The sequence below is a fragment of the Rattus rattus genome, chromosome 10, assembly GCF_011064425.1.
Source record: "Rattus rattus isolate New Zealand chromosome 10, Rrattus_CSIRO_v1, whole genome shotgun sequence".
Classification (NCBI taxonomy): Eukaryota; Metazoa; Chordata; class Mammalia; order Rodentia; family Muridae; genus Rattus; species Rattus rattus.
In genome coordinates this window covers 35,596,002-35,740,180 of record NC_046163.1, presented here as the reverse complement: position 1 = coordinate 35,740,180, position 144,179 = coordinate 35,596,002, and the positions used below count along the sequence as shown (strand labels likewise).

At 44.0% G+C, this 144,179-nt stretch overlaps 3 protein-coding genes and 1 pseudogene across 4 annotated transcripts in view; 3 read left to right on the top strand and 1 right to left on the bottom strand.

Annotated features, from left to right (window-relative positions):
• Nucleotides 1-34,225, top strand: part of Axdnd1 (axonemal dynein light chain domain containing 1) — a 72,571-nt gene extending 38,346 nt beyond the window's left edge. Inside the window, exons 14-25 of the mRNA XM_032915601.1 lie at nucleotides 645-720; nucleotides 2,303-2,537; nucleotides 9,340-9,547; nucleotides 11,103-11,196; nucleotides 13,378-13,592; nucleotides 14,412-14,508; nucleotides 18,740-18,850; nucleotides 25,161-25,493; nucleotides 28,236-28,337; nucleotides 31,237-31,319; nucleotides 32,470-32,711; nucleotides 34,158-34,225. Coding sequence (XP_032771492.1) covers nucleotides 645-720; nucleotides 2,303-2,537; nucleotides 9,340-9,547; nucleotides 11,103-11,196; nucleotides 13,378-13,592; nucleotides 14,412-14,508; nucleotides 18,740-18,850; nucleotides 25,161-25,493; nucleotides 28,236-28,337; nucleotides 31,237-31,319; nucleotides 32,470-32,711; nucleotides 34,158-34,225 — 1,864 coding nt within the window. The remainder of the gene's footprint in view (nucleotides 1-644; nucleotides 721-2,302; nucleotides 2,538-9,339; nucleotides 9,548-11,102; nucleotides 11,197-13,377; nucleotides 13,593-14,411; nucleotides 14,509-18,739; nucleotides 18,851-25,160; nucleotides 25,494-28,235; nucleotides 28,338-31,236; nucleotides 31,320-32,469; nucleotides 32,712-34,157) is intronic.
• Nucleotides 34,226-45,472: 11,247 nt separating this feature from the next.
• On the bottom strand, nucleotides 45,473-57,943 carry Nphs2 (NPHS2 stomatin family member, podocin). Of its 2 annotated transcripts, XM_032915285.1 has the most exons (8): nucleotides 57,616-57,943; nucleotides 55,580-55,683; nucleotides 54,322-54,394; nucleotides 52,290-52,372; nucleotides 50,517-50,720; nucleotides 48,329-48,384; nucleotides 47,049-47,127; nucleotides 45,473-46,175 (listed from the first exon to the last, which is right to left on the bottom strand). In XM_032915285.1, exons 1-8 carry the CDS (start codon nucleotides 57,887-57,889, stop codon nucleotides 45,897-45,899), a joined length of 1,152 nt encoding a protein of 383 aa, XP_032771176.1. In that variant the 5' UTR covers nucleotides 57,890-57,943; the 3' UTR covers nucleotides 45,473-45,896. The 2 variants fall into 2 exon arrangements, with proteins under 2 accessions (XP_032771176.1, XP_032771177.1); XM_032915286.1 differs by lacking the exon at nucleotides 50,517-50,720 and having other exon boundaries at nucleotides 45,897-46,175; nucleotides 57,616-57,889.
• Nucleotides 57,944-65,123: 7,180 nt separating this feature from the next.
• On the top strand, nucleotides 65,124-113,600 carry Tdrd5 (tudor domain containing 5). The gene is made up of 18 exons (XM_032915031.1): nucleotides 65,124-65,171; nucleotides 65,498-65,733; nucleotides 66,263-66,655; nucleotides 68,656-68,849; nucleotides 71,067-71,150; nucleotides 72,282-72,338; nucleotides 76,130-76,283; nucleotides 78,883-79,091; nucleotides 79,979-80,199; nucleotides 84,431-84,643; nucleotides 85,352-85,418; nucleotides 92,641-92,841; nucleotides 93,330-93,467; nucleotides 96,084-96,242; nucleotides 104,455-104,637; nucleotides 105,108-105,251; nucleotides 108,340-108,550; nucleotides 113,070-113,600. The coding sequence occupies exons 2-18, from the start codon at nucleotides 65,502-65,504 to the stop codon at nucleotides 113,348-113,350; spliced, it is 3,141 nt and encodes a 1,046-aa protein (XP_032770922.1). The 5' UTR covers nucleotides 65,124-65,171; nucleotides 65,498-65,501; the 3' UTR covers nucleotides 113,351-113,600.
• A 15,733-nt stretch (nucleotides 113,601-129,333) lies between these two features.
• Nucleotides 129,334-130,197, top strand: LOC116911643 (annotated as a pseudogene).
• Nucleotides 130,198-144,179: the final 13,982 nt, after the last annotated feature.

Below are 144,179 nucleotides of genomic sequence, written 5' to 3'. Positions count from 1 at the left end.
AGCCAGGCAGTGGTGGTCCGTGCCTTTACTTGCAGACGCAGTGGCACACGGATCTCTGAGTTTGAGGCCAGCCTGGTCTACAGAGGAAGTTTCAGGGCAGCCAGGTTTACACAAAGAAACCCTGTCTTGAAAAACAAATAAACAAAATATTACACGAATAATGAATAAAAATATAAAAGAATAAAAATAAAAACAAACAAACAAACAAACAAAAAAACAAAAAAACGAACAAACCAACCCAAAACCCCCAGCTCTCGCTTTGTACAGGTCAGAGAGCTGAGGGGAGTCCTGTCAGAAGCCGAGGTTCCTCGGGTACTGCGGCCTTTGTTACCCACTAGGCTTCCCGTCCCTTCCTGTGTCTGGCAATTGGACTCAGTAGGAATTCTTAGGAACACCTCAGTCTTGGTTTCTCAAAATGAGAGCTCACTCTTGAAAGAGATACTCTGAGGGCTTCAAGTCCTGTAACTTGGCTAGTTAGAATCAGAAATTTGTTATTTCTAATTGTGAACTTGAAGAGGCTGGGCCTCGAGGCCATGCTGAAAGCCGGCCGAGGTAAAAAGTTCGTGCTGCTGTTGAGGTGGGAACTTGGGTTTTCTCTGCCTGGACCTTGTTCTGAGACCTTCCTTGCTCTTTTCTTCTTCCAGTGGGAAAGATATTTTAATCCCTAACAAGAAAAGCCCGTTCAGTGTGGTCCTTAACGACTTCAAGGAGTTTCAAAAGGTAAGACTTTCTCAAAACAGTCTGGGCATCCACTGCTAGCAGAGAGTGCCAGTGACAGCTCTTGCCTACAGCCGAGCCACACGCCTGCCTTTAACATGCTGTCAAGGTCGATGAATGACAGAAAATAAAGAAACAGCCTGTAAAATATGGTTGAACATTTTTCAGTTCCGTTCCAGATCTGTGGGCTAAATGAACTTAGGCCGTGTGGTGAGTGTGCCTCTGATTCTTAATCAATTCCTATCATATGTGTCCTTTCTGCTTCCCTTGAATATAGCTTTTGTGTAAAGGACAAATTGGACTTTTAAAATTAACTAATTTTTATAGAGCACGGGAAAATACACAAAACATACAGCTTTGCATTTTAACCACTAAAGTATAGGTTGGCGGTGTGGCACAGATCGCACCGCTATGTGTGCCAGCTTTCAAACTGAAGTGCTGCTCACTCAACAGTAGCTCCTAGTGTGTGCTCTCCCTCAGCCCCTTGCAAGCGTACTCTCTGTGACTCAGTGGTTCCAGTCCTTGCCCATTTATGGACAGCTTATTTCCCTCAGTACATGCCTTCAAGGCTCGTTCATGCTTCAGGATCGACTCCCTTTTTAAGGCCAAGCTGTATTTTATTGTGTGTGTCCATGAATATCACAGTTGGTTTTTTTTTTTTTAAAGTTTCAAGCTTTGAAAATAAATTGTATCAAGTCACTTGATGGTCAGGGATATGTTACAGTACCACTGAGCCTGACACTTGCAAGGCCCTGGTTCAAGCCTCAGTAAAGAGCACACACACACACACACACACACACACACACACACACACACACACACACACTACTATTATACCGAAGTAGTGGGACAAAGGAAAATGTATAATGACATTGACAGTGAATTCACTTATGAAGGAATACCTAATTCATGACCTAATGAAATCTCATGCAGAGCTCAGGAAATGATCTGTATGTGTGTGTGCTTTGCCATTAGATCTTGAGTAACCCTTTCTGATCTTGAACTCACGACGTGACCAAGAACACTTCCTGGAGTTCTTCCCAACACTCTTGCCTCCTGGTGCTGGGATTACAGATGCAGACCACTTCCTCTTGTTTGGAATGACTTGATCGGAAGCATCTTAGGACTGAGGACGTCCATCTTTCCATACACAGGGAATTCTAGGGATTTGTTTGGGAGTCTCGACATGTATAGATAAAATTGAAAAGTGCTTTGTTAGGAATAATAATAATTCTTATTTAGCTTATTAAATACTTTGTCAGGCTGAAAATACGACCCATACATCATCTTATTCCTTCCGACAGATCACAATGGAAGGCTTTGTGATTTCCGTCTCACACATTGCAAAATGAAAGTTTAGGAAGGGAGTTAAGTGCGTTCCCCATTGATGGTGATTGCCATAATGAACATTTGAGTGTCTCCAATCCCAAATTCTTACAAGTCACAGACAATGATGACAACCCCTGAGCCTCCAGAAGCCAGAGTGTCATGGAGGATGGTCGCTCGAGGCAGACTTCAGATAACAACAACAACAATAATAATACTAGTAATACTAATAATACATTCTCTCTGCTTCACTTTCTAGACGCTGGACGTGGAGAAAGAAAAGTTTACAGGGGATTTTCTGTTGTCTAGATATGACTCTCTCAAAATGATTAAACGATTACAGGAAAACTGGATGGACATTGGGTTTGGGATACTTAGTCGCCATAAAAATATGGATGGGTTGTTGCCCCCAGAGCACGAGTACATGGAGGAAATGGTAAAAAACATAAACAAATTCTACAGAGAATATGAAATAAGAATAAACGGTGATCATGGTAAGCAAAACAAGGAAAATGAAATTTCTTGGTAATGTAAAGACTCTTTACAGTAACCACCATGTTGGGTACCCTTAAAACCTGAAGAGTTTGCTAGAAATTAAAGTCTAAGATTTAAGTATGAACTGTCACAGTTTTATCAAGCAAAATAAAGCAATCAGTATCATTTTCCTGAGATATAGTTTAAGATATAACATGATCCACATGTTTAAAGTGTGAATTCAAAATACACAGGCTTGTGCACCTATCCCCAGTTGAGTTTCCAAAATATATTGCACTTCGCCAGGAGTCCTGCGTCCTGTATCTCTCATTCCCGACCCTTTCCCCCTCATCCCCACCCTATTTCTAGATCCACTTCCTGTCCTATACAGTTCCATTTCGACTTTTCATAGGAATGAGAAATGTGCCTTTCACCCTTTCGCGCTTCTTTACATATTATGGCATTTTTTAAGGGTCATCTATATTTACAGCATGTATCAATCTTTTATTCTGCCCTCCCCTTATTTTGAGGCAGGGTATCTCCATGTGGTTCTGGTTGTCCTGAGGTCACTATATAGACCAGACTGACCTTGAACCCCTGTCGTTGTTGTCTCCTCCTCCTCCTCTTTTTTTTTTTTTTTTTTAAAAAGATATGACTTAGCCTCAAACTTGTAGTCTTCATGGCTCAGCCCCTCAAGTGCTGGGCTTATAGTCATTTGCCACCATGGCTGGCCTTCCCTCATTTTTATAACCAGATAGATTGTATGAATATACCTGATTTTCGTATATATTTTCAATTGTAGATAGATATTTGGGTTTGTCTCTCTTTTCTGTTTTCACTTCTCTGGAGGGAACTCTTGGCTATTTGACTCTGTGTTTAGCTTCCTGAAGACTGCCACACTGATTCTGAGGTGGACACAGTTTTATATTCTCAGGAGCAATTATGAGGGTCTGATGTTTCTGCCTCCTTGGTACCACTGTGGCTACCTCACCATGCCAGTGGGTATGAAATACCGTTTCATCATGGTCTTGATGGTATATTCCTGATAATGAAGGATACCAAAAATTCTATGAGTCTTCTTAGCCATTTGTCTACCTTCTTTGGGAAAGTACCCACTAAGATCGCTTGCTTACCTGTATGTGTGTGCACACGTGTGAATGTGTTGTCCTTTTACTGTTAAGGTGCAGGAGTTCTTTTATTCTAAGCACAAATCACTTTTGAGGCATGTGAATTGCCAACATTTTCTCCCATTCTGTCACTTTTTCACGTTTTGGTTGGTTTTGCTTGAATGCACGCCTGTGTGTTGGGCCTACGGAGGTCAGAAGATAACATTAGATCCCCTGGAACAGGCGTTACCGGTGGCTGTCAGTTGCCATATGGGAGTTGAACCTGTGTCCTCTGGAACTACTGAGCTCTCTCATCAACCTAACCCCCCTATTTCTTTGTTGAGTCATTTTGTAACACAGGCAACTGGAGTAACCAGTTATTGCTTTGTAATGGTCTTCTAGTCTGGTTTTGAATAGTGTGGTGCTCTGTTACTGAATCTCTATGTTTATCACATAGCTTCTTCATGGGTTGACCTTTTATTAGTATAAGATCTTGGTGTCCAGCTTTTAGACAGAAATCTAAAATTGTGTGCACCTGAAGTGTGCACATACATGTGTACACAATATGGGGAACAGATGTTTAGCTGCCCACCGAGGTGAGGCAGATGATTACCAAATCCATCTGGAGTTTCAGTTAATGTCTTTCAATCAGGCCCCATTCCCACATGCGGCTATGCTTCATGTACCTGGCTCTTTCAGATTTTCTAGGGAGATTTAATTGACTACTCATTAACCCTAGTCAGAAACCGGTAATTACTTTAAAAGTCTTCCACGGTCAGCTTAATGACTATATGCTATATAAGCCAGCTTTCCCTCTCTGGCCTAGATGCAAACCCCATGCAGTAATCTCATACAGGCAGAACTCTGAAAACTACTAATAGAACCAAGAGTCTTCTGAAAATGTTCGGAGCAGGAACCAGCGCTGTCGTCCCTGATGCAGCCCTGTACGGTTTTCCTCAGGGATCTCTTCCTCCATGTGAGACACCAACGTGATTAGTACTCAACTTTTAAAATATGGCCCCTGTTTACCTCTGCAGAGTTTTTGTGATCTCTTTGACAGTTAACTGTTCAGATACTTTAATTACTGTTCATGTTATACATTTTCCTTCCTTTAAACTAGTGCTTGTTAGATGACATGCTCTCAAGAATGTTTAACTTTTAGCCCTTAAATAAGCCAATAGCAGGAGACGAAAGATATGCCCATGGTCCTCAGATTAGGTATTTTATGGAAGGTGGTGATACGTCTTTTTCCACTAAGGAAACATAGAGGCTGGGGAGTTAGCTCAGTGTGGGGAGCTCTTGCCGATTGCATGAGCATCTGAGTTCACATCTCCAGCACCCATGTTGAAAAGATAGGTATGGTGATGTGTGCTTTTAATCCCAATGCTGGGATCCTCCAGGATCCCAGGGCTTGCTGGCCAGTCTGCCTAACCAACGGTGAGCTCCAGACTCAGTAAAAGACCCCGTCTAAAAATACATTAAGTGGGGAGCAATTAAGGAATGCACCCAGGGTCAATCTCTGGCCTTTACGTAATACATAAACATAGGCAGACACCACACTATTCATGCACACACACACACCATACATGCACACACCATTCATGAACGCACATGCATATCTGCAGATGGAGAATGGGTAAAGCCTAGTGCCAGATGGCTTACTGCAGACTTATAGTGGGGCTTTCTGGACCCACCAATGGTTAAATGACACAGATTATTAATAACAAAATCTTGTCAGCACTCACCTTTCTTCCAGCACAGCAATCAACAGTTGAATATACAAAGACAACCTTCACAGTGTACAGAAAGGTTACCCTAACTCAGACTTCTACCAAATATTTACTATTAATTTTCTATGAAATTATTTCAGGATATTAAAGAGGACAAACTCATTCTGTGAGGCCACTCTTATGGATATGCAAAGCAAGAAACAAACAATTTAAAAAGTGATAGGTCCATATTCTTTTTTTTTTTTTTTTTTTTTTTTTGTCTTTTTGGAGCTGGGTACCGAACCCAGGGCCTTGCGCTTGCTAGGCAAGCGCTCTACCACTGAGCTACATCCCCAACCCAGGTCCATATTCTTAATAAACATAGTTGTTAAAATCCTCACAGGAATGCTGTCAATACAAACAGCACATTAAAAATAGTTTTATTTTTGTATTAGTTTTAATATCCTGACTGCAGTTTCCTCTCCTTTCCTCCCGGCTTCTCCCACCCATCCACTCCTCCTCTGTTTCTCTTCAGAAAAGGGCAGGCCTCCCATGGGCATCAGCCAGCCATGTCATATCAAGCTGTGGTAAGACTGGGCCCCTCCTCTGCATTCAGGCTAGATGAGGCCCATTGTGAGTGAGTACTTGGTAGGAGGAAAGGGCCCCAAAACCAGGCAACAGAGTCAGAGACAGCCCCTGCTCTCACTGTTAGGAATCCCACAAGAAGACCAAGCAATGTAACTGTAACGTGTAGAGGGCCTAGATCAGTCCCATACAGGCTTCCTGGCAGAAGGCTCATTTCTTTAGCCCCCGTGAGCCCAAGTTTGTTGATTCCGTGGTTTTTGTTTTGTTTTCTTTATGGTTTTCTGTGTGGTGTTTTTTACCCTTCTGGTTCCTACAATCCTTCCTATCCTCTTTAGCAGGACTCTCCAAGCTCTATCTAGTTTTTGGCTGTGGGTCTCTGCATCTGTCCTCATCAGTTGCTGGGTGAAGCCTCTCTGATAACAATTGCGCTAGGCATCTGTGGTGGTTTGACTATGCTTGGCCCAGGGAGTGGATGGCACTATTAGGAGGTGTAGCCTTGTTGGAGGAAGTGTGTCACTGTGGAGGTGGCCAATGAGACCCTATTCCTAACCATGCAAGTGCCAGTCTTCTCCTAGCAGCCTTCAGATGACGATGTAGAACTCTCAGCTCCTCCTGCACCACACCTTCCATGGATGCTGCCATGCTCCTGCCTTCATGACAATGGACTGAAACTCTGAACCTCTAAGCCAGCTCCAATTAGATGGTGTCCTTATAAGAGTTGCCTTGGTCTGGTATCTGTTCACAGCAGTAAAACCCTAAGACAGGGTCTCAAGTTGGGTCAGTCGTTGCTTGGCCATGCCCCTAATTTCTGTGATACCTTTACCCCAACATACTTTGTAGGCAGGATAAATTGTAGGTTGAAGGTTTTGTGGTTTGGTTAGTGCCACTGGAAGTCTTGCCTGGTTACAGGATGGCTAGCTTCCTCTCTTATTCCCCCACTGATAGTCTCAGCTAGCATTACCTTCATGGGTCCCTGGGAGCTTCTATTGCACTAGGTCTCTAGCTCTTTCCAGAGATGCCCCCTATTCCAGTTGTCTCTCCCTCTGTCCTTCTGACACCTGATCTCCCCTGTTCCCACTCCTCTCCTATCCACCTGGGATTTCTATTCTATTTCCCCTTCCCAATTAGAGTCCTGCATCCTTCCCTTGTTCTCTCCTTGTTACGGAGCTTCTCTGGGTCTGTGGACTGCAGCATGGCTATCCTTTACTTACAGCTAGTATCCACTTCTGAGTGAGCACATACTGTGTTTGTCTTTCTGGGTCTGGGTTCCCTCACTCGGGATGATCTCTTCTAGTTCCATCCACTTGCCAGCAAATTTCAAGACGTCATTCTTTTTTTTCCCCATCTTTATTAACTTGAGTATTGCTCAATTGTGTAAATGAACCACATTTTCTTTATCCATTCTTCAGTTGAAACGAGCTGGAGAGATGGCTCAGTGGTTAAGAGCATTGACCGCTCTTCCAGAGGTCCTGAGTTCAAATCCCACAACCACATGGTGGCTCACAACCACTTGTAATGGGATCTGGTGCCCTCTTCTGGTGTGTCTGAAGACAGCTACTCATATACATTCTTCAGTTGAGGGACATCTAGATCGTTTGCAGTTTCTGGATATTACAAACAAAGCTGCTATGAACATAGTTGAACAAGTGTCCTTGTGGTGGGACATCTTTTGGATACATGCCCAGATATATATGATAGGGCTGAGGTAGATTAACCAAAATTCCTGAGAACTTTCCATAGTTATTTCTAAAGTGGCTGCTGTACCAGTTTGCACTCCCACCAGCAATGGCGGAGTCTTCCCCTTACTCCACATCATCGCCAGCATGAGCTGTCACTTGTGCTTTTGATCTTAGCCATTCTGACAGATGTAAGACGGAATCTCAGAGTCATTTTGGTTTGCATTTTCATGATGGCTAAGGATGCTGAACATTTTCTTTAAGTGTCTCTCAGCTGTTAGAGATTCCTCTGTCAAGAATTCTCTGCTTAGATCTGCACTCTATTTTTAATTAGATTATTAGATAATTTCGCATATCAGTTCTATGCCAGATGTGGAGTTGGTGAACATCTTTTCCCATTCCGAAGGTTGATGTTTTGTCCTTTTGACAGGGTCCTTTGCTTTACAGAAGCTTTCTGGTTTCTGGGGTCCCATTTGTTAGCTGTTGATCTTAGTGCCTGCATGACTGGTGTTCTGTTTAGGAAGCTGTCATGTGCCAGTGCATCCAAGGCTATCCCCCACTTTCAGACTCACTGACACAGCCTGCAGTCCCTTGGTTAGGGGAGATAGAAACTATGGACTTTTCAAAGACCCAATCGCTGACAGAAATGGCTTCAGACCCATGTCTACTCTCACCTGTCATTAACTATCCCAGGGAGAGGTTGCTTATCATTGTTGTTCTTTTGAGACCGAAAACTCTAGTCAATCATTTCTAGCTGGGATTCTCCATGGAGAAAACGAGAAAGTTAGAATATGAACTCATCCAAGAAACATCTTGGTCACCATTCACCAGTGAATCAGTAAGAAGCCAGGAATGTTCCAACTGACTGGAGAATTACCCATCGTAATTTGCTATTTATTTAGAAGTTGAAGGACTCTAGTAGAGGCTGGAACATGGCAAACATAGCTCTGGCGGGTCTTGCCCTTCTCCCCCATTCCCTCTGCTTGGTAAACCTTTAGATCACATCCCTAAAGCTAGCCCCCAAGGTCTATTCCCTTTTTGGCCACTTCCTCCTCCTGAGGCTGACTACCAAGGCCCAACTATAAGTATTGAAGTCCAGCAATCAAAAGCCTCCTTTGGCTTACCTATTTAACACACCTGCTTAAATTAAACATCCCATTCTAACACTGGGTTTCCCTTTCTTTAAAAAAATTGTTTTAAGAATTATTTATTTTACATATATGAGTAGTACACTGTAGCTGTCTTCAGACTCACTAGCAGAGGGTGTCCGGTCCCATTACAGATAGCTGTGAACCAGTATGTGTACTTGAACTCAGGACCTCTGGGGAGAGTGGTCAGTGCTCTTAACCACTCAGCCATCTCTCCAGCTCTGAGTTTCTCTTTTAACCTTTATAAACCGCCATTTTCTTATGTACCACATCTACTGTCTCTCTGTCTAGAAACAATACTTTGTCGTCCCCCCTGCACCCTCCCTACTCCCTCCCTGTCCTTGTTCTTTTTTCCCCTTGCCCTCACCCTCTGTCGCCTGTTTTTGTCTTTTATTCCCTGCCCTTTGACCCTCTGGGACAAATACATCTTCTTTGTGCCGAGAACTTTACCTTTGGGTGTTTTGTGCATCTCTCAAAGTTCTCTGGTAGATAATAGACAAGACAAGGCCTGTCCTTGCCTAGATTTTATACTCTAGCATTGAAACAATGGTACCACAAAGAGTTTGCTAATATTTTTTTTTTCTCCTCACTTTCCTAGGTGTATCTAAAATTCTTCCAAACTTGCTTATTTCTGTAGACACATGTATTTTCAAGTTAGAAAACTTCCTAGATTGTTCTAAAGTGCCCATTAATGAGTGGTTTGAAATTAATGAAAAGATTAACGAAATGAAGCTTCAGCTGGAAGCTCTGGTAAACTTTATTGGCTCGGTCCCACAGGACATAGACACGGACATGGACTCTGGCGAGTAAGTTCACAGTCCTTTCTCCTTGGGGTAGATGTTTCTGAAGCCCTAATATTTGGCAGTTTCGGTGTATTTATGGATGTGGGCAACTGTAGTCAACTTTTAAACATCTTTTTTCATCCTTCTCAAAAAGAAGCTTTGCATGTTACAGTGAAAGCTTGCTGTGGACTCGTGAGTTCCCAGTGGCTGGACTGTTTATTCAGAAGAGACTTATCCTGTTTACAATGTGGAAGCTGAAAGTCTTCAACAGCTTGGTGCTGACATCATAACAAATCACATCATGGCAGGGATGCTTGTGCAAGGTGGGGGGTCTCACCTGGCAAGCCAGAGGGATCCAGTGTGCTCTTTTCAGCTTCTTATAGGAACTCCCCACAACCTCCTGGAGGACCCCAGTAACTCAGTCACTTTCTAGTAGGCCCTATCCCCTAAAGGTTTCGTGTCCGCATTTGCATTAGCTCAGAGCATTTGATGAGTAGTCTTGAACTAATATCTGTTGACACACTTGTCATTTAAACTTCCCGTTTGAGTTTCCTGGTGCTTTCCAATTGTTAACTGTAGTTTCATTTGGTTGTGTTATTTTTGCCTTTAAATGAACTGAGGCTTGCTTTGTGATGCAGCATCTCTATTCTGCTTGGAGACCGAGGAACCTTCTGTGTTCATTGTCATTTTTCCATAAAATTGGGTTGTTTACAGTCATTGTTTCTATGACTTTTTCTTTGTTTTTCTTTCTACATCGTTTCTGAAAACCTTCAATAGTTTCATTTTTCAAAATTAACTCTCATCACTCTCAATGAGGAGTGGACCATGCTGACTGCATGCTGAAAACCAATCATTGAAAGGTTTTAAAATTAATTAGCATCACACAGTGTCTTAGTCAGGGTTTCTATTCCTGTACAAACACCATGACCAAGAAGCAAGTCGGAGAGGAAAGGGTTTATTCAGCTTACACTTCCACATTACTGTTCATCATCAAAGGAAGTCAAACCAGGAACTCAGGCAGGTCAGGAAGCAGGAGCTGATGCAGATCCATCCCATGGAGGGATGTTTCTTACTGGCTTGCTTCCCCTGGCTTGCACAGCTTGCTTTCTTATAGAACCCAAGACTACCAGCCCAGGGATGGCACCACCCACAATGGATCCTCCCACCTTGAACACTAGTTGAGAAAATGCCTTACAGCTAGGTCTCATGGAGGCATTTCCTCAAGGGAGGCTCCTTTCTCTGTGATAAATTCAGCTTGTGTCAAGTTGACACACAAAACCAACTAGTCCTCTTAGTCTAGGAGTGAAGAGGCAGGGGCATGCCCATTTATAGTGAAGAGAAATAATGCAGTTAGAACATACACTGTCCCAAGCAGATCGTGCCGTTGACGTCTGTCTAGGAGTTATAGGAAGACTGCATCAGCCTAACCAACCTTCAAGTAGCACATGGCTGTGGGTCACTTTTGCCTAAGCTCTTAAAAGCTTCTCAGTGTCCATGCTTCCATGTCCCTTTCACCTCAATGATGGCTTCTTGTATACTCAAGCCTCCTTAGTTTATTTTGCCTGCTTTCTTCCTGCAGGATACTCCAAGTACACATATTTGAAATGATTCAACAATGGATTTTGAAGTTAGACAACGAAATTGCCAATGGTCAAATTGAACTTCTTCGCCACGTATGTGTTCGTATGGCTTTGCAGGGTTCTATTTTGCTTCGGTTGGGGATTTTCTTCAAGGAAGGACAAGGCCCAAATGGAGCAAGGCAGCTGGAAGAGCAAAATGAAAGCTTAGATAGCAGTAATTCAAATGATTTTCAATGGAAAATGAAGAAAATCTAGCAGAGTGGGTTTCCCATGATCAGAAACAATGTTTGTCTTATGACATGAGGAAGAAAATTCTAGCACTGTTATCATCTCTAGATGTTGCTACCACAAGCCTCTCCAGAGTGCCCAGTTTACCATTATTGAGATCCATGGGCCCACACACTTAGTTTCTGTTGTGTTATAGAGCTCGTTCTTTGTCATAGAAACATTTAGAAAAGTTCTTATGCTCTTCTTTATTAACACGGTGTTATTATAGTGTGGTTAGTCCATAAGGGAGTGTGAGAGACAGGAGATGCTTCTGCGACCTACTTGCACGTGTGTTCGAAAAGCAGAAGAGTCTTTCTGTCCAACAATCAGGCCTTTCACTTCCTGACCCATATTCCACCAATAGTTTCTGCTGTTTTCTCTGAGCCCTTTGTTCTGTTTGCCCCATGCTATTTGTCTGTCTGAAACATTGGTTGGTAAACTTTTACTTTTGCCCATGCATGGGGTGTGCGTGCCTGTGTGTATACTTGTTGGCAAGTATATGAGTGAGGATGTGTGTGGAGGCCACGGTTGCTGTTTATGTCTTCCTTACTCTGTTCTTTTGCTGAAGAGGGTCCTTTCACAGAACCAGGGCTCAAAGCTTTAGTCACCAGCTCAGCTAGTCTAGTTAGCTAGCCAGTTTGCCCTGGGATCCATTTCTACCTTCTAAGCAGTGGGGTATAGGCAGGACACATGCCTGCCCAGGTTTTACCTGGAGTTTCTAACCTCATCTTCAGGCTTCTGCAGTAAGAGCTTTATTCTGGAATTCTTTTAGCAAAAAAAAAAAATTTAGTAAATTATTTCTACCTTATTTCTAATTTGTATATCAGGTTATGACTGTTTTATATGTTATAAATTACATGCAAAAGTCAACAGAGTTTTTTTTTTTTTAAAAAGCCCAGTATTTTAAAATAACTTTGAAATGGTTCAAAATATGCCCTGCTTTTTAGATATTTATGCCTGCAGGCTGGTGTCACTGATAAAGCTCTTGTAGGTCTCTTCAAAGCTCAGCTTACTTTGATGGTGTGAAACTATAGCTAACAGAGAGACACAGAACTGAAGGGAATCTCATCACAGGATTTATTTGTTACATGATGGCACACATTTTTTTTTTCTTTTTTTCGGAGCTGGGGACTTGCTAGGCAAGTGCTCTACCGCTGAGCTAAATCCCCAACCCCGATGGCACACATTTTTGAGTCTGCAAATTATGCAATGGTTTTTTAATTGACTAGTAAGACCTTCCACTAGCCACAATGTCCATTAGTTAGTTGTTCTTGAAAACAGTAGCCAGAGTAATAAATCTGCATTTTAAGAGCTTCTCAATGGGCTGCTGAGTTCACACTGCACATACCAGATGTCCAATCACTACCTCCTTCAATTAAAGATGGGGGGGGGCTGTCCTTTTGAGTTACTTGTAGAGCACTAGAATGCCTTGGGGCACAATTGGCAACTTGAGCTCTATTGACTTAACGACCCTTGGTCAAGATAAACAAAATCAGTTTAACACACAATAGTTGAGAGAAGAAAAACAGGACTACAGTAGCTAAGAAATTATCTGATTTCTTTAATAATTATGGGTTGCTGAAAGTTGGACATGGGTATGATCACTCCTGCTTTTTTAGTCTTTTCATGTATATGTGAGTGTTGTGTGTGTTTCACATGTATTTGTATGCAGGTGCATGTGAGCATGCATGTGAAGACCTGAGCCTGATGTCACATAGCTTCCTAGATGGCTCTTCTACCTTCTTCATCAAGGCAAGGCCTCCCAACCAAACTCAGGGCTGACCTATATGTTAGTCTTGCTAACCAACCTGCTTTGGGGATCCCCTGCCTCTGCCTTCCAGGACAGGAATCCCAGGCATGCAGGGGCCCACCCAACATTTGTTTGAAGTCTCCGGCTTACTAGTGCTGTAAAGGCTGAGTCCTCTTTCTTTGCCCCCTTCCTGTTTTTATTGTTTAATGTGATAAAAATGTTCTAAATGGTTGCTTGGATTGTAATCGTTTTAACAGATGGATGAATTGCATATAGCTATGATCCAGTGGATGGTAAATTTGCTGACCGTAATGCTTCCTGATTTTACTGAGAAAATCACTCTCCCAAAGATGAAGGGGGACAAGTTAGAGTTTGCCGAGAAAGAGGAACGTGAAATAGGAATCGCAGAATTAGAGATAAACGCAGTTTCACTGGCCAAGCGGTTGGCACGATACTCCAGCCACTTGCACAGGTAACACCTTCTTCCTGCATTGCTGTCCATTTGAAGACTAATACATGTAAGGTAGGGCAGATATTGAAGTAACAACAATAGGGGTGATTTTAAGGCCTTGAAAGAAATACTACACTGAAGCATGGGGGTTGTTAAGTTCAAGGCCAGGCTGGCTATGTAACAAAATTCCTGTCTCAGAAAAAGACTGAAATCCTAGTTTACAAATGTTCAGAGGTGAAAGGAACGTGGTAGGAAGGCCATAGGGGGAGATATTTAGCAAGCAGAACTTACTGTCCTGGTGAAGCAGTGTTATGATTATTATGGTAAATTAACATGGTTAATGGTGTGTGGATTTTATGCACTTAAAGGATCAGTAATGAGTAGAACATGCTAGGCATATTAGTCAGCTTCTCATTGCTATAATAAAATACCTAAGATAATTAATTTATATAGAGAAGAGTTTTGTTTCAGCTTCCAGTTTGAAATGTCCCAGTCTGTGGGCCTAAAGCCAGGAGGCCCATCGTCACTTCAAGCATCTGTGGGAGAACAACTTCCTCATTTCATAGCAAGGAAGCAAAAGGGAAGAGAATGGGATAACATAGCCTTCCATGGGCACACCTCCATGCACAGAGACCTAAAGGCCTCGACTAGCCCCACCTCCTGCAACTTTCACTATCTCCTAATAATGCCATCTTGGCAGGAGAGGACCAAGTCTGTAGCATGTGACCCTTTGGGAATTACAGTCTTCCAAGTCACAGTACAGAGCTTATGTAAGCTCACTGCCACTGTCTCATCTGTCTGCCTGTCTGCCTGTCTGCCTGTCTGTCTGTCTGTCTCCAGCTGCTGCATAGGCATGGTAAGAGCAATGGCCCTGAGTAGAGCTGCTCACTTACAGAAGAATCCTGCTAAGGACCGCCAGGAACTGGATAGGATGAATGTAAGCCTTAGCTTTGTTTTGTTTTGTGGTTAGTGGATTTTCCAGGTCTAATGAAATCAAAACACAATGTACATTAAAATTATTTGAATTAAATAATTTTATAGTTCTAAAATATTCATGCAGTCATTAAATCATTCATTATAATAAATTATAATTTTATTATAATAAAAGTCATGTGTAGGCATAACTTTTTTGCAACCTAATTTTTTTATTGGATTTTTTAAAAATTTACATTTTAAATGTTATTCCCTTTACCAGTTTCCTGTCTGTAAACCCACTATCCCATCCCCCCTCCTCCTCCTTCTATGAGGGTGTTCCCCCTCCCCAATCACCCACCCCTTCCTGCCTCCCGGCCCTGACATTTCCCTACATTGGGGTATCAAGCCTTGGGCAGGACCAAGGACTTCTCCTCCCATTAGTGCCCAACAAGGTCATCTTCGGCTACATATGCAGCTGGAGCCATGGGTCTGTCCATGTGTACTCTTTGGATGGTGATTTAGTCCCTGGGAGCTCTAGTTGGTTGGCATTGTTGTTCTTATGGGGTTGCAAACCCCTTCAGCTCCTTCAGTCTTTTCTTTAACTCCGCCAATGGGGACCCCATTCTCAGTTCAATAGTTGGCTGCTAACATTCGCCTCTGTATTTGTCATTCTCTAGCTGAGCCTCTCAGGAGACAGCTATATCAGGCTCCTGTCAGCATGCACTTCTTGGCCTCAGCAATATTATCTAGGTTTGGTGGCTGCAACCTACTTTTAATAAGGGTCCAACCCCCCCTCTAACCCACCACTCAGCAGAAGTAGTTGAAGAGAAAAGTCACTAGGATGTGTGGGAAGTGGACCTGTTCTTTGGGGCTGAGCTCAATCTTTGGCAGCAGTTCAGTCCCGTAGCAAACATCAAATACGACTCAGCAGCTGCAGTCCTAGTCCTCTGGGCAGGCAGACACCACACAGGAACAGAACTCCCACATTCTCCAACTACATCCCACCTTCTATTAGCCTATTCCTCACAAACTTAATAAATTAACCTATCTATGAAGTTGGTACCCTCATGATAAACTTCCAAAAGCACCACCAGGCAAAGACAAAGAGCAACACAAATATATATGTATTTTATATATATTTATTTATATATGTATTATATATAATACATGTGTGCACATATATATACACATGTATACAAGTATATATAAATATATGCATACATATGAATATATATACATATATATAAAAGTAAATACACACAATACACACACACATATTTTTTTTCTCTTGATGGACACCTAAGTTGTCTTCAGCTTTGACTATTATAGGCAAAGCTCCAATGTACTTTAATGCCCTAATCTTTGAGCAGACATTTACTTTCTTCTCTTGGAATGGGATATGTATATTTCCAGGGTGACTGAACCATGTTTATACTCCTGTTGTTAGGGTCTGTGATTCCGGGAAGAAAGACCGCAGACTCCATTAGTATGCAAAAGCAAAGAGTGTTTATTCAGCTGAATTTTCTGTATGCAGGGGTCTGCCCATTCAGGAATGGAGCCCCTGGTGGACTCACAGGCCCAGCTTTTGTTGTCAGTCAGGAGAATTCAGGGAGGGGCATGTGTCCTTTTACCTTGATTGGTCAGCTCTATCTTTAGAGGTCTGACTGACAGTGGTTAGGCTCTGGAGACTTCCCAGGGGGTGGCTTACTCATTCTAGCTACCTATTCTTACTTCAGGCCAGATGACAGGGTGTCCTCGAATCGGTTGCTGTGGCTGTAATTGGCTGACCACAGGTTCCTGGATCCAGATTCTCATTCCTGGGAAACAGAATCTTAGGCCTAACTCAGTCTCCCAAGCTGTCAGTGTGCAGCCTGTCATGGAGTCGGCCGGGCTCTGGCTAACGCAGTCCTCTATCAGCAGTAAATAACAATCCTTTGTTTCACATCCTCGCCGGTCATTGATGCAGCCCGAATTTTAAGTGGTAGACATTCCCATAGGTGGGTAGCAATAGGTTATCATGGTTCTCATTTGCGTTTCCTTAGTGACCGATGATGCTGAATTTCTTTTCTTGTACTTACTCTTTATAGGCATGTTGTCTTTGGTGAAAGTCTGTCTAAATTGTTGGCCCATTGGTATTGGCTCGTTTCCTTATTAAGTACTAGAAACTCTTTATATGGTCTGGGTAATAAATCCTATATCCTATGTACTATTTACAAATGTTTCCTCCAGCTTGTGATGTTTCATGTTTACTAGGACTTTGAGGGCTGGGAGGATGGCCCAGCAGGTAAAGCACTGGCTCGCCCATGCCTGAGAACTGGTATTCAGATCTCCAGAACCCATGTAATGCCAGGTGTGCATGGCAGTCTGCCAACAATCCCAGAGCCGAGAAGGCAGAAACAAGGTCCCCAGATGAAGCTGGTTGGTTAAACTAGTGGGATCAGAAGACTCTTCCTCAGTGTGTGAAAGTGGGAGAGTTAACAAGGACAGCACCAGATGTCAGCCTCTGAACTCTGCACAGTCACAGCTGTACATAACCCACACAAATACATATCACAACATGTGTCCACAAACATGAGAGCACATGTTCAGACATGCATGTCACACATACATATACATACAAAAATGCCCCCCCCCCCGTGATACCTTGAGAGACAGGAGGTTCTTAACGTTGATGGTGATCTAGCTTTTGTTTTATGAGTCTTGTTTTTCGTGTTACTTTAAAGGAAAAGTTTTGCCTAACAGCATCATAAAGATTTTTCTCTCACGTTGTCTTCTAGATATTAAATAGTTTTTGGCTTTATTCTCAAGTTTATTAACCATTTTGCATTAAAAACATTTTTTAAAGCTGTGTTGCCAGTTATGGTTCTTTTTTGGCATCTGTGTATCTGATTATTGTGATGCCCTCTGTTAAAAAGACTGTCATTTATCAAGAGGCCTTGCTGTCTTTGCTGAAACATCTATTGAACATGTATGTGTTATACTGTAGCTCTATTGGTCAACATGATCACCATTACTAATCTTCATTATTTTTATCATAAATTTTTAACCTCATAGTTCAAATCCCCAAAATTTGTTTTTAAAGGTTATACCAGATCCTTTGTTTTACCATATGTAATTTAAGCTTACCAATCTCTTCAAAAGGTGTTGAATTTTTTTATTTGAATTACAGTTTAACTATTGGTCAGTGGGTGGAGAGTTGACCCTCTAACTACCTTGTGTCTTTGGATCTGTTAATACAGTGTGTGTCTTCATTTGTTTGTTTCATTGAAACTGTGGCTTTCAGCAAACAGTTCTTACTCTCATCAAACTTATCCCTATTTTATGTTGGTGTTACTATACATATTCAGTATTTCATACTGAGAATCCAATGAATACTTGGTTAGTACAGATATATACACAGTGCTTAGGAAGAGTTTCATATAGAACTAAAACCATAAATGAGCTTGCTACTTGTATTTGTTTCCTGAGGAGACATAACACAAACATGTCTATTTACTCCAGGTAAGGAGCACATGACACACCAAAATAATAGTCATAGCAATGTCCAACTTGGTGTATCAATGAGTTTTACTGGGGTTACTTATAGGAATACGAATGAGAGGTTACTTAAAGGAACAGAAATCACTTAAGGACAGCTGCAGTACCAAAGCCCAGTCCAGTATGGATGGCAGCTCCCAAAGCTGGGAACCCAGGTCACACTGTGTGACCTATAGACTGGTCACAGGTAGAGTGTCCTTCCCAGTTGGTTCAGTTGGTCTGAGCCTTTCCCAGGCAGATCAATTGGTCTCTGCTGCTAGGCTTACCTGAATGGCTTTACTACTTAGATACTCTAGGGGAGAAGAAAAGAAGTGAATGTGATCAGTTTCAGGGACTTCCTGAAGCTATTTTAAGCTAGTTCCTGTTTCAACCTTAGAGAAACCTCTCACACAACACTATTGTTATTAGCGAACAACCATGTTGACATGGTCAGTTACATAAAATTTATTGGAATAGATCATTTAAGGGTTAGTAAGCCCAAGAATTCTGTATCTGGTTTTATGGTCCACAATTACCCTACCACAACCCAAATCAGAAACCCTGTCAGTGAGGCACAGTGTGATCAGGCCTACATTTGTAGTAAGACACTTCTGTGTGGTCTTTGAACTGAACACAGAGGAGTTACAGAGGAATTGTGCTGAGCAGTGCAGTGGGAGTCATGAGTTGGCATCAGTTGATTTCCCCTCATGTAGTAATCGTGCTGTGTCTCTTCCCAGAGAGAATGTTACGATTGGATCAGCACATGCTCATACCTCATTTCTGACATCAAAGGCAGGAGAGTACGACTACTGTCATATGAGGAAGCAGAGAAGCTGCTCGGGGAAGAGGTATTTACTACATGCTGCTGTCATTTGGTCTGTAAGGAAATGAACGGAACAGTCGCTTTTCCTGCATCTCAGGGTGCCTCGGTTGCACATCTTTCTGAAACTGCTCTTCTCCATCCTCACCATAGACTGCTGGAAGAGAATTCCTTTCTGATCTAGAGTGTCAGCAGCTCTTCCTCCTCCTCCCCAGGAAGAGACTCCTCCACTCATAAATTTAATAAATTTAAGACTCCCCCACCACCCCGTGTGTGTGTGTGTGTGTGTGTGTGTGTGTGTGTGTGTGTGTGTGTGTGTGTGTGTGTGTTGTAGGTTGGAAGAGGGCTTTGGATACCCTCAAGCTGGAGTTATAGTTGTGAGCTGCCAGCTATGGATGCTGGGAACTGACCCTGGGTCCTCTGCCAGAGCAGCCGCCTAGCTGTTGAACCATCTTTCCAGCCCATTCAGCAGGTGACACGCAGCACAGGATTATGAATCTACCTCTCTCTGTTTCTATCTCTCCCTCTCCCTCTGTCTCTGTCTGTCTGTCTCTGTCTGTCTGTCTGAAACATGGTCTCGCTCTGTAGCTCTGGCTAGCTTGGAACTCACAGAAACCCACCAGCCTTTGTTTCCTGAATGCTGGGACCAAAGGCGTGTGCATCTCTAACTCTTCCCAGTGGTTCCATCTAACTTAACTTTGAAAATACTTTATAAACACGGACATTTCTCCCACTCTAAAAAATGTCCTTGTTTGTTGTTTTTGTTTTGTTTTGTTTTACCTCATTCTTCTCACTGATCTTACCCAGGTCCTATGAATGCTGAGTAACCTCTGAGTCCTAGCCCCTGGCACAGGGGGGTCTGTTAAAATTCTAAGGCCACTGTGAGTCACTAGTAACTTTGTTGCCTGCTCTAGAATGTTCGGTCCCCCCATTTAACCTGCTCCCCTTTAGCATATGGCTCTGTTAACTCTTCCTTCCTTTGGTTAACGCTCCTTATAAGACAAAGTTTCTGGATTTCATCCTCTTTGGTCTATTTACCCCTGTTTTCATCATCTACCTCTGCCTGTGCCTGGCATGTGGAGACTCTGTCCTTAGGGTGCACTTGCTACCTTTTGTACATCTCTACATGGTATCGTATCCATCCAGTTTCTCGTATGTCTGGGATGGGGTCTCTTGCAGCCAGGCTGGCTCAAACTGTTCAGGATAGGCTCCTCTTGGCCTTGAACTTGTGACAATCTTCAACGGCTTCTTAAGTGCTGGGATTACAGGTGTGAACCATCACTCCTGGCTAATCCTGTGTTTTTAACTACCACCTGCTTACTAGTGATTCCAGAGCAGTGCTCACTCATTTAATGACTGTCACATAGTCCTTCAGTCTCTGACTGACTGGCATTTACCTCTGGTAAAGTCTTAAGAAGCTCCTGTTATGACAGCCACACCCTACAGTATGATCTGATGGCATTAATGCCCCTGGGTCTGAGAGGAAGGAGATGTCTCCAGACAAACATTTTAAGACTTTATACATTGCCTTTAAAAAAGTATGCATCCTTAACATAACCTTTTCTAGGTTGACCAGATTGTAGCCAGAATTATTTCTGGATTAACCACTGAAAGCTTTCACTGACATCGTAAATCTTAAACCGTAGTATAATACTAGAAACTTGCTAAAGTAGCATGAGCGTGGTTGCTAACCTAGGGGAACCATGTGTACAGAATCAGCTGGGTATGGTGACAAACATCTGTAATCCCAGCCCTGGGGAGGAAGAGGCAGGATGATGGGAGTTCAAGGTCATCTTTGGTTACACAGCAAGTTCTAGGCCAGCCTGTACTACAAAATACCTTATATCAAACAAACGACCAATACACAAAGTGTTTTAGAAAGTACACCTAACTCTAGAGACATGAGCACAGAAGGAGAAGGCACCTTCTAGGTGATTAACTCAACCTGACAGGAATTAGATTCGTGACTCTTAAGGGAGCACGCAGCACACTTGATCACTGTGCCCAGGTTTGAATATCTGCTGACAGAGACGCTTTCAAAAACGATGCATGTGGCTTGGATAAGTAGTTGGGCGTTGAATGTTAGTCTCTCTACTGAGATGAATGGGCTGTGTCTCCCTCTATCTTTTCCTTCCAACTGCTGATAGTTCCTTTTTTTTTTTTTTTAAACATCTTAATTCAGGGCTTGAGTTAATATCTTTTGACATAAAATTTCCAACATTTGGCAATATTCAATCAAAGCCTATTTCTGGATTTTCTATTTTTCTTTGATCTGTTTATTCATGAACCATTACAACATATTTTCTTTTTAAGATTTTTTTTTTCCGGAGCTGGGGACCGAACCCAGGGCCTTGGGCTTGCTAGGCAAGCGCTCTACCATTGAACCAAATCCCCAATCCCTCTTTTTAAGATTTATTTCTATTTTTTTTTTTTTTTTTTTTTTTCGAGCTGGGGATTGAACCCAGGGCCTTATGCTTCCTAGGCAAGCGCTCTACCACTGAGCTAAATCCCCAACCCGATTTATTTCTATTTTTAAAATTATGTATGTGTGTGTGTGTATGTGTGTGTGTGTGTATGTGTGTGTGTGCATGGTACATGTGTACGAGTGCAGGTGCCTGTGGAGGCCAGAAGACAGTGTTGGATCCCCTGGAGTTGCAGGCAGTTGTGAGCTGCCTGACATGGGTACTGCAAACCAACCCTACGTTCTCTGAAAGAGCCCTTATCTGCTGAGCCATCTCTCCAGCCCCACGCCACGATGTTTCATTATTGATGTTTTAGCGTTCAACAGAACCAGACTTCCTCATGAATCTTTAATCTTTCCAACATTTCTTAGCTTTTCTTACTTATTCTTTATGTAGCGCTACAATCTAACTCTAGAAAAATGACTTTTTAAAAACTAGTTTTAAAATTTTTTAAGGGGTTGGGGATTTAGCTCAGTGGTAGAGCGCTTGCCTAGCAAGCGCAAGGCCCTGGGTTCGATCCCCAGCTCCGAAAAAAAGAAAAAGAAAAAAAATTTTTTTAAAAATTAGTTCAGAACAGACAACTTTCTAATGCTGAAATGTCCCATCCAAGAACATGGGGGTATACTGTGTACTTTTATACTTGAAAATGTTAAATAATTCGCTCATCTTGCATATTTCTTGTTAAATTTATGTCTGAATATTTTATTTTAATTTTTTCTTATAACCTTTGAATTTTAGTTTTATATGCTCTGTGAATTTACTCAGTCTTTATTTTTACTGTCTTTTCCTAATTTGGGGAGTGTTATCTAGATATCTTTTTTTTTTTTTAAAGATTTATTTATTTTATTTATATGAGTACACTGTCACTGTCTTCAGACACACCAGATGAGGGCATCAGATCCCATTACAGATGGTTGTGAGCCACCATGTGGTTTCTGAGAATTGAACTCAGGACCTCTGGAAGAGCAGTCAGTGCTCTTAACCACTGAGCCATCTCTCCAGCCCTATCTAGATATCTTAATGGTTTGATGTTTTACTATCAATTTTGATGCTTCTTTTGTTTGCTTTTCCAATACAGTCTTCCTCTGTGTAGTTCTGGAACTTGCTTTATAGACCACACTAGCCTTCAACTCACAGGAATCCCCCTGCCTGTGCCTCCCGAGTACTGGGACTGAAGGCGTGCACTACCACTGCCCAGCTCAATTTTGATACTTTCTAATGGTTTTTTAATTGTTAAATTGTGTTAATTCTTCTTATTCAATGTATTAATGTATTTAATGATAAATAACAGAGATAGCAAGCAGATTTTTTTCTCTTGTTTTGTTTCTTTTTAAAAGATGTGGTGTGTGTATGGGTGTGTGTGTGTGTGTGTGTGTGTGTGTGTGTGTGTGTGTGTGTGTACACTCATGCAGGTGACTTTTGGAGTCCAAAAACGGGCAAAGGAATCTTTGGAGCTGCAGTTACAGGCTGGGTGCTGAGAACTAAATTTGGGTCCTTAGAACAACAAGGACCTAAGCCCAGAGCTTTCTCTCTGGCTCCTTTGTTCTTGTTTCTGACTTTAGCAGGAAGCTTTTTAGTAATTTGTCTTTAAGATGTTGGAGGCTGGGTCTGGTGGCATGCTTTTAATCCTCACACTCAGGAGGCAGGCTGATCTCTTAAATTCTGCACAGTGAGTTAATTCTAGACCAGTCAGAACTGTATAGTGAGACCCTGTCTTGAAACAAAACAACAACAGCAACAACCCAACCAAGAAAGAAAGAAGAAAGAAAGAAAGAAAGAAAGGAAGGAAGAAAGGAAACTAGGGAAAACAACATTAGTAAAAATTAGAATCAATAGATTGACCTACCAATTAATGTCTTTAGAAATTTCAGCTCTTGCATATGGAGACTTTTTTCTTCTGCCTTATCCTTTAAATTTTTTGTTTGTTCTCCCCTCCTCCTCTTTTTCCTCTTTCGCTTCTTCTTTCTTACTGAGAATTTATCTACTGGTGGCTTTTTGCTTATCTGAAATATTTTTGCTTCAAAGGTTTGCAATTAGCTCTACAATTCCCTTAATACATTGATAACATTATTCTATTGATTTCTGTATATTACTGTTCCAAAATAAATGATGGAGAATTCAGCTGTCAGTTCCTTTGAATAGAATCCATCCTCTTTCTCTGGTGACTTTTAAGATCCCCTTTTGCTTTTAGCATTCTGCACCCTCACTCTGATGTATGTGGACTTTTTTTGGTCAGTATTTGAATAGGCACCTTTCAGGCATTGGATACCGTTAACTCCTTTTCTCTCTGGGCTCTTCTGGTAACCCTCAGACTTCTGGGGCTACTTTTGGGATCCTTTTTCTTCTCTACTGTTTTATGTAACAAATTTCTGTCTTAAGTCATTGCACCACAAGTTTATGTGAAAATGCGACTTATTTTCTTGGCTTTAACTAAATGAATATAACTGTTAAATATTTAGCCCAAATTGAACTCTAGCTTTCAGATGCTTATTCACACTTAGCCATCTCCATAGTGCCTTGAACGTGCACAGCTAACTGAAACTTTTAGTCACATTTTTAAAAAATAAATGTTGCAGTTTTTGTCTTAACTAAGCTAGCTCCCAAATAATTGAGACAGGACTAGGAGAGTTATATAACAAGCTTTGAGGGCACAACAACTGAGCAGTACTAATCTTTATTAATCCTCCAAACTAATCTGACTACCTTCTAGCCAAAATCCTCTCAATCCTTGCATTTTATGGCTTTCTCTGCTCCAGGTGTTTTTCCATGGTGTTTCTAGGACTCTTTCCGGAAGCTGATTCCTCAGTTTTTCTCTCTCTCCTCCTCTCTCTGGCTGGGAGGAAGCAGAGACCTTTTCTCTCCCCTGCTCAGTCATTGGCTGATCAACTTCTTTATTGACCAATCAGGAAATAAATGGGGAGCAATGTTTACACAGCACTGAGGGACAGGAGTTGCAATCAGAACAAGGTTGCAATCAGATATGTTAACACAGAAATCAGCATTTGAATAATACAAGAATAATCTTTATACAGTGCACATAACATTATGCCTACAAGAAGTCATATCACTCCCAAACCTGCTTCTTCAACCTTGCCCATTGTCATAAGACACCAATTATGTGTCACTCAAGATGCACCCTTTCCCTAACCATTTTGTGTCAGTAAGAAGCACTTTTTCAGTATCTCTGGACCACCCTCCTCTTGACGTTACAACACTGTATTCACTCTCTCCTTGGATTTCTTCCTGCCTTTTATTCTGATCTGTTTCCTATTGTGAGAAGGATCGTTTTAAAATTTAAATCAGATTAATTAAAAAATTGTTCTGCTGCCTTTTGGATGTCTTGTCACCTTTTGGAAACAATCCAGTCTCCTGAAATGACAGTTCAGTCCTGCATTAGGGCTGCACCTCTGCCATTATTGCCCCGACGTTGACTGGCCTTGTGCCACCCTGGTCTACAACATGTTGTAGCTCAGATGTTCCTGCCTTGGGCTCTGTCATAAGATCGTGCCATCTGCAAATGCTGACCTTTATGAGGACAGGAACTGCCCTCGACACCAGTTGTGTTCTGTTTTTATAAAGCTTTATTGTTATTTTAATTATCCATACTGGGTAGACTTGTGCCCATGAGTGCTGGTGCCTGAAGAGCCTGTCATATCTCCCTGGAGCTGTAGCTCCAGGTGATTCTGAGCTGCTGGATAAGGTGCTTGGAGCGGTTTGTGCTGTTAACCATTGAGCCATCTCTTACCCCCTGCCCTGTCTGTGTCCTTTTTCATAGCAGAATACTCAGTTGTAGGATTAGTGCTCATTTGCTAATATTTACATACATGAATTACATTGTGCAAATACATTTTCTAATACTGTTGGTACATTGCACAGGAAGCCACAAAAATTTATTTTGACCCAGAAAAACCTCCTCTTGGTGATGATACTGATGATGAAATTGACTTTAAGAAGTCTAAGATTCAAGAAAAGAAAGCACCACCACCACCACCTGAAGCAGCAGCAGAAGCAACAGAAGCAGCAGAAGCAGGAGAAGCAGGAGAAGCAGGAGAAGCAGGAGAAGCAGGAGAAGCAGAAGCAGGAGAAGCAGGAGAAGCAGGAGAAGCAGAAGCAGGAGAAGCAGGAGAAGCAGAAGCAGGAGAAGCAACAGAAGCAGCAGAAGCAACAGAAGCAGCAGAAGCAACAAAAGCAGAGGTTACAACAGAACAGGTAAGATTATTTGCTGGGCATAGTGATGGGTGCTTATAATCTCAGTCACCTGGGAGGCTGACACAGGACTCTTTTGTGTCTTGAAGTTCAAGACTTGGCAACTCAGTGAGAACAAAACAAAGTAATGCAATCAAAAAATCAAGAAGGCAAATAAAAATGACATGTGATTATTTAGCATAAGTTTCTTCCTTCCCTCTATCTTTCCAAAGACTAAGTGATAACAAAAATAGAAGATGGAAGTAGATTGCTTCAACCTCCTTTCCCCATCCAACTGTAGCCACACCACCTGCAGGTATACTCATCCTCCCAGGTGTAGCCACGCCTGCAGGTGTACTCATCCTCCCAGGTGTAGCCACACCTGCAGATGTACTCATCCTCCCAGGTGTAGCCACATCTGCAGATGTACTCATCCTCCCAGGTGTAGCCACACCTGCAGGTGTACTCATCCTCCCAGGTGTAGCCACACCTGCAGATGTACTCATCCTCCCAGGTGTAGCCACACCTGCAGGTGTACTCATCCTCCCAGGTGTAGCCACACCTGCAGGTGTACTCATCCTTCCAACTGTAGCCACACCTGCAGGTGTACTCATCCTTCCAGGTGTAGCCACACCTGCAGGTGTACTCATCCTTCCAGGTGTAGCCACACCCGCAGGTGTATGAGTACACCTTGTGACATTTTTTTTCTAAACCCAAATATACCCCATTAGCTTCACTCATTCACCTCTTACTAACAGCCACACAGTCCACCCCACAGCCTGCTGCTGCTTTTCTCTCCCTTTCTTACTAGATTTTCCAAAAGGAAGTTTAACCTTCCCTTTGGTTGCCCCTGCTTTAGCTTCTCTGCTGTGCCATTCTCTCCTTCTCCCAATCTCTAACTTTTCTCATCTCTCTCTAGAGTTCATGAGGAATTTGTAGCAGTAAAATTCCATCCTGGACATTTAGAGTGGTCTTAAAAATACAATGACAGCTAACAGTAACAGTGTAGATTCCGAGTTCTATGCTGTGCACGTTGCCTAGTATAACAACTTAGGGTACATATTGGCTTAATTTATAGAGAGGAGGTTTAAGCTCTGAAAGTTGATAGACTTACCTAAAACCATACAGTTTCAATTGGCAGAATCAGCATTCAAACCCAGACGACTGTGGCAGAGGAGCCCTTCCCGATTCCTAGACTGACTGTTACTGTCTCTGGCTTTGAGCCTGTGCTTGCCCAGTGTTCTCTGCACATCTTGATTTATGTCTCTGCGCATTAAGTGTTGCCATGAAGACTGGCAAGCTGGCTGTCAGCCTGAGTTCTAGCCTCAGAGGCCTCATGAGGTGGAAGGAAGGAAGCGACTCCATGAAGAAGTCGCCTTCCTCCTCCTTTCACGCATGCATGCCTCACACACTAATAATAATAAGTTTTTAAAATGTTAGTTTGACCCCAGATTCTATTGTATTCAAAACAGAGGCAAGGGGACAGAACAGAATTATGTATAACACCCAGCCCTCTGTTTTCAAGCATTTTCTGTTTTATTTTTTGATAAAGTGCTTGGTTTATGGAAGACCAAATACTTTCCCACTTATTTACAGAACACATTAAAGTTATCACCACCTTTGAACTTACTTCAGGCCCTTTCCTCTCTACTTCATGAGTACCTATTCAATTTTCAAATTTTTTTTTTCTGTGAGCAGGGCCCCCTTGTGTCTACACAGTCCTTAGAACACACCTTTATGCTGACAGCCATTGTATGCTGTGACTGTGCCTCCTATTGCCTGCCTTTCTGGCTGTGCTGAGTTTCTGTATTAGTCAGGGTTCTCTAGGGGAAGGGAATATATATATATATATATGTACATATATATATATATGTGTGTGTGTCAACCTGTATGTATATACACATATATATTATGTATATATATATATACATACATACACACACACGCGCACACACGCACACACACACATATATTATCTCTCTATATGGTATGATATATGGTTAGGGGTTAGTATTAGGGAGTCATATATGACTCTTATTTTTCCATCTTGACTTTATAAAAAAAATTCTCATTTTTTTTTCTTGTTTCTCCACAGAAAGCTCATTATAGGACCATGGTAGACTGAAGCAGCCCTTGCTTGGCTTCTAGCTCTCTGCAGAACACCATCACTTTAGGGGTCTGCAGTGAGCTTCAAGATCTACGAATCTAGCAGTTGTTCAGTCATATCTCAGCTGGCCTTCAGTATAGGCTTGAATCCTGAAGGAAAAGACTTGCTAGCAAGAGTGAGAGCAAGCAGGCAAAAAGAGAAGCTTCCTTCTTCTAGGTCCTTTATATAAGTTACCTATAGAAAGGAAGTGCTGGCCTATAAAAAGGACTTAGATAGGTGTGACCCAGATTAGAGGTGGATCTTCCCACCTCAAAAGATCTGGATTAAAACTGGGTTTTCCCACTTCAAATGATTTAATTAAGAAGGTGTGCCCAGCTGCTTTTGAGTATTAGTTCCTGATGTCCAGATGCAGTCAAGCTGATAGCCAACAGTAACTATCCCAGTTAGCGGTCTGGGATGCACCTCTTCATTTTACTCCAAATTGTCTCCTCCTGTCCCCAGCCCCCACCCCCATCTTTGTCTGTGTTTGGAGCTAACCTTCAAACACTCTTGAATAGAGACAAATGGGAAGCTAAAGTTTCAGACAGGGCTCTGGGTGACTTGCTGTGCTGTGTGTCACACTGGCTGGCTAACAGGTCCTTGGCTTTCCTGTGCTCTAGGAACCTTCGACATCTACAAACGTGAAAACCATTCGATACATTAAGAAAGATGAAAATATTCATAGCAAACCTCTGATTGAAGAAGGCATATTTTTAACCTGGGTATGTAACTTAAATCCAACTAGGAAATCTAAAACTACTTCATATTCTTTGATAACAATAAGGGTCTAATGTAGCTTTTAAGAGTTCTTCCCCGGTGATTCCTAGTTAATATATTTTGCAGATTTTTTTTTTCCTTCCAGCACTGTCTTTGGAAGCCTCTTGTTTTCCCATTTTGACTTAAAAAAAAAAAAAAGCAACTCAAAACCAAAACCAAGCCAAACCAAACCAAACCAAAACAAATTCTTCTCATTCTCTGTCTTCTGTGTCTCCACAGAAGGCTCATTATAGGACCATGGTAGGCTGAAGCAGCCCTTGATTGGCTTCTAGCTCTCTGCAGAACACCATCACTTTAGGGGTCTGCAGTGAGCTTCATTCTACCAATCTCCTGAAATCTGGTGCTACACTTCCTGTGTGCGTTCATAATGTGTATTTTTCTGGGTTGGGGGAGGAAACCAATATACATCACCAAATTGCTCCATCAGAAAAATTAGGAAACTTTCAATTGTTTGACGATGTGATTCCTTAGACTGGGTGGTTGCCTGTGGAAGTGAGGAGGCCTGTCAGCAGAGCAGTGGATGGCACGGAGAGCACTTAGGTGGTCAGGCCTGTGGTGGAGGTGTTTGCAATGAGTTCATCCAAGGTCATTGTTAGGCGATAAAATCCACCGAAGATAGAAAACCTTGCATAAGTCATGTGGGGCCAGCGGCACATTTCCCTGAAGCGGAGCCCTGTGAGGAGTGTCTGAAAGAGTGCTCTATGTCTGTCAGCACAACTCTGAGGCAGATTCAAGGATGACGGTGCAAACGGAGCACAGGATCTTAAGGCCAGTCCTTTGAAAATGAACTGCAGGGATGCCGGGCCCAGCCAACACAGTTCTTTCTTGAACTTGTTTCCCTGAAGTAAAAACCTGGCTATTCCATCTAGAGGAGGCATTGGGGTCAGGTTTTGGAGGCAGGCAGGAAGCAGAAGGGAGCTAGAAGCCTACTGCTTATGGGGGCAAAACTGAGGACCATTGGTCTGGGGCTCACTGCTCTGGGATGCTACCTGTGTTAGTCAGCTTCTATCCCGTGACCCAGTACCTGAGAAAGCCAGGCAAAAGGAAGAGCGATGCCGTTTGCTCCGGGGGTTTCAGCCTACCTCCATCCAACCCTTGGCTCCAATGTGCCTGTGCTTCAGTGTGCACACAGTGTGGCAGGAGGCATGGGATAGAGCAGGAAATGGGAGAGAGGAGGGTAGGAAGGGCATAGGAAGAGGGAGAGAAGGAAAGGAGGGAAAGTGGGAAAGGAAAGAAGAGGAGGCGAGAGGAGGAGGGAAGGGGAAGGGATAGAAAAGGGACCAAAATATAGCCTCCAAGGTAGGTCACAAATGACCCAGCTCCCAAAATCTCCATTATGTCCCACACTGCCACAAGCGGGGAACCAGGTGCTTAGCATATGGCCTTGGGGGACATTTCAGATCCAATAAGCAGTGCTAACTCACCTCTCTTCCTTGGGAAAGGCTTAATTTTATTAACTCTTAAAATGCTTGGCATAGCAGCATTTCGGGTCCCTGTCTGGGACACAATTATTTCAACATCTCATTGCAGAGCAAACTGAGACTCTGAGATTTCAGACCAACTGGTGGAGATACAGAATGTTTAAATTCAGCAGGTACCACCAGAGGGCTATGCTGAGAGGGCTCAGCCCACAGGGTTGCCTGGAGCTCAACTATTCTAGCCAGCTAGCAACACATTAGAAACAGGCTACATCAGGGTCATCTTAAATTCTTGGGTCCTGACTGTCCACAAGGAATCATAGACATATCAGAGAATTTACCTGATCATATGTGAAAGCCCTTGAGAGGCAAACAGGAGGCAGACTTGGGTTCTGTAGTATTGTTTAAACCCAAGATTAGATATTCTTCCCTTACCTATCGCTGGAGCTGAAGGACTGGTCTGAATTTTCACACCATCATACTATACCCCAGGCAGAGATAAGAAGAGCTGTGACTGATCTGTCCATTTTATAACAATAGGGAAGACTCCTTAAAAGGTGGCTTCAGAAAAAAATGTGTCAAAAGCAGTTAGGGCACAAAATCTGGCAGGGAGTTTGGTGGTACGAATGGTAGCTACAGACAGTGGGCCTGGATACAGACCTTTGCAGAGGCACTTCTAAGCCAGAGAGCTTAGACTAGTCCAAAGCTGCTAGGAAGGCTGGGAAGAGTGAGCCCCACATGCCAAAGGTAGAAGGTCCCAGAGAGAGACGGGCTTAAAGCTATAGCGGACGGGTGTAGGTAAGGAAAGGCCGAATGCACCTCTGTGAGTTGTGCCTCCCCGTTCACCTCTGTCAGACACTCAGGCAGAAGAGGCTCATTTCCAGTAGGAGGTCATGAATACAAGCACGGTGTGCCAGGCACCAGTTGTGAACTCTGCTGCATACAAATCAGTGTACTGACACTGACCTACCCCAGTATTCTCTCTGCGTGCCAAGCTCACACCTTTGGGCAATTATGGCATTCCCTAAGGGATGTAAAAGTCTTGCTGGATTTTGCAGTGTTTTGCAGGAAGGAAGAGGAATTATGAACAGTGAATTATTAGTAACAAATGGTGAACTGTTTCCTTTAATTCATTAGAGAGACATGTTCACCCTTCTTACTTTCCAAGAATTCCCACATTTCTTATTTTGCTACTGTTCTCCTACCTTTCCATCCCCCACACTAGCGTCTTTCCAATCTACCTGTCTCTATTGATTTGGAATCTGCTGTGCTATCAGCTCACAGGCAATGCCCATAGAGTTGTTGGTGATTGGGTTGTGAGCAGTCATCTACCAGATAAATATGAGCAATGGGAAAGAATATTTTAGACAATTCCTGAAGACACAGACCGATAACTGTCCATCACTTCACACATTTTCTTTGTCAGAGAGAATCAGCTAAGCAAGGTGTATTGGAGCCAAAGTATCTTGAAATAATGCATGTACTTGAACATATGCAGGACAAGCTAATGTAAGTATAGATACCACGATGGTAAGATGATAAAGCCTGTTGGCCAGAAGTGTGGCCAAGCAGCCCACACCTGTTAGCTTACCTCTGTCCTGCTTGCTTTGCTCTCACTAGTGGGATAGCTACCTGAAAATCATTGGCTTGAGGCAGTGAACTGTACTGCTGTGGCAAGAAAATCTTTCCTTAGCCCACAGTGGAGGTGGTAGCTAGTGTGGATATCTGTAATGTGTACCTACATCAGGAAGGAAGTTGCCTCCCATCCAAGTCAGTGGGAGACAACTTAAGGAAAAGAATGGAACTGGGAGAGAGTAGTGTGCTTGAGAAAGAATGTTCTCTAACCAGAGTTGGGAATACAATACAGCCAAGATGGCGGACAAATATGAGAAGACTCTCTCATACAGATGTGATGTGTACCCTACACTTAATGTTTGTTACATTTACTGTGTGTGCATGTATGTGTGTGTCTGTGTATGCCTATGTATGTGTGTGTTTGTGTATGTATATGGCTATGTGTATGTACTGGTATCTGTGTGTCTATGTGTGTATCTGTGTGCATGTATGTTTGTGTGTATATATGTGTGTGTGTATATATGTGTGTGTGTTGGGGGGGGTGCGTTACATGTGGAGATCAAAGGACAGCTTCCAGAAGTCAGTTTGCTCTTCTGCCATGTAGGATTGATTTAGATTGGCAGGCTTGGCAGCAAGTCCTTAGGCCACTGACCCTTCTTACCAGTCCTACCATGTACTCTCATAAGTAGAAAGCACGTCTCATACTGGCTTTCTTGATTATAAATTCTAGTTTTAGAGGTGCTAGAAAAGAAAGGACACTGCTGAGTTTAGTTTGTTGAGTTCTATTAATTATGTGAAACTAAAAGCAACTACTGATGAGGGTTCTCTGGCTACTGAATTATCTGAGATCTTCAGTAGACTGAAGTCCAGTCTCACTAGAAGTGAGAACTCTGGTGACTCTGACACGCTGTGGAGTAGCTCCTAGGCCTCAGGTCTCCACTTGTGCCCAATGCCCCATGCCCCACCCCCCACACTCAGACAGGCACATCTTCTCTCACGCTGCTCTCACAGGAGTTTCTGTGGGAAGGAAGGACCCCTTCTCACCACCCTCTGTTGTTATTTCCCTGGACTTCATCCCCACCAGACAGATGGATGCCAGGACCAGAGAGGCAGAGGAGAAGTTTGATGAGGTGAACGAGGAGCTTCATCACACCATCATGAAAAACAGAGATCTGGAGAAGGAGCTAGAAGAGCTGACAAAGAAAACCATAAAGGAGTCGCACGTAAAGATAGACATCCCCAAGGAGGAGAGCCCGGATATCAGGGTAGAGAATGAAGGAGATGAGCACAAACAAACAAAAAAGCCCCCAAAATCCACAAAGAAAGGTGAGACTCGTTTTTTACATTTTTATGAAGAAAACTTGACTGCACCACAAATATTTTAAGAGCATGAGTATTTTACATCTATTCATATATGTATAGGAGCTCCACATGCACAAATACATGTATGTGCACCCTACCATGTGTGCATGTGCGTGTGTGCCTACACACGCGCGCGCGCACACACACACACACACACACACACACACGAGCGCACGCACGCACAAAAAGTATAAAAGATAAAAAGAGATTGCTAGAGAATGACACCTGACATCAGCATCTGTCCTTTATATGTTCACAGGTGACCATCCCCATAATGCATGCACCACACACATACATGAATTGCACATACACATATACAACACACACACACACACACACACACACACTAAGTAGCAATAGAGTTCTATAAATATACTTGTGGGAAAACATTTAAATTTGATAGTACATATATAGACATTCCTTTGAAGCTTGTATTTACTTCTACCTAATAATTTCATTCTGAAGAAATTATGTGGGGTTGGGGATTTAGCTTAGTGGTAGAGCGCTTGCCTAGCAAGCGCAAGGCCCTGGGTTCAGTCCCCAGCTCCGGGAAAAAAAAAAAAAAAAAAAAAAAAGAAATTATGTGGGCATTGTGGTGTGTGCTGTAGTCCCAGATACTCAGTAGGCTAAGGCTACAGCATTGCTTTGATCTCATGGATTTGACAACAGTCTGTGCAAAAGCAAGACACCATCTTAAAAAAAAAACACAAAAATTAGGGCTGGCATGATAGCTTAGTGTCTAACAATACTTAGGCATAAGACTGATGACCTAATTTCAATCCCTAGAACCCATGTTAAGGTGGAGAGAAAGCACAGTTTCTACAATGCTGCCTTCTCACTTCCACGTGTATACCACAGCACATACAACTCTCTAATGCACGCATATGCACGCGCGCGTGCGCGCACACACACACACACACACACACAAGCAATACAGCAGGCAAACAAAAGTGAGTATGTGGAGATGACACCCAGCTCCCACAAACAGCTGAATCCTTCAGACTACCTCTGTCACTTTCCCCTCATGTTTAGTCACCTTTTAATGTCCATGCTATGAGAGCAGGCTTGATGGCTAGAGGTCTCCTGTCCTCATCCCGAGATGCATCTCATAGTGTGGGTGTTCAGAAAGCTAGAGAGGGTAGGAGCCAGCAGAGAGGCTCAGGAATGAGCAGATGAGGACACTGAAGACTGACTCTGCTTGAATAATCTCTTCTTTGTTACCAGCTTTGTAATCCCTTATCCTAGGACCATGAAATCAAGTAATTAACTGGCCTCTGAATAGCCAATTTAGTCATTAGTTGGATTGGACTTACTCAGGCCAAATGGCATTTAATACTCTTTGAAGTTAAAAACTTTTAGCACATATAGGATACCAGTCACAACATATTCTAATCGTTTTTGTCTCTTTAGAAGGACAGTCGGTGGACAGTTCTGAAACTTCTGGAAGTCGGACTAAATCTAAGACCAAACCCAAATAGCGTCTCTGGAGACTGGGGTTCACGGTGGCTGTGTCCGTGAACATGCCTAAGGATTGCTGAGCTGTAGCATTGGCAACTCGGCTCACACGCACGGGCCCCCTTAGCAACAGCCATTAGAAGCATGGCAGAGGCCATAGGAAGTCGGTATATGAGTTTACTTGTCAGATTAAAAACAGCTTATGAGAAAGTATGCCGGACTCTTCAGTTGCTTTCCCCAGAGCTCTGTTAAAAGCGTTCATTTCTATGAAGAAAAAAATGCCATAGACTCAGCTCCGGAAGGAAGGGAATAAGCAGCTCTAGGTCCTGACTCAGCAGAGAGGATCCCGTTCCTTTGCGTACATATCAGCACAGAACTGAGTTTTCTGATTGTAGGCACTCTTACGATCTCGCTGACCTCCATGATAATCCTTTAAGTAGGTAGGGGGAAATGCTATTGATCTCATTTCTTAGACAATGAGACTGAGGCCTGGAAGGGGCATCCGTCCTCCAGAACACACAGACCTGACAGTGTCAGAATCCCCAGCTGGCGGAATTTCCTGTGTACTGTGTTCCCAGCCCTGGCTCCCACAGCTTCCTCAGCACAACAATGTTTCTGGAAACTCACCAGAAGCAGTGTCTGTCTTTGACGACCTCATTCACCGGTCCTTTTCGTGCTCCTGACTGTGTACAGGCATGGAAGATGGTCTTATAAGAATAGGCTGGGAACGACAAATAGATTCTGTGGCTGTCGCTCTATAGGGCTCCTTCCTACTCACTGCTTCTGCTCTTCTTGGGTTTGTGTATCTTCCCGCTCCAGTGGTCACTGGAAAGATTGCTACATTTGTTTTGGTTCCCCATGGCTGGTGTTCCTTTGTTTTTCTTTCCTAGATTTTAGACCTTTGCCTGATCTTTCAGGTCAGAAAAGCACTAACTCCAGAGTTCCCAGCTTTATTTATGTTGAATCCCTGGACAGTCTTTTTTTTTTTTTTTTTTAAAGATTTATTCATTTATTATATATAAGTACACTGTAGCTGTCTTCATATACACCAGAAGAGGGCATCAGATCTCTTTACAGATGGTTGTGAGCCACCATGTGGTTGCTGGGAATTGAACTCATGACCTCTGGAAGAGCAGTCGGGTGCTCTTAACCGCTGAGCCATCTCTCCAGCCCCCCTGGACAGTCTTGAGGGATGGGTTCGACGTTGCTTACAAGTCACCTATGCTGGGGTTGGGAATTTAGCTCAGTGGTAAGGCCCTGGGTTTGGTCCCTAGCTCCGAAAAAAAAAAAGAAAACAAACAAACAAACAAACAAACAAACAAAACCAAGTCACCTATGCCAACTGCAGAGTCAATTACATGTTGTTCTTATAGGAAAGAGAACACGAACTTCTTCAGGCAGCTGGGTATGCTCATGGACCAACTGACAGCCCCAGCTAAAGCCCTTGCTTACAGCTTCTGCCTGCCTGCTCACGGCCCTGCTCTCCTACTCCCAAAAGACATTCCCCATCGACACTGGCAAACCTAGGGGCTTTTAATTTTTATACAATTACGGAATACTTTTTATTGATTTTCTACTCTGTAGGAATGAGTGGACATCTCATACAAATTAGCATAGCCCATTGTTGAGCACGAGAGCCTTGTCCCACAGAATGTGTCAAATCATATCAACTCCATCAGGTAGAAGATACTGTCTCTAACTTATTACTGCTACCCTGATTATAATGACATGTTTAATATCCAGTACTTTATTAGTTGGTTGTAAGTCACAGAAACCCACTTTTAGAGGATAATTTATTGGAAGGATTGGGGGGAATTCAGAGAATTGAAATCTTTAAAAGCCAAGCTGGGGGAAGATAGGGGCACTCAAGCTGCAGAAGCCCTGCGGTTCAGACTGCGCCCAGATCTGAAGGGACCCGGTCAAATAGCTCCCTGCACCCAAATCCCGTGGGAGGGAGAGCTAGACCTTCAGAGGGGCAGACGCACCTGGGAAACCAGATGAGACTACTCTCTACCCACATTTCTGACTCTAGAGAAAAACGCCTAGCGCCATCTGGGCCCCCTGTGGATAGGGACCCAGAAGTAAGGGCAGGCCTTTCTGGTTGCTGCCCTTACGGAGAGATGAAACCTAGCTCTGAGGAGCGACTTCAGGCCTGAGACCAGAGGTAAGACCAACTTTTCAGCTCCAAGTGACCTGCCTGGTGGACTCAGGACACACACCCTCAGGAACAGCTGAAGACCAGTAGACAGGAACGACTACACGCCTGAAAGCAGAACACTCTGTTCCTATAACTGGCTGAAAGAAAACAGGAAAACAGGTCTACAGCACTCCTGACACACAGGCCTATAGGACGGTCCAGCCACTGTCAGAAATAGCAGAACAAGGTAACACCAGAGACAACCTGATGGTGAGAGGCAAGCGCAGGAACTCAAGCAACAGAAACCAAAGACTACAAGGCATCATCAGAGCCCAATTCTCCCACCAAAGCAAACACTGAATATCCAAACACACCAGAAAAGCAAGATCTAGATTTAAAATCACATTTGATCATGATGATGGAGGACTTCAAGAAAGACGTGAAGAACTCCCTTAGAGAAATGCAGGGAAACACAAGTAAACAAGTAGAAACCCTTAGAGAGGAAACACAAAAATCTCTGAAAGAATTATAGGAAAACACAATCAAACAGATAAAGGAATTGAAAATGGAAATAGAAACAATAAAGAAAGCACAAAGGGAAACAACCCTGAATATAGAAAACCAAAGGAAGAGACAAGGAGCCATAGATACAAGCATCACCAACAGAATACAAGAGATAGAAGAGAGAATCCCAGGAGCTGAAGATTCCATAGAAATCATTGACACAACTGTCAAAGAAAAACTGTTTACTGGCCCAAAATATACAGGAAATCCAGGACTCAATGAGAAGATCAAACCTAAGGATAATAGGTATAGAAGAGAGTGAAAACTCCCAACTCAAAGGACCAGTAAATATCTTCAACAAAATCATAGAAGAAAACTTCCCTAACCTAAAGAAAGAGATGCCCATAAACATACAAGAAGCCTACAGAACTCCAAACAGATTGGACCAGAAAAGAAACTCCTCCCATCACATAATAGTCAAAACAACAAATGCACAAAACAAAGAAAGACTATTAAAAGCAGTAAGGGAAAAAAGCCAAGTAACATATAAAGGCAGACCTATCAGAATTACACCAGAATTCTCTCTAGAGACTATGAAAGCAAGAAGATCCTGGACAGATGTCATACAGACCCTAAGAGAACACAAATGCCAACCCAGGTTACTGTATACAGCAAAACTCTCAATTAACATAGATGGAGAAACCAAGATATTCCATGACAAAACCAAATTTACACAATATCTTTCTACAAATCCAGGGCTACAAAGGATAATAAATGGTAAAACCCAACATAAAGAGTCAAGCTACACCCTAGAAAACAAAAGAAACTAATCATTTTGCAACAAAACAAAGAGAAGACAAGCACACAAACATAATCTCACATCCAAATACGAACATAACAGGAAATAACAATCACTATTCCTTAATATCTCTCAACATCAATGGACTCAATTCCCCAATAAAAAGACACAGATTAACAAACTGGATATGTAATGAGGACCCAGCATTTTGCTGCCTACAGAAAACACACCTCAGAGACAAAGACAGACACTACCTCAGAGTAAAAGGTTGGAAAACAACTTTCCAAGCAAATGGTCTGAAGAAGAAAGCTGGAGTAGCCATTCTAATATCAAATAAAATCAATTTTCAACCAAAAGTCATCAAAAAAGATAAGGAAGGATACTTCATATTCATCAAAGGAAAAATCCACCAAGATGAACTCTCAATATCTAAATATCTATGCTCCAAATACAAGGGCACCTATATACATAAAAGAAACCTTACTAAAGCTCAAAGCACACATTGCACCTCACACAATAATAGGAGATTTCAACACCCCACCCTCATTAATGGACAGATCATGGAAACAGAAATTAAACAGAGACATAGACAGACTAAGAGAAGTCATGAACCAAATGGACTTAACAGATATTTACAGAACATTCTATCCTAAAACAAGAGGATATACCTTCTTCTCACCACCTCATGGTACTTTCTCCAAAATTGACCATATAATTGGTCATAAAACAGGCCTCAACAGATACAGAAAGATAGAAATAATCCCATGTGTCTATCACATGGGCTAAAGCTGGTCTTCAATAACAATAAGGAAAGAACGCCCACATATACATGGAAGTTGAACAATGCTCTACTCAATGATAACCTGGTCAAGGAAGAAAGAAATTAAAGACTTCTTAGAATTTACTGGAAATGAAGGTACAACATACCCAAACTTATGGGACACAATGAAAGCTGTGCTAAGAGGAAAACTCATAGCTCTGAGTGCCTGCAGAAAGAAACAGGAGAGAGCATATATCAGCAACTTGACAGCACACCTAAAAGCTCTAGAACAAAAAGAAGCAAATACACCCAGGAGGAGAAGAAGGCAGGAAATAATTAAACTCAGAGCTGAAATCAACCAAGTAGAAACAAAAAGGACTATACAAAGAATCAACAGAACCAAAAGCTGGATCTTTGAGAAAATCAATAAGATAGATAAACCCTTAGCCAGACTAACCAAAGACACAGAGAGTGTGTCCAAATTAACAAAATCAGAAATGAAAAGGGAGACATAACAACAGAATCAGAGGAAATTCAAAAAATCATCAGATCCTACTACAAAAGCCTATATTCAACAAAACTCGAAAATCTGTAGGAAATGGACAATTTCCTAGACAGATACCAGGTACCAAAGTTAAATCAGGAACAGATAAACAATTTAAACAACCCCATAACTCCTAAAGAAATAGAAACAGTCATTAAAAGTCTCCCAACCAAAAAGAGCCCAGGTCCAGATGGGTTCAGTGCAGAATTCTATCAGACCTTCATAGAAGACCTCATACCAATACTATCCAAATTATTCCACAAAATTGAAACAGATGGAGCGCTACCGAATTCCTTCTATGAAGCCACAATTACTCTTATACCTAAACCACACAAAGACCCAATAAAGAAAGAGAACTTCAGACCAATTTCCCTCATGAATATTGACCCAAAAATACTCAATAAAATTCTTGCAAACTGAATCCAAGAACACATCAAAACAGTCATCCATCATGATGAAGTAGGCTTCATCCCAGGTATCCAGGTATGGTTTAATATATGGAAAACCATCAAAATAGTCCACTATATAAACAAACTGAAAGATAAAAACCACATGATCATTTCATTAGATGCTGAGAAAGCATTTGACAAAATTCAACACCCCTTCATGATAAAAGTCCTGGAAAGAACAGGAATTCAACGCCCATACCTAAACATAGTAAAAGCCATATATAGCAAAACCAGTAGCTAACATTAAACTAAATGGAGAGAAACTTGAAGCAATCCCACTAAAATCAGGACTAGACAAGGCTGCCTACTCTTTCCCTACTTATTCAATATAGTTCTTGAAGTTCTAGCCAGAGCAGACAACAAAAAGAGATCAAAGGGATAAGATTAGAAAGGAAGAAGTCAAAATATCACTATTTGCAAATGATATGATAGTACATTTAAGTGATCCCAAAAGTTCCACCAGAGAACTACTAAACCTGATAAACACCTCAGCAAAGTGGCTGGGTCTAAAATTAACTCAAATAAATCAGTAGCCTTCTTCTACACAAAGGAGAAACAAGCTGAGAAAGAAATTAGGGAAATGACACCCTTCATAATAGTCCCAAATAATATAAAATACCTCGGTGTGACTTTAACCAAGCAAGTAAGAGATCTGTATGATAAGAACTTCAAGCCTCTGAAGAAAGAAATTGAAGATCTCAGAAGATGGAAAGATCTCCCATGCTCATAGGTTGGCAGGATTAATATAGTAAAAATGGTCATTTTACCAAAAATGATCTACAGATTCAATGCAATCCCCATCAAAATTCCAATCCAATTCTTCATGGAGTTAGACAGAACAATTTGCAAATTCATCTGGAATAACAAAAACTCAGGATAGTTAAAACTATCCTCAACAATAAAAGGACTTCTGGGGGAATCACTATCCCTGAACTCGAGCAGTATTACAGAGCAATAGTGGTAAAAACTGCATGGTATTGGTACAGAGAAAGACAGATAGACCAATGGAACAGAAATGAAGACCCAGAAATGGACCCACACACCTATGGGCACTTGATTTTTGACAAAGGAGCCAAAACCATCCAATGGAAAAAAGATAGCATTTTCAGCAAATGGTGCTGGTTCAACTGGAAGTCAGCATGTAGAAGAATGCAGATCGATCCATGCTTATCACCCTGTGCAAAGCTTAAGTCCAAGTGGATCAAGGACCTCCACATCAAACCAGATACACTCAAACTAATAGAAGAAAAACTAGGGAAGCATCTGGAACACATGGGCACTGGAGAAAATTTCCTGAACAAAACACCAACGGCTTATGCTCTAAGATCAAGAATCGACAAATGGGATCTCATAAAACTGCAAAGCTTTTGTAAGGCAAAGGACACTGTGGTTAGGACAAAACGGCAACCAACAGATTAGGAAAAGATCTTTACAACTGATAGAGGGCTTATATCCAAAATATACAAAGAACTCATGAAGTTAGACTGCAGGGAGAAAAATAACCTTATTAAAAAAATGGGGTACGGGGTTGGGGATTTATCTCAGTGGTAGAGCACTTGCCTAGCAAGCCAAGGCCCTAGGTTCGATTCTCAGCTCCAAAAAAAATGGGGTTCAGTGCTAAACAATGAATTCACAGCTGAGGAATTTTTAACGGCTGAGAAGCACCTAAAGAAATGTTCAACATCTTTAGACATAAGGAAATGCAAATCAAAACAACCCTGAGATTCCCTCTCACACCCATCAGAATGGCTAAGATCAAAAACTCCGGCGACAGCAAATGCTGGTGAGGATGTGGAGAAAGAGGAACACTCCTCCATTTTTGGTGGGATTGTAGACTGATACAACCATTCTGGAAATCAGTCTGGAGGTTCCTCAGAAAATTGGACATTGCACTACCTGAGGACCCATCTATACCTCTCTTGGGCATATACCCAAAAGATGCTCAAACATATAACAAAGACACATGCTCCACTATGTTCATAGCAGCCTTATTTATAATAGCCAGAAGCTGGAAAGAACCCAGATGCCCTTCAACAGAGGAAAGGATACAGAAAATGTGGTACATCTACACAATGGAATGATAATCAGCTATCAAAAACAATGATTTTTATGAAATTCATAGGCAAATGGATGGAACTGGAAAATATCATCCTGAGTGGGGTAACCCAATCACAGAAAAACACACATGGTATGCACTCATTGATAAGTGGCTATTAGCCCAAATGCTCGAATTACCCTAGATGCACAGAGCACATGAAACTGAAGAAGGATGACCAAAATGTGAATGCTTCACTCCTTCTTTAAAAGGGGAACAAGAATACCCTTGGGAGGGATAGGGAGGCAAAGTTTAGAACAGAGGCTGAAGGAACGCCCATTCAGAGCCTGCCCCACATGTGACCCATACATATACAGTCACCAAACTAGATAAGATGGATGAAGCAAAGAAGTGCAGGCTGACAGGAACCCGATGTAGATCTCTCCTGAGAGACACACCCAGAATACGGCAAATACATAGGCGAATGCCAGCAGCAAACCACTGAACTGAGAACGAGACCCCCATTGAAAGAATCAGAGAAAGAACTGAAAGAGGTGAAGGGGCTTGAGACCCCATATGAACAACAATGCCAACCAACCAGAGCTTCCAGGGACTAAGCCACTACCCAAAGACTATACATGGACTGACCCTGGACTCTGACCTCATAGGCAATGAATATTCTAGTAAGATCACCAGTGGAAGGGGAAGCCCTTGGTCCTGCCAAGGCTGGATCCCCAGTGAACGGGATTCTTGTGGGGGGGGGCGGTAATAGTGGGAGGATTGGGAAGGGAACACCCATATAGAATGGGAGGGGGAGGTGTTAGGGGGATGTTGGCTTGGAAACCAGGAAAGGGAATAACATTTGAAATGTAAATAAGAAACACCCAATTTAATAAAGATAAAAAAAAAAAAAGAAAAAAAGAAAAGAAAAGAAAAAGAAGAAAAAAAAAGCCAAGCTGAGACTAGTGACCAAGCACCTTTGGAAGATCTCTAGTGTAATGATTGCTTTACCGTATCTTTGCAGTGTTACTATGAAACAAAATCCCAGCATTTCTTTCACCTTTATCTTATTCTGCCAAGGTCCCAGGTTCCCAATAGACAGAAAGTCGGTCTCATGGTCACAGGTCACACCATGGACACACTAAGGCTGTTCTGGTTTCCTGTCTGTTGTGATAAAATACTGACCAAAAGCAACTTATGTAGGGGTATAAGCTGCCCCCACAGCAGATAGGGCAGTCAGGTCAACCTTCCACAGACATACACACCGGCCAGCCTGATCTGGGCAATCCGTCAGGTCAGACGCCCTTCTCGGCTAACTCTAGGATGTGTAACGTTGACAGCTGAATTTAACAAGATAGATGTTCGTGGGAAGTTTTTCAGTCTTTCAGACCTTGCTGTATACTTTCCTGAGTCTCTTAAGCAATGTTGAGAGAACTCTTTGTTTTCCGTCTCTGCCATCAGGCTACTGAGGCCACTTGTGTAAAGGCAGACCATCAGATGGGCAGACACAGCCATGCGACCTCATCTCTAGGAGAGAAGAAACTGATTGCCTATCTTGTGGCTATGATAAATAATTGAGAAAAACAATGTATCAGGAAGATTGTGTGTGTGTGTGTGCGTGTGCGTGTGCGTGTGCGTGTGTGTTTTGCCTCATGGTTTCAATCCAAGGCTGGCTGATCTATCTGGGCTTGAGGTGAAGCAGACTATCATGGTGGTGGGAGCATATGCTAGAAATTGTTCATCTTGTGATGAATAGGGAACAGAGAGTAACTGGACGAAACCAGAGACAAAATAAACCCTTCAAAAGCATGACCTCATCTATCTACTTCCCTAATTCACCACTTCCCAGTAGAAATGGAAGTGGGTCTGTGTTGCCTGTCACTGAAGTCAAATGCAGAAACAAGATGAATCGTAAAACTGTACTTTATTCAGTGAGCAAGCAACCCGAGATGACAGTAGATTATCGTCTCAGACTGTCGTCATCACTACCTCCAGCAGATGATACAGGGACAGGTGGAGATGGCAGGGGACAAAAGTCAGTCAGTCAATCACGCCAGACTCAGTCTTGCCCCTTAGGTCAAGAGGTCAGCCATGTTTTGAGACCTGTGATGATGTCTGTCTTCTCTTCCTATCATTCCTTGTGTTTTCCCCTCTTGGTGTAGATGTTTGAGCCCATATACTTATTGAATCTCGAAGTTGTTAGTTTCTGTTGGTATCAACAGTGTTCTCATCCAGGAGAACCAAGGCTGTGGAAGGTGGTTAACCCAGAGCAGACCATCAGCAGTGTATGTATGCTAAGCTATCATCATCAGTGTATGTATGCTAAGCTACCATCAGCAGTGTATGTATGCTAAGCTATCATCATCAGCAGTGTATGTATGCTAAGCTATCATCAGCAGTGTATGTATGCTAAGCTATCATCATCAGCAGTGTATGTATGCTAAGCTACCATCATCAGCAGTGTATGTATGCTAAGCTACCATCATCAGCAGTGTATGTATGCTAAGCTACCATCAGCAGTGTATGTATGTTAAGCTACCATCAGCAGTGTATGTATGCTAAGCTATCATCAGCAGTGTATGCATGCTAAGCTATCATCAGCAGTGTATGTATGCTAAGCTATCATCAGCAGTGTATGTATGCTAAGCTATCATCATCAGCAGTGTATGTATGCTAAGCTATCATCAGCAGTGTATGTATGCTAAGCCACCATCAGCAGTGTATGTATGCTAAGCTATCATCATCAGCAGTGTATGTATGCTAAGCTATCATCATCAGCAGTGTATGTATGCTGATGCTAAGCTATCAACGCTATGCATGTTTAGAGTCCTCTTGACAATGCTGAATACAAATGTGTCTTTGTAACAGAGTATGAAAGTGCCCATACCTGTCCTTTCTGTGCCCATCATTCCTGACTATCAGTAGTAACCCTTCTATCCATAAGATCTGTATCACATACAGGATATGATCCTGACACATATCCCTGGTTGATTATCAACATAACTTCTTCCCAGTAAAAATTCTCCGGCACAGAGTTGTATACATTGTACATGGCAGCGAGCAATTAGGATCTGGCATGAAAAATTCTGCAAAATCACAGCTATGAAGTAGCAATGAAGATAACTTTATGGTCACCACAACATGAGGGTCACAGCATTAGGAAGCTTGAGAACCACTGGTCTAGGCTTTAATTACTTACTTTTTGGAACACTAACACGAATGACTCAATTTTTGTTGTTGGTTTTGAGAGAGGGTACTGCTGTGTAGACGCGAAGGTTAGTTTTGTTAGCCAACTTGATAGAACCTAGAATAACCCCAGAAGGATTAACGAGGGGTTATCTGCATTAGGCTGGCCTACGGGGATGCTGTAAAGAGATGATGTGTAAGGTAGTCAGTGTGAGACGATCCAGCCCATGGCAGGTGGCAGCACTCCCTAAGCAGGGAAGCCCTGAACAGATGAGAGGATAAACTGAGCTGAACTCAAACAGCTAAGAATCGGGCACTCACTGCTTTCCCCACTTGACTGTGACCTGACCGGTCACCTCAGGTTCTTGCCTGCATCTCCACCCATGAAGTGACTAAGAGGTGCTTTAAGTTCCTGCCTTACCTCTCTACGTGATGGACTGTAACCTGGACCGTGCACCTAAAACAAACTCTTTCCCTTTAAGTTTCTTGTTGCTGGAATATTTTAATCATAAGAACAGAAAAGACACTGGTGCTGAGGAAGTGGGGTCATCGGCTTTCATGCCTTTGGACTGCTTTTTGAGTGAGTTTGGGAATTTAGGCTGGAAACGTTGTTAAAAGCCAGCAGTAGAGCTTAGCGGGCTGTTTCAGTGGGAGTTTGGAAGAACTCGGAAAGGGGAGAAGCCTGTATAAGCCCTGTCTTTCCTCTCGATGTGATAAGCACAGTGACAGGCACTCGCAGAAAAAGCTGGGGGACCGTGAAGGCCTTGCTAGGAAATGCAGTGGAGGGCACGTGAACTAAGTCTTCAGAAATCAAAACTGGACCACATGTCAACCCAAAATTCTTTTTTTTTTTTTTAAGATTTTATTTATTCATCTTATATATGATGAGTACACTGTCACTGTCTTACACACCAGAAGAGGGCATCAGATCTCATTACAGATGGTTGTGAGCCACCATGTGGTTGCTGGGATTTGAACTCAGGACCACTGGAAGAGCAGTCAGTGCTCTTAACCACTGAGCCAACTCTCCAGCCCATCAACCCAAAATTCTAAATCTCTTTTTTTCCTGTAATGAATGATGAGACGATCCACTTGTGTGGCTGGATGTCTTCTCTGCCATTGTCATTTCACTGTGTTCTCATGTGTGTGTCCATCTTGTGACATGATACACTCAAAAGGCAAACAACAAGGGCAGGGTGGGCCTGGGCATGGGGACCGAATGCCTCGCTCAGGGATACGGCTTTATATGGTGCATTCCCATTACTCTTGTCCACTCGCCCCTATAGCATAGGAGAGTCCTTCCTTTTGGGATTTAGTGGTTCAACAGGTTTGGGAGAACTTGGGTAGTTGATGCTTCCTTGTGCTCTGTTGCTGGGAGAGGAGAGAAGGTTCAGCATGTCAAAGGGTAAAGGCAAAACCACGGTGGACGGCTTGTCTGTAGACAAGGACTGAAGAGCCTGCAGGTATCGGAGCTGGACAGCAGCTGGGGTGCCCGACAGAATCTCAGCCGCCATCCTCAGGGACTCAGAGGCAGCTTTTTCCCCTTCGGCAGCAATCACCTACAGAAAGCACACGAAGAAACCCAACATGGCCATGCTGTTCACTTCACGGGGGTCTCAGGTGCTCGACTTCCACAGCGACTGCCCGCAAACAAGTACCACACACGGACTCAGCACCAGGCATTGTTAAACTTGGGCCAGTAGACTCAGCCTCTCCCTGCTGGACTGTGAGCAGATTAAACTAGCGATCAAAAGGTAAGGCAGCTTCAGTCATGGGTCCTGAAGGACACAGATGGAGTTTAGGGGCTCTGTCAATGTGTGGTGGGCTTGAAAACTGAGGAGGATCCTGCTTGCCGAGTGAAGGACAAGTTTGTCAGAGTTCCAAGGGACAGACTTGGAATTATAACTTGGTCAAAAGAATGGGCAAAGCGCTTCAGAGCGGAAGGCTCTTGGCACCCTCTCACAGATGCCACTCAACACTGGGCACAGATAGCTGGTTCAGAGATCTAGATGTAAGTGGCCTAATTTAAACATTACCTCCTCCCTTGCTCTTAAAGGCTTTCATTACTGATTCTTATATATGGTCACAGTCTTTTTCTTCATCAATTCGGTTATCTGAGAGGAATCTGCCTCTCCATCCCTTTATTAGGGATGACAGGAGCCTTGGTCATCCCAGGATCCCAGGCACTGGAGAGGAAGGATAGTAAAGGGAGACTTTAAGGAGAGCGGGTAAAAGCAGAAGAGGAGGGGACATGTTAGCAGAAAGTTTGGGGCGAGGTTGAGGTACTGCACTGTCGGACCTGTGAACACACTATCAATAGCGGTGGGGACATAGCCAGATTCCACCCAGTTCCTGGACTAGTGTGGACCACTGGGTTCTCAGATGCCCTTCAAAGGCCTAGGTGGGAGGATGGGTGCTCAGGAAAGCCTCACCCGCACTTTGGCCTGTCTTTGTGCCTCAGCTTCCACAGCCAGAGAGTGCTGAAGCCCAGCTGGCAGCCGTACATCCTTACTGAAAAAGAAGACAGAGAATATAGGTGTCACCCCGACCTTAGCAGCCAGGGCGTTCTCACAGACTTGCCCTGTCTACGGTGGTTTCACAAATAGCAATTAAAAAAAAATTATAGTCTATGTGCATGCGTATTTTGTCTGCACGCACATCTGTGTACCACATACATGCCTCTCACCCATAGAGGCCAGAAGAGGGCAACTGGAGTTATAGATGGTTGTGAGCTAACTGATGGGTGTAAGAATTGAACCCAGGATCCTCTGGAAGAGTAGGAGAAATCACTGAGCCATCTCTCCAGCTTTGAAAGCAAATTCTGAATGGACAGATACAGCTGTTCTTAGGGTTCTGACACGGGAGATAGGGAAGAGCACATCTGGGGTCACTATGGAGGCTGCCTGGGGCTATGACATTCTAATTAAACAGGCCATATTTTATGTCCAAAATCTATGGTCATCTTTCTCACTTAAGATCTCACATAAATCCAAGCTATTAAAGTTGGATAATGAAAAACAACTTTGAAGAGCCACATAATTAAAAACAAAGATGGGAAGAATTCATCTAAGTTTATGAAAGAATATTGACTTCAAGAGAAGGACTGAACAAACGAGAACAATTCTAGGATTCTGCATAAAAAACATAGAAGTAAAATTTCATCACAGCACTTTCCTAACAACCCTAAAGGTGTTTTCACACCGAGGAAAGTGAAAACCAAGCTCTGTATGGTCAGGCAATGCAGTAATGTCTGACTCTACAATAGAATGAAATGCTGGTGCACACCGCACCCCGGGTGAACCTTGGAAACCTATGCTAAGTGGAAAGAAGCAGACCAAAGTCTTTATGCTATGACTCCATTTCTGTGACACGACCAGAATAACAGGCACACCCACTGGAGGGACTCACGGGGCTGAGGTGAGGGGATTGGAGGGTTCTTGCTCATGGGTTTTGGGGCAGTGATGTAAATATGAAGTTAGATACTCAGGGTAAAGCCACTAAGCTAATGCAAAAGCATGGTTCAAACGCTAAGTTTTACAGTAAAAAGGCCCCTTACTGCATTATTAGAAACCAAGAGGATAGTTTGCTTAGAGGTCCTAGCAGTTGTATCTTGACTATGAGATGACCGGTCATCTTTCTCTAATATCAATGTGGCTGCAGTATTTGAAATGATTTTTAAAATATCGTTCTTGCTGGTTATTTTCCTACCCACATTTCAGTTCTCTCCACTTTGATGCCCCAAACACAGGTCACTGAGTCCAAGGCAACCTGTGGAGGAGAGAGCAGACATCAGTGAGCCCTGCCTCCCCGGGGCGTGGGGGAAGGATAAGAGCCCTCTCGTGCACCACAGGCCATTGCTCTGTCCTCAGAACACGCCCTTCCACAGGACACTGCTTTTTAAAGTCACAGGGCCTGGGACAGAGACGCTTAACAGGACAGTGCAGTGCTGTTTAATAACCACCGTGGATCTAAAGATGACGTAGGCACCTGAGTAACGGCTCCCAAACAAAGATGCTTATGTCCCCAGCACCTGTGGCTGTCTGGGAAGACTTTAGGATGTGATTAAATCAAAGGTTTTGAAGGACATAATCGCAGGGGTGTTCATCCGAGAGAGGGTTTGACTCTGGAAGACAAGGTGATGAGACAGGGAGCACAGGGCTGGTTCTCTGTGAAGGCTGGGGCTGGAAGGCAGAGGAGGAATGAAAGTGATCAGAGGCTCAGAAGGTTGTGGATTCTATCTCAGCCTCCACAAGGAATCTGCCAAGCTCATGCCTAGATTTGAGCCGAGGGAAGATGATTCTGCACTCTGATCATCAGGACTACAAAAGAGTACAGTAAGCTTGTGCTGTTTGAGGCACCAGGGTTGGGGGGATTTGTTATGTGAGTGATAAGGGATTAGTACAGACGGTATTTTTTTTTCTGTTCCTTTTAAAACACATTCCTTAAATAACCTGCACCCCTAGGCTCAGGCCCTGCCATGTGGCCATCATTTTTGGGATACTTTCATTCCCTTAACGCTGATGGCATCAGGTTCCTCATGCTTCTTAGCCTTCTCTGCCCTGCACAATTAAAGTTGGAAACAGAACTAGAGAAACTATGTGGGTTCTGGAAATGGATGAAGGGTAGGGCAGGGCAGGCCAGTCCATGTTGGCCTGGACTCCTTTCAAACTAAGCTTCTGGTAATTTCTTACTGGCTAAATCCTAATTTCAGTGCATTGCAAATCTTAAGAAGGACCAACCAGTTTGAGGGAGCAGGTGTGAGTAAGAAAATATTATTGAGAAACACATCGTAGATGAGGTGACATCGTAACAAACAACTAAGATTTGTCCTGTGGTGAGAAGAACTCCAGGCTGAGGAAATAGCTCAAGAGGAATTTGTGGTGGGGGAGAAAGAAAGCACTGTTGCATGCTGGGTGAATGCTGAGTAGGTGGGAGTTTGAGAATCAATAAAGAAAGGATAGTAGGGTGCAGGTTACAACAGTCGGGCCATTTCTTGATTCATTGATCTTCTGCACTATGCCAAGTCCTTGGAATACACAATCTGGGGAGACAGATTTAAGTGCTTAAATCACAACTCATTTTAACAAAATTGAGCTTGGACATCAATGGCCTGGCCTTCATCCCTCAGAGGTGAGGGATGAACAAGGAGGAAGCTGAAGGGGACAGTGGGGAGCATCCTAAGTGGCTCATGTCAGCGTGGGGCTCCTGCCTGCCACTCATCTTTGTGTCTTTCCAGCTTCTAGGTACTTTCCAGCTCCTTCACCCGTCCTCAGCCTTTGGTCCTGTAGCTCCTCCATTTCACATCCTTCTTAGCTGCTTTCCAACCCAGGTTTGGTGTCCCCACGACTGCAGTGCTGGGCTGGGTCCCTGGTAGTAACTGCTCCCTGACTGGCCAGCTGCCTGGGGCCCTGCTTTGCTCTCCCGGTATTTCTTGCTGCCTTGGTAATCGGGGCATCTACCCAGGCTGTAGATGAGACTGCAGAGCTGACTGCCTTTAATTGCAAATCAATTAAATATGAACGGCTGGGCAGCCAATGATGAAAGGGTAGGTGATGTCCGGTCTCTGAAAGTCTTACCTGAACTCACCACTCGTTACCTTTGGGTATCCTATGCCTGTCTCTCCAGCTAGAATCGGCATCTGGGAACCATCCTAGTACATTGGCTTCAACCGTCCTGCTCATCCCCACCCATGACTGCTTCAAACACTCGGTACTAAGCTGGTGTTTCAGTGTGCCGAAGGTCACAGGGGAGTGACCTTACGGAAGGGATGGAAGCGAAATCTGTACCCAGGCCAATGATGTCACTGACTGATTCCCAAGGAATGGCATCTCCAATGGCTGAATGCCTTGCACATGGCACATTTAACAAATGACCATGATGCATGAAACACATCTCGGTACCTTTACATCTTGGGCAATGCTCTTCCTTTCCAGGAGAATTTCAGTGAGGGATCGATGTGCCAAGAGGCGCTTCATGGTGGTTTGCACCAGGAATTGGATGGCTTTGGACACATGAGCTAGACTGCTTAGAAGAAGAGAGGCATTTTCCATGCGGTAGTAGCAGACAGCGTCTATCTCCATTATGAACATATCTTTGGTTACCACCTAAGCGGGGGGGAAAAAAAACGTGTGAATGCAGGCTGGATTCCTATGTGGGAGAGGGGAACTAAATGCATTTAATACTAAGTATTTTATAGGAGTAAGATTATAGTATGAAAATAAAGGAGTAATGGAAGGTTGATTCTTATCCAAAGTAGATATTCTTTTTTAATGTATGGGGATCTTACCAAGCATGGTAAAGAGTCAGGCATGGTGGTGGTTGCCTCTGGGAGAAGAGAAAGAGGAAGGAAAAGTAAGCATCCTCTAAGGGAAGCCATTTATATTCACCAAAAGGAAGACTAGGAAAGAACTTTAAGCAAGGTGAGAGACAATTTGGGAAAGGCTTTATCTCTGATAAAGAAATATGGATGGTGCTCAACACCACTGATCATTAGGGATGTGCCAATCACCTGCTCGGGAGGCTGCCATTAGGAAAATGTAACAGGGGCTGGAGAGATGGCCCAGCCTTTAAAGCGTAGGCTCACAACCAAAACACAGGAAAGTATAGCCCAGGTGGGGAAAGGGAGTTCTGAAGGGAGTGTGGGGAGGCTGACCCGTCACTGCTGCTGACTGGGATGCTGCAGCACTGAGGGAGCAGCTACCCAGCAGGGCGACTCCCCCAAACTTAAAAAGAGCACACGGTCAGGTGTTTGTCGGCCACGTGCACACCTTCAAGTTCTCCATACACATTCTTCAGAGAGAGGTCTAATCCAGCCTGTAGCACCCTGTGTTCTCCAGAACCACAGAACCAATACGGAGAGGGAGAGGGGAAGGGGAGGGAGAAGGAGAGGGAGAGAGAGAGAGAGAGAGGGGGGGAGGGAGAGGAGAGAGGGAGAGGGAGAGGGAGGAGGGAAAGGGAGAGGGAGAGGGAGAGGGAGAGGGAGGAGGGAGAGGGAGAGGAGAGGGAGGGGAGGGAGAGAGCACACGGTGTGTGTGTGTGTGTGTGTCTTGTGTGGCCGCTGTGTAGCTAGATGACTTTTAAAGGATTAGTTCATGTGATTATGGAAGCTGGTAAGGCCAAAATTCGCAGTCTGGAGCCCCAGGAAAGCATTTACATTGTCTCCTGGAAGAAAACTTCCTCCTCTTCAAGCCAAAGTCAGTTCTTTAAAACTTTCAACTGACTGAATGAGGCACACCCACATTGTCAAGGGTAAGCTGGTTTATTAAAATTTGCTGATTTAAATATTAACCCAATCCCCCCAAATACCTGCACAACGTCATCCTGATTCGTTTAACTAAGTATAGGCCAAATGACTGAGGCCTAGCTTAGCCGAGTTGATTAATTACAAGATTAACTACTATCAATTCCTTTGCTCATTTTTGAAGGTTAGATTGTGGCTTTTGCTGTTGGTGTTGATCTGAATGAACTCCCTCTACATCCTATATATTAAACTCTTATAAATTATTTGAAAACATGCTTTCCTACTGCATAGGCTGCCTTTCGCTCTGTTGATTGTCTACTTTGATGATTATGCTTTTAATCATCTTTTGAGCACGGTCACCTCGCCTTGGAATTGACTTGGATGGGAGAGCACGGGAAGGTCAAGACGAATGAAATGCGCTGTGTCAGCTTACCTCATGGAAAGGTATTTCCAAGGTCTGGAGACGGAGGTCAACCTTGTGGTAGGTGTCCAGGCAGGGTAGAAAAAAGAACAGGCCTACGAAAGGGCGTGAGGGAGGGAACATGTGAACAGCCAGTGTGAAGACTGCTGGAGATGACCTTTTCAGAGCCAGGCTGCATGACTGGCTTAGCCTATGTGACCCAGAGACTGCTGGGTAGCTTCCTTGTAACTAAAGTATTGTCCTGTAACTCACTATTCATTTGGGGATGGTTCTGAAGGTAAAGGGGGTGGGGGGGATACATTGTTAAAACTAAGTGCAGCATCTCAGGTATAAAGGGAGATTGTTCTAGAAAACTGGGCCACTTGCTCACTTTAGGATCTTATTGACCCTTCCAGATCTCTTACACACCTGTCTCTCCAGTAGATTCAGTCTCTGTAAATTCATAAGCATGGATGTTAACCTTAATGTGTTTTAGAGCCTTTTAGGTTCTGTATAAAACTGTATTCTGTGAACGTACTGGTGCTTCACTTTAGAGCTGACGACCTCTGAGTTATTTCTGAGAACGCCCCAGGATCGCCAGAGTAGCAACATCATGGCAGCTGCTTTGTGTTGGCCAATTAGTCCTCATTTACCCCAGATGGTGTACATACTCCACGTGCAGCCTCTGTAGATTGCTTCATTGAAAGTTTCCTAAAGCCCACTGGATGATTTAAGACTGTGGTGTTTGTATCCCCAACCATCACCCCCATAGGCTCATGTATTTAAAGTCTTAGTCGCTGGGGAGTGGCTCTATTTGAGAGGATTAGAAGAATTAAGAGGTGTGGCCTTGTTGGAGGAACTGTGTCACTGGGGGTGGACTTTGTGGTTTCAAAAGCCCATGGCAGGGCTGGGTGTTTTTTTTCTCTCACTCCCTGTTTCTCCACCCCCCTCCCCCCGCCTATAGATCAGAATGTAGCTCTCACCTACTGCCCCACTGTCTGCCTGCACGCTGCCATGTTTCCCACCATGATGATAATGGACTAAGCCTCTAAAACTATGAGCAAGCCCCATCTAAATATCTTCATTTATGAGAGTCACCTTGGTCATGGTGTCTCTTCACAGCAGCAGAACAGTGAGTAAGACAGGGACCCTTCAAGAGACACAGCCTTGTGGAGACTAGTGCCAGCTCACAGTACCAAGGATGTATGGGGGAACAGCCAGCTAGAACCTTTTCTCAGCCCCCAAAGCGAAGGTTCCTGAAAACCAGGGCCATAGCAAGATGTAATGCACTCTGGAACTCCAGAGTCTGGTTTGATGTCGTGTGGACTTGTATATTGGGTTCTGAATCTTGAAGCTCTGATACATGTGTTTCCTACACAGGTCTCCATTTTTTAACTTGTTCTTGCAGGCATGGCTGAGGACTTAGACTCCCTCAGTATATGTATCATGGGATTTCACTCTTTCTTATGCCTTCTTGGCTGTCTCCAAAGGTGAACTACTAGACTTAGACTAACCATACTTCTATCTACATGCCCTGGAGTTTGGCTGGACCTGCTGTGGGTTTTCAGATCCTAGAGATCAGGAATGCCTTATTCCTCTAGTCCCCGGTAGTTAGTGCACTGTCTGAGACACTAGGATTCGGTCTGTGCCCCGTCTCCCAACTAAATACGTATTTGTTACTAGATACTGAATTTTGCTTTGAGCTTAATCCGATCAGCTAGCTCGGATTTTCCCTGAGAAGTCACAGGATTCTGACTATCCACACACTGTACTCAGATCAACACTGGGCTCAGGCCAATCCTTAGCAATGGGCCTGAAGCTGACTTGCTGTGCCAACTAGACTGGCCCTGGTGTAGGGCTCTCTCCACACATCATCTCTCTTGGCCACCTGTGACCTATTAATAATGCTTTCTGATGATTTCATGACAACCCGCCCTATAATTAATAGATTAAAGTACAAATATATTGAATCAAATAACTTCATGTAATATATATGCATGGACTAAAGAAATCATCAACTCATGGGATGGGATAAGATTTTTAAAAAACAGAGGATAATTCTTACCAGGTCCTTTGGCTCTTCCAGGAAGCAGATGTCCCAGTCGGAATATAATTACTCTTTCGTATTCTTGAACAACCTAAAAGGAAATGCAATGCTTTTAAATGACTTCAGAGGGGGAAAAAGGTTTCAAAAGACCTGTGCATGAGAGTGATTCTAGGTTACAGGAGTCTTTTGTTAGCCAGGCATTAGCTAGGCATGATGGTGCATGCCTTTGATCCCAGTACTTGGGAAACAGAGGCAGAGGCAGGCAGATCATTGTTAGTTCAAGGCAAGCCTGGTCTCTATAGTGAGTTCCAGGAGAGCCAGAGCTATAGAGAGACCCTATCACAAAACAAAACAAAACAAAACAAAACAAAACAAAACAAAACAAAACAAAACAAAACATCCTTTGAGAACTGAGGGCTGGGCAAGGTGTTTTTCATACCAACCATCTCACCACTTGCGGGAGGCAGAGGCAGGAGGATCACCCATGTGGTGTATTCTACATTGCAGATTCCAGAATAACCAGTGTTACACAGACTTTGTCTCAAAAAGGAGGTAGGAGGAGGAGAGACTGCCCAATGCACAGTGTAGTAAGAACCCAGATTTGAACACCATGTAAAGCTGGACGTGGTAGTGCATGTCTACAACCCGAGTGCCCCTACAGTGAGCCAGAGGCAGAGACCGATGGAGCCTAGGAAGCCTGTGGGCCAGCCAGCCTGATGTATAACCAGAGACCCACCTCAGACAGGAGGAAGGTAAGGATGCCTGAGGTTCTCCTCTGTCCTCCTTAAGTCAAGTAGTCCTCCCTCTCATACACACACACACACACACACACACACACACCAGATTTCTAATAACATTTGACAATCTAAAATCTATACACAGTAAACATAGACACCAGTGAGACAGGACCTTGGCTGTGTTCATGAAAATGTGAAATGAAACGACTGTATGCCAACAAATTAGCTTAGAGACACAACTACACACATACGCACACGTATGATTTGCTAACATATTGTCCTAGCCATGACAGAAGGCCTATACCAACATTATGCCTGGGAAGTGTAAAAGTGAAATGCAGACAGTTCCTGGAGCACAGGGAGGGCAGGGAATGGGGTTGGGAGAATGAAAAAGGCTTCATGGTTACACTGAGCCAGGTCTTGGAGGAAGGAGAGCTCTCTTGGAAGGTGGGGAAGTATCAAACACAGACTGAGACTGGCCTTGTTTGGGCTATGAGAGACAACAGAAAACCATCTTGTGGGGTTGTGTGGGAACTCACCTTTATGCAGAACCAGATGGAAAAGGGAAACGTTACGATGATGAAGATCAGGGAGGCGAGGACAAGAAGCCATTCGCAGGCTCCTAATCCAGAGGGCTTGATCCCTAGGGAAGCAATGACGTTGAAACATCACCATGTGCAGTGAGCAGCATTTGTCAGTCCAGAGCTTAGTATTACAGTCAGAGCTGTTTGGAGACACGGCTGGGAAAGCTGGAATGAGCCGGGCATCCACATGACCAGAGTTCCCAGGTCTAGGGTATCATCCGTGTGAAGGATTGTGTGGCCAATGGGAGGCGGAATAACCTGGACAGGTAAGGGGGACTGGGGGACCGGAAGGCCAGGGGGGCCAGTTGGTTCCAGTTCTACTTCCACTCATTTCAAAAGTCCGTGGATGACTTTGAAGCAGGGCTCAGGATCTTTTAAAAACCCAATTTCCCCACCTATATAATGGGATGTTGACTGATTCCAGCCTCATAACAGCTAACTAGCGAGCTGTATCCGATACATGAGTTCAAGGGTGAGAGGGCAAATACACATAAAGATGCTAGCTCGTGCTCGGCATGTCTGAGGTTTCGCTGTGTGAAGTGTCTACAAGTTCCTGGCACTGCCTGCCATGCCTGACTTCTTTAGCGTCCCTTTAATGGACTAAGGTGTTCTGCAGTCTTTGGAAGTCATCCACTTAGCACAGTGTTAGGCTGTCTGTAAAACAGTGATATGAAACCAGGGTGCTTCACATCCACGATGCTTTGACCCAATATCAGACTCTTCAGAGAACATCTAGGCTTCAGGGCTGGGTTGGGACCGTTAAGGTGACCCACCGCTTGGACTGCGAACCGGCTTTTCTATCTTTTCTAGAGCATCGTGTAAGCTGCCCCCCACCCCGTTAATCCTGTTCCTCTCGTAGGTTCTGCCTAACTCGAGCAAGCTATTTACTCAAAGCATTTTCTCTCACCTGTGATGTGTAACTGAGGAACTCGGAAACAAAGCACCCAGTGTGTGCCTGCCACATAGAGAGGGCGCCACAAACGGGGCTCCCTCTCTTGCCTACTTCCCGGCTGTGATCAGGCATTTCTACAGCATCGAACCCGACGACCTCTCCTAAGGACCAGAGGGTTACCAGGCAAAAAGTACAAGCGGCAGGGTGCATTTACACTACGGTCTAACCGCAGATGTCCTCGAACAGTAGCTTTCTGTGATCCAACATACATTGCATTCCTGTAACTAGGAAATGCTAACTCTCCATGTAGCCAGCAGACAGCAACATAATATGCTGCTCCTTACTTTCCTCAAACATATGCCAGCCTTTAATGTGGGCATAATGACTTTTTTTTTTTACATTTGTTATGAAGAGGACTGGAGGTGGGTAACTTTCCCCCTAAGTGTGGTATCCACGGAGGTAAAAGGGACACCTTTGTTCCCACCCTCTACTGTGATACGAGAGTGTTCTTTTTTAGCTCGCAAGGACTTAGCTGAGATTGTGCAAAGTGCGTTGGAAGGCTTATTTTATTCCCACTCTAGCCTATGAAACATTGTGGTCTGGTCAATAGTGACGGCTCTTTCTGTAGTCGCACTGCTGGCAAGTGGCTAGGCTCACATTTGAACTCAGGTCTGGCTCTTTGACTTGGTTCTGCTGCCTTTGAGGTTGAGGGGCTGGTCGGGGGAAGTCATTCCAAAGAAAGGTTAAAATACTCTTAGTCTTAAGATTGATGGGCAAGGGTGAGGGAAGAAGAGGCCCAGGGTTGTTGCTCAGAGCCATCATATAGAGTGCCGTGCCCACAGGTCCATGACCACAATGCACCTTGACTGGATCCTGTCTAGGGTCCAAGTATTACTGATGCTGCTGTCTGTATTTCATTTGATTTTCATCTGACATACTTTGGTCTCCATCACTAGGTAACTTCCTAACTCACGCCTTCCCCGCTCCACCCCCAACCCCCGACCCCGCGCGCTCTAGTGTGTCTGGCTTTGTCACAGTGGGGCAACTCACTACACTTGACTGACATCTCTGGGTACCTTCCTCTTATCGCCTTTCATACCTTCCTCTGGTCGCTCGCTCTCCAGCAGGGCCACCACTTCCGTGCCCTCCTCACCCGTGCTTCGAACCTCGTCCACATTCACTACCGTGGCTGCGGGAGCTCGGGGCTCCTCCCGGGTCCCGGTCCGCCCGGCACTCTGCCTCTCTGCCCCAGCATCCGGGCGCGCGCGGCCTCTGTTGCCCCTCCCGGCCTTTGACTTCTTGTCATCCCTAGAAGAGGACCTGCTACCTCTCCCGTGGGTCTCTCTGGAAGAGCTCCGCGCCCTGCTGTCCATTCTACGCGGCGGGCACGCCCCCGAGGCCAAGTGCTGGCAGAGTCGCAGCCCCAATTTTCTGAGCAGCTGGGGAGCGACCCAGGACCTTAAGGACCTTGCTGCCCGGAGGGAGGTGCGGAGGGCGGGGCCTGAGGTGGCCTTACCCACACCAAACCCAACTGCTGTTCCTTGGAGGGTCTGGGTGGAGCCAGCAGACAGGGTGCGATGCTCTCAGAGGACCTGGGTGGGAGATTCCTGGTGCCAGTGCACCGGGTTGCTTTGAGAAAGACCACAGCAGGCGCTGCTTAGGTGGCTAACAGTGGTGTGAAATAGGACACGAGGGGATCTGCTTTAATTTCGGTGTTTAGAAAGGTTCGCTTTTCTCTCCCAGATCCTGTTCCCTTGCATTCTTGAAAGCTAGAGTTCAGGGTTTTTGAAGATCCCCGGCCAAGCTGCTTCCAGTTGCAAACCCAGGGGCTGCCTCACCCTTTTCTGGAGGAACTTGACGTGTCCGTGGATTTCTCTTGTATTCCACTGTTTCTGTTTGGAACAGAAGTGTGTCTAGATAACTTTTAAAGTTCACAATTCTACTCCAGTAGCTGGAGGCCAGGGTGATCAGTTCATTCACGCTTTAGTTTTGATGTTGATTTCACACAGGCTGCTTTTCCTCTCAAAAACCGCGTTAAGAAAACTTTAGTGATGAGACCCTAAAGTAAATTAAACAGTTTTCTCTCATGTGTTCTAGTCATGGGAATATAATAAAAATTTAGTAAACTAATAACTTGAAATTCTGACCCAGAGTTTTTCTTTTAAAAAACAATTTTATGTATAGGTGTTTTGCCTGCATGTATGTTTGTATGCCTTGTGCATACCTGGTGCCTATAGAGGTTAGGGGACATTAGATCCCCTGGAACAGAAGTTATAGACTGACATGTGGATGCTGGGAGTCAAACCTGGGTCCTCTGGAGCAGCAGCTGTGCTGACAGCTGAGACATCTTCCCAGCCCTCGACACTGATTCTGCCATAAGCTACATGAGAGGGCAAACATTTAAAAAGTCTGCTTCAATTAGTGCTTCCCATCTAGAATAGCACACTGAGAAAAGCTCTGTTGGTTCACATAGATAAGAGGACTACAATTTTCTTCTCCATATCTAAAGCAACATAAGCACCTGCTTACCCGTCGGTTGGGATTACGGATGATGAAAGCCATCTGAAAGAAAAGCAGGGTAAAATGGCCAGTTCAGCGTTCCGGAAGGTGGAGGCGCTGGGGAGGGCAGTACAGAGTCCGCAGGGGGCTGTCAGCCTCCTCTATGACTGCAGTGTTTATCTTCAGATTCCTTTTTAATTGAAAATGTTGCTCATGCCTTTGTTGAAACTATTCTATACACTCATAAGCTCTTAATACTTCACTCCTTGTTTGGATTTGTCTGGACTGACGTCTGTCAGAGCAGCTAGGAGGAGAAACTCACTGTTGACTTGTGTGCAAGAGGCAGGGAGATTTTAAGATGTTATAACCATTCCTGTTTAGTGCCTTCAAATATGAAACTGTATAAAAGAAGACGTGGACATAACTATGCAGACGATCCACTCGTGAAACATAATTTATTGGCATTAGATAAAAGTTCAAATGTTACATTTGGAACCTGGCAGCTACAAAGTTGTGTTAAGTCAACTTTCTCAATGTCCAGACGTCAGCCTGACCAACTCTGGAGAGCAGCAGGGCCTAGGGAAGTGAGGCTGCTGGAAGTCAGTCCAAGGCTTCGGAATGGGGATGGTGCGGATTTAGAAAATATTTCAGAGGAGAGAAAGATGATTCTTTGAATCTACATTAAGCGCCTACTTACAACTTGGTCCATTTTGAATGACAGCCTGGCAATCTCTCCATAGTATGGAACTTGGTAAAGGTTTCGAGAGGCTTAGTGAGCTGAGCAGTTGGCCTTAATTGCAGCTTCTCTGGAAGACCCACCTTCCAGAAGACGATTTGTCAAATCACTACTGGAGTGGACGTCTTCTTTGTGAATCAGTGCAGAGTAGACCCTGAGACTTTGTTTTTTGAGATAGGATTCCTCTGTGTACCTGTCCTGGAACTCACTCTGTAGACCAGGCTGGCCTTGAACTCAGAGATTTGCCTGCCTTGGCCTCCCAACTGCTGGGATTAAAGTTGTGTGCCACCACTGCATGGCTGAGACTCTGCATTTTTAAATTTGTTCCTGGATGAGCAAAAGGCAGAATGTCTTATATTAAGTGGTGAACAGTGGAAGAAATGGTAGAAGAAGTCCAAAGTGGGCTGCTTGTTCAAGGCCTGGGCTGTACAGGAGAAGCAAGGAAGGGAAACAGGTCAAGGAAGAGGGCTGGTTTTCTCCCCTCCCTGGCTATCCCTTTCTAGGCAAGATAAAATGAATCAGGATATATTCATGTTATAGGGATCTATAAAGGGATGGAAACGCAGAAGTGTATAGTGATATCTGAAGGGTAATATGCTCATGGTCCTACGGGTGCCATGTGACTGGGAAACAGATCCCTCACCCCAACACACATACGGACACCTGAAGGAAAGAAATGGGGAGGCTGGTGCAGACCTGGGCTAGAGCTGGGGTTTATAGAGAAATTCACATTTTTAATGAGGGCTAAAGCAAAGTTGTCTTCCAGAGGTGGCGTAATAGTGGGTTAAGATATCTAAGATGGATGGCGAAGTCTTGGAGTAACTGTCAACAAGACTTCAATCTTGATACCAAATGGCCAAAACTGGGCATTAATATTCAAAGCCTTGGAAAGTGGGATTAATGTATATTGATTCTACCATGGGTTTCCAAACCAACCATTCCTTAACTATCAAAATTATTCTAAGTACCACCATTTCCTTTTTCCACTCCATGTAATCATAAGGAGAAACTAAATTGAAGGTCCCAGGCCCAAGGGGAGTTGACTTCCCAATAGTTCAACAGCTTCTAATATAAGAGTTCAGATATCTCAGGGATAACCTGTAAGGGAACAGTTGTCGGAATCCAGACACATCAAAGACAACTTCTCCATCTTGCTGGCAGGGTCAAACTAAGTTCATGCTCCCAGAGCCAGGGACCTGGTCATATTCTGATTGATGAAAACTTCCAAGCTCAACCCCTTATGTTGAAATATGATTGGACGGTGCTCCAGCCTATCCTGCTCCACCTTGTTTCGTGGTTTTAGCCTTTAAATATGCCATGCAGCATTCTTTGGGGTCCTGGTTCTCCTGAGTCTGTTCTTCGGCCCTGATCAATCCATATCAGCTTGATTACATTTTTGTCATCTGCATTGACCTGATGTTTGAGTTATGTTGGAATTAAGTGGACCCCTCAGAGTCCTGTGCTTGTGTGGTATGCACAAAGGCCCTGGGCTCAATCCCCACCACTGTCAAAAAGTTCCAGGAACTCACTGACTTCCTGAACTCACTGACTTCCTAAGGCAAGAATGTGTGTAGGAGCAGCTGCAATTGAAATTCACTCCCAGATTGCAATCGGGTTGTTGCTGTGAGGAGACCAGGTGCAGGCTGTTAATTACCGGATAACAAATAGGTCATTGGCCATCCTAACAGACAGGGAAAGCAAGTGGTGACCTGACCTACAGAGTTCTCTACTGATAGTTAAATGTAGGGCCTAAGAAATGAACTCCACAAACAACCCACTTGGACTTTTTGTGTGTTGCTACAAAAACAAACCAGCAAAACACGGTTTATGTTTTGAGAATAGAGACTTCTCCTGTCCTAAGTCCTACAAAGGCAGCATACACTATTCTAAGCACTAAACCCAGATTCTAGATCCGCAGCCCTGAAACGAATTTCAAGATTGAAACATTCCATCCTGTAGCAAAGCTCTTTAAACAGGAAGGTAAACAACTCAAACAGCTTCAAGACCTGAAACTGAGCAGATTCACTAGGCCTCTCCCTCCCTGCCTGAGGAAACAATAAAGCCTGAGAGTCCCTCTTAACTGAGCCAAATTGCCAAGAAGACTCTCAGACCAGACTAGCTGCCCGGAGGAAGCAGAAATCAGCAGAAGAGGTTTAGAACAACTGTGCCTCTTTGAAAGAACTGGTTCCAACCTGATGAGCTGCCTGTAGGCATGTTTTCCAGGTTCTCAGCTTTTGTAAGGTATCACCCATGTTGGGGTGGGCTTGGGTGATTCGGCTAGCGGTCTTTTGAGTCTTTTTCTGTTCCAATAAAACTCATTGCTTCACCAGGTTGGACTTGGGCGGTAACTATACAATGTCTGTGGTGGGCTTCCCATGGGAGAGAGTGCCAATGTTGTGTGGCGTCTCCCTAGGAAAGTCACACAACGATGGCAAAATTCATCTTGGGCTTTCCTCAAAAGACAATCTTGAGACCTCCTATGGATAGCTATTCTAGGGAAAATACTCAAGCTTTGCAGTGACTACCACTTGTCAGCTCTAAAATGAACAATAATTGCGTTCACCGTATGCCATCACTGTTTTAAGCTTCTATGGCTTAGGAGATAAATGTCATTTTGGTCCACGTTTGACGTTGCATACGGTTAGTGGGACTCAATTTATCACCTACTTATGAGTCTTGTTACAAAGTGAGTTGTTGGAATAAGTAATTTTAGCAGTGGATGGAAGTCCTAATCGTGGGGACTGAGGTATTTTGTGATAGGAAACTTCACGTGGTGTGGAGAAGGTACACTAAAAAGCATTCCTGGAGATGTGCAGAAGTATGGCCATGACGGAAAGATGGCTTCCACGCTCTCCCAGGTATAGCTTTCCGAATAGAGGGTGCTGCTCCTTAATGAAGCAGCGTCATGCTGTATGTGCTCTCTCCTCTATCCCTCCAATAACCTTACAATTCAAAGTTTGTTGTTTACTACCTGATATAGTTTGTCAACTCCACACAACCTAGAATCATGTAGGAAGAGAATCTCAGTGAAGGATTCTCTACATCAGGTTGGCCTGTGGGAAAGGTTACTGAATATTTTTTATTGATTTGGTTAACTACTCTGGGATGACCCAGCCTGAATGTGAATGTCACCATCCCTTGGGTGTGAGCACTGGATATAAGGAAAAAAAAAATCACTAAGCAGGCATGTATTTTCTCTGTTCCAGACTGCAGATGTTAACAAGTTGCATAAGATTCCTTTCTTGACTTCGACAGTGCTTGATTGTCACTTGGAATTGTGAGCCTAGTTGGTTTTTGTCGGGATGTTTTTATCAGAGCAACAGAATTAAAACTAGATTATTATTCAACAATCATTCTATTACAGTCTGCACCTGAGCCAGACATGTTGGTCCACATCATAATCTCTCCATGGTAGAGGCAGGAGAATCTCATTAAGTTTAAGGACAGCCTTGAGCTACAGAATAAGACTTTCTCAAAAGAGAGGAAAAAGTTAACGTTCTCGGTAGGAATAAAATATAAAATTAATGTATACAGAATTCCTGGTGCTAGGTATGGTAACTTTGTTATCTCAGATTATTGGGTCTGAGAATCCGGGGTAATATCCTTCTTGAGGGAGTCATCCAGTGAGATATTTTCTGAAAACGTTAAACTCTACTCTCAATGTTGGCTTGCCAAGGTAAAAGGATACCAGATTCAGCTGGGTAGATCTTACTGTATGGCGGACTAATTTCCACTGTTCTAGAGATAGTTTATTCCTAAAATCTCTTGATTCCTTTTCTCAGGCTTTGTCTAAGGAGGGATTTTTGTTTTAGTTCGTTCTGAGGACTCAATGGGCCCTTAAAAATACGAAGACGTTCCTTCTAAAACTTGTCATTGAAACGTTGCAGTATGTGGGTCCATTTTTCATTTTAGGGTGCTCTTCCCCTGTTAATCTACCAATCAGCTACTCCTGCTCAACTAGAAGACGGATATATAAACCCTTTCTAGTTTCGGTTTTTAAGAGACTCTAATATTCTTCATTCATTGATAGAACATTTTGTTCTCTTGGAGATATTCCTTTATGGGTTTTAGGCAGAAGAATAGTACTTGGGCGCTTAGGGATTCCTGCCCCCTTTATGCAACCCACCGCTCTCCAGCTGGGGCTTTTCCTATCTCCGCCTCCGGAGCCCAAGGCTCAACACGTGTGCATCACCCCACCTAGTTTCCGGTCTCTTAATCTGAATCCTTTGAGAATCTTTAGTTTGTCTATTTTAAGAGTGCACATTGCTGGGGTTGGGATTTAGCTCAGTGGTAGAGCGCTTGCCTAGGAAGCGCAAGGCCCTGGGTTCGGTCCCCAGCTCCGGAAAAAAAAGAACCAAAAAAAAAAAAAAAAAAAAAAAAAAAAGTAAGGGAAAGGTATTCATATCCTGTATTTCTACTTGCTAGTTTTTGAGGGCTCTTGTCAATCTAGTTTACTCTACAAACCCAACAGACATATCCAAGTGAAATTATCCTCCGTAGTCTCCCACTTCTCTTCTTCCCAGGGCAATGCCCCCCTGGGATGTTCTTCATTCCAAAAGTCCGTCCATCCATCCAGTCCTCTCTTCTAGGAGTCTAAGTCGCTTCTAGTCCAGCAGTAATTCTCAGGCCAGAACCAGACTCGCTCTAATTTTCCCCCCAAATAAACGCAGACCTATGGGGCGAGGACAGCTTTGGGTCTAACGGGGCGGAGTGGAGGGCACCTCTCCTGGCTCAGCCGGAACTGCAGGATCCTCCGCCGCCGTCCCCGCCTCCCACAGGTGCCTGGGGCGGGGCGAGGCCGCTGGTCACCAGTGGAGGGAGGTCCGGCGGCGTCTGTGTTTTCCCACCGCATCCGGAGGGAGGTAGGCGCGGCAGGTTGCCTGCGCCACCCCGGAGGGGGAGCCGGGCCTCGGCCTCACCCGCACCCACACGGCGGGTCTCCGCTAACCGTCACACCGGCCGCGCCTCCGCGCGTGGAACGTGGTGCACGGGACCGGACGGCCCGCGGTGCGCAGGCGCGCGAGACCCTCGCCGGCTCGGCTTCTCCGCGGCTCTCCAGGAGTGCCCCGGACTTGGGCGGCGCGCAACGGCAGCGCGGGTGCGAGGGAGCGAGGCCGGCAAGCCGCAGCCAGGTAGTGGCGGGCCGCAGAGGGATGCGCTAACGCCGTCCTCGGCACGACTTTCCGACTCAGGTCACGGGAAGAGCATGGGGCAGACCGGAGGACCGGCCGAGGGAAGGGACCCCCGCCCCTTCCTGAGCCGAGCGAGGCGACCGGGCGGCCTGCGATCCGTTCAAGCTTCTCCCCCGGTCGCTCCTACTCCGCGACCTCATTAATACCCTTGGTTCCCAAAGAGTGGCTGAGAGATTCCATCTGATACTGAGCTGCAGTGGGGGAATGACACCCCCTAAGGAGCTTGAGGTCATCCTTTAAGCATCCTTACCAACCAGGCCCTGTTGGGACCTAATACCAGCCAACCTTGAGGATTGGGAGGGCTCATCCCTACCAGCTGAGTTTTGGAGTTTGTAGTGAGTGTGGCAGGGCTTGTGGTGCACGAGCCTCGGAACACTCGGGGTATTGCTTCAGCCTTATCGCCTATAAAACTCACATCTGAGTTTTTATATTCCAAGGGTGGTCGTTAAAGGGCTTTTGTTTGTTTGTCTGCTTGCTTGCTTGTTTTTGGGTTTTGTTCTGCCGTGCTTTTGACCACTTTCTCTCAAAAGCATTTTCCCCCTTAAATCCTATAGCACAATGTCTGAGCAAGAGCGCATACAGGACTGTCTGAGGAAAGAGATACGGTCTCTTCTTATTTCCACTAAAGATGGTTTGACTCCACAACAGCTGGAAAAGGAGTACCTATTGATGGTTGGCAACCATCTACCCCTCCGAATCCTTGGCTATCGGTCCACTATGGAACTGGTGTTGGATATGCCTGATGTGGTTAGTGTCTGCCCCTGTGGGGATGGTACCGTAATATTGAAAGGTAGGTTTAAGACTTTGGACGGTCTATAGTACACTTTAAATTAAGACGTACGACTCGGTACAGGATTGTTCTAACTCTACAGTTATCTTGTATCCCAGGGCAGCAGATCTGAACTGGGGTGGTGGTCCTAAGTACCTTTGAGGCTGCGGGGCCAGTGAGAGCAAAGGAAAACCAAAACAACCTCCCAGATTCCCATTCTCCAGAAGAATGGATATTCACAAAACTGTATCACACAGTCTCAGATTACTGATTTTTAAATTCCTAAGACTCATTTTAAATTTCGTTAAGCACAAATTAGTGACACGTTGAGACCCTAATTAGCAGTACTAGCGCATTCTCCAGCTGGTAGAGGAGTTAGGAAGCTACTGGTCAGAACGTAAGAAATGCTGGAGCCAAGAGCTTTGCCTTACTCTACCCACATAAACTCTGGAGAGATAACAGTTGGCTGTGTGATTGCAGATACAAAGGACAAATGGAGTGTGTTGTTTACGTGAAAGTGATTTCTCTTCCCCCCACCCCATCTCCTCAGCCATTCCAGATGAATCCACCAAAGGAATAGCAAGTTTGGTTGCAAAGCAGAGAAGGAGCCATAAGGTCCGAAACTCCATGCAAAAGGGAAGAAGCAGCGTGTGCTCCGGCCGGGTGCCTTACCGCGGAAGGGTGCCCCCTATTCTCCCGGCAGTAGTGAAGAGTGAGTTGAAAGACCTTTTGGCATTGTCTCCTGTTCTCCTTTCTGACTTTGAAAAGGCATTTGCCAGGCGTTTCGGACGATCCTTTCAGTATATGCAGTATGGATTCCTCTCTATGTTTGAAGTGCTGAGTGCTGCTTCGGATGTCATTTGTGTAGAGCAGACCAGAGCAGGTTCTCTGTTGACACTAAAAAAGAGTGCATCAGAGGAAAAGCAGAGAGAATGGCCAGCAGGTAAGCCTGTCAGCGTTAATCGTCGTGTCGTGCCCACAGACTCTGGAAAATAGGGTTACCTAAACAAGGCCCTGCACTGAGACAGCAGCAGTTGACGTGGCAGCCTGGTGGGGGCCGTCTCGGAAGGCTCCATCATCCAGGATGAACAGCTACGAGCAGTTAATGGCTGCAGAGAGGGGATCCGCCTTCTCCAAGGATGAGCCCTGTGATGGGCTTTTAATACCAAGTAGTCAGCCCTAAATATATTCACATGTGAGCAACACTGGATGAACTCAGCAGGATATATGTACGTGTGTATGTGTGTGTGTGTAACAGTAATTGAGGTGGTCACAAATTTGAGAGTTGTGGGACATGGGAAGAGTTGGAGGGCAGACAGAAGTGGAACTGACAAACACAGCACTCATGTATGAAATTCTCAAAAAAATTTAAATTAAAAACAATAATTGTTGGTAGAGCACTTGCCTAGCAAGCGCAAGACCCTGGGTTCGGTCCCCAGCTCCGAAAAAAAGAAAAGAAAAAAAAAACCCAATAATTGTGGGGCTGGAGAGATGGCTGCCCTCCTGGAGAACCAACATTCAGTTCCCAGCACCCACAGGGTGGTTCGTCGTTCTCTATAACACCAGTCCCAGAGGATCTGACTCCCTCTTCTGGCCTCTGTGGGCACCGGGCATGTATGCGTTACACAGACATATATTCAAGTAAAACACACATAACACATAGGATATTTTTTAAAATGATTGTGCTGTGGGGGAGCAAACCTTCGAGCAATGTTCCTGGAAAGGGAATCGAAGGGTTAAACTCCATGAGTTTGATAAAGTAGAATCATGTCTGCCACTTACAAGTTGAATAATCTTTGGCAAGTCAGTCAATTCTCCATAAGTCTTGGTCCAGATCTCTGCTGTAGATACAATGGGACATAATGGGACATGGGACTTGGCGTGGTACCGAGGGCCTTACATGAGACAAGGGCGGAGGAGAACCTTCATACTGTGCGAGAGATGAGACTCAGGACTAACGTCGTCATCACCCCAGCCCCTGGACAGAGTGTGTACACTAATGGGGAAGGGGCGCTTGTTTCACAGAATGGTATGTCTGTTTAGCGGACCTTTTGTTCCAAAGTCTGCATTCGGATTAAAGTAGGAGAGTCACGAGAATGTGTCACGAGTTTGCAAAACAGTGTTAAGCCGGTGGGTGACATTCTAAAGATACGAGGGGGGTATGTTGTACTCAGAGAAAACTCGATGCCAGTGCGTGCTGTGGGGAGGCCTCTCAACCCTGCCAGTGTTCTTCAGGGTTCAGATTAGGAGGACTCAGCTGTGCTATTGAGTTTACAGAGGGCTGAGTGTGTGACCACCGCACTGCTAGGGCACTAGCCTAGCACGTGCGAGCCCTGGGTTTGTTTCAGCACTTAAGAAGAAAACCAAAAACTATTGTGTAAAGTAATTTGCCAACATTTACCGAATGTTGGTGTGGGTATTCTTCCCAGTGATGGACTCATTCCCATTTCCCATATCTTCAGATACCTCAGAAATAATTGGCATATTTAGTAAACTGGACCTTGGGGTAAAGAAAACACTAGACCGTGATGATTTTCAGGGGATCCAAGCACTGCGGAATACAGTTCCCAGGAGAGGACTTAATTTTAGGACTGTGTTCTCCTTGCCCTGCCTTACACCTACCATGGGAAGTGTAGCTCTGTGCGGACTGCTTGGTTGGGTGCTCTTTGGTCTTTGAAATGAAACACAGTCTTTAAAGTTTTTGCCTATAAAATGCTACTTCCCAATTATATTCAGGTAACCTTATATGGAATTTTAGAGAGCAACAATCTTTTCAGTAACGTTTCTTAGTATTTTTTTTTAACAAATGACCAACCAACATATTATATAAATTTTATTGGCTATGTACATTTTCCCTTCTAAACTGAGGGCAGTTAGTGTCTTTGTATATAAAACTCCTGAGAAATTGCTAGTCACTCTTTTTTTCTTCTTTCTTAACAAAAGGTAAAATTTTTACTCAGCCGTTTAGAATGAAACAACAGGGGTCATACTCTACAGGATTCCCAGTCACGAAGACACGCTTTTCACAACCCATTTCCAATATGGAGCCCCCAAAGCAAGTACTGAGCATGGAGAAGATACCCATGTTTAACACAGTGGAGGCTTCAAGGCTTAGCCACACTGAAAAATTAAACCAGGTAAGGGATAGAGAAATACTGAAAACAGGCTTTCTGGTTGAGCGGCGTGATGACTTAGACCGGATGGGGAAGCTGATCGTGGGATAACTGAAAACCTGCCTGGAGAACAGGTGCAGTCCTTAAAGGCACTGGCTGCTTTTGCAGAGGACCTGGGCTCAATTCCCAGCACGTGGTGACTCACAACCCTCTAACTCCAGTTTCAGGGGATCTGATGTCCTCTTCCGGCCTGGCCTCTGCTGGCACCAGGCCGTAGACATACACGTACACATTCACCTATACACATAAAATAATAAAGACAAAAGCTTTTTAAATGCACGCATTGACTGTGGACGTGACTAAGCCTCTAGTCTGTTTCTGGTGATTTAGGGAGAGGTGAAAGGCAGCAGTTTTCTCAGCCACATACATGGTTTCTGGGATCTTCTGGGCAGATACATTCTTGTCTGTAACTCCAGATCCAGTTTCTGTTTAGAATTATTAGTTGATTTTATGCTGGAGAATACATCTAATAACCATGTTAGGTATCTTTTTACGTACATAGTTGCCATTTGTATATGGTCTTTGAAATACAAGAATATTTGGTCCTTAACAAAATTGGGTTTTGTCATTTTATGGAAATGGAAGAATTCAGTACGTTCTGGGTGGAACATACAATGCAGACATTTTCTCCTGGTTTGTGGTTTGACTCTAACTTTTTAGATTTATGTCTTTTATTCTCTGTGCGTGAGTGTTTTGACTGTATGTGTGGATGTGCACTGGGCATGCCTGGTGGCTAGGGAGGGAGGAAGAGAGCATCAGGTCCCCTGGAAATGATTGTGAGCCAGCAGGTGGATGCTGGGCAAGGAACCTGGGTCTTCGGCAAGAGCAAACACTCACGACCCCTGAACCTTTTCTCCAGCCCACTTTTTCTCTTTTTTTTTTTTTGGTTCTTTTTTTCGGAGCTGGGGACCGAACCCAGGGCCTTGCGCTTCCCACTTTTTCTCTTCTTAATCTCGTCTTTTGTAAAGTTGAAGTCTTGATTCTGGTGATCTAATTTTCTGAGTTTTCTCATACTACTTTTTGTATAATATGCCAGGTATGAACTGAGATTTTTCTGAGTAAGGACAGCAGTTAAGGCAGTGCTGTCTCTTTGACAAGTGTCCTTGCTGCATTAAATGGACTACCTCAGCCCCCCGCCCGAGGCTTCTGATAGCTGTCACTTTATAGTAGCTTAGAGCTATAAAATTAAATGTTATGAAGTTAATTTTAATTACAAAATCAGTGTGTGAGTATGTGTGTGTTACTGTGTGTGAGTGAGCATGAGTACGTGTGTGTGTGTCTGTGAGTGTGTGTGTCTGTGTGTGCAGACCTGAGGTTGATGATGGGTATTTCCTCAGTGACTCCCTACTTTCCAAATTCAGGTCCTCAAATACCTCCCCACCCTTCTCCTCTCCCATGCTTTTAGGACTTTGCTTCCCAATTCCCAGAGCAGGAAATCTGTTAGATAGTGACTCTGCCACTGACAGCACCCCCACCCCCCCCCCCTCCCCCACCCCGCCAGCCTCCTCAGGTGACTGTGCACGAGTGTGTGCGCACGCGCACACACACACACACACACACACACACACACACACACACATTTCTTTCATCCTTTGCTTATATTACATAAAGGAGATTCACCTACTGCTCTTTTAAAAGGCTATTCGTTTCAGTTGTGCTCTAACTCAACACCCCTAACTCCCTTTCAGGAACCTTCTAACAGCCCATTCCTTTCAGGCTTTAGGCAGTCACTAAGTATTTAATAATACTAAGTAACTTTAGGAAATGAATGGCAAGTGTTATTTCTGGACAAGAGTATCCACTAACTGGAGACTGCACAGCGTCTTATAGATAATGCTGTTTAACTAGGAATATTCCTCAGTGTCTAGTTTCAGACATATTTCATTTACATATTCGATACAGTATAAAACATCTCAGTGCTGCTTTTTAAAATTACTTAACTATGTGTATACATATACAATGCGTATATACATATACTTGTGTCTGTGTGTGAGTATATCCCTGTGAATACAGATGCCCACAAGGTCAAAGGGTAAGAACGGAACTGAGGTCCTCTGCGAGAGCAGTAAGTGCTCTTAACCACAGAGCCGCATTTGACCCATCTGACTGAAATACATTTCGCTTTATAGCTTGCTTACATCTGTGACTTTGAAGAGCTTTGACTTTTTGCTCTATTCACAGTTGGAGAGCACATTCAAATCAGTAATTGCACAAATTGGACCTGGAGGAACTGTTGATCCAGACCTAAAGCACAAGATAAAATTTGTAAGTATTTTCCATTTCTTGGAAACAAAAATAATTGGTTTTCTCATGTGGGTTGATTTAATCGCCTGCAGTAATTATTTAGCTTCGTGTTTATTTCTCATTGTTTCTAAAATACTGATATATGAACACAGTTTTTTATATAAAAAAGGAATAAATATATCCTGAGAATTTTGGTGCGAAATTGTTAAAAAAAAATGACTCTTCCAGTAAATGTTCTCTTCCCTCTTTTTCCTTCCTTGCCCAACAAATCATTGTTGACAAACAGTTCGAAATCTTTCCAGTTCAGTTTTCTCTCCTGCAAATGTAGTTATTGGCCATGGTTAGTGTAGCCCGAAGTGTTAATGTTCCATGTTTCATTTAGGAGGATCCGTGAGGGATTAAAGGTTGAGTTGCTTTGGATCTTGGCTATTAAAAAAAAAAATCCTGCAGTGAACTCTCTTGAACAATGATGTAAAACTGAACTTTTGATTTGTTGAGGATAAAAATCAGGAGTTGAACAAATGGACACTTCAGCAGACAGCTTTACTCCCACCACATTTTAAATGATAACAGTTTTACACTAGCTGCTTTTCTGTGTCCTTTGTACTGGTTTACACATTTGTATGATTGGCCTGTTTTATTATTTTGTGTTATTAGCATATGGAAACCCTTTGGCTGTTGTATAATGGGCCAGTGTAGTCGGCCTTGAGGATTTTGGTCCTGATCTGAGTAAGGAAATGTCATCATAGTTCCTACTGCCTTGAATTATCCCACTTCAGTGCTGTGACTTTGGTGGGAGACAGGCAAAAAACAGATAGGCTGGGGCAGCAAAAGCAGATACACTCTGGCAGCCTTCACTTGTTATTTTTGAAACTTGAACAGTGTTGACAATTGTTTGTTCAAGGATATTGTTCACGCTTAATACAGCACCAAAAATAGGGGAAACATTCATTGATTAAAAAAAAATTGACGGGGTTGGGGATTTAGCTCAGTGGTAGAGCACTTGCCTAGCAAGCGCAAGGCCCTGGGTTCGGTCCCCAGCTCCGAAAAAAAAAAAATTGATAAAGATAAAAGTATTCATTCATTAAACTAAGGATTCTCATGTGGCTCTTAATCTTTCACTTATATCTGTGTTTCATTTCTGTTGATTAGGTCGTGTCTAAGTTTCCACAAGGTTTGTTCATTTCTAAACTGCTTGGCGAGTTTGAGGTAGGTGTTTCCTTACTCTTTGTATTGCTGCTTTTCCTTCTGATAGACACGTTTGCCATTGCCACTGGATCCTCTGTCTGTGCTATCAGCACTTAAACCACCTTGTTTTATGTTTTGTGGCTTTTTCTTTATTATGATAAGGCTACTTAAAAATCTGGCTAGTAAAAATTCCTGGTTATGAATAGGAAGAACATTTTTACTACTTATTGTTATAACATCATTGAAATAACGATTAATGTATTTTTAAGTGTGATAGTACTGAGATATGGAAAAACAGAACCTCTCATACACATTCTTGATTTTATATCCAGCAATGATATTAAGAATGATAATACTGTAAAGACACGATAATCAAAAAATAGAGAAGTATAAACAGACCTGCATAGTAAGAAAAAAAATGTAGTTTAAGCTAACTGAAATGATGCCAGATTAGAACTTGAGTCTTGAGGAAGAGCTGAAGAACAGAGGATGAAGTAAACATGTAGTTGTATCTGAAAGGTGACTCTCTCACGAGTTAAGACATGCTACTATTTAAAGCTAAAATGATAGCCTCTAGCTGGGTTTATTACATGAAGCCGATGTAATACGAAAACGATAACATAACAGATTGTATAAACTGCAAACTTATGCTTTCTGTGACATGCAGACTAACACTAAGGAGGTTGTGGTGTGTATTATAATACCCAGAGCAGCCAGTAAAGATGCAAGGATAGATAGCCATAAAGCCAACAGATGAGACCACTTGTATCAATGCATGCAGTGACTCAGGAAGGCGGGCAAGGAAAACAGGAATAAGATGTGGAGTGCAAGATACAGGTGGGGAGATACAGATGGAAAGATATGGATGGAGTTACCTGAACTTAAAACAGGTGAGAGGAGAGAACTTGTATATGGGGTCTACTTATGCAGCATGGTAGCTCTAAACCTAGATATGTTGCTTTCATTAATGTAAGTGGACTACCTGCTGTAATTGAGATAGCCTGTGAGCCCAGTGGTGGTGGCACCTGCCTTTAATCCCAGCACTCGGGAGCCAGAGGCAGGGAGATGTAGTGAGTTTGAGGCCAGCCTGATCTATGGAGTGAGTTCCAAGACAGCCAGAACTACACAGAGAAACCCTGTCTCAAAAACAAAACAAAACAAAGCAGAAACAAAACAAAATAAAAACAAAAAAGCCTGTGGTACAGGATGAGAAACCAGGCCCATGTGTAACTTGACAACAAAAAAAATTATAGACCGTGACAGGAAGGAGTAAGACAGGCTTTCTCCCAAATTACTTTTTGTAGTTAACATAATAACCCAAAATAAATAAATATGAGGGCAGAGCGGCTCACTGAAACAGATGGGAAAGACACCTGTTCCTGCAGGTGCTGGGCATGAAGGAGCCACAGCGACTCAGGAGAGAGGCCGATGACAGGGACAGGAGACACTCCATGTAGGCAGAGGTCGGTTCCCTAGGGAGACAGACAGTTAACATTGCCAGAAGGAAACATTACAGGGTGAAACCGAATGACAGTTCAAAGGAAGAGGATTAGTGTCTGCTCTGATGAAGTACAATTACACAAAGGGGCAGAGGAAAGGGCGAACATATCCAGAGGTTTGATTGTTACTGTGTCGGAGAGGATTCTATTGTTATTCTGAAATTATTGTTATATAATGTGACATGACACAGGAGTAATTGAGATAATTAGAACATGTACAAGAATATTTACTGTAATTGCATGAGTTGAACCTGGAACATGTTGACAGATCAGTAGGAAAGGCTGAAGACTAGGTTCACATCCAAAGGACTTACAGATTTACTGATGAGTTTCAGGCTTTAATTTTAATGACTGGAAGCCCATCAGGTGCACTGAATTCTGTCAGTGCATATAGTTACAAAAGTTACATAGACAATCTGGGAGGCAATGGAGAAGCATTCATCTTTGAAGAATGGCTACTAAAGGTGGTAGTAGGGCTGGAGATGAGCTGAGGGGCAGAACACGTAGACGACATGTGCAAGTCCCCAGTTCAGTCCCAGTCCAGACGACGTCAGCCATTGATCTGATGTGCCTGAATGAGCCCTGTGGTCCAGTAACCAACAGTGATGATCAACACTGCTGACACTTTGAAAAGAAACAGCTACTATGTGCCCCACTGTAGAACACAGACTTATTGTAGCCTTGTGAGAGCAGACGGGCCAGAGCTTGAGTGGCAGGAAGTTGTGTCTGCAGTACCAGTTTATCCTGGAAAATGTAGCAGGTTGGCAAAAATAAAAGATGATATGGTAGGGTATGTGTACACACTTGAAAGCCGATTCTGAACTCTGAAAGAATCTGTATAAAAGCGAGTAGATGGGGCTCTGGAAAGGGAGGGGGAGGGCGGAGTGGAGTAGAACCATGCCAGCCTCTGTACTGCACATTGTTGGGGGCCAGTAGAACAGAAAGCACACTAGTTAATCATAGAATCTATCTGTGTTTCATACAGTAATAATGTGGAATAACTTTATAGTAACTGAAAAAGCAAGATGTATATCTTATATTGGAGCCCACTTAAGTTTTGACAATTTCTGCAAAGTTACACAAAAATTGTTAATAATAGTTATTTCTGGGGAGGTGATTACTAGGTGACTGATAAGAGATGACATTTGGGCTGAGTGGAAACCTGATTTTTTTTAATGAATAAAGTTTGAATTTGTGAGAGTTTTCACCATAATGTTTTTCTTTAATAGTTTTTCTTTCACAATTTCATATATATAACTTTGAGAACCATAGTTATCCTGTTTACCCTCTTCTCCCTCCTGAGACTTGTTTTTGCTGACTCTTTCCTTGGGTCTTTTGAATATACTATTAAAAGTGACTGATTTGGGGTCTGGAGAGATGGCTCAGAGGACCCCAGTTTCCAGCACCCACGTCAGGTGGCTCCCAGTGGCCTGTACCTCCAGCTCTAGGTGGTCCAACACGTCTAGCTGCTCAGGAGACTCAAACTTGTGCACATACCAGCATGCAGCCACAATTTAAAAAATCTAAGAAAATAAAGCAATAGCTCATTTGTATTTTAATCCTGCTTATCCTAGTTAAATTGTTTTCACAGTTAATACAACACACTTATCTGAGAAACTATTTGAGACTGATAAACATAAAGAGAAGAAGCTTTAATATGTACCACCACAGGAAGTAGAAAAAAATTCTAGTTTGCTACCACCTGCCCACCCTGCCCCGCCCTGCCCACCCTGCCCCGCCCCACCCCGCCCCCGGCAGTGTTTCCTTTGGTGTGCTGATGGGTGGCTGTAAATGACCTTCTGAAGCCTGACCCTGGACATCCACTTTTACAAGTGTTCTGTGGGACAAGTCATAAAGAATTGAGTGTGCTATCGAGTGTCATGTGACAGTCTGTGCCATAGCTGTAGTCTGAGGGGCCAGTCCTTTACAGAACTGTCACGAAAGGCTTTAGTTCAGAAGCAAGCCTTCACATCCTTAAAGCCTAGGCAGGAGAGAAGAACTGTTGGTATTAAGAATAGCATAGATGTATGTGCACATGCGTGTGCATGCTTGTGTGTGTGTATGTGTGTACACATGTAGGTGGCACCTAGAGGTTGGCTTTGGGTGTTGTTCCTTGGCAGCTGTTCACCTTGTCTCTTGAGAAAGGGTCTCTCTAGGACCGCTGGCCAATTCAGCAGATTGGCTGCCAGTGAAACAGGCTTTTGCACTTGAGTTCACAGAGCCTTAAGTATTTAGGTTGACAAAATCCAAATTAAAGCCTCGCCTAACGTTTAGCCAGAGTTTTCATGCCTTTCCATTTTTTTTTTATGACAGCTAGTTTTTAAAGAACAACTTTCACCAAAACAACTAGGGTTCTTAAACGTGACAGAACTTGTTGGCGCCCTCAGTGACATTCTCCGAGTTGAGTTCAGTGAAGAAAAGCAAGACTTGCTTGTGTTTGATGCTGACCTGAGACCTCTGCTACCTGGTGAGTGACGTGGGATAACACGGATGTCATTTTCTATTGAAGGAAGAAGCATTTAGTCACCAGTAGAATCACATGACCCAAACACCTTCCATATTAGCCATAAAATGTTTGAATAATGACCTTCTTTTTAGTGATAACTGTAGTAAAGTTAACCTGCATTATTAGTTTAAAATTTTAAATTTTTATAATTTATCTAATTAATTTATTTATTGAGACAGGTTTTTATTATGTAGCCCAGGCTGGCCTGGAATTCACTGTATAACCCAGCAGATCTTAAACTAGGGAACTCTCTTGTCGCCACCTCCTGAGTGCTGAGAGGATAGGCGTGAGCACCGCATCTAACAATTTCTTTTTTTTTTAAAAAAAGATTATTTGTATTTTGTGTATATGGGTGTTTCGTCTGAGTGTGTGTCTGTCTGCACCATGTATGAGCGGTGCCTGCAGAGGCGGGAAGAGGGTCAGAACTCCAGGAACTGGAGTTGCAGACGGATCTGAGCTGCTACGTGGGTGCTCAGTCAAACCCGGCCTTCTGCAAGGGCAGCCAGTGCCTTAGCCACTGAGCGTCTCTCCAGCTGTCCAGTTGTCAGCAATTCTGAAGGAATAATTCTGAGTTGGTTGTTTGATAGGTAATGCTTCTCAGGCTATGCAGCAAACGCCTCTTAGAAATAAGTGGAGAGTCAGAATAGATTACATATGTACAAGGAATGCACATCTATATTTTACAATAAATTAACTCCAAACCAAGTGTTCTCCCCCACCCCCAGTCTCTTTCGGTTTTTCAAGACAGGGTTTCTCTGTGTGGCTCTGGCTGTTCTGCAGCTTGCTCTGTAGACCAGGCTGGCCTTGACCTCACAGATTCACCACCTCTGCCTCCCGACCGCTGGCATCAAAGGCGAACACCACCTCCGCCTGTCCTGTATTTACTCTAGGAAACCACGTTGGACATAGGGGCATCATATTTTTGTTTTTCTGTTTTTTTTTTTGGCCCAGTTTGGTTTCTCTTAGAGTTTTTATCGAGGTAAGTTTATATGACTGTGTAGTGTAGACAGAGTCCCGTGTGTCCTTTACTCACTCCCCTCAGTGGCAACATTTTGCAAAGGTGTGAACAACATGGTGCTTCTATAAAGTGTGTACAGGGCGGGTGCGCCTGTGTGCGCGTGCGCGTGCCTGGCAAACCAGAGTGTAACCTGGGTGGTGCCCCTCAGCCTGCCCACCTTTTTCTTTCCGTACTTACTTTTGAAGTAAGATTGCTAGTTGCCCAGGGAGACCCAGGACTCCACTGGTCCTGCTTCTCTAGCTCTGGGATGAGAGGCACGCATACCCCAGGCCTGGCCTTGTGATTTTAACTGTGGATTCTGAGGGGTCAGACTGAGATCCTTCTGTTTGCAAGGCAAGGCCTCATTCACCTCGGAGCTGCTTCCCTCCCCAGTCCATTCTGTATGTTTTAAAGTGGTTAGGACAGACATCTGCCTTCCATATTCTATCCTGATTTACTGCCACGCTGTGAGTCCTGCACCTCATGCTGGTCATTGTCATGGCCCAGGTGTCCTAGCTCCAGAGGACTCGAGTGTTCCTGTCCCTTGGGAACTTAAAAACCCAGTACCAGACATGAGACTCCTTCACACTGTAGGTTAGGGTGGGCGGAGATATGGCCCCGAACAGTACAGTTTGGCTGCCTCACAGAGCTCCAGGATGCCACGTACCTACAGGACCTGGAGGTACTTGGAGGATTTGAACAGGCTCTGATCTGAAGTCAGGGGACGACTTCTAACCACAAAAGCCCCTTAACAACACAGAGGTAGTTAATGCTTGTAGCTTTGAGGAGTATATTTCACAACCTCTTACAGATTATATACTTAATTATAACATAATTTTCTTATGCAAAGCATTATTATGTAAATATTGTGTCTTTGCTTCTTATATTTAATATATTGTTTTCATGTTAGCATTTTTCCTTTTTACCTTTGTGCAGTTCCTGTATATTTCATTTAGTCAGTGTCCTGTTGGTGGATGTTTAGATTGTTTCCATTTTTACCATTGTAAAAGCGTGGCGATTAGTATTTTAAATTTTTTTATTTATTTTGCTATTTAGGGGATGAAACTCCACCCTTATTCATTCTAGCCAAATATGATTAATATTTTCGTGCCTACATCTTAATGTGCTTGTGAGTTTGTTTCTTTAGGAGCCATTGTGGTTAGTCGTAGATCTGAGGAGTCCATAATGTGCCAGCCCCAGGTACTCCTATATGCATAAATTTCAATTAAATGTGAGGTTGATTGAGGAATTCTCTATGAGTTAAGGCATCGTATTATGGAATAGTAAAGCAAATATGTGTTAAATAACTGTCCGAGGCTTAGTTAGAAGGAGAAATTGGAGATCAGATGTTGAGACAGTCACTCACCAGAGTTTGAGAAGTTGTGCCAGCTCCTGTTTTCCCAGCGTGAGGATTTTAGTTTGTTTCTCCTTTAGTATGCTGTTCCCTTGTGTCTCTCCATCTGCAAGGACAAGCTCCATTGCTGCCTCTCTCCCTGGTGCCTGCCTCACGGGGCCACGTAGAGGCCGTGGCCGCACACTGTAACCACCCTCTGTCTCTTTCAGCTGGACCGCTTTCATCAGTCAGAAATTCGTGTCTAGTTCAACCAGACAAGAGAATAGAAGCTAACGCATGGGCCTCCAGTCCCTCTAGAAATTCACTGTCCACTGTAGCAGTTAAGAAGACCACATGGGATTGCCCTTTGAAGAACCACAAGGAGGCAGAGCAGAAGGCCTACAAGAAGCCTAATCTTGTGGTGAAGCCTTTGCAGCTGGTGAGTGGGCAGTGCGTTACACTGGGCAGCAGCCACAGTAACTGAGTGAGTGCCTCTTGAAACCAAGTGCTCTTTAGAAAAAACTAATTCTAGGGACACCGTTCCCTGGAAAAGACCAGTTCTGCCCAGCATCACTTTTTGCGGCATTTCTCTCGTTTTCCAGTTTTCGTTTCCTACACGCCTAATGTTAAAGTTTTTCAGGTGTTTGAAATGTAAGTTCCCTGGCCTCACTGTTGATTTCTCTATTCCTGAGCCTGCGGGTCGGGGCCTTAGAGAGTGCAGGAGCCTGCCCTGGCCCAGCCTTGGCAGTGGCTGCAGATGCAGACGCCCTGGTTCCCACTCCCACTTACTTGGTTCATTTCATCCTTCTTCATTATGGCCTCCCATGTTTCTGTTGTGTTTGCGTCTGTCTCTGACTTTGTCGTTGCTAAGGATTGGTGGTTGTTCCTCACTCCAGCCGGCAATTCAGTGGAACAAGCAGTTTGAGAGCCTGCTGTAGTCTCTTCAGGACAATAGGGAGGCCTAGAGGAACGAGCAGATGTTGGGATGAAAAAGCAAAACCTTTTGATGGGAAAAGCCCGAATTGATCCATCCCTTAATAACGTCGACTACCGGTGGGGTTAGGTCGGAGGACCTGCCGGACTCCACCTGAATGCCTTTGCCCATTTGGTTGAGGACATTTGCTTAATACTTAACTTTTGGGCCAGTATTTTCATAATAGAGGAAGGATGTTCAAATGGTGGCTGTAAATGGTGACTCCATTCTAAAGCGTTCTGAATCATAGTTCTGGCTTGAACCCGGTGATCGTAATAGAGATGATTGGTGAAGTAGTTTGAGGATTTGCAACGTCTCTTTATGGTTTCTTTCTCTCCCTGCCGTCCCTGTAGCAAGTAGAAACAAACAAATCCCAGCTGAGCTTGTCGATGGCAAACCACGATATCCCACCAGATGCTGTGCGTGCTAAGAAGCTGTGCCGACTCCCACCACTGGACACCAGCACCCTCGTGGGGGTCTTCGTGGAGTACATAATCTCTCCGAGCCAGTTCTACGTCCGCATCTACAGCAGAGACTCGTCGGAATTGCTTGAAGACATGATGATTGAAATGCGGTAGGGGCCTCCTGCTTTCCGCTTCCGCTTAGCTTTAGTCAGTAGTTGGCAGACACGCCGGTCTCGGGACTCCTGAGCTAACAGAAAGCTTTCACTTACTAATGCTTATCAGATAGAAACTTAAACTACAAAAATTAAAATATCTGTTTTTAAAAATTCATGTGAGGTATGATAAACATTTTAATGAAAAAAAAAAAAGCTATATTTTTGTAATCCAAGCATGTTCAGTGGCCCTGCCTCTGCCTCCTGAGTGCCGGGAGTAAGGTGTGCATCACCGTTCTGACTTGGCTTCAAGGGCATTCATTCTCAGTGATACTGATGGTTGGTTGTTTGGTTGTTTTTTTGTTTGTTTGGTTTTATTTTTAACTGAAATATTGTGCCAAGTGACAACAGTTTTGACACTGCCTTGATTCAGCTAAGGCATTTGGCATTTTACCTATTACTGCTTTTACAGTACCAGTGCAGTGTCAGGGAGCAGGATTTTAGTCATGTTATGACAGTAATTTGAACTGTGTGGACTTAGAAGAAGGCCATCAAGGCCCCAAGGGTTTAAGGACTCTTATCTGGTTTTTGTCTGCTGAGAAAGTCTGTCCTATGTTAATAAACACTGTATAAGATGTGAACACATTCAGTCACTATATATTCATTCATAAACAATTTCTGACTATGTTGCATCACATAAAATAATAGTTTTTTGCATTTATAAAAGCATCCCATATTTTACCTACTTTGCCATTACATATACATACATACATACCATATGATACCAAGTTACCTGGCATAAGTTGAATAATAATACCTTAGAAAGAAGTACTACCCTGGCTTGATTGATAACTTAGTAAAGTACTTGCTGTGTGAACACAAAGACCTGAGTTTTATCTCCAGAATTTATGTAAAAATTCCAGACGTGGTGGCGCACTCCTGTAATCGTAGCACTGGGGAGCAGAGACAGGAGAATCCCTGGGGCTCACTGTCTAGCTTTCTAGCATAGTTGATGAGCTCTAGACCAATCTCGACCTTGTCTCAAGGGAGGTGGACAGCATTCTTGACAGTGATACCTGAGGTTGTCATTCTGGCCTCCACATAACATTACTGTGCATGCATAAACACACACATGCACACAGATACACACATATGAGAAAAATTATATTCTATTCTACTATGTCTGTAAGACTTAGTACATGTTTTTAAGTATTATTCCCTGAGATCTGTACATGATTCAACTTCTTTTAGTCTAACCTTATCTCCAGATTGGGGTAATCTAGAGGCTACTACAGAGCTGTAGAGATAAAGCATTTAGAATCTAGTTCAGTGTTGTCTGCTGTTTGTGCACATACATGTAGTCACGTGTGTAAGCACACATGTGTGTGCGTATGGAGACCACAGGCCAACCTTGGATTGACATTTCTTAGGAACTCTCCATGAATGCATATGAAATTGGAAGATGGAAGACTTCTTTGAGATGGGCTCTAGCTAGACCAGCGTTGTTAATTAGGCTAGGGTAGTTGGCCCGTGAGCCCTACATCCTTACGGAAGCACTTGCTGCTGTACCCAGCATTTGTTTTCTAATCTGGGTTCTGAAGATCAGACTCAGCTTTCCTGCCTTTACAAGCAAGCACCTTACCAGCCCAGCCGCCTCCGCAGCCATTGCTGCTGTTACCTTGTGACTGTTCAGAGTCTGGTTGTTGAGGCCCTGATACTACAAGGATACATATGTAAGACAGGGTCTTTGCCTATACGAGCTCACTAAAGCTGGGGAGATGACCAGGGGGATAAATAGGCTGCAGGGGGAGCAGGAGATGTGTTTGGAAAAACTTCATAGTTGGTGTTTGAGCAAGGTGTCAAAAGCAAGGTTTCACCAGTTGAAAAGAGAATAGCTGTGCTCTGGCACTAATGTCAAATGTTAATGGAGGATTGGACAATGTGCCTTGGGAACAAATAACATACTGGAGTCAGCACTAGTGATGTTGGTAGGGCCTGACTGGGGATGAAGTCAGAAGATGTAAACGCTGAATTGTGAGCACCGCAGGGAGGTGTCTTCCAGACAGAAGCCACTGAAACCTTTTTTTTCTTAAAGGTTTGGGGAGGACCTTCTTAAAACTTAGATAGAAAATGTCTCCAAAGCTTACATGTTAAAGGCTTGGTTCTCAGTGCACTGTTCAGTGTTGAGCTAAGCGACTGGATCGTGAGGCACCTGGCTCATCAGTGGATCACTCCACAGATGGGTCCATAATTTAGAGGCATTCCTGGGAAGTGGTTTAAATAGGAAGTGAGGTTTAGCAGAAGAAGTGTGTCACTGGGACATGTCCTTGGAGGATAGTCAAGTTCCTGGCCCTCTCCTCTGCCGTCTGCCTACTGACTGCCACGAGATAATAACAGCACATGCTCCTGTCATGTTGTGCTTCACCATGCAGAGCAAAGACACAGTCATGGCTGAAGTCCTCAGGACTGTCTTCAGCTGTTCGCACCAGGCATTTGGTGACAGTGGTGAGAAACTGATCTTAGATAGGAGGTCTAGAAGGATAACTCAGTCCGTACTGTGGACAGTGTATGCGGTGAGGTAAAGAAAGTCAGCGAATGGGCAAGTCTGAGAGAGGGAGGGAGGGAGCAAGCAGAAAGGAACAAACTAGAGAAATTGGGAAAGTAAACCTTTCAGTTGCTAGGAAAGGGAATAGAAAGAATTGGGAATAGAAATATTCTCAGCATGAAGAACGTTGGCTTAGAGATTGAACAGGTCTGAGAAACTAGGGTTCTGGGGTGAGAGAAGTGAGACATTTCCACTCACTGCCTCTAAGGTTAGCATCAGAGAGTTGGCAGTGAAGACTTGGCAGTCAGGATTCTGTTTAGCTGTGGTCACATAGGGAAGATATAGTTTATCTCTTCCTAAAGTAGTTCCAACAAAAGCTTTGGTGGAAACGTGAATGCTCCATGGTATTAAGGACACTGATGTTCTGCCTTTTGTTCCAGAGAATGTGTTGCCTCTTTGGACATAGCTCACCACTGTCTACTAGGTCCCCTCTTAGCTAATGTGAAGGAGAAAAGAAAGGTAGAGGTTGTGAGCCAAGTCATCCATTGCTTTGAAAGACACAACTCGAGGTTGGGATTTAGCTCAGTGGTAGAGCGCTTACCTAGCAAGCGCAAGGCCCTGGGTTCGGTCCCCAGCTCCCCAAAAAAAAAAAAAAAAAAAAAAAAGACACAACTGAATGTCTCACATTTTAATTTTTAAAATTGAGATGGGAAGGCAGGCGAGATGTTACACAGAAAGTGACAGGATTGGAGGGCTTCTAAAGTCCTCAAACACAGCCAGTCTAGCCACCCATCTTGTGAACAAGGGAAGCAGGATTTGAACCTAGGTTTCTGGTTTAAACACTCCAAAGAACCCAGATGTGTAAGGCAGCACAGGGGCTATTAAGCATATGGATAGGAAGGAATGGGAGAGGGTTGTGGAGATGGAGGATCCAAGAGCGTGAGAGACGGTGGGCTGGAGAGACTCGCACATTAGTGATTGGTGGGGATTAGTGAGCCGCTGATGCTTTTTAAAAAGTGTTTTTAACTGAACTATAATTGCAACACCTCCCACCTACCCCCTTCTCCCCTTCTAAGTTGACGGCCTCTTTTTTGTTGATGATTGTTACATGCACATGTATGTATGTGTATCACAAATATATAAAAACGCAACTTGGTTCCGTGTGTGTTGTTTAGGGCTGACCACTCTGCATTGCATGACCAGTACTAGGGCTTATTCCTGGGAGAGGCCATTTCTCCTCCCAGAATCTATTGGTGGCCTGTAGTTCTTTGTTTAGGGGTGAGACCCCACAAAAATGTCCCTTCCACATTGATATGTCCCTTGACATTGCCATTATTCTGGTCTTGTTTGTGCTGGGTTTCACAGCAGATTTCCTGGTGTCCTGGCTCTGACAGTCTTTGTCCCCTCTGCCCAGATAGTCTGGAGCCACAAGTGCAGGGAATTATCTATTTTAGGAAGTTCTGTGGGATGAAGTTGGATTATATTCAGGTAATGTAAGATAACAAAACCAGTATGTAATTTTCATATTTGGAAGGAGTTTGTTGGTGAAAAGAATTTGGATAATGAAATCGACATTAATAAGGATTAATAAATGAGAGAAATTACAGGTTTTTTATTTTACTTTTTGCTAAGACTTTCTTGTTCTTGAAACATCAGTAAAAATGATCTTACTCTATGGGTTTTCTGTATTACATAATTCTCCAGGCGCTGTTACTCTAACCAGCTGGTTTCTGATCGGTACGTTATGCCAGAATACTTTATCCAGCCAGGACATCTGTGCTGTGTCAGGATCTCTGAGGACAAGTGGTGGTACCGGGTCATTATCCATCGAATCCTTGGGAAAAAGGAGGTTGAAGTGTTCTACCCGGATTTCGGAAATATAGGAACGGTGCAGAAGTCCTCGCTGAGGTTCCTCAAGTGAGTTGATGTAACAAGCACTGGGAAAGGGAGAATCCGAATGGTGGAACTCTGACCTTTGCCTCTTGCCATCTTCCATTTATTCTTCTTTACATCCTTACTGTACGACAGCTGATTGTTTCAAATCTTTTTAAACATTTATCTTTATAAACTGTGCGTATACATATGCAGCCAGGTGCACACAGGGCCAAAGCTGCAGGCTTCCAGGTGCTGCGGGCTTCCGGGTGCTGCAGGCTTCCCGGTGCTGCACTTACAGGTAGCCGTGAGCGTCCTAATGTGGGAGCTGGGAAGTGAACTCTGTCCTCTCAACTGAGCACACCATTAATCACCGAGCCATGCCCCAGCCTCGTCACTTGCTCTCAGGGATGGATGATGGCCTCTCTTCTTTCCCTTGATTATTAATTCGAATGGACCATGAGAATAAAATTCCATGTTTTATTAAGAAATGACTCAGGTTCGTGCTAAGAGGGGTACTTACGCGCCAGGGCGCTGAGTGGCTCCCACTGGGGCTTTTGTTTACACAGTTCTCTTGAAAACCTTAACTATGTTTTGTAATTTATTTTTAAATTATTTTTAAAGTACAAAGAATTTAAAGTGTCACAAATTAATTGAAATGGCCTGAGTAGCCAAACAAGAAATGGGTCCTCCGATCCACAGTAGGCTGCAGTGCAGTGTGTGATTAAGCAGCTGTGTGTTTGTTTTCTGCAGATGCTGCTACACGAAGCTTCCAGCTCAGGCCATCCCTTGCTCTTTGGCGTGGGTGAGGCCGGCAGAGGTATGTTTGCTGTTTCCCGTTAGTCAGCAGAGGCGTAGGTATGTCCTCAGTATCGACAATGGTCCTGAGTTCTCAGGACACACAGATGACATGTGGAACGGCTGTGTGTTGTATGACAGACAGACTCGTGGGCAGCAGCTGCAGCGTGTCATGATGACACTTACGTCTCTGTCCCTTTTGGTTACTCCGGGCACCAAATTTGCAAAGATGATCTTATTTACAAATTAAAGCAGGTAGGAACGAGTCTCTCTACGTCTAGAAACGTGACCCCAAAATGCTTTTAATGCCACTTTGATCCAGCGGCCTTACCTTAGTTGCTCTCAGTTGCTCGGGTGTATGAGAGAAGCAAAGGGAAGTGTGCCTAGTTCTGTTCAGACTAACCAAGAAGGGCCTCCTCACACAAGGGCAGGAAGACTAACCAAGAAAGGCCTCCTCACACAGGGGCAGGAAGACTAATCAATCAAGAAAGGTCTCCTCCCACAAAGGCAGGAAGACTAATCAATCAAGAAAGGCCTCCTCCCACAAAGGCAGGAAGACTAATCAATCAAGAAAGGCCTCCTCCCACAAAGGCAGGAAGACTAATCAATCAAGAAAGGCCTCCTCACACAAGGGCAGGAAGACTAATCAATCAAGAAAGGCCTCCTCACACAAGGGCAGGAAGAAGACATTGCAGACATTTGAAGTTGCTCTTGTTGACACGGAGTTTAGGATAAGCTGGGGTGAATAGGTTAATCTGTCGACAGTAGCCGTCACTTATTACCACACACTGCATGCTTGGTGCACTTTCAGATGGCTTTCTGCACAGTGTATTTGTACCGGTGCCACCACAGATGCAAGTGAGGTGTTGTGCTACAGTGACATGTTGCTAAACAATAGGGATTTTTGAGGTCCATTATAACCTAATGGGAGCGCTGTAGTGTAAGTCTGTTCCTGTGTAAAGTAGGGCTGTGCTGTTGACCACTGGAGTGGTTCCGTACACTCACTTTTGGGTCTTTGTTTTCTTTGATGGGTCCACTTACCTGCTTCTGGGCCCGGGTCATGGTCATTTTGCTACAGCTCTGTGCTGCAGTTGAAATCCGGTACAGTGATCCTTCTTGCACTCTTCTGTGTACTCAGGATTGCTATTGACCTGTGTGTGCATAGGGTTTTAGGGCTTTTTCCTATGTTTCTATAAAGAATATAGGGGATTTTTATTGGATTGAACTGAGTGTATACATTGCTTTTGTTAGGATGGCCATATTCAAACTATTAATTCCACCACCCCTGAGCTTCAGAAGACCTCTAGTGTCTCCCTCAGTCTCTTAAGAGATTTAAATTTTTCGTTTTATAGGCTGTTCACATTCCTGGTTCTGTTTTTCTTCCTCCTTACTTTATTTTTCAATGCTGCCCTGAGTGGACATGTTTCCACGAGCCTTTCTTAGCATGTCTGCTATTGTTACATAAGATGACAACTGAATTTTGTAAGTTGATTTTTGATCATTCCACTTTATTAATAGTGATCAGTTCTAGAAGTTTTCTAGTGGAATTTTGGGGCATTGATGTATAAACTCATATTATCTTCAAATACGACTTCTTTGAACATTTGCGTTTTTGAATTTTCTTCCCTGGTTTATTATCCTAGTGGGGCGGATGTTAAGAAGATGTTGAAAAGGATTGGAGGTGGGCAGCCCTCCTCACTGCTGATGTTAATGGTATTGCCCTGAGCGTTTGTCCAGTTAGGATGATGCTGGCTGTAGCTGGCTTTGTCCTGGAGACGAAGGCGACAGCTGAGCATAAATATAACCACTCCTGTAAATGAACTTAAAGACAAAATCATTGGTCGTCTCAGTAGACACAGACAAGGCCTTTGACAAAACCCATCATGACTTACGAAAAAATTCCTGGATTGGAGTGGAGGGGCCGTCTCCGCATAACCAGTGCTACAAACCCTCAGCCATTCACAGCGTGAATACCTTCATGGCGGTAGACCTGAACAGAGTGGAAATAACGGCAGTCGAGTTGCTTTGCTTTTCCTGTCCAGTTAGCTACTAGTCACATGCTGGCACATACTAGCATGAGACTTGGCTTTATATATTGGACAAGACAGGTTAGCCTCTCATGTTGGATGGGTCTTACAAGAAAAAGGAAGCACCTGTGACAGAAGGTCATGACGTCTCCGACGGGTATTATTAGAAGGAATTTAAATGGAAACAAATTAACATCAATTAGAATTTAGAGTTAATTTTCTAACATACTATACATTAATTAGAATGAGCTTTTGAACATAATCATAAGGTGTGCTTCCTCTCGGAACCCGCCTTCCTGACTGACAGCCTTAGTGCTCTCTTACCATTGACACAGTTAATGCTACCATAGATCTTGTGAATCTCAACCCTTCCTTCTTAACTTTATGCTTAAGGATGTTTTATCTGAATGCATGTATGTGTAACAAGTCTATTCATTCACACAGAGACTAGAACAGGGCATGGGGACCTCTAGAACTGAAGTCACAGGCGATTTTAACCTCCCTGAGGGTGCTGGGAAATGAACCAGGCTCGTCTGCAGGAGTAGCAAGTGCTCTTAACCACTGAGCAGTCTCTCCAGCCCTGATTGGTGTCTCAGTATAGATCAATTGTTTGTTTTTGCGATACTATGCTTTGGAAATAATTGTGAGCCTGTATTATAATGCCAAAATTATTGGTTAGAAAATTAATATTTGCTGAGATAAACAGAACTTTTTTAGACAAAGCCAGAAATCAGTTTATTTTTCTCCTCATTGAGCTAGCTTAGGTTACTTCATAGGTCATGACTGAGGGATTCACGTGTGTGTGTGTGTGTGTGTGTGTGTGTGTGTGTGTGTGCGCGTGCGCGTGCGCGTGCGCGTGCGGGCGTATATGTTCTCTGTGTGTATATGTGTATCCTGGCAAACACTGAGCATTAATGTGTTTATTGTATTAAACAAAATATATACAAACACTTTGATCTTAGAATTATTATATTCTTGAAATTTAAAATTAACTAATAAATAAAAATGAGCATTATTAGGATGGGGCCCCAACTACTCTGTGTTCACCTTTCCACCAGATCTCTGCTTCCTTTACTCAGCTCATTCACAAGCCCACTCCTGCTCTCCCTCCCCCTTCCCTTCTCTCCACGTGAGTGCATGGCAGAAGGAAGGCCGTCTACTAGCTGGGAAATTCATTAGGAAATGAAACTTCAAACCTTGAGTTAGAATTCTAAGGCTGTAGATTCCTGAAAAACTAATGTTCATATGTTCAATGCGTAATTTTCTGGCATTTTGTTAGATCTGCCCAAATGGATTAAACCGTACATATTGGGGTATTGATATTTGGAAGCTGCTGGGGCTCTCATTCCTCTTGGGACCTTAAGTGGCCTTTTGATGGAGCAGCATAAGGCCTGTGACATACACACACACACACACACACACACACACACACACACACACACCTTCTGTTCTTAACACACCCTCATACGTCAAGCTTTACTAACAACTTTATAAACAGTTATTTTATTATTTTTTAAAGATGTATGTATGTATGTATGTATGTGTGTATGTATGTATGTATGTAAGTGCACTGTCTCTATCTTCATGCACACCAGGAGAGGGCATCAGATCCCATTACAGATGGTTGTGAGCCACCATGTGGTTGCTGGGATTTGAACTCAGGACCTCTGGAAGAACAGACAGTGCTCTTAACCACTGAGCCATCTTTCCAAACAGTTATTTTATAATGTCTGACATTCAGTAGTATATTTTTATCAAAATATTTATTTTGTGTAAATGCCTTACATAATACCTTAAAAATATGAAAGCTGTAACTTTCAAGTAATTTAATGTGTGTAACATGATAAATCATATGTTGCTCTTATACAAAATACATGTTATGCTATATAGTATAATGAAAATTAACACAACGGTAAAAGGGAATGGATATTCAAAGAGTATCTATACTCTAATGATCTAATGTATGATATACAATCACAGGAAACAGTGTTCTTGAAGGAATGCAAGGAAAGGAAGCATTAATTTAAGGATGTTTGTTTTGTTTGAATTTTTATTCTTTTTCAGAAAAATTTTATAATCAAAAATAAGGAATTGGTTACAAGAACTATAATTGTGTCTATTTGGATCTAATTACATATTTCTCAGCACATTGCCTGTCACACTCTGCCAGGGGACACTTCTTGAGCTGTATTATTTAGGATTTTATCCTGTGAGGGTCATGTGGTCACATTTAGTAGTGTTTACCAGGACGCATCATCCCTCTGTGGTACTCTGTACCTGTGCTAGGGGTGGAGTGCAGGGCCTCGCCTTGCTAAGCACAGGCTGCCTGCCCAGTTACAGCCCCACCTGTTGTGGTTTGCCCGGTGTAGCCTCAAGCTCAGTGCACTGGGCCTGTCCCTAGGCAAGCCTGGTCCCCTTCCCTTCAGGGGAGGGTGACTTGTCCCTTGAAAATCCTTGACCATTGCTTTGTCTTCATCTCTAGCTGTTTTAAAGACTCCATTTGTCCCTTACCTTCAGTGTCAGGATATGTTTACGTATAATGTAATATATTTACTTGCATGTGTAAATTTATTATTTAACCCGCTTTGTTCACTGGACATTTTAAAATCTTTGGGTTATTTTCATTAAACCTTGTGAATTGGAAGTTGTTACTCTTTGATTATTGCCTATGTATGTCTCATACTCATATTTTTATTCTCTCTCCTTCTGTCTCTCTTTCTGGAACAAAATTTAAAGTGTTAAAGGTAAGGTTTTCTTCCAGATCTTTTAGCTGTCTTCTGTATTTTTAAGTCTGCGTCTTTACATGGTGGGAAACTGTTTTTCTAAATTATCTTCCGTTTTACTCATTTACTCTTTAATCCTGTCTAATTTGCTACTGAATTAACCTATGAAGGTTTTAGTTTTTGTTAATTGTATTTTTCCTTTCTGAAATTTAGTCCAGTTGTATCAATCTTTAAATGAGAGAAAGTATTCGTGTGTGTGTGTGTGTGTGTGTGTGTGTGTGTGTGTGTGTGTGTGTGTAAAGACGCAGAGGTGAGAGTAGACCACTCTCCGGCCACTTTGAGTTAAGGTTGAAGTGGGTGGAGGTCAGGCCGACGCACAGTGAGTGGCTTTACTCACGGAGACATCTTGCTGGCTGACCTGCACCAATCTTTATAGATCGCTGACCTCTTCAAACGTTTCAAATGAAGTTGGGTAGCTTTTGTTGTTAATACTGTTTTAAGCATAAGGCTAGCTTTATAACTGATTTAGAAATACAAATTTCTAAGGTTTTAGGGGTTTTTTACATGTGGTTTTACTTGTTCTCATTCATGACTCATTGTTTCTGCAAGTTTTAGATAAAAGTTTTACGTTTTCATTTAATTGTGTGTGCATATGTGTGTGCATACATGGATGTTGGACATCTTACAAGAGTTGGGTCTCTCCTTCATCCTTTGGTCCTGAGCTCAGGTTTGTCAGGCTTTGGGGCAGCTGTTTTTATCTGTGGAGGTCTCAGTCGTCCTCCCAGTGTCTCTGCCTTTGTCTTTGTACTGCCATTGCTTTGAGACTGCTGCCTGTCTGTCAGGATGGTTGGATGATGCTCATCTCCACAGAGGCATCCATGTTGATTTCACCGCACTCCTGGAACTCCTGCTGCTGTGTGCTGTGTGGTGCTGTGTGGTGTGTGGTGTGTGGTGCTGTGTGGTGTGTGGTGCTGTGTGGTGTGTGGTGCTGATGTAAATTAACAACCTGAGGATTGGTAGCTGACTCTGGTGGTGTGAGGTGGACCTGGAAGTCCGTCCGAAGCTTAGCGCATTTGCCTCCCTTTCTGGGAGTGGACTCCCAGCCATCGTAGGCCCTGGCTTTGACGTCTGTCCCTTTGACCTGTTAGGACCATCAGCTGTAGTGAGACCTGTGCAGATGAGCAGGCTCTCTGACGGCAGAAGCTGACCACACTTCCCTTCATTTCGGCGTCACTGTGTGTTACTAGCTTAAAAGTTCTTTGGTCTTTTGTGATACATTAAAATAATTTACCTAGAATTTTAAAATTTTTCCCTCAGAAGTTAGCTTAATAATCTTTAACTGCCTTTTGTTTTGTGGGTTTTTTTTTTTTTGTTTTTTAAGACAAGGATTTTCTGTGTGGCCCTGACTATCCTAGAACTCACTTTGTAGGCAAGGCTGGCCTCAAACTCAGAGATTCTGAGTTCTGCATCTTCTTCCCCAGTACTGGGGTCAAAGGTGTGTGCCACCATTGCCTGGCTTTAACTGTCTGCCTGTCTGTCTTTCCTCCTCAGTGAATAATTAAAATTTTTCTATACCTTTTCATTATTTTTCTTTAAAATTAGCATATAGTATTTAAAGTTTTATTTATTGCATTCTCATGCATACATGTATATTGATCGTATTTGCCCCGTTACTTTTTTTATGAGGTTTTCTTCTTACCTCTATATCTCTATTCCCCCTTTTACTCTTAGAGAACAACAGCATATTTGTGTTTGTGCGATTGTTCTAATTCACTCAGTGTGACGATTTCTGCATCCATTCATTTTCCTGCAAAGGACAGAACATACTTGTTCTCGATGCTGAGTAAACTCTGTTGTGCACGCGCACACATCTGCTTTTCCCTTCATCTGTCCTTCACCAGTAGGCACCGCCGCTCCGAGTCCTTGACCTCTCTGCTGTAACAGGGCCATGGCGAACATGGGAGCAGCTGTCCCTGTGGTAAACGGACTTTGATTCTGAGTGTGTACCTAGAAGCAGTGTAGTTAGCTTATGTACAGTTACTATTTTACCTTTTGAGGAATCGCCACACTGGTTTCCATGGTAACCGGACTACTACACACCCAACAGCTACAAGGGCTCCTTTTCCTGTGCCTTAACAGCGTTGGCTATGGTCTTCCTGGTGGCAGCTGTGCTTACTGAGTTGAGGTGGAATCTCTGAGTGCTTTTGATTTGCATTTCCCTGATGATTGGTCTTTTATTTATTACAAATAAAGAATATGGTATTTCTAAAAATGAGTTTTTCATCAGAAGAATTTTTTGTAGTCATATTTATTTAACCATATTTTTCTTTTAATGTCTCTTACCATAAAATTATACATATTTTATGTGTTTCTCTGGGTTTTGGGGATTTTGGCTTTTTCACTTGAAACTAGTTCACTACCAATTCATTTCTGTGTGTGATTACTGTAACTCACGTCTGAATCGCACCACATAAATACCCCTGTTGTATTTTAGGAACACTGGACATCCAAAGCTATTTTGCACTTCCAGAAACTGTGTGGTTTGAAGCCATTAGTGGGTGTGGTGGATGAGTACATAGATGGAATCCTTAATATCTTTCTTTGTGATACGTCCTCAAATGAAGATGTCTATTTTCATCACGTCTTGAGGACAGAAGGCCATGCTATCGTGTGCCGAGAAAACGCCCCATCCAAGGTAAAGTGCATGTTTAGTTCTACACACTTTAAATGCCACACTTCAGGATATAAAACACTTTAGTATGAGCAGTTCCTGATTTACTCTTCAGTCTCAGGACTGTCTGTTAGGTTCTTGGATTCTTACTGCAGACACCGTCTTCATTTCCAGGTGGCCATTGAAACCAGGCCATTGCCACCACCAATAACAAACAACTCCACATTCTGCTCATGGTTTTTTGTCCTCTGGTAAAAAGTTCATTTAGAACAAATGATCTAATCCCTGTTACTTGGTTATCAATGGTTTCCTGGAGAAGAAACATGTTCTCTTACTTTGCAAGCAGTGATAGAGCATCCGCAGTTTCTTGCCTGGCTGCTGGTTTGTACTAAAGAAGCGTCACCGTGGAGGTGCTCGCCTCACCCGTGATGGGGAATGCACCTCAGGGCAGTGGGCGCTGCCGGCTCGTTCTCCTCTTCTGGCTTGTTATATAATGAAACGCTTCATCCTAGGGCTTCAGGGACTTCAACCCACCAGCACTGTACACTAACTCGAGCGCAGCGCCGGGCGACATGGTCCTGACAGAGCTGGGGCATCCCGCTCAGCAGCACTATTTGAACGAAGATGGGGAGATCCTGCAGCAACCCCAGGTGAGCGCCCTGCACGCCCTGGAAAGCCCCTGCACATATAGTCACTCTGGTTCACTGTAGTTACGTCCCCATCTTGTGGGCGAGCGGATTGCAGCTTTTCAGACTGGGAATCTTGCACAGTGATTGTAACAGTGGCCTCGTCTCTGTGCCGTTTGCTCCTGTGCATTGCTTCTGTTTCCTGTGGAACACTTGTCTTAGGCAGTAGATTCTCTCATGCCTTTGTGTGGCTCTGGCTCCCCTACACAGATGATGCCAATGCTAGTCTTTTTAAAAAAATTTTTGATTGCATTTATAGTTATGTGTATGTGTAGAAGCACATGCATGCCTCAGTGCACATTTGGAGGTCAGAAGAAAACTTGTGAGAATCGGTTCTCTCTACCACGTGGGTTCCAGGGGTCAGGCTCAGGCTGACAGACTTGGTGACAAGTGCTTTTGCCCACTAAATATCTTACTACTCATTGTACCATTCAGTTTATTGAGCATTCTTGGCTCGTACTCTGAAAATGGCTGGCTCTCCCACCATGGTAATGACCATATTGGAATAATTTTCCAACATGTATTACTCCAATCCCTCCCCACCATGACGGTTTGTATATGCTTGGCCCAGGAAGTGGCACTGTTAGGTGTGACTTGTTGAAGTAAGTGTGTCACTGTGGGCGTGGGCTTTAAGACCGTCATCCTAGCTGTCTGGAAGTCAGTCTTCCATTACCTGCCTTCAGATGAAGATGTAGAACTCTCAGCTCCTCCTACACCATGACTGCATGAACTCTGCCATGCTCCTGCCTTGATAATTGACTGAACCTCTGCACCTGTAAGCCAGCCCCAAGTAAATGTTTCTTATAAGAGTTGCTTTGGTCATGGTGTCTGTTCCCAGCAGTAAACCTCCCCGCAACCCCAATGGAAGCAGTTCTTGAACTAGTGTTGTGTCCCAGGCGCCGTCGTGAGTTCTCCCGTAGGTTACTTACTCTTCAGAGCACAGAGTGAAAGTGAAGCCCACAGTAAGAATTTAGTGTTTCTTGAACAAAGTAAGACAAATCCTCTGAGTCTCATATTCCATGGCAATAGCTACTGGGCTAAGAATGTTTGGTATCTTAAATTTAAGGGTCAAAGGTGCTTTGTTTGCTGATATAAGGTGTTTTATTTTCTTTGCATGTTATGGATATAAAAATACCGCTTTGTTTAGTAGGCACATCTATGTATTTTAGAGGTGGGAAGTCTTTTTTTTTTTTTTTTTAAGTAATTACCGACTACTAAAAAAGATTGAAAGGCACAGCCGTTTTGACTGTGCCTTTAACTTGTCATGAAAAGTGGGCGGTGACACCCACCTCTGAAGCCAGCACACAGGAGCTCCATGGCAAGACTTTGTCTCCAACAACACACAAACGTACCCATGGCTCCTGCTGCAGTTGCAAAGGCAGTAGTTTGGCCTGGGACTGGATAAACGGCTCAGGGGCGAAGACCACTGGCTGCTTTTGCAAAGAAGCTGTGTGTTGGTTCCCAGCACCCACATAGTGGCTCAGAACTGCCTGTAACTTTAGTTCCAGGGATTCCCATTCCCTCTTCTGGGTCCTTGGGGAGAAGGCAGACATGTGGTATACATACAGTCAAAACATTCATACGTATAAAATAAAAGTGATTAAAAAATGTTAAATGACACATTTGTTTAGTTTATGAGTGTTTTGCCTCCGTGTAAGTGATGCACCACAGTGCATCCGGTGCCTGTGGACATCAGAGGAGAGAGCGGATCTCTGGGAAGTAGAGGGTGGATGGTTCCGAGCCACCTTGCGGATATTGGGAGTCACACTTGAGTCTTGTGTAAGAGCAGCGATGCCTTTAACCACTGCCCCAGCCGTCCAGCCCCTAGCATTGTTTTTAATTAATCTGGTTTGTTTGCTTTATATGAAGACTGAGTCTTTCTTAATTGTTGTTACTGCATTGGAAGAACTGTATTTCATCATTCTTGAATAGTGAATTTAATTCATTGTTTATCCTTTTTAGAATATCTTTTATCTGTTGCTATCTTCAAACAATCATAGTTTGGTTCTAGAAATGAAATACCATCTTTTGTGCAGAAGAAAAAAATACATAAACTCTGCTGATTTGGTTTGTACTTTGGTCCAGCTGAGCTCTGTGCCACCCACATGCACCCCCACTGTGAACCCAGCCTCTTGCCCATTGCCGCTGCCTTTGAGTGTCCTGACTGACAGTGTGCGTGCAGCATCCTCACTGCATCCTCTCTCCTCTCACATCTGCACCCACACCCACGTCTCTGCAATGGCCGTACTGGGAAGACTGCATTGTGATTACCTCTTCCATAGCTACAGGCTATCTTGTAGACACTTGATCATGTGCCCAACCGTGGTCACTTGATAACATGCGCAATGAGGATTGTTTTCTGATACAGTTGAACAGAATGGGAAGATGTAGGGAAATGTGTAAAAATGAGAGAGAGGGAGAAAGAGAGGGAGTGGGGGAGGGAAGGAGAGAGAATGAGAATGAGAATATACCTTTGTGCATGTATAAACTGTAGAGTAAACTTTCCACCAAAGTTTATAGGAATGCAGATTTTGGAAACAGCATTAAGGTAGAAAATGATTTTTCTTTTATATCTACTAGCAAGATATTAATGACGAGAAGTCTATAAGTCACCTTAAATCTGTATCTGAGGAGTTATTAAAGGATTCTAAATTGAGTCCATTGAAAACCCGGGAGAGCTGTGAAGAGGAGCCACAGTGGTCCATCCTGAAGCCAAAGGATCCGAAGGAAGAGAATGAGGTAAGAGGAGGAGGTGGCGCCTGGAATCAGTGCTCTGCGGGCTCCACTGCTTTTGTCTGTGAGTGCTGCTCTGTGACACTGGTAACCTCCTTAACAGTCACCAAGACCACAGCGATGCAACAGAGCCAATCGATCACAGAGAAGAAAAGCACGGTCGGACCCGTGCGTAGGTCACTATCCCCAGGCCGAGTCACAATGGCAGCATTAGAGGTCCTGAGTAGCAATATGAGGAAAGCTCATCAGGAAATACATTTCTATTTTCGGAGGAACATATTTTTATTTTATACAAGTGTTTATATGCACATAACTTAGAGTCCCTCATGACACCTGCGTTTTCTGTTTTCTAAAACAACCATTTTCTAAATCATCTTGCTTAGCTGTTGTTAAATTTCCCTTTAATTGTTTCATTAAAAACTATATTTAGTATTTCCTGATTTTCCAGTTTAAGTATCTTTGTTATTTCTTGGCATAGAAGAAATTTTTCATCCCTTCACTACACATACACTTAGCCTTCATTCCACTCCCTTGCCGTCAGTATTAATGCTATTTTCTGCTGACTCAAATAGTATGCGAGGACCCTTTCCATGTATACTTTAAAATAATCTTTTTCTTTGAAAATTTGATAACATACATTTTATTGTATTCTTCCTCCTCTCCTGGCTCCTCCCAGATCTCGCCACCTCCTCTCCAAGCAACTTCATGCTCTTTTTTCTTCTAAAAGAAAGTAGAGTTCAATTGTGTTGGCTAACGGCTCCTGAGCAGGGGCCTGCCCTGGGATGTGGTGTCACCCACGGAAGAAGAGATCTCCCTCTCCATCAGCTGTCTGTTGAGATGGCTTCGTGGAAGAGTGGGGTTGGTGCCCATGTTCCCTCTCCATGCTAAGATTGTTGTCTGGTTTGAGTTTGTGCAGGTCTTATGCATGCTGGCATGAATTTTATGTTGATATTTCATTTTAAGTTAACTACAGCAGCATTGACTTTATTTTGGTGTGCTTTTCTGTCAGTTTTTATCTACAAATAGCTTTATGTATTCCACACAGCAGTCAGGATGCAGCATAGCTCCAGCACCTGGAATAACCCCTGTCTCCCTGGTTTTAGTCACAGTTTCTCATTACTGGTGTTTCGTTACTCGGATTGGTCCCTTTCACACTAGCATATAAGAGAAATTTAAGAGTGGCCTTTTAGTGGAGCACAATACCTGTGAGTACTTCAAGTTGTTGATAGTTCAAAGCTTTTGTGTTTTGAATGTTACTTGGTGGCATTAGTGATCCCACAGTTTGAATATCCATCCAGAACCAAGGTTTATTTGAATTGTTTCCAGTTTTGAATAATTATGAATAGAGTTACTATAGGTGTTCATACACAGTTTTTTTTTGTGTGTGTGTGTGTGTGTGTGTGTGTGTGTGTGTGTATGCCTAAGTTTCATTTATGCAGAGAAAATGTCCAGACGTAGGACTGGTGTGTTATGTGACAGTGTTTGGCAAACTGCTCTCCAGAGGAGCTGTACCATTTCGTGTTCCCACCTGTAGTGTATATGTTCCGGGTGTTGCCATTAACAGCCGGGAATTGTTGTTTTCTCCCTGTCTTGAGTTTTCTTACATGTCCCAGCTGTGTGACCTTGGTCAGATGGTGGTCTCCACTGTCTCATTTGTAACTTGTCCTTTCAGTGTCTCTCACGCAGCAAACGTTTTCGTTTTAGAAAGTCCGACGTGACAGCTTTTTTCCTGTTTTGAGTTACTTTTTGGCACAGGTGTTGTGAGGATAGGATTCATTTTGTTATACATGGACGCACAGTTGCTTTAGCACCATTTTATTGAGAAAACTCCTGTTTCCACAGAATTGCCTTTAACGCTTTGGTTCCTATGGGTCAGTGGCCACTCTGAATTCTGCACCAAGGGTCTGTAGGTCTGAACTTTCTCAGTGTCACACAGTCTTGCTTGCCTTGCTTGGGTTTATAGAGCCTCTGTAAATCGGGTAGTGAGGGGCTGGAGAGGCAGCTCGGCCGTCAGGAGCACTTGCTGCTCTTGCATAGGACCAGGGTTCAGTTGCCAGAACCCAGTGGCTCACAGGGTTCTGTAACTCTGGTCCCAGGGGACCTGACCCCTCCCTGGCCTTCACAGGCAAACATGTGTAAACACACCTGCATGTAGGTATGTGAAGAGAGAATCGGGGAGTCTGAGTCTTCACATTTTATCATTTTTAAATTATTATGAATAATACTCTTTTAGCCTTTAGAATCATTGTGTCTGAGTCTTACTTTTGTCCGTCGTCATTCTGTGTTCAAATTTATTTTGTGATTATTTTGCTTGGTTCTCATTTAGTTTTCTTTTCTTCCAGTTGTGAAGGTGGAGCTTTAGATCTTTCCTAAGATCTGCATCAGTGCTGTGCCTGTATACACTTAAGCCACCCTGCACAAATTTGAATGTTTTATTGTTATTTTCAGCTAGTCGGTTTTTAAATTTCTTTTGAAATGCACTTGGACTATGGAATTATTTAGAATTGTTTAATTTACAAGTATTTTGAGATTTTCTTGTTTTCCTTTTGTTATTCTCTGTGTTGTATATCATGGTCTGGGAGCGTACTTTATTCTCTGTGGAGTGTATAGTGTATGGTCTGGGTGCATACTTCGTACAATTCAGGTCCTTACATTGCCAAGCTTTGTTTTGCTGACACAGGACGTAGTCTTTTGGTTGATGCCCTGTGCCTTTGAAAAGGATGTGTATTCTATTTCGGGTAGAAAGGTCTGTGGATGTCACTGCTCACAGTTGGTGGCAGCATTGTGCAGCTCTCCCGTGTCATTGCCGCTGACTGGTTGTATTGATTACTGGGAAGGATGTCCCAAGTCTCCCACTCTGCTCTTGGGCTTTGCCTGTTTCTCCTCGTTTTCCATTGTATTTCGAGCCTCTGTTTGTTCAGGTGTTGTCCTGTGATCTAGGACTATGTTTTCTTGGTGAACTGACGCCCATCCTTAGGAGATGTCTGTCTTTGTTTACAGTTACTGTCCCGCACAGAAGCCTGCATGTCTAATCCCGGAAAGTCGTACTTCTATGTGTGTCTGCAAGGAGTATCTTTTCCTCTTCCTTTTACTTGTAGCCTATTTAGTAGTCGTATTGAGACAGTATGTCATTTATTCATTTGTAGAAGCCCACTGATCATCGTTAGACTGTTGGTACTTTGTGACTACTGTGTTTTAGATCTGGTGTTACCTTTTCATTAGCTATTCCTGACTTCATGACTCTACTCCCTTCCCTGCAGCAGTTTACATTTTAAGGAAATTCGCTTTTTAATGTTTCTATTATAGTTGTTTCTATACTTTTATTTACTTATATTACTTACTCACTTTACATTCTGCTCACTGCCCCCTCCCCATCAACCCCCTCCCACAATCCTTCCTCCCACCCCCCTCCTCTTCTCCCCTGAGCACCCGGCACTTCAAGTCTGTGAGGCTAGGCACATCCTCACCTACTGAGGCCAGAGAAGGCAGCCCCGCTAGCAGAACATGTTGCACGTATAGGCAGCCGCTTTTGCAATAGCCCCTGCTCCAGTTGTCCTGGACTCACATAGAGGTCAAGCTGCACATCTGCGACATACGTGTGGGGAGGCCTGGGTCCAGCTCGTTTATGCTCTTTAGTTGGTGGTTCAGTCTCTGAGAGCCCAAGGGTCCAGGTTAGTTGATTTTGTTGGTCTTCCTGTGGAGTTTCTATCCCCTTAGGGGCTGCAATCCTTCCTCCTGCTCTTCCTAAGAGTCCCCAAGCTCCATCCACTGTTAGGCTGTGGGTGTCTGCATCTGTCTGAGTCAGCTGCGGTGGAGCCCCTCAGAGGACATGCTTCTGTCTGCAAGCACCACAGAGCACCATTAATAGTGTTAGGAATTGGTGCTTGTCCAAGGAATGGGTCTCAAGTTGGGCCCATTATTGGTTGGTCATGCCCACGTCCCTGCGTTTCTTGTAGACAGGATAAATTTTGGGTTGAAAGTTTTGTGGGTGGGTTGGTGTCCCTATCGCTCCATTGGATTTCCTGCCTGGTTACAGGAGGTGGCCCCTTCAGGTTCCGTATCTCCAATGCTGTGAGTCACTGCTAAGGACACCCTTATGGACTCCTGGGTGCTTCCCTTATTCCAGGTCTGTCTCATATTAGAGATGCCCCTCCCCCACCCCCTCTCCCCTGTCAGTTGCAGATTTCCAGTCATTCTCATGGCCTGGATTTTTACACTGGATTCATGCAGTAATTTTCCACGGCATTGCACACAGCTGTTACTCAGTGTGCGGCTGTCTTACCACCAAGTAAATCATTGTGAAGACTATCACAGACTTAAAAGATCTATTCCCCAGACACAGAAATCACGCACACAGGTTCCTTCCTTTCATTGCTTTAAACTTTTCTTTCCACTTGTTTTCAGTCCTGTGGTTTCTGATGCAGAATTTATACAAAGTAGGTTTTCTGTGAGCAGTGGGCCATGTTTATTGGTTATATTCCATGGTTTCTTAGTCTTCAGGAGGCTGACCATCGTCTGTCCAGGCTAGATTTCCTTAGGTCAAGACTGCTTCATGATTATTCATCTTAGACATTTACCTTTCACTGAAGTTTGGGGGTTTTTAAACATAGTTCCTTGTTTGGGTAGAAACAGGCTTCGTTTATTCCAGGTGAGTAGCCCACCACCAGTGTCCGCTCCAGCCCTTCAAGCTAATTCCCTGCATCGTACTTTGTCTTAGCATTGATTATACAACGGTTAAGTAGTTCGTAATTGACCCCCAACTTCCTGAGCTTGTATCTCTTGGGGTAACCTTCCCCAAACTCTTTTCTATGCTGTTCAGACTAGATAATGTCTATTGATTTGCCTTCAAGCTCATCCATGCTTTCCTATCATAGTAAGAAGACAGTAATCTCAATAAACAGCATAAAAACTGGTTCTGATTGGGGGGGGGGTATCCTGAAGACTCGTATGTGAAGGTTTAGTTGCCAGCTGCTGGTGCCGTTGAGAAAAAGGAGTTAAGAGACATACTAACTGGAGGAAGTCGGGTGTGCATGGCTGGGTGGGGGTGTTGAAGAATGAACTGGGACACTGGGATCCTAGTCCTTTACCCACCTTTCCCTCCCCTTCTCTGGCCAGTGCAGGGAAAGACCCTGGTAGTTTGAATGAGAATGGCTGCCATTGGCTCATATATTAGAGCTAAATGCCTGACCATCAGGGGATGGTGCACTTTGAAAGGTTAGGCAGTCTGGCCTCATTGGAGGAAGTAAGTCACCGGGAGTGGGCTTTGAGCTTTCGGAAAGCCCATTCCATGCCCAGGGCTTCTCTCCTCCTCCTACCTGCATGTCTGAATACAGAAACGCTAAGTTACTTCTCCAGCATCGTGTCTGCCCGCACGCCTCCATGACTAGAGTCTAAACCTCTGAAGCTGTGAGCCAACCCCAATTAAATGTTGTTCTTCATAAGGGTTGCCAAGACTGTGGTGTCTCTTCACAGCAACAAAAAGCTGATCGAGACTAATAATTCATCAAAAAGAATTATCGATTCAGAACCAAGAACCTTTGGCAATAGGTCATAGGGCCTAAGGGAGAGCCTAATGCTGTTTTCTGTTAAATGGACGCAGTATCAAACAGTTCCTGATGACGTAAGGTGCTTTTCTGCCACACCCTTCTCCTGTGATGCCTGCCTCACTGTAGGCTTCAGTAATGGAAACATTGCCTTTTGAAGTCGTTCTGCCTCAGATATTTTGTCAAAGTAATGGAAATGAGATGGAAACGGATGCTGGCTATGAGGTTGTGACTGTGATTCTGTGAAATTGTGGTTTAGAAGCTTTTAGAGTCACCAGTTTATAGGAGGATGTTGGAAAACTTTGGAGAAGGAGGCAGGAGAAAGACCAGACTGCTGCAGGCCAAGCTTAGTGGCTGATCATGATAAAAGCTTAGACCCTCAGAATACTGGTGACCACGCCCAGTGACGGTTGTGCTTAGTAGGCGTGGTGGCTGTTCTTGGTGTGACCTGGAGGTGTGAAAACCCACTTCTGAAGCAGATGTTTGAGGTGGGAAGATCCTCTTTTGGCCCCTGGACACCAGACATGCATGCGGTACACGCACATTCATATATGCAGGTAAAACACTCACATGATAAAATGTTTTCAGTCGTTGAGTGCTTTGCGTTGGGACGGTTGGTGTTCTGAGGCCTCAGGAAGACTTCCTTCCCTTGGAAACAAAGCCAAGCCTGTGAGTTGTGGCATTCCCACTGCCCAGCTCTCCAGGAAGTCGGCGGCTCTGGCTTTACTGCTCCACTGGTGACAGAACTTGATATCAGATTCTAGCCTCTCCCAGGTGTTGTCTTTTCAAGCGTACAGAATGTAAGGGTCACAGAGCTGAGGAGACTTCCTCTGGTTTCAAAGGAAAGCCCAAGAAAGCAGGCATGTGGTACAGTCCCTGTGGGGAGCTCCCAAAAGTGCAGCACATTAGCCTGAGTGAAACCAAAGTGACAGTGGAGACCTAGGAAGCTAGTGGTGGCAGAAACATGGAGAATCAGCAGAGAAAAGCTATCGTCACCAGCCACTGTGCGAGTGAGCTGCTGCGTGGTGGCTGCTAGACAGGAGTGGGATAAGGGCAGCAGGGCCCTTTCCCACCACCTTGTTCCCTGCAGACAGAGTTTGCTGTTTGCCTGGTCGGTTTTGCTACTGTTTTGGTCCAGTCCTTTCTTGGTATTCTCCTATGTCTCATTTGAAATAGAGGATTTACTCCTATGTTATTATAAAGTGTATTTTTTTGTTTGTTTTTTGCTTTTTGAGATAGGATCTCTCACTACACCTCTGGCTGGCCTGGAACTCACAGAGGTCCACCTGTCTCTGCTCCATAACTTAGTTTTTGTTTTGTTTTTTTTTTTTTTTTTGCAGGGTTCACAGCTGAGAGTTTTTGAGATGTAGGTGTTGTGGCTCCTAGGTGGCTTCTATATTCCTATGTTCACTGGAATACCGTGTGGCACAAAATAGAGGATCCTAGCAAACTAGTGGAACCCTAGAATAGGCCTGGAACAGGGCGGTGGCTCCTCCCACCCCTGGCTTCATGGGAGTCCCCTCCAGGGCTGGCAGCCTGGCACCTCCCCGTAGTGACAGTGGGATAGCTGGATACTCCAGAGCCGTCAATTTCTCATTGGTCCAAAAGCTGTGTAAAAGCACTCTCTGCTGCACCATAAAGCAGATCAGCACCTCAGTGCAGGTCTCCAGAGTCTGGGCTTTGGTGACTCCACCTCCCTCAGCCACTCCTGGGTCCTGGTTCCCATGAGGAGACTTTTGGCTTGCACTTTTGAGCATCATAGAACAGCTAAGGCTTTGGGGACTCTTGAAGGCACACGAGATGTGGTCTCGCATGATACAGACAGGAGATTTGGACTTGAAATGTCCCTCAAAGGCCGTGTGCTAAGGTCTGGATGCTCACTTGTGGTATCATTGTGAGGTAGTAGAAGCCTGAGGAGGTGAGCGGTCGTGCTTTCCCTCTCTGTTTTCTTCCACCAGGAGCGAGCAGTCTCCTCAGTTACATATTCTCACTGCCAGGATAGCCCGTCTCCTCAGGTCCACATGGAGGCGACTGACATGGACTGACACTCTGAAACCATGAGTCAAGAAAAAGGGAATTCCGTTTGAATTCTCTTAGAAATTTCATCTGAGTGATGCGAAGCTGACTAACAAATCCTTCTTTCTTCTTCTTTGTTCCATGTGTCTAACTTTCCAAAACTCCCTCTAGCCGGTGAAGAGAGCGGCTGCCTGAGTCCTGGGGTAGGGCCGCCGTCTGGACATGCAGTTGCTTCCACACCGACTTTCCTCTCACGCTCCCGTTTCCGTACCCCGTCTGCTCTCTCACCCAAAGAGCTTTGCTGCTGATGTTTACTCTGTAAATCTCCTGAGCGTTTATGTTATGTGTATGTGGTTGCCTCTCAGTTTCTCCCACTGTACCCTCTGACCTGTGGTGGGTTAGGACCCCTTAGTCAGGTATGAAGTGCTGCTTTCTTACACCGAGTAGACAGCATTGCCTCATCTCCCACACCATCACAGGCCTGCCCTTAAATGTCCTTGCCTTTATCTCTTTGGCATTTCAGGAGGGAAATAGTAATAAATTGTATATTATACTTGTCTGCACTCAAATCCAGGAAAAATTGTGCATTTGAGTTTTCAAATGTGTTTATGTTGGGAACTAAGAATAGCAGTCCTTGCTTGTCCTGTGATATATTTCAGGATGAGGTCCCTACTGGAATGCCATGCCTGGAGTCAGTGACCATCGGTGATGACATCTGGGATGAGAACTGGCTCCCTCTACAGGCCAAAATGGGGAAGGCAGGGGGTCCTGCCTCCCATCTATTTACCTCAAGCCTTGTTGGGAAGAAACAGTATCAGACACGTGGAGAAACGACACGAAAGGTTAGAGTCTTGTGATAACAAACAGAAAATCACTGTTGACAAAGGAAATGTAAACCCAATAGATGAGACTTCTAGAAAGTTATAAATGCTAGAATTCAAAAGGATTTGTCAGGCTATAGTTCATTGATTTTTAAGTAGGTAAGTACTAAAGTGCTCAGGAACCTTCTAGCTAGGAGAGTGATGTATGAGTCCCAAGCGTTGAAGGTGTGTACTACAGACTTTGAGGAAGGATGTCACTCTGTTGGAAATCAACACACCCCTCGGGTTGCTTAAAACACACTGCTTCCTAGTCCTGATGGAAATCAGTGCACGCTCAAGCGCACACACACACACACACACACACACACACACACACACACACACACACACAGTGCCATTTACAACACACTGCTTCCTCGCTGTCCTCTTATCTCGCTTTGAGATCTTGTGGCATTGTATTTTGATTTCCTGTTGCACTTTTTTCTTTATAGGACTGGTGTTTTTCAACATCTAAAGATATATGGGATGATTCCTGGCAGCCCTTGGGCCTGGCAAACGATGTGAAAGGAAGAACTCACACACCAGAAGGGCCCATTGCTCAAGAAAAAAATATTGGCACAACCCGAATTCGAAAGGTAGAGCCCAGTTCAGATTATTATAACCAATATCTCTTTCATTCTTAGAAATTGTGGGTAATGTATGTCCTTCCGCATTAGTTAGTCAAGACAGCCCCCCACAGACGTACCCATAGGCCCATCCGCTCTCAGCTGGTCTTCAGTCAAGACCATCCTCCTCGATGACGACTACCACAGTGTTAGCTCACATGTGTTCTTGCTCCATATTCCTCTCTGGCTTTCACTCCTTAAGTCGAAGGCTAAGTTGAAAGTCTGTTGAGTTTGCTTTTCCCCTTGGCGAGGCTCAGACTCACTGTCTTGTCTGTCTCCAGCCTGCCTGTTCTCCGTGGGTTTTCATAGACGCTCACTTGATGAATTGGCAGCGTTGGACTGTGCAGATAACTTGAAAGAGTTGTGAGCAGATGTTGGACTACTCTCTAGTCCCTCTCTGGGTGTGTCTGCCAAGGCCCGGATGTATTGTCAGACTCGGGGTCTGATCTCCCTCCTTAGCCCATAAGTCTGCAGCTTCTGTTAGCACCTCAGCTGCACTCCTGACTGGAGACCACCTTAGTTAAAATGTCAAGGAATGACTATGGAACCCACTTCATTTTCTGAAAATTTACCCATCTGCTTGTTCCCCAGGACCTTCAAATACTATAAAACGTAATTTGTCCAATGCTTACAATGCAGTGAAGTTGAGGAACCATGGCTAGAACTGAAGTCTTACCAACATTTTTAAAGCTTGTATCTTGACATCAAGGAACCAGGATTAGTAAACCAGCTATATCAATCTTCTTGAGCTTTTAGTAACCATACTCCGGGCCTTTTCAAGTAATGACAGTTACTTTCCCCACTGCTAATCTGTAAGGAGCTGTGAACTTCATGGTCGTTAGGAACTCTGCCTCTACAGTCAGATATCTGACCCTTGATCTTATGATTTATTAACTCTGTGATCTCTTTTCCTAGTAAAGAAGATGGCACTGCCCACAGTGCTTACACACTTACTGTTTGCTGCCACTGCTGTAAGCACTATGTGCATCCTGTCTGTCCACTTAATCTTTCCTAAGAAGCACAGTACCGCCATTTTGAGTGAAGAAATAGAGACACAGATTGAGTTACTAGATTTCAGCCAGAGGTTTATATAAACACTTGTCTTGGTCACTGTTCTGTTGCTCTGATGAGACACTGTGACCAAGGCAGTTCCTGCAAAGAGAAAGCATTTGGCTAGGGCCTTGCTTACAGTTTCAGAGAATCAGTACTTACCATCGTGGCAGGAAGCATGGTGGCACACAGGTAGGCTTGGTACTGGAGAAGTAGCAGAGAGGCCTACATCCTGATTTTCGGGCAGAGAGAAACACACACTTGGCCTGCTGTGGGCTTTTGAAATCCAAAGCCTGTTACTAGTTGTGACCCCTCTCTCACAAGGCCACATCGAGTTCCTCCCAGATGGCTCATCACCTGGGCATCAAGCGTGCACTACAGATGGGCCCTGGGGCCTTTCTTATTCCAGCCCTCAGCAGTTAAAGTGTGCCACGAGGGTGTGTTTGGCAGAAAGTAAGCACACGCTGGTTCATAAAAGCGGCAGCAAATGTAGTCGTGACGGCAATCTTATTAGTAAGCCCAGGGCTAGGAGCCATGCATACGGGGCAAAGTCTGAACTTTAATTTGTTTTTAAGAAACTGTAACAGTTTGAAAATCGGCCTGAATATGAGAGAACAGAAGCTCTGAGGTGTTTCCGAGTGGGCGATAATAAGGATCATAGCTCGTCAGACCTGTAGCTTAGAGCTCCTGTCACTCCACAAGGAAAACCAGGACTGTACTTTCTAACATTGGAGGATATTTATTAAAAATAAGTATCAGTAACATGTTAGGAGAATATATAGTGTCTTCAACAAATCCTTGAGAATATTGTCTACTGTTGTGGACAAGGTGGATGAGAGAAAATTAGAGGCAGGAGTTTGACTCCTAGATTAGCATTAGCTTACAGGCTGTTTGCAAGAGAAGGAACAGTGTTCTGTTGCTGTGAATTGCGTGCATGTTTTTCCCTCAAAGCATCACATGTCGGGTGTGGTCTCTGGCATAGCAGCACTAAAATGCGGGAGACTAGGATATATGATGTAACCAGGTCATTGAGGACACGACTATAAAATTGTATGTATAGCATATATATGTAACGTGGTCAACTTTACTTACCCTACTGCTTTAGGAGCCTGTCTTCCAGCTTGACTGGCAGAGGTCTTATACTTACATCTACTGAGAGAAAAGCACCCAGCAGAGGGAGAAACCGCAGCCTAGGACATGCCCCAGAGTGTTAGGAAACACTTAGGCTGGCACCAAAAGCATGTCGTTCTTTTCTCGTTAAAGTTGCCAGTGCAGGCTCCGTCCAGAGCTCCGTAGTCCTGCTCCACCTGCGCCTGCCAGGCAGCCTGCATCCCAGTCTGGACCTGTGCATTGCAGATTCCAGAAAGTTTCAAACCATTGAGCAGAAAGCAGCCAGGCTTTCCTCCGTGGCGCTGAGAGAGAAGGGCTCCGTCTCCCTCTGCTTAGCTGCCCATTTTGGTGAATGTTAGCGTACCTGGTTCCTTTTTGAATCCTGATCTTCCTTTGGAGTGTGTGATGCCACTTTTTCCTGATACGTGGCATGATCTCTAGGCTGTTTTGTCTGCAGAGTTCTGTCCTGCCCTTTTACTCTTCGATGAAAGCTTTGTGTATCTTAGGCAGATAATCTGATAAATATGTAATAACTCTGTTTAACATTTTGAGAAGCTGCCAGGCTGCACCTTTTTTGCATTTTTGCTAGCAATTTGAGTGCTTCAGTTCATCGGTGTTCGTATTGGCTCTGCTGACGTCACTTAACATCAGATGGTAATGGTCCCATTGTCACGTGCTGTGTGCATTCGACACTGGGCACATGGCAGGAAGGAGGGTAGCAGTCAGTCCCATACTTGGTCATAGAAATATCAATAAAGACTTCTTAGGATGAATTTTGACACTCATTAAAACATAGAGTTTGCTTTTTCTAGAGTTTTACCTTTTAATTGTGATCTAAAAAGGAAACAAAAGGCCATGCCACTCTTTCATGCCTCTGCCCTGTTTCTCCCTCTTGCAGCAGCCAGATTTACAGTATCCTTTGGATTCTTCCACACTGCCCAAACTGGAAGAGTTCTACATCTCTCTGATCAAGTCACAGCAGTCAGCAGAAGGCAGCCAGTCTGAACCTGCCAGCATTCAGACTCAGCTTAAACCCGGGCAGGCGTCCTCGACAGCACCCAGCTCAACCCCTGCGGTGGGCGACTCTCCAGAAAACCACTCCGGCTCTGGTAGGTCTGTGTGTCCTTGTGCATGCTCAGGTGACAGGTAGGAAGCTTGTCACGTTGCTCAGGCCCTCATCTCTTTGAGAACATGCCTGAGAGATGTGCTGCCCTTCACTCCAAGGTCATCTTGGTCTGAGCCCAGGTTTCTTCAACAAGTCTTTCAGCTTTCGCAGGGCCTTTACATCTCTGTACAGTTTCACGTACTTGGCTCTTTGAGTTTTGGCAAACATTCAGTCACGGTGTTTCCGTTAGCCTGAAGAGTTTCCTTGTGCCCCTTTACAGTCAGTCCCTACATAAGCTTACAAGCCTCCGGCATGTCATTCTGCCTGTTACGTACTATGTAGTTTTCATGTCTGGCTTCATATCGTAGAGTTTCGTTTCCGTTGGCTATTTGTTGGAAGTGATTTTGCTAGGGCATATGTTCACTGCATGCACAACTTTTTAAACTACCAAAATGTGTTCCAAAGCGGATGGGTTGGTCACATGCCCACCAGCAAAGGTGAGACTTGCAAATACTCCCCTTCTAGCCACCAGGTGCTGTTTGAAATGTTTTGTTTGCCCGTCTAGTGGAATGTGAAAGGCCATCATAACGTGAAGTTGGATCTTTCTGTTTCCATATTAGCCATCTTCTCTGTGCTTGTTTGCCGTTGTGTCATCTTTAAAGGGTTATAGTAGTTAAGTCTTATACTGGTTTGTTTCTATCACAGCGTTATAGAAATCCATTCTTACTTTTTTCTAGTCAGTTCTTTAAAGAAATTAAAACGAGAAAGCATTTTATTTTGGTCTGCTTATACATTTATCTTTTCCAGTACCATTTATTTCCAAGTTTAAACGAGGGCTCCCCAGATTTTTTTTTGTAGAGTCAAGAAATAGGTCTGGCGCACGGCTGGGTGGTTGGTTGTACAGCATTCGCTAGACCTTTGAGTTTGGTCCCTGGCAAACATACGTATTTCATTTCAGTGGGCATATGACCTGTGCCACGGAACAAAAACAGTAGTAAACAAAGGGTAAGTGAAACTACAGACCCACAAAGCCGAAAGCTATTTAAATATTGAGACTAGTCTCCTGTTGGTCTTCCTCTCTAAATTAGACTCTGATCACGGATGCACTGGGCCACTCTACGTCCTGATACCGTCATTGACTTGATAGTTCTTTATTCCTTGTGTCACTCGCTGTGGGTGGTGTCTGTCCTGTGTCTGTGTGTACTGTGATCTCAGATGCTTTGTTCATATCTCCACAGTTTTGTTTAGAGTCTTTTTGTTTTTCAGTTGTTTCCCATTGTTTCTCTTTCCTCTTGACTATACAGTGTCCCAGCACCTGATTCGATGTATTTCTCTTGTGATTCTTTTTGAAAATTGCCATCTATGTCCTGTCATTCTGTTACTGCCTCCTGATTCCAAGTCAGACTTTGATGCGTGAAGTTTTATCTACCCTGCTTTATGCTCTGGGTGGGCCGCACTGCCAGCCACCAACCTAGGGCCTCTTTGGATCTTCAGATGAAGCGCGCGCGCACACACACACACACACACACACACACACACACACACACACACACTAGCTTATCGTTAGCATGCCTTACTGGCTCAGTGGGTGGGCACTTGTAAACCTCCTGCAGGTAGCATGCCCTTGCCTCGAGTTCTCCTGGCTAAATACCTTCCAAATCTACCTTTACTGGGCTGCCCAGTCACCTTCTGTGATGCCCTTGGCCTTTGCTGCCCAGAATGTTTCTGGGTGCCCTTCTGTGGGCCACTTTCCTTTCCTCCTACATTTTGGTGCTCTCCCCGGAAGCTCTGAGTCGGTTCTGCCTCTCTCCCCCATATATGTCAATCCCCTCCCATTCCTCCCTGTGTCCTACCCATGAAACTGAAGGTGTCCCACCCCAGGCCCAACCATTGGCTGCTGGCATCTTTATTGATAGATCAAAAACCAATTGGGGACAAGGACCTTCAGTGTGTGGAGATGCAGATTCCTGATTAAACCAGAGCATCAGAGCCAACTCCCCTACAAGACTCTGCATCCTTGGATATCAGACACTGAATTTTCTGTTGTCTGGATTTCTTCCGTCTTAGGGCTGGGAGGCAGTAATTGCATTCTCAACATTGGCCTCACGCACCTCTAGGAGCTCCCTTAGGAGCTGCTCTCCCACAGCTAAGCTCCCAGCAGAAGCTGCTGTTCCGTGTGTTTGTCCAGTTTCTAATCATGCAAGGCAGATGGAGAGTAAATGACTCCTGTTCTACACTGCCGTTCTCTATGCAACCACATAACCCTTCATATATCTTTTTCCTTCAAGTGGACATTACTCGTAATTTTATGGTCAGAATATTACTTTGTAGACCATGCTGTCAAATCTTCTGTGACAAAGCTTATCTCAAGTATCAGGGAAAATAGATCACGTACTGTGTGCTTGATGCACAAAGATAAAAGGGGTGAACTTACTTTTCTCAAGTTACTGAAATCTATGGAGATAGCAGTGCCCATCTACCAGTTGCTTGCCGTGGTGGACTGCCAGGAAGTCAAACCGACTGTACTGCTGAACAGATTTTAATTCACCTGAATTTTTAAAACCAGGTTGGTTGGTTGGTTTGGTTTTTGGTTTTCCCTTGCTATATGGCCCAGAATTGAGACTGGCCTGGCAGTTACAAGCCTCCTTAACTCTCCCAGTGCCGAGATCGCAGGAGCATGCCAAATGTGTCCACCAAGCAGGACTGTGGAATAAAGCCAAGTTAGTTTACTCTGCCCCAGAACATGACCGTTCTTCTCCTGCAGTAGGATTGCTACCTACTATAGCCCTGGCCTAGGAATCGGCTTCTTAAATCAGCGAGGGGTGAAAATGTACTGTAGTAAAAGGCTTTGAATATGCAGCCACCAAAACTCAATTCAAACCTTTTAAAGATTTATTCATTTATGTCCTTTATGGGTGTTGTGTCTGCACACCCGAAGAGGACCCTGGATCCCATGAGTCTGTGGTTGTATACGCTGCCCTGTGGGCACTTGTAATTGAACCCAGGACCTCTGAAAGAGCAGCCACTGCTCTTTAAGTACTGAGCCACCTCTCCAGCCCTTCAATTCAAACTCTTAATGAATGCAGGGTCCTTGTGGTGGGCTCCCACATGCTGCCTCACAGGGCTAGACTTCAGCCTTTGTCCCTGCACACTTAAGATGAGCACTGCATGCTGATCTACCGTGCAGCATGACCCGGCCAACAATGCTGTCCAGAGCACCGTGGCTCAGACTTGAGATGAATAGTGCAGTGTTTCTATTGTACAGTTTTCTGCTCCTATAGAAACATCATGATTTACCCAAAAAGGTGGGGCTAGGAACTGGCTGGAGCTCAGTTAATAGAGTGCTTGCCTAGTACACACACAGCCCAAGCACTCTGTAACCTCTCGAACCCACTCAGCACTTAGACACGGGGCAGGAGGATCAGAGGCTCTACAGAATGAGTCCCAGAGGGTAGAATTTACCACGTGATAACCCTGTATTCAAACAAACCAAAACCAATACAACACAGCAGTTCAGTTATAGAAAACAAAGACTTTTATTTCCCACTTCCCAAGTGTCCTTCCTTACCATCTAAGCATCAAACTAGTGTCTCTGGGGATTGCATTCAAATGTTTGAGTTGATGAGTTTCATTTTTTAAAATTGAATTTTGTCTTTCAGATTAGAATTTCTAACAATTTCTGAAGTGATCTAAACATAATTCTTGTCATTTTATAATATATTTCAGTGAGACAGTGTTCTCAGTGTTGATAATAAAATGAAAATACTGATAAGAAAAGCATTGAAGATGTTCCTTGTCCTGTTATCACTCAGCTAAGATTCGATCCTTTCGTGTAAACAAAGGATCTGTCACATTAGTATACAGATTTGATTGTATCTTTAATAACAGTGAAATTGCCGGTAAACATTCCATTTATATGCCTGTTTTATATGCCAGGCTCCTGTAAAGTTTCTTGGGCAAAGGGGGTCTTGAGTGGAAAGAGTCAGCACAGGTCTAGCCTGTCCACGTACGCGTGTCCACCATCCGGGCTGTGGTCACCGATCCGGGCGTTAGAGCTCCAGGGTTTCACTTTATTTCCATGGTTATGTCTCTTACATAAGCAGCAGAGAATGTCTTGTTAACAAGTGGTCTTTTATAGCTTTGTTCTGACTCTGGCACAGACTTGGAACTACCATCTGACAACAGAGGATATCTATGGCGCATCACTTTCCTTTGTGCTGGAAAGAAACAAGGGTGTTTATGGTCTCCTCTCTGGGGTTTGAACTTGATCCAGCTCATTCTTCACTCGTGTTCCACCCTCTCTCGGCCCTCAGCCTCTAAGTATTCATTTTCACACTAATGCAGGATCCTCAAGTCTGCGTCTTTCCTCCTATCCATGGCTGTTTTCCTAGTAGCATCCCCTCTGACTGGTGATGGCCAGCGTCAGAGAAGGCTGCAGCACGCGTTGGTAAAGAACTAGACTGAGGCAGGCAGTGAGATGGAGAACTTTTTGAAAGGACTCTTCTGTTTTTTCTCTTTTTTAGTGGAGAGCTCTCCAGGGAGCCTAAAGAATGAAGATTTTTCTAATAGCCATGCTGATGCGGTGGTCAAGGACAAGAGCCAAGGAGCCATAGACCAGCTCTCTTTCATTTTGTCCCCCCAGCACCAGATTTCTCAGAAGCTCTACATTCCTCGAAGTACAGCCACGGCTGTCTTGGGAGCAGCCGCGCGGTTAGCCACGTCCAGGAGCCTCCTGCACTGGTACCCCAGTGTGAAAGGAGCGAAGCTTGAGGGACAAGAGGCGGAGAGAGATGGGGTGAAGTAGTGGTTGGGAGGGTCGCTTGGTCTTCTTTCTGCGTGACCATGTGCTAGCTTTGTTTTGCTAACTGATCACTTTGACGTGTAAGTATTGATATTTTACGTTAATTCTTATTTTTGTTCGTGATTAGACGTCATTCTGAATGGTTTGGTTCACCTTTGTTTTAATGAAGTACTTTAAAGGAGTTTGTGTAGATGTTTCTGTGAGTGTTGTTCTTGTACATATCATGACTGATAAATGAAAATTGAAAAACTAATTTAGTTTTGTGATTTATATTTAGCAAGACAAAAAAGTACTTTCACACACAGTGACCTCTCCGGGCAAGAATTCTCCTGCTCCAAGCCTGGCCACAGCATCCTGACTCTAAATGCAGAACCACAGGTCCAAGTCACCAAGTTCTCCTGCTCTAGGCCTCTCCTTGAATTACCTTTGCGTAAACTCTCCATTGTTCTTTCAGGCTAGGAAATCCTGAGGCTGCCTCAGTTCCTAGGTTGCTGGGTTGGCTGAGTGGGGCCTGCCAAAAAGAGCACACTCCCCTTATTCCATTTATCATGTGGCGTTTCTTAAACGTTTTATCCCCGTGATCACTGGGACTTCTGTCTTCTACATCACGTTTCCTGGCGCCCTCTTTCTCCTCTTTGACCCACTTGTTCCTTTTCACTGTACATCTGCATAAACGTGATCACACCACACAGACGTACCAAGCTGTTTAAAATCTTTTTAATTTGGCCAGCCACATTCTTTGCTCAAATATAACAAGAATGGTTTCTAAACCGGCCGGTATTATTCTTCTCCTCTGAGCTGAGCCTGCATAGTGCAGGCCACCCTCAGCACTGCTGCCTTCCATGTTCTTACTAGGACTGGCCCACTAAACCCCACCTAGAGTGCTCTAAATCAAAGTCTTCCATATTCCTTCAACAAATAGCAGGCCTGTCATAGCAATACACAAGCCACTGGCACCCACCTCTGTCGCTGTTAATATTCTGTGGCTGGGAAGAGGCACCATCAGAAGGCAACTCTTACTGGAGGGCTTCGTCCATCATCATGATGCCAGAAAGCAGAGCAGAGTGACAGACTCGGCCTGGTGTGAACTTTTGAAACATCAGAGCCCACCCCAGCAACACATTTCCTCCAACAAGGCCACACCTCTTAATCCTTCTCAAACAGTTCTACTCCCTGGCGACATAAGTGCTCAAATACATGAGCCTGTGGGGCCGTTCTCATTCAGACCACCACACGGAGTCTCTTCCTTTACAACTGCAAGTCTGAGCAGTATTCTTCACATCCCCAGATCTGAATGTGGGGCAGGGTGAATCTTATGACATAGGATCATTATGTCATAGAGGAAGTCTGAATGAAAGTCAGCATTTAGTTGGTGAACAACACCCCCCGCCCCCGCCTCTGCATTAGCAACCAGCTTCCAGGAAGAGCTCTATCAAAACTAGACAGTCGGATGGGTTTATAAGCGGACATCAACTATTGCTATATACACTGCAAGATAGAATTAACTGTACTAAAGCTTTGTAGTTAGTCATCCTTTTGAAAATGGACAGCTAGACCCTTAGCACCAGGTCAAACTGATGAGTATCAGCACAATTTGAAAGAAGCCCATGGAGAAATTCATAGTTAACATGTGTTAGGGTGAAGAACGGACCTTTAAAAGAACTTTTTGACTACCAAGCCTTGGCTAGAACAGCCATATGCAAGTCTCTTGACCTACCTTGTTCCCAAACATGGGTTTTATTGGGTAGTTAAATAGCCAGAGAGAAGCAAAGTTGATAGATCATTTGGAAGAGAACAAATAGGTTTCTGTACATGGCCAGGGACAAGAAGACCATACGTAAAAGAGAGCTTGGCATGGTGGCTCATGTCCTCATGTCTACCGTCCTAGTACTTGGGAAGATGGCCAACCACAGCAAGACCCTGTCTCTGTAGAGGGGGAAGCGTGAAGAAGTACACAAAAGATGAGGATGTTCCACAGTTTACATTAACCGTCATTTTATTGTCAGCAAATGGGTTGGTGTGTATATGGAAGACATTTGCGATATTAGAGCTTTTATTAGCAGAATTGGAAGTTTCTCTGAGAAGATGACTAGGAAGTAGAAGCTGAGGTGTATGAGAAGGAACCCAGTAAGAACAAGAAATCCCTAGTTCTTGACTCCTCAGAGATGCAAGCAGAGTGGCTTTTACTAATAGTCAAGGCTACCCCTCTCCCTCCCATCTAAAGTGGATGAGCTGTGTCAGTATCAGTCACCTTTTCTCTCAACATCACACATCTGAGATGTGTGTGTTCTCCTTAAAAGGCAAGACTAGAAATGTCTGCCTATATTTACTTTGTCTAACCTAGAGATGTGTTTTTGTCTAGGAAGAACCTTGGGTGAGGAAACGGGAAGCCTGGTAAGACTGGCTTCTCTAGAGTTGTATACCTAAATGCCTGTGTCTTGTAACTTCCAACTTGGTGCCCTTCCAGAGCTAAGGCTTGCAAGTCCGTTTCGTGAACCTTGATGATGTGTGTCAGAAGGCACAGGTTCAGTGATGAGTGCAGAAGAGTGACTTTGCTAGAGAAAACCTTTGAAACTAATAGGTGACCAGAACTGGTTTATACCAAGACCTTGCATTCTTGAGCATAGATAATTTAAGTAACAATGAACCAGTTGCACAGCCAAAGTACCTCAGTGGAGAGTCACAAGAATTGGAAAACCAACACCTCACAGAGAAGTCTGTTCTAGAGCTGTCTGTTAGCATTTCTATTTCCTAATGTTTTACGTCTTTTCGGAATTAAACTCCAGTGTAGTGGCATGAGAAGCAGGGGCTCTTACTCATAGTCAGGCGTCACTGCCCCACTCACTGAGAACAGTTCCTTTCCCACATCCCACTCAGATCCCACTCAGATCCTCATGTTTGTCATCATCAGCCAAAATGTGTAGCTGTGCCACCAGCTCTGTCCATAGACTTCCACTCCAGCACCGGTCCTGACAGGGGTCGTTTGTCCCATTGACTTAAGGATGCAAGTGAATTTTCAGTTTTATAGGATAAGAAAACAATACAACAACGGTTTACAAAGCTCATGCCAAAAATGAAGACAAGCAGTTTAGACGAAAAGGAGGTCAAGTCTGCCTTCTAATTACATGAGCTCTGTATCTCACTCAACTAAGTTATCTGGGGCACACATTCAAGTCAGTATTTCATCCCTACAGAATCAGGCATAGACATTCTCGATGCAGCAAACCCGAGCTCCATAAATATTTAAAGACAATGCTGTTATCTCCAAAGATTCAGCGAATCTTCCTTCTTTTATCCTGTTGTCTACTGTGTGTCTAAAGTTAGAAACAGATAATTAAGGAATAATGTTTTACTTATATCTATTTTCCATAGGTTAAAAGTATTTAACAGAAAGCAAGATTTATATCCAATGGAAAGATGTCATTGTTGTCATAAGACAAGGTCTCACCAAGTAGCTTGGGCTTGGCTTGAGCTCACCGGTAGCCCAGGCTGGATTTGAACTCCCTGTGAACCTCCTGCTTCTGCCTCCCAAGGGCTGGGATTACAGGGCGCCCCACCACTCTAGGCTTAGAAATTGTCTAAGATGAACTTGATGTAAGACCAAGAATTCAGTTTCACCATGGAAAGAGGCACACGTGTTACTTACGTCACTAAATATTACAGAAGTCCTTACCTCAATGGTTCACGTTTTCTGTGTACTTGGTTCAGGTAAGCCAATAGTATCACAACCTTGTCAGGCGGATTGGTGAGTCGATGGGACAAACGACCCCTGTCAGGACTGGTGCTGGAGCGGAAGTCTGTGGACAGAGCTGGTGGCACAGCTACACATTTTGGCTGATGATGACAAACATGAGGATCTGAGTGGGATGTGGGAAAGGAACTGTTCTCAGTGAGTGGGGCAGTGACGCCTGACTATGAGTAAGAGCCCCTGCTTCTCATGCCACTACACTGTAGTTTAATTCCAAAAAGACATAAAATGTTAGGAAATAGAAATGCTGACAGACAGCTCTAGAAAGAGTTCTCTGTGAGGTGTTGGTTTCCTGACTCTTACGTCTCCCCTTTGCACACTTAAGCTCCTGGTAGCTGTTCACAGACCGGTCTTTATTTATGGCATGTGTCAGACCCCGGTGAGGTACCGCCGAGGCTTTGGAATCCCGCTTTGATGCCGTCCTACAAACAAGCTGCCATTCAGTATTCTTCCTTTGCTCCACACTGATCCCGAGATCCAGTTCTACCTGGATCAGATTGTTTCCAGATGGTCTCAAATTCCAAAACTTTACCTTCATCCACCATCCCAGTGGACCTTAAGTTCCTCTCATCTCTTACTAGAACAGATTACCCCTTGACAAGGTGTTTTTCCCTCCTCCAGTGTGGTCTCTAATGGAAGCTCTCTTATGCTACATGTATGAAAACAGTGGAATAAGCTTATGTGTGCCACTTTGGACTTAAGAAGCAAAGAAAAGCCTGTGGAAAATTATCTGCTCCCCAGGATGCCTTCTTCCCCCGGGGTGCCTGCGTTTCCCAGTCAGTGTTGAAAACTTAAGCATATACAACATGGGCCAGAGTCAGAAGTAGACAACTGGGCTCGGTGTAGCTGAGAGCAGAACATTTGCCTGGTGTGACAGTGCCCTGCTTTCTGCCCCGAGCACTGCAGAGTACGGAAGTAGATTGTTTTACTGTTACAGCATAGGAAGGTTGAGAGCCGATGGGTGTATGTTTGAGTGTGATTAACAGGTAAGATCTTTTATACTTTGTATCCCTGACAGCAGGGCATCTGCTTCTGATCAGATGCTGTACTTTGCAGAAATCTTTTTCAGCATCTAATGTGGGGGTTCCTTTCCAAACTTAGGTTCAGAAATGTCTCCTTCCAATCCACTGACGACTGTCTAGCTGTTACTTATAACTTAGGTGTACATGGATTACACCCGCATACATGGGGTTCAGCAAGATCACTTCTGTGGCCGGTCTTTTGCTACTTGGTAGGTTCTTCTTTCTCAACCCCCTAACACTAGATAGGAGAGAAAAGGAGCAACATTATGGTTAGGCTACTTCCTGCTGATCGGGGCATCAGGTTCCTTGGGGCAAGTTCGATATTCTCTGTCAGGATATTTCTTATTTTTTCTTTGCACACAACTACTTAATAAACTGCAACCAACAACAAACAACATACTCCTGATGCTCAGAGACTGGCCCCTGGCTCAGATCACTTGGACTGGGATGAAGAGAAGGAGGGCTTGGCCCACTTTCATCAAGAAGTAGCCAGAGCTGAAGGCAATACCTTAAATCCTTTGAACCCTGCCTTCTTCTAAGCCCTGTTCCATAAAATTAGTTATTTTTTTTAATTTAAAGAGAATTATCCATTCCTATTTAACAGTCTATTCTTGGTGGAAATGAAGAAAAAAAGACTACTTTGAAGGAAAGAAATGTCTCAAGATCCCATAACTAAGCTGAGCTTATTAGTGCTAACCTTGTATCCAGTGGGCATAAACTAAATACTAACCGGACATTAACTCAGTATCCTAGGTCTGTGAGAAGGAAGTGGCTGCGGCAAGAGGAAACAGAGGTTGCTCAGAACCAGGTAGCTGGGTATGGGTTGAGAGTGATGTGGAAACCTATTTTAGGCTAACGTGGCCCAAGGGTAGACTGACCTGGCAGGCCTGTGCCCAGCCACAAAGCCAGCCAGACAAAAACCTCAAACAAACTCTGGAAATAGTGCAAGCTTTACTGACAGGACTAGATCAAACAACTGAAAGGCCAAGATAGGAGACAAGACTGAAGAAACACTACTTCATCAGGCAGCAGTAAAGGTAAGAAAGCTGCATAACCTAAAATCTGAAAAATGGTACGAAATGTGCGCTGGTGAAAGGTCAGACTATGGCATGCGTGTCCTGATATACGGTCAAGAGAATGATGCAGCTGCTGATGTATTATTACTAATGCAATATAATGATATATTAGCACTGCATGTCATTCTTGAAAACGTTATGCCAAGGGAGAGAAGCCAGGCATAAAGGCAGCACCTCGGATGATCCCAGTTACTCTAGAACAGGAGAATCCACAGAAATAAGTCAAGGGGGAAGGGGCCAGCAGAGAGCTAGTGTGTTTCTTTGAAGGAAAGCTGGGTGGCTCTCATAGCTGCAAACTATAAACATTCTATTTTGAAGAATTCAGCCAACCATATACTTTAAAAGGATGGATTTCAACCTGTGGTGTTTAGTAAAGCTATTATAAATACAGGAGAACTCTTGTGAAAACCCCTGATGGAATGTGGACTGAAAGTGAAAGGTAGAGAAACAGCGTACTAAACAAGTGGAGCCAAAAGAAAAAGCCAAAACTAGGGGACTGGAGAGATGGCTCAGTGGTTAAGAGCAGTGACTGCTCTTCCAGAGGTCCTGAGTTCAAATCCCAGCAACCACATGGTGGCTCACAACCATCTTTAATGAGATCCAATGCACTCTTCTGGTGCATATGAAGACAGTGACAATGTCCTCACATACATAAAATAAATCTTTAAAAAAATTAGAAGAAATGAAGGCCTCTACATATTAATAGAGGAAATCATTCTTCATAGAGATAGAATGATTTTAAGTTTATCTTAAAACACTCTTGGACATAAAGGAACAGTTAGGCAAGGTAGAATGACTTCAGTCCCATTCTCATCAATGGACAGATCATCCTTAGCTGCCAGCTTTAGTTAATCTAGTTCTAGAGTTTGTTCAGTTTGATGTTGTTGCAATTACAACAGTTTATTAAATTGGGTTTTGTTTTCTGTGTGTGTGCATGGGTGTTTTGTTTGCGTATATGTCTGTGTACCATGTGGTGGCTGGTAGCCAGAGGCCAGAAGGAGCCGTTGGGTCCTCTGGCTGGTTGTGGTCTTTTGTGAGGGTGCTGGGAATTGAACCTGAGTCCTCTGGAGAGCAAACAATGCTTTTAACCAGAGACACCTCTTCAGCCTCAACACCAGTTTGTTTTATCCTCCCTGGTTGATACTGAATCGCTCCACGAACATCAGATCCCCACATCAAACCGGGAGAGGTGTCACCAGACAGAAGTACCAGAAGCAGCGCAGTAGGACTGCCAAAAGGTCGTAAGTCAACTACTGAACTCAAGACAGTGAAATGATCAGACAGCTGACGATTGTTAATGCTTCATGTAAAGATGAGCAGTGACCCTTTCAAGGGATAAAACATGCAGAATTTAGTCCAGCATCTGGGGGGAAACGTCAGCAAGATGAGTGAGAAAATATAAATATGGTTAAAAAACTCAACAGCATGGAAGAAAATTCAGCAAAGAAGTTAAGATTGGCGGGGGTGGGGGAGGGGGCAGGAAGTAGGGGGAAGGGGAAGGAGGCAGAGGTGTGTGTTGACAAATAAAAATGTTAGAGACTCAGTGAACCAACTTAAAAATACAATGTAAACATTGCCGATGGTCTCAACCAACAGAAGACAGAAGAGCAGAAAATTTTAAAAGAATGGCAGGGACAAGGCCAAGGAAAGACATTGTGGGGGTGACAAACCCTAGGTGTGATGAAGAAATCACACCTAAAACTCGTGGGGCAGAAGGACCTGAGGTGAGAATTAAACTCGTACCAATCTATTCAGGGAAGGCTGCTATTACTAGTGGGAGAGGAACAAAAGATCAGACAATAACAAGAAAAATAGCAACATTATGGGGAATTATAGCAGGAAACTACCAGATATAGGAAAAAATGTCATCCAAACTTCAGAGGCATTTAGCATTGCAAACAGACGTGAGCAGAGTCACCTCTCCATGGTTGAAGGGGGGAAAACTATTAAAAGCTCTAAGGAGAACTCACCTACAAATGCAGACACACTGATTGTATCAGATCTCACCACAAGTTTAAGACCTTGGAAACCATGGAATAGTGTATTTTGAGCCCTCAGAGGAAATGACTGTAATAGCTCTCAACTGAGCTTGTGAGAGCCCGCAAAGCTCTTTTACAATAGACAGAGAGTGGCTAGGAATGTGGATCAGAGTTTAAAAGCACTTTCTGCTCTTGGCCTACATGGCAGCTCCCAGCTGCCTACAAATCCAGTACCAGGCCTCCACAGGCATCCTGAACAAAAGGCGTGTATTTCCATACACAAATATTAAAATTGTATTTTTTAATGTGTGTGTGTTTGTGGGTATGTGCATGCGAGTTAAGGGCCCCAAGGAGGCACATGTCCTGGATTTGGCATTATAGGTGTCGTAAGTCATCTATTTGGATGCTGGGAAATGAACTTGGGTCCTCTAGAACAACAATTTGAGCTTGTGACCACTGAGCCATCTCTCTGGCCAATAAATAAATAAGTAAATAAAAGTGATAGAAAAATAAATATATTTCCAAACAAGGAGAAACGGAGGTGGGTCATGACTACCACATCTGTACCACAGAAAATGCTTAAAGGAATACTGTACACAAAGGAGTGACAAACCCAACCACAGGAGCTTAGTGGAGAACAATGTTTATGAGGGGACTGACTACATGACCAATGGACAGTTGGAAAGAAAGCCATCGTGCCTGACGCAGGAAACCAGAAGACATTAATACTAATGGGAGAGGAAGAAAAGATCAGACAGCAGTCCAACAGGGAAATAACAAAGTTATGGGAATTAAGTATTCCAATAGTAAATGTAAGTGGACTCGACTTACCAATAAAAAACGATGCAGACTAGCTGGCTTGATTACCAAACACTACTCACTTTGTTGTTGCAAGAAACCCACTTCACTAGCTAGAACACTCACAGACAGTCTAGAACCTGTCAAGCAACAGGAAGGCCAAAAGAAGCTGGCCTGGCTACTCTGATACCTGAGGGGTAAAATCAAAATTAGAAGAGATTCTAAAAAGGCCCCTATATATTATAAAGGTAACACTTCATCAAAAAAGTATCAACTCAAGGCCAAGAAACTGTGGTGATGGACCATGGGGCCTATGGAAAACCTAGTTCATTTTCAATTACATGGATATAGCATTAAAACAATTGCTAATGTCTTAGGGCCATTCCCATAGAATAGTGCAGCTCTCAGCGGAGAACCTCAACTGGTCAGTGTGCAGAGGGTAAGGCGGCAGTGCTCAGCTCTACGTGGGACATACATATCGTGCCCCTCCCACAGTGCTCAGGGAAAGGTGAGAGTGAAAGATTCTCCGAGCCAGAGCTGGGTGAGAGCTTCGAGGGAACAGTACAGTACAGGAGAGCAGATGCTCGTATGAACCCAAAGCAGTGACAACGAGCACAGACCTGCACAAGCCAGGCAACGTCCTGGCAGAGCCGCTGGGGCTGCCGAGGGGACAGTAGGCATGAAATCCCATCACTAGTTTAGGACCTTGGCTTAGGGTGTCACTGCTGTGAACACGTGTGCCATGACCAAGGCAACTCTTATAAGGACATTTAACTGGGGCCAGCTTACAGGTTCAGCCCATTTGTCATCAAGGTGGGAGCATGGCAGCACCCAGGCAGTCATGGTGCAGGAGGAGCTGAGAATTCTACATCTTCATCTGAAGGCTGCTGGGAGAAGACTGGCTTCCAGGCAGGTAGGATGAGGGTCTTAAGCTCACACCACCCACAGTAACACACCTACCCCAATGAGGCCACACTTCTTATATACTGCCACTCCCTGGGCCCACAGACTATCACAGAGCCTTTTGGGCTTTAATAGCTGCTGCTAGGAGGATATGGGGATCAGCTTTTTAAAATGGCGTGGCCCTGAGGTTAACTACACCCCACATTAGTTCCTGTCAAGCAATATTCAATGGGAGTAGGGGGAGTGGGGATGGAGAGTACCAATGTGAGGGTGAATGTGGGAGAGTTTCAGTGCTAAGATGGGGAAGCAGACAAGAGCTCCCATGCCTAACCAAGAAGCAGTCTCACAGCTCACTGTTGGGATATGCAAGGATGGGGCTGGGCAAGACTCCCGAAGCCTAGGGAGTAAAGGCAGCTATAGAGAATGAGACCAGGAAACCCTCATGGAAAATCAGCAGGTGCAGTAGTGACCTACAGGATGGGAGAAAAAAATTGCAAATTATTAATTTGATGCCCAGAAATCAAAGGAATTTTAAAAGCTTTTAAAACTTTAAAAATTTCAAACTTGGGCAACAGGTCTAAATAGACGCTTCTTTAAAAGAATGGGTCATATTTTCTTTATAAATAAAGCATCACATCATCAGTGACCATCGGGGAAATGAAATCAACCCCAAATTTATCAGCTGACTCCAAAAAGACCAAAACTTGGCACCAGCGAAGATGCAGCGGAAATGGAACCATTGCAAACTGTTGGGGTGTAAGTTAGCGTAGTCCAAGAAATATTGAGAGCCCTCAAAAGATAAAGCTAGAGCCCCCACATAAATTAGCAATTCACCACTAATTAGCATGTGTATTCAAAGGAGATAAAATCAGTATGTGGGAGAGACATCAGCATTTCACATTCAATGAAGGGTTCTCCACAGTAACCAAGAAATAGCAGAAACAGTATCGAGCAGCAGATGTGCTGCACATACACCATAAAGAACGAAACTGGCTGGGTACGGCGGCTTGCGGCTGTAGTCAAGGGCTGAAATGGCAGGATAGCTTGAACTCACAAGTTCAAGACCATGAGGACCTTCAGGCAAGTATTTTAGGAGATACATTTTGGTCTGAGGTGAACATTTACACTCGTATACTTGTGAACATTACATGGAAAGTACCCCATCACTATGCATGCCTTTTACATTTTATATATTAATTACTTTAATAAAATCATTCAAGTGGTAGGTACAGCAGCAGTTTGTAAGCCTCACCTGGCATATGCATCACTCGGGGAGCTTTCAAATGCCTTCCACATTGTGTGAGTAATAAACTTCTCCACTTGGGCCACATCCCACAGAGTTTCTGATTTAACTGGTTCCATGCAGTTCTAACGAGCACCAGACCGACAGCTACTATGCAGAATGCTGAACCCAGTTGCATACAAGAGAGTTATGGCCATGCCTTCCTGTGCTCCTCATGAAACCTTCAAACACAAGAGTGGCAAATCTCAGGGAAGGAAAAACAAACACAGCCCCTGAACCAGAGATTTCCCTAACTTCCCTTGCCACACCCAGCCAACATCCTCTCTCCTTCCTGCTCCTGGAACCCCCTTTTCCTCTCAAGCACCTCATGTAGTAAGTGACTGTGTTGGATCAAGGCTCAGGCCCGCTGTCCTTGGAATACATTGAGAACTTCAGTGCTGTGAAGTCAGTCTCGTTTGAAATAAGCCACAAGGACTGCGACCTGAGTTTGACTGACCATCATTGAAATCCTATACTCTTTTATTCCCTGGTAGCATCGTCCCACTGCATGCTGACCAGATTTGATGTGAGCCTTGTATCTGAACCCAGATAGCTTTTGATGCTACTCCTGACAGGGACCCAACATTGGCCCTGGGCAGTGTGGCAACAATATTCCCGGAAGCCAGGAGCTGTTCTCAGTGTTTGCTCACAGGACAGCAACTCAACAAGAAAAATGGATATCCGTTAGAACCTTAGCACACTGGACTTCCTGTTATATTTGAAAGGTATCAGGTGGCCTAACAAAAGGCCCAGGGAGCCTTGGTGGCACTGCCCAGCTCATATACTTCTCCACCCCATGGGGCAAGCGACACTCCTTCTGGAGTGGCTGTTCAATGACAGAGAAGGGGTGGGAGCAACTTCTAAGGACCTCACTGGTCTTCAGTGTGGCGACTATAAGTCCAAGAATTCACTGGATTCCTCCTGAGAGCAGGCTTTGTGAGCGGACTAACCAAAGTATGACTTGTTTCCCTCTAGGGCTTAAGTGGGACTTTTTCCGAGGCTGGGTTTGTCATTCTTTGCTGCTAGGTGGCGCTCGAGGACAAGTGCTCTGAGGCCATGCCAGCAACTGCACGGGCCTCACCTGGAACTTCTGTTGTTTCACTGCACTGTAGAAATTCAAGTTAAGCATGCGGCTTGGAGCGCCTATTCTCCAACCATTCGTTTTTAACCTGGGAAAATAGTTAAAGTGACTTCCAAGGGAGTTCTTTTGGGTATAGAGCTTTAGGGTAATTCTCATAGGGTGATCTTCCCATGGTTTCAATTCATTTTCTAATTTTACCCTATGTGAAATAGTCAGAGAATTCCCCATTTACAGAAATCGGCATTAAAGCTATGAGTTTACTCCTTGGAAGAAGTGGGGAAACCCTAACAAGGCTCTAATTACATTTGGAAACTGTAAACATTAACCAAGATGGATCAGTGGAACAGTTCCTTGGTAAAGAAAATCTGTGGTCATCTTCTGTTAGGGCTCAGGCTGGTACTTGTAGACTTCTAGCACATGAAGAATATAAATCCTTTCTTTCTTTTTTTTTTTTTTTTTTTTTTCCGGAGCTGGGGACCGTACCCAGGGCCTTGCGCTTGCTAGGCAAGCGCTCTACCGCTGAGCTAAATCCCCAACCCCTATATAAATCCTTTCAATTCAAGCATACCTATGAATCTCTGAAAGGATTTTCTCAGACTGAGAACACATGTAAAACTTGGCATATGTGAAGTAGTCGAGGGTCTCGGGGGAAGGAGAATTCTTACTTCATGGTGTGTATTTATACAGTTCTCTCAGGGAAGGTTAGTCTCAGTATGGCTAGGAGAACCTGCAGGAACTCTGTATTGTGTATAGAGGATCAGCACTTGTCCTTGAGCGCCACCTAGCAGCAAGAGAAAGGCAAAACCCAGTTCCAACAATGACCTCATATTACATTATGTTACAGTATAGGGCAGACAATGACCACATGTTACAGTATGTCACAGTGTAAGACAGACAATGACCGTATGTTACGATATGTTACAGTGTAAGGCAGCCGAGACTTTTTTCTTTTCTTTTCTTTTTTTTTTTTCGGAGCTGGGGACCGAACCCAGGGCCTTGCGCTTCCTAGGCAAGCGCTCTACCACTGAGCTAAATCCCCAACCCCAAGGCAGCCGAGACTTAAGAGTTAAGAATCTTGCCCAAATGTGGCAGAAACTAATACTGTGTCATAGTGAGGTTAATATCTTTTTGCTGGCCGCTTATTACATAACTGTATTTGGATTCTCCAGAGGAATGGAGCCGATGGAATAAATATTACCAGAAAGGGAAGTTAGGCTGGCTAACCTGTATGGTCTGGGTAGTCCAGCAATGGCTGTCTTCACGCACAGAGAATGAGAATCTGGAAACCGCTTGCTCTATGAGGCTGGATTCCTGGGAGCCACCAGGTCTTCAGACCGCAGAGGAAGGCTGTAGAAGCTAGGCCCTAGTGTCCAAGGAGAATGGAGGCAACAGTGCAGGCAGAAAGGACAAGATAAATAGGCAATGGAAAGGCAAGAAGGAAAACCCCACAAAGCCTACCCAGCAGACCTTGTATCTGGGCTGCTACTGAAAGCTGCCCCTACCTTCAGGGCTGGTCTCTTCACTTCAGTTGCTATAATCAAGGAGTGCCCCTGAGGCATGCCAGTACTCAGCCAGATAACCCCTGGCAGATGTGCCCAGAAGCTCCCTTGGGTAATTCTAGATCCTGCCACGTTGGCGATGTGAACCATCGCAATTGACATTCTTCCTATACTTTCAATCTTCCCAACACTCCTACTACGGTTCCATTTTTATAGGTGACTTGAGCATCAGAAAGGTAAATATTCTCTACCCAGGAGTCACATTCAGGAAGTAGTGTCAGGACTCAAACAGGTAGCGTTTCTCCATCTGGTCTCCTAAACAGCCTTCTCTACACTTCTCCAGTTCCCGCTTTAGACCCTTCCGATTCCACCCATGACACTACCAAAATGGTGTCTGCCAGGGTCTCTGGAGATTGCCACATCACCCAACCCACCAGTCAGTGCCCCCAACTCTGGTCCCCCAACCTACTCCCCCAACTTCACCCCCTGTCATCGTGCCCTGCCCCCCTGTCTCCTGCCCTACCTGTCAGCATGTGACCTGCTTGACCACACTTCCTCCTGATACCCTTCTTCTCCAGCCTTCCTCCCACCTTTAGAGTTTCTTCTCTTGCTCAAGCCCTAGCATCTTTCAAAGTCCTCTTTTCCATTCCTAGTTAATGTTTGAAGGCACCTTAGCAAGATCCTCCAGGCTCTGGTTTAATCGTAGTCGCTAAGCTGAGGACTCCTGCCTTTGTAAAATCAGCCAAGATCACTCTCCCAAACTGACTTAAATGCCTGCTGATCCCTTCACTAACATCCAAACATCTCAGACTTAGCAAATCTAAATTTATGATAGCCACCATGACTGCATCCCTAACTATGCTGTGCACAGTTTTCCGTTACCCCACCACCAAACCCCTGTGGGTCATCCCAGAGACTTCACTTCCACTCCTAACATCCAATCAGTCACGAAATCCTACTGGCTCTCCCTTCAGAACAGATCTCATATGGCTACTTCCCAGGACGATGGTCAGCCAACCTTAACACAAGCTCCTACATAAAATGCTTCCACATTGCCTCTCTGATATCCTCTCCACAACCTCCCCTTGCTCACTCTGCTCCCCTACAGTGGCCCTTTCGCAGACCCCTCAGATGTAGCCCCCACCTTTGCCCTTCACTTTAGCTGCTCTGCTAGCATGTGTTGGGGTCGGCCAGGAGTTAGGGGACTCAGAGAGGAGGTGGGCTCTCAAGGGGGCAGCTCAAAACATTCAACTGCTGGCATTGCAATAAGCAATCCTCACATTGCTTGAAACCATTCACTTAAAGGTGAACCAGCAAAGGGCCTTCAAACAAGATGAGGCATGGCTACCGAGGCTGAGAGCCAGCCTGGAACTAGAGCTAAGTCTCATAGCCTATGTGGTCCACTGTCTCTCATGAGAAAGGTGTTTCAGGTCGCAGTGGGCTGGCCTCTTCCCCATCAATCACTACGTAAGGAATTGCTCTACAGGCTTGCCTGCAACCCAGTACATTGGAGGCATTTTCCCAGCTAGAGTCCCCTCCTCTCAGATGACTCCAGCCTGTGTCAAGTTGGCATAAAATTAGCCAGCACAATTGACCCCTTGTTAGCTTGGCATAAAACACTTTTTTAAAAAAGATTTATTTATTGTATGTATGTGAGTCCACTGTAACTGTCTTCAGACACCAGAAGAGGGCACCAGATCCCATTACAGATGGCTGTGAGCCACCATGTGGTTGCTGGGAATTGAACTCAGGACCTCTGGAAGAGCAGCCAGTGCTCTTAACCACTGAGCCATCTCATCTCTCCAGCCCCACACAATACTTTTTTAAAATCATAACCTCGGCTTTTTTTGGTTCATCCCCAAGATCTCAGATTAATAAATATCATGAATGTAAAACATATTAAAAACTTAAAAGTTGGACACACTTCCTCTATTAAGCCCACACGTACTCCAACAAGGCCATGCCTCCTAATAGTGAAACTCTCTGTGGCCAAGCATTCAAACACATGAATCTGTGGGGACCACAGCTATTCAAACCACCACAGCACCCAAGTTTGTGAAAGAAAAACCACTGCGAGTTTTAATTACATATTGACTCTCACACACGGACAAGAGGAAACTTCAATACCTCATTTAATCAATAGATCATCCAGACAAAAACTAAATAGAGAAATGCTGGAGCTAACAGATACAGAACATTTCACCCAAACACAAACGAATATACCTTCTGCTTAGCACCACCTCATGGACCTTTCCCCAATATTGACCACATACTCAACACAAAGCAAGTCTCAACGGATACAAGAAGATTGAAATAGCACCCTGCATCCTCTCCAACCTCCACAGATTAAAGCTGGATAGCACTAGCAACAGCAGAAACAACAGAAAGCTTACAAACTTATGAAAGCTGAACAACTCTCTCCTAAATAAAAAGTGGGTCAAGAGAGAAGTTAAGAAATGAAAGATTTTTCTAGTAATTGAATGAAACTGAACATACAACATACCAAACTTATGGGACTCACGGAGATGATTCTAAGAGGCAAGTTCCTAACACTCAGTGCCTGCATTAAAAATAAAAATTAGACTTCAAGTTTCCACCATGTTCTTGGGGACGAGTATTGCTGGGCTGTCTGCCTGTGCTGTGCAGCCACGATGGATGCAAGTTTGAAACATGGCAACTCTGAAAGATATTAACTTTCAGAGACTGAAGATTGGAGACTGAAGTCCATCAAAAACATCCAGAAAATGACCAAGTCTATGAAGTACACCGGGCTGAGCAGGAGCTGAGGCTCGAGTGTATAGAACAGGTTCCTTGGCTCTGCATGAGAGGCTGATGCTAAGGGACTTGAGGACAAGAAGAAGCACCTCATTATCGGTGTGTCCTTTGTGGTGCTATTCATTCCTTGGTGGCTAAACTGATGAAGAATGACACGGCTGCCCTCACGGCGTCTGGGAAAGAAGTTATGATTGTTGGAGGTGGTGAAAAAAATCAAGAGCGTACTTTATAGGATTCGCTCTGATCAGTTTGGTGTCATTCAAAGGCGTGGGACAGAAGCTCCCTACTTTTGGAGTCATATTGCCCTTGAGTTGCTAAATTCTGGATAGGAATTTGATGAAGTCTCTATCAGTTTTAATCAGTTCAGGTCTGCTCTCTCCTACAAGACAGAAGAGAAGCCCATCTTCTCTCTCAATACCATTGTGACTGCTGAGAACATGGGCATTTATGATGACATCGATGCTGATGTGCTGCAGAATTACAAGGACTACAATCTGGCTAACATCATTTACTACTGAAAAAGTCCGCCACCCGTGAGCAGAGTGCCAGCATGACTGCCATGGACAACACCAGCAAGCACCCTTCTGATATTATTAATAAATTGATATTGACTTTCAACCCACCCACCAGGCTGTCATCACAAAGGAACTGATTGAGATCATCTCTGGGACTGCTGCTGTGGGTTAGTGAGAATCAAGTTGCATCCTCGGACAAGAGGTAAAGAAGAAAAACGCAGCAATCTGACTTTAACTGATTGCTGTCTTTGTTAGAAGAAACTTGGTCCACTGAGTCACAAAGACAGCAGGATGTTTGTAAATTACCTTACAATAAACAACTTACGATGAGAAAAAAAATTAGAGATCTCATACTAATAACTTAACAGCACACCAGAAAGCTCTAGAATAAAGAGACGACGACACTTCTGAAATGAATAGAGGGTATGAAATAGTCAAACTCAGGGCTGAAATCAACAAAATAGAAACAAAAAAAATCAATACAATCAATAAATAAGATTGAAAATCCTTTCTTCAAATTAAGGCAGAGGAAGAATATCTAAAATAACACAATCAGAAGTGAAGGGGGGTACATAACTGCAGATACCAAGGAAATCTGGAGAGTATTAAGGACGTACTCTGAAAACCTGTCTTCCAGCAAATTGGAAAAATCTAAAATAAATAGATAATTGTTTCAGTAGGTACCACCTACCAAAGTTAAATCAAGATCAGATAAGCAATTTAAACAGCCTTATACGCCCTAGTGAGAACAAAGAGGATTTTAAAATCCACCCCCCAAAAAAAGCCAGGACCAGATGGTTTTGGTGCAGAATTCTACCAGACTTTCAAAAAAGAGCCAAAGCCAACATTCCTCAAAATCTTCACATTACAAGGCCATGATTACCTTGATACCCGAACCACGTAAAGACCCAATGAACAAAGAAAATTGTAGACCAATTTCCCTTATGAATACAGATGCAAAAGTACTCAGTAAAACAGTTGCAAACCAAATCCTAAAACACAACAAAAGGTCATCCACCATGATCAAGTAGGCTTCGTCCCAGAGATCTAGGGATGGTTCAATATATGTAATTAGATAAGTGTAAGCTAACTTCGATGGTTTGAATGTTTTGCCCAGGGAGTGGCATTATTTGAAGGTGTGGCCTTGTTTGAGTAGGTGTGGCCTTGTTTGAGTAGGTGTGGCCTTGGTGGAGGAAGTGTGTCATTGTAAACATGGGCATTAAGACTGCCATCAAAGCTCCCTGAAAGCCAGTCTTCTCCTAGCAGCCTTCAGATGAAGATGTAGAACTCTTGGCTTCTCCTGCACCATGCCTGCCTGGATGCTGCCATGCTCCAACCTTGATGATAATGGACTGAACCTCTGAACCTGTAAGCCAGCCCCAATTAAATGTTGTTGTTCTAAGTGTTGCCTTGGTCATGGTTCACAGTAGTAAAAGCCTAACTAAAGCACTAGCAGATAAACAAACTGAAAGAAGGGGAGGAAAAAAACCCACATGATTATTTCATTAGATGCAGAAAAGCCTTTGATGAATCTAACAGCCCTTCATGATAAGAAGTTCTGGAGAGATGAGGGATACGAGGAACATACCTAAACATTAAAAAGGCAATTTACAGCAAGCCTATAGCCAACATCAACTTAAATGGAGAGAAACTCAAGGCAATTCCACTAAAACCAAGAACAAGATGAGGCTGTCCACTCTTCCATATCTATTCAATACAGTACTTGAAGTCTTAGCTATATGACAACCAAAGGAGATCAAGGGTGTGCAAATTGGAATGGAAGAAGGCAAAGTATCTTTATTAGCAGATGATATGATAGTGTGTGTGTGTGTGTGTGTGTGTGTGTGTGTGTGTGTGTGTGTGTGTAACTCTAAAAATTCCACTGGAAAACTCAGCTGGTAAACACTTCCAGCAAAGTAGCTGGATACAAAATTAACTTGCAAAAATCAGTAGCCCTCTATCTACAAATAATATAAAATATCTTGGGGTAACTCTAACCAAGCAAGTGATAGACTTCTTGATAACAACTTCAAGCCTTTGAAGAAAGAAATTGAAGATACTAGAAATAGAAACAGAAGATACAAGGAGATGGAAAGATCTCCTATGCTCAAGGATCAGTAAATAGGATTAATATAGAAAAATATGGCATCTCACCAAAAGCATGTACAGATTCAATGCAATCCCCGTGAAAATCCCAACACAATTCTTTACACATCTTGAAAGGTTGATTTCCAGCTTCCTATGGAAACATAAAGATCCCAGCAGAGCTAAGATGATTCTATGTAATAAAAGAGCTGTGATTGGGAGATATCACTGTCCCAGATTTCAAATTATACCACAGAGCTACAGTAATAAAAACAGCTTGGGGCTGGCACAAAGAATAAATATGTTAGTTGATGGAATCTAACTGAAGACACAGACATAAATTCACATATGTATGGATTTTTAATAAAGTAGCCAGAAATACATATTGGAAAAAAGACAGCATCCTCATCAAATGGTTCCAGTTAAACTGGACAGCTGCATGTAGAATCATCTAAATAGATCCATCCTTATCACTCTGCATAAAACTCAACTTCAAATGGATCCAAGAGTTCAAGACAAAACCAGATAACCAGATACACTGAACCTGACAGAAGGGGAATTGGGAAATAACTCTGAACTCATTGGCATAGGAAGAGACTTTCTGAACAGAACCCCATTAGTTTGGTCACTAAGATCAGCAATTAATACACGGGACCTCATGAAACTGAAAAGCTTCTGTAAGGCAAAAGACACTGTCTATCATTCAAAGTGGCAGCTTCTAGAATGGGAAAAGTTTTTTTTACCAACTATACATTCAGTAGAGGGTTATTATCCAAAATGTATAAAGAGCTCAAAAAACTAGATAACAAGAAAACGAATAACCCAATGAAAAAGTGTGGTACAGATCTGAACAGAGAATTCCTTAAGAGAGGAAGGTCAAATGGTTGAGAAATGTTCAAAGAAATGTTCGACATCCTTGGCCATCTGGGAAATGATAATCAAAACTACATTGACATTTCATCCTACACCTGCCACAGAATGGCTAAGCTCAGTACCATAAATGGTAGCTCATGCTGGAGAGGATGTAGAGCTGAGGGGAGTCCAAACTTGTACAACCACTGTGGATGTCAGTGTGTCAGTTCCTCCAGAAGTTAAAAATAGCTCTGTCTCAAGATCCAGGGCACATTCCCAAAGGACAGTTCATCCCACCACAGAGACACTTGCTCAACCATGTTCACTGCTGCTCTATTCAGAATAGCTAGAAACTGGAAACAGCCTAGACGCTCCTCAGCAGATGAATGGAAAAAGAAAAGGTGTCACATCTATACAGTGGAGTATTACTCAGGTGTTAAAAATGAAATCATGGGCTGGAGAGATGACTCAGTGGTTAAGAGCACCGACTGCTCTTCCAGAGGTCCTGAGTTCAATTCCCAGCAACCACATGGTGGCTCACAACCATCTGTAAAGAGATCTGATGCCCTCTTCTGGTGTGTCTGAAGATAGCTACAGTGTACTTATATATAATAAATAAATCTTTAAAAAAACAAAATCATGAAATTTGCAGGAAAATGGTAGAACTGAGTGAAGTAACCCAGACTCAGAAAGATAAATATGGTATGTAGTTGCCTGTATGTGGATATTGGCTGTTAAGTCAATGACAACCAAGCTGTAATCAATAGAACCACAGAGTTTATCTGTAGAGTAAGGAATTAGGAGGCACAGATAGATCTCATTAGAAAAAGGAAATAACCAGGAGAGGTCAAGTGTGAAGCAGGGAAAGGAAATTGGGAATATGAGGAAAGACAGCTAAATTTAAGGGCCATTTGAAGGGTAGTGTATAGACCAAGTACAGTGCACAGCTTCCTAAAATATACATATATGAAGGTAATCTAAGTGATAGCCAAATAATGACGGAGACAGAGCCCCAACTAGACATCTCTTGTCACTAAATGAAGCTACCAGACCTGAGGTTGGGTTACATTTAATTGAGTTTTTGGCCAAAGGTGTCCTATGGGAATCCTCAAATAACCCAGGATGTTGCCGACCCTGTAGGCTTTGCTGTCCACAAACTGACAGCAAGACCCCATTGCTGAAGACGACACTACACGACTCGTTGAACATGGAGAAGTTGAGCTGATGCCTACATGAGCCTTCACCCCTCTGCTCTCGAGTTTTGGGCACAGGAGGGAACTCTGCACAATACCAAAACAGAAAGAGAAACACCAACCTAGCCACAAACTCTTTGCTCTACACTGGTGTCCTACCTGCAAGGTGTGCTAGGAAGATGTTAGCACGAAGCTTGTGGGAGTGACCAACCAATGTCTGGTTGACTCAAGGCCCACTCCACAAGATGGAACCCATTCTGGACACTGCTTGAGTGCCTGAGAATCTGATAGTAGGTAGTTCAGGAACCTAGGGTAAAACCAAATACTACTGTTCCTTTAAAGAGAAGTTATAGGTGGGGAGGGCAGATGTGGAATGAGGGGTTGGTGGAGGAGACAAACACCAAATAAATAAATACATACATTCATACATACATACATACATACATACATACATACGGCCCTCTACATCAACATGGCCCAACCTCATTGTAATCATAGAGAATGTGCAGTACACACAGGGCTTAGAGAGGTCTGCGGGGGTCTGTGCATGTGACAGCTTCAACTTCCATGTTTACATGGGATTCCTGTGTGTGTGAACAAACGGGTCTCTGACTCTTGTGCCTTTTCTTGGGCTCTTTTCCTTCTGTTTGTTTGTTTTGTCCAATTCTGTTGTGTTAATTTTTGTTATATCATATCATATCACTTTCCCTCAGAAGCCTGTGTTTTCTAATGAGAGACAGAAAGGGAGTGGGCCGAATGGGAGAGGAAGGATGAGAGGAATGGGGTGCGGGGAGGAAAAGGAAACAAACAATGATCTGGATATGCGGTATGGAAAAACATTTTCAATAAGGGAAAAAATAAAATCGAAAATCTCAAAAATTCAAAGTCTCTCAATTATGGGCTCCTGTAAACTCAAAAACTGAGCTAAATGCTTTCTTACTGCAAGAACACAGGCACAGTCACAGTCTGAACAGAGCAAACTCCAACTACAGCAGTGTAAATAACTCAATGTCGGGTGTCTGAGATTCACTCCTGACTTCCTGGGCTCCTCCGAGGAGCTTGGCTCACTTCTCCAGCTCCGCCCTCTAAACTCCAGGCTCCACCCCAGCACTGCTGCTATTCGTGGTGGTCACCCCACGGTGCCGTCATCCCCCAAATGCTGGGGGCTTCTCCTGTAAAGCTGCACCTTCATCAACAGTGTTCCTGGGCTCTCTTCATGGTGCAAATTCTCTCCATGATCTCTTTGGTCCTGAGACTCCTATTGCTACTCGGCTGCCCCTTCACCAATGGCCTCTCACAGTGCCAAGCCTTGGCTGCTCTCCATGCCTTCAAAACCAGGATGACCTGGGAGACTCCTACACTACCATGTTTGGCTACCAACACACGGTACAACCTTGGCTACCTCTGAACACAGTTCTCTCTCTCTCTCTCTCTCTCTCTCTCTCTCTCTCTCTCCTCTCCTCCCCTCCTCCCCCTCCTCCCTCCTCTCTCTCTCTCTCTCTCTCTCTCTCTCTCTGTGTGTGTGTGTGTGTGTGTGTGTGTGTGTGTGTGTGTGTGATTCTGAGCAAACAGTTTCAGTGATGCCAGCCTAGTAATGCTGGACTCTTCTTGATCACAGCTGATTCTTCAGCCCCAGCCGTCTAGCATCCATTGTTCCAGCAAACAAAGGTTTTACTTTAGTGGCTCTGGCCTCTTGCTGGCCAGAACCAGAGTCTTCACTTCCCTCGGTAACCTCACAGGCCAGGCCTCTGTTGTCTGCCCTCAACGCTCTTATCTTCCAATCTCCTTCCAAGCCCACTGAGCTCTCAAACACAGTGGCTTTTCTAGCCCAAAGTGCCCAAGTCCTTCACAATCCTCCCAAACACAGCATGGTCAGGTCCGTCACAGCAATACCTCACTACTATCTTGGTACCAATGTGTCATAGTTAGGGTTACTATTGCTATGATGAAACACCAGGACCAAAAGCAAGTTGGGGAGGAAAACATTTACCTTGTGTTTCCGTGTCAGTATCCATCACTGAAGGAGGTAGGACAGGAACTTAAACAGGACAGGAGCTAATGCAGAGGTCACTGAGGAGTTGCTTACTGGCTTACCTCCCCATGACTTGCTCAGCCTGCTCTCTTATAGAACCCAGGACCACCAGCCCAAGGATGGCACTGCCCACATGGGTTAGGCCCACCCCCATCAGTCACTAATTAAGAAAATGCCTTTCAGGTTTGCCTACAGCCTGAGTGGAGACACTTTCTGTTAGGGTTCCCTCCTTTTGATGTCTCTAGCCTGTGTCAAATTGACATAAAATTAGCTGGTACGGACAGCAAGAATGACAACAAGCCTCATTTTTAATCTTCGTGGTTCCAGACCCTGCACTGAACTTCCAGGCTAAGGAACCAGAGATAATTTCCACACGGAAGGACCTTATGGTGAGGTAGGGCTCTTGTCTGTCAGATAAAATTTAGAATTCTCCGCACAAGCCACAATCCTCTACATCCTATAATCTCCCTTTTGGTTATTTCCTACGTTGGTAACCCCCAAGAGGAAAGCAGCCTGAATACTAAGCAGGAGCAGCAAGAAGTGCATCTGCTCTAACCTCTGCGTGACCCTGATGCAGTAGCCGGGGAGATGAATTAAGGCGATGAAGCCATTGGCGTCAGTCTCCAGTGACATCAGCGGGAAGGTGGAGCCCAGAAGCAGATTTGCGGCTGACAGTCATTTCCCACCCCAGAAAGTCCCAAGAGGGTTCAGGAAGCCATTCCAGCTGGAATAATGTCTCGAAAGCTTTGTACGAATTCTTAACCCACCTTATCCACACCATTGCGTGTTTCTAAAGTACGATTAGAGAAATTCCCATCTTGATACATAATTGCAGCTTGCAGAAGACAGCTAAAACACAGAGTAGAAAGCAGACCTTTGGTGTCCAGTGCTTCCAGAGGTCTTTTCTCATCTCCGTTGCCCTCCAACTCCAGATGGGCTCCCAGCATGAAGTAGTCAGAAACTTGGAGGTCATCTTCTAACTAAAGGAAAATGTATGAGGGACCTGTTTGACACAGGCTTCCTGTTGCCACAGCCCGCGCTAGCTATAACAGAAAGTCTAAGACTTGGAAATTTGTAAGAACATTTTAAATCACATAGATCCTTGTGTGATTTAAAACGGATCTCAACATCCATTTTCAAATTTCTTCTTATGTTTCTTTTAAAATTACTGCTGGAAAGATGGCTCAGTGGCTAAAATGGCAGCTTTAGGATCGTATTTCATTGTATCCATGTGTGCAAAATAAAAATAAATTTTTTAACGAAAGAGACGCTCGTGAGTGCTGCGGTGGCCAGAGGTTAAGGTGCTCGCCACAAAACCTGACAACCTATGTTCAATTAGCACAACCCGCATAGTGTGAGAAGAGAGCTGGCCCCTGCAAGCAGTCCACTGACCTCCACGGATGTCCTATAGCTCTGTGCACTCATGCACACAAGCATACACATAAATGGAAAAAATAATAAAATAAATAACAGTTAGTATCTCATTTGTATTTGAAAAAAATCCCCTTTAACTGAAAAACAAAAAACCCACTAAGTATGTTCATGTCTTCTCACCACAGACCATTTGATCTGCAGAATACGATGCTGAGGGGAAACGTGACTATTAACAAGCGACGTGGCCTGCTAGCTCTAAGTACACAGAGGACCTGCACTGGCTAGTTTCTATTTCAACTTCACAGGAGCTGGAGAGAACCTCAGTTGAGAAAATGATTCCGTAAGGTGGAGCTGTAGGCAATCCTGTGGAGCAGTTTCTTAATCAGTGATTAACATGGGAGGGCCTAGCCCATTATGGGTAAGGCCACCCCTGAGCTGGTGGTCCCAGGTTCTATAAGAAGGCAGGCTGAGCAAACATGGGGAGCAAGCCAGTAAGCAGCACCCCTCCATGGCCTCTACATAATCTCTGCCTCCAGGTTCCTGTCCTGTGTGAGTCCCTGCCCTGACTTCCTTTGGTGACGAATAGCAGTGTGGAAGTGAAAGCTGAATAAACCCTTTCCTCCCCAAGTTGTAGTTGGTCATGGTGTTTCATCATGGCAATAGAAACCCTGACTAAGACAACAAACATTCCTTCCCTCCACCACACTGCAGAGGAAATCCCAGGGATTTCCTCCTCTCTGGCTAGAAACTGGAGGTGGCTGAGAAGGAAATGCAAGTCTTCAGTTTGTAAGAAGTCGTGTAGATTTGGAAAGATGGCTCAGTGGTTGAGATCATTTCCTAAGCAGATCCGATCCCAGCACCCATCCAACAAGCTGGGCATCCCATACATATCTACTACCTCAGATCTGAAGCGTGCTAGGACATGAGGATGGTTAAGAATTGATTGTCTAGGGGCTGGGGATTTAGCTCAGTGGTAGAGCGCTTGCCTAGCAAGCACAAGGCCCTGGGTTCGGTCCCCAGCTCCGAAAAAAAAGAAAAAAAAAAAGAAAGAAAAAGAATTGATTGTCTAGCAGCCTAGCCAAGAAAATGTGAGCCCCAGGCTCAGGGAGAGACTGTGCCTCAAAGGGAAAAGGGGAGAGTGATGGAGGATATGCAATGCCTTCTTCTGGCCTCCACTTTCAAGAACAAGCTCAAATACCACCACCCCAGACACACACAAATAATAGTAATAATCTTTTTAAAACCAAGTCCAGTGTATGTCACAATAAAACCATAAACCTCTTTTGAGGATATGTCTGCCCTCCTTAATTCGGACACCCATAGCCTGAGCTATGAGTCTCGAGCACCAGAGTACACAGCCAAGGGGGCAGAGTGGTCTCCTTAGATGCAACTTTCAGTTTCTCACAAGTAGTCCCACAAACCAGCCACCATGAGATATTCTCCCCTGGACTTGGCTAAAATTTGCAGCTTTCCCAGGCTCTCCTGGATCTTATCATTTTTATTCTTATCATTACTTTAAAAATAGTCTCTTTTCTAGGTAGCAGCAAGTCTTATCCAAGGTCAGATAGAAACTTCAAATGTTGTTTTATTGAAAGCTTCCCTTCTCCAGCTGGGAGGTCTGTGGCAGGAGGGTCACAGCCAGCATCACTCTGTCCCTCACGAGCCCTCCCTACTTGCTCAGATGGGATTGTGCTAAGGAAATGGAAGCCAGACTCTGGGGCAGTGGCTGACCCTAGATGTGGCTTCTTTTCTTGGAGTGCTTTCTCGTGGTGTTCAAGACCTTCTGGGGTCACTGAGACCTTTTCCTGCGCCTTCAAAAGTCCTTTCTCATGGGACACTAGGATTTCTGCCCAACTGCTCTAGTCTCCAGCAGTCCCGCCTACTTAATGAGGGGAATGTGTCTGCCAAGTGTTCCCTGGACTGATTTGGACAGACCTCTTTTTAGCTAGAAAAGTGTTCGTCTTCTAGTTATAGTCAAGCCTCCCCGTGATTGAATGAGCCCCGCCTCTATTAGGGAGAGCAGTGTACGGTCCTCAGACTTAATGCTAAAGCCAAGTTCAGGATCAGGCCCCTCTCCCACCTCCCTTGGCCACTCTCAGTTGTATGGGAGTTGCAGATTTCTGGGAAGCGTCATTGGCTGTGCTGCAGCCATAAATCTGAAGGTGATAAAGGAGACCATGAAAGCTCTGGGTACGATTTCAAGAATTCTGACTACGAGTTTTGCTGTGAAACTTACTTGTGTGCAGCTTTGTGAACGATGAGTTAACCCAGAAGCTTTGGCCCTGATTATTCAAGAGCTTTACAAAGCTCCCGAAGCAGCAAGGACTGAAGAAGACATGACAGGCAGATTTTCCGGAGTCCTGAGAAGACAAACATTGTAGCCAAGAGAGTATTTACTAGGGTCCGGGGAGGTAGCTCAGTCAGTGGTTAGGGGCACTGCCTGTTTCTCCTGGGACCTGGGCTTAATTCCCAGTACCCACAGGGCAGCTCACAAGTGTCTGTAATTCCAGATGTAGGGATCCAACACCCTCCTCAGGCCTCTGGGGATGCCAGCCATGCATATGGTGTAGACATCCACACAAGCAAACCGTCAAAGAAAAATAAATTCAAAACAATTTTTTGAAGTACTTTTCAAATACAAAGGAGTGGAAAGCATTTCCTTTCCAAAAGAATTGTCCACTACAGCTTCATAAGCCAGTGGAAGGCAGCTTACAGAGAAGCATGAGGTGTGTTAGTGTGCCACCATACATGTTAATGCATGTCCCAGGGCTTTGCACAGCTGTGTTCACATGGGTTCCTTATTTACTGGTGGCTGTTGTCCTCTAAGCAGTCTGCCTTTAGGCATGCATGTCTGAAGTCAGTGGAACCCAGTAGTGATGTGTAGTAGTTACGGCTTGTGGTGATTTCCCCTGTGAGCTTTAACAACAATACAATCATAATGCCTTACCTCATTAAATAGAGAAATCATAATTTTGGTATTTAAAAAGAAAAGGTTGAAGCCATCCAAAAGTATCCTCATAGAAACACCCAGAATACTGGACTTAATGTCTATGCATCTGTAGTGACTTGAGTGAGAAATGTTCCTAGAGGTTCATGGTTTTGAATATTTAGACCCTAATACGTGGCACCATTTGGGGTGGTTGCGGAACCTTTAGGAGGTGTGGTCCTGCTGAAGGAAGTCACTTCGGGCTTTGAGGATTGATAGCCTCACCTCACTCCACTTCCTGCTCCCTCTGTTTTCCGTGTGTGGTTGAGATGTGTTCTCTCAGCTCCTGCTCCTTCCTGCATGCCCTTCCTGCTGCGACGGGTACCTAGTCCTCTGGAGCCGGAAGTCAAAATAAAATGGAAGCTGCTATTTGTCTTGGTATGTTATCACAACACCAGAGAAGTGACTAACACAGCGCCCAATGTCCCGGGGAAGTTTACACATAACATTAACCACCCTGTGACTGAAGTTAAATTGGCACTAATCTGAACTACACTGGCTTAAGTTGTCGTTTTAACTCCAACAGCAACCATTACAGCAATAACTCAGCAACCATATAACTGTCCCAAGAGCTATTTAAAAACACATTTGACAAAAAATAGCACCCTTTCATTACAAACAAAACAAAATAAAACAAAACAAAACAAAAAAAAACCCCATATCAACAAACTAATAAGAGTAGAAGGAAAAATGTCATCAATGGATGACAACTTCTCTAGCAGTATTTATTGAGTATTTATTGAGTATTTATTGAGTGATGTGAAGGACTGATACTAACCCCCTAAGACCAGCGACAAAGCCAGGATGTAGACTTGTGAAACTTATATTCAGTGTTTGGCTGATAGCTTTGAATAGGATATAAAAGGCACTCAGCCATGTAGAGTTGAGGACTCAATATTCTTATATGTCTCCGTTAGGGTTTAATCGCTGTGAAGAGACATCACGACCATGGCAACTCTTATAAAGGCAAACATTTCATTGGAGCTGGCTTACAGTTTCAGAGGTTCAGCCCATTATCATCATGACGGGAAGCCTGGCAGTGTGCAGGCAGACCTGGGGCTAGAGGAGCTGAGAGTTCTACATCTTGATCAGAAGGCAGCCAGGAGAAAACTGTGCCATGCTGGGTGAAGTCTGGACACATGACACCCCAAACCCGTCCCCACAGTGACACACGTCTTCCAACAAGGCCACACCTCCTAACCGTGCCACTCCCTGTGGGCCACGCATTGAAACACATGAATCTAAGGGGGTTATATCTGTTCAAACCACAATATACAAATGTCAATTGCATTCCCACATGCTAGGAAAAAGTTATATGAAAATAAATTTAGAAAAGAATTCCATTTGCCATAGCATTTAGAAAAATGAAACAGGAGCAGATGTAAGGGAAGATGGCTGAGGTATGTTTACCAAAAGCTGCAAAACTCGGATAATAATTAAGACCCAGATGGGGGCTGGGGAGACAGCTCCTCCAGGAAAACACTTGCCTCATAAGCATGGGGACCTGGAGAAGCCTGGAGTAGACAGAGAAAGGCAGAACTCACCAGCCAGCCAACCTAGCTGACACAGTGAACTCCATGATCAACCAACCCCATCTCAAAAAATAGAGAGGAAGGGCTGGGGGGTGGCTCAGTGGTTAAGAGCACTTGCTGTTCTTGCAGAGGACCTGGGTGCTGCTTTCAGTTTCCATATGATGGGGCATCCCCATCTCTAATTCTGGGGGACCTGATGCCCCTTCTGGCCTCTATGGGAACTACACATGCACACACACACACACACACACACACACACACACACACACACACACACACACACACACACAGAGGCAAGCATTAAAATAGATTGTGATAGAGGAAGATTCTCAGAGTTAAACTCCAGCTTTCCTATACACATGCACGGGAATACATGCACATCTACATGTACACACACACACACACACACACACACACACACACACACACACACACATATATATATACCATGCATGCATGCAAACACACACAAAGATCCCAACAAGATCCTCTGAGCATGTGCTCTCAACTGCTAAGCAATCTCTTTGGCTTATAAACCAGTTTTTCTTAAATTAATTTTTAAAAAACTTTAAAATTTTTTATTGGCCTTTTGATAGAGGCAAAGGCCCACATCTAATCAAGCATTGTTAACTTCCGGGATGGCTGAAGAGGAAGGCAATACAGACACCAGGCCTGCTTTAGACTTTCTGACTAAATGGGTCCAGGGTTGGACAGATCTTAATGGCTTTACAGCTCCGTGAATATTTCAGCACATAACCTCGTCCTACCAAATCGTGGGTAAGACTGAATCTTGTCAGGCATGGTGTTCTATGCCTGTTATCCCAGCATTTGGGAGAAAGTCCAAGGACATCAATGGCTACAAAGTATGAGATGGCTTCCACAAACAAAAGGACATAAACCAACAAAGACTGAACTTAAGCTTTTGTTGTTAAATATTAGTTGTATAAAATATTGACTTCCATTGTGGCATGGATATATATTTTATTATTGTTACCATCATCATCATCACCACCACCACCACCACCACCATCATCACCACCACCATCATCATCATCATCACCATCACCACCACCATCATCATCATCATCACCATCACCACCACCATCATCATCATCATCATCAATCATTCCCTTTAACCCCTGCAGGCGAACTTAGATTTTTAAACATTCCCAGTGTTGCCATGCAAGACTTCATAGTCAGAAAATTCAAACTCCAGATAAATGATTTTATTTGATAGCAAACTCCATCTCCTAGACCCTCAGAACAGTGGATTCCCAGCCCTCATGTCTCATGAAGAATTTTACATTGATATTTTTCTGCAGACTTGTGTCAGCACTTGACCGTGTCAGGCACACATAGCTGACCCATAAATGTTCCATTTCTCTTCGCTGTATTGATTATGCTGAGCCCCTAACCACCAAGAATAAGTTGCTTTCCTTGATTTGAAATACATGCATTAGAGAGGAAAGGACTAATGTTGTTCATCTACAAATGACCATGAATCCCAGTGAACCCTAGAAGTCTCCCTCATCGCCAAAAAGCATTATGTAAGTCTGGTGCTCACAGCATAGCCTAAGTTTTGGCTAGAACTAGAACACGAATCTCCAGGGCTGTCCCAAGAACAGTGGGTCCCAGAAACAGAATAATGGCTTGTGACAGGAACACAGAGGAGAGCCTCAATTTGCTCCCGTGATTTATGGTCTCCTCTCCTCTGTAATGACTCCCACCACTTGGTCCAGGTTCACAAGGCACCTCAGCAGAGGCATGTGACAAATTACCTTCCAGAGTCTGTCCTGGACTCATCCAGCACACGGGGCTCACAAATCACCTCTCTTCCCTGCAAAGTTTTCATCTGCCTAATTGTAGAAAATGTGTGGCTTGCATGTGTGGCCAGGAACCGGGGTTAGGTGTATAAAACCTGGATGTCTCCAAGCCTACAGGATTGTTGGAAAATGTCAGTGTTTGCAAGAAAAACATTTTCAGATTCGTGACTGACAATTTCTAATAAAACAGTTGTGAAATTGTGTCAACTTAACACAACCTAGAGTCATTTGGGAAGAGAGAACCTCAACTAGCAAATTCCCCGCCAGATTGGCCGGC

Bases quoted from the DNA above. Each gene is read 5' to 3' on its own strand.
- Nphs2 (XM_032915285.1), bottom strand. From the start codon at position 57,889: ATGGACAGCAGGGCGCGGAGCTCTTCCAGAGAGACCCACGGGAGAGGT. The intron at 55,684-57,615 runs GTATGAAAGGCG...TTGCTTCCCTAG, and splicing joins GAGCGAGCGACCAGAGGAAG to GGATCAAGCCCTCTGGATTA. The intron at 46,176-47,048 runs GTGAGGCTTTCC...TGCTTTCTGTAG, and splicing joins AAAGACAGGCCAAAGTGCGG to GTGATTGCTGCCGAAGGGGA.
- Tdrd5 (XM_032915031.1), top strand. From the start codon at position 65,502: ATGTCTGAGCAAGAGCGCATACAGGACTGTCTGAGGAAAGAGATACGG. The intron at 76,284-78,882 runs GTGAGTGACGTG...TGTCTCTTTCAG, and splicing joins CCTGAGACCTCTGCTACCTG to CTGGACCGCTTTCATCAGTC. The intron at 93,468-96,083 runs GTGAGCGCCCTG...TATATCTACTAG, and splicing joins AGATCCTGCAGCAACCCCAG to CAAGATATTAATGACGAGAA.